The 112,241-nt window shown below is 50.5% G+C and overlaps 7 protein-coding genes across 19 annotated transcripts; 4 read left to right on the top strand and 3 right to left on the bottom strand.

Moving 5' to 3' along the window:
- Positions 1–1,639: 1,639 nt before the first annotated feature.
- Positions 1,640–29,126, top strand: jag1b (jagged canonical Notch ligand 1b). Its single transcript, XM_084709288.1, has 26 exons — positions 1,640–1,969; positions 2,185–2,490; positions 9,402–9,453; positions 12,871–13,122; positions 13,352–13,412; positions 15,306–15,436; positions 15,916–16,035; positions 16,899–17,012; positions 17,138–17,251; positions 17,502–17,615; positions 18,304–18,350; positions 18,793–18,966; positions 19,382–19,532; positions 20,249–20,413; positions 20,518–20,631; positions 21,432–21,545; positions 21,786–21,899; positions 22,131–22,247; positions 24,030–24,057; positions 24,639–24,724; positions 25,260–25,373; positions 25,461–25,570; positions 25,723–25,965; positions 26,170–26,301; positions 26,544–26,691; positions 27,179–29,126. The coding sequence occupies exons 1-26, from the start codon at positions 1,898–1,900 to the stop codon at positions 27,643–27,645; spliced, it is 3,660 nt and encodes a 1,219-aa protein (XP_084565414.1). The 5' UTR covers positions 1,640–1,897; the 3' UTR covers positions 27,646–29,126.
- A 2,807-nt stretch (positions 29,127–31,933) lies between these two features.
- On the bottom strand, positions 31,934–65,302 carry slx4ip (SLX4 interacting protein). 6 transcript variants are annotated; one of them, XM_084709300.1, is made up of 8 exons: positions 65,236–65,291; positions 64,595–64,650; positions 56,804–56,875; positions 56,316–56,442; positions 41,588–41,665; positions 40,428–40,516; positions 32,775–32,881; positions 31,934–32,676 (listed from the first exon to the last, which is right to left on the bottom strand). In XM_084709300.1, the coding sequence occupies exons 2-8, from the start codon at positions 64,619–64,621 to the stop codon at positions 32,079–32,081; spliced, it is 1,098 nt and encodes a 365-aa protein (XP_084565426.1). In that variant the 5' UTR covers positions 64,622–64,650; positions 65,236–65,291; the 3' UTR covers positions 31,934–32,078. The 6 variants fall into 6 exon arrangements, 4 of the variants coding, with proteins under 4 accessions (XP_084565426.1, XP_084565427.1, XP_084565428.1 ...); XM_084709301.1 differs by lacking the exon at positions 65,236–65,291 and adding an exon at positions 65,001–65,225; XR_014768827.1 differs by lacking the exons at positions 31,934–32,676; positions 32,775–32,881 and adding an exon at positions 41,186–41,426 and having other exon boundaries at positions 65,236–65,296.
- Positions 65,303–65,514: 212 nt separating this feature from the next.
- mkks (MKKS centrosomal shuttling protein) lies at positions 65,515–68,330 on the top strand. 2 transcript variants are annotated; one of them, XM_084709289.1, is made up of 4 exons: positions 65,515–66,758; positions 66,846–67,027; positions 67,331–67,441; positions 67,557–68,330. In XM_084709289.1, exons 1-4 carry the CDS (start codon positions 65,777–65,779, stop codon positions 67,983–67,985), a joined length of 1,704 nt encoding a protein of 567 aa, XP_084565415.1. In that variant the 5' UTR covers positions 65,515–65,776; the 3' UTR covers positions 67,986–68,330. The 2 variants fall into 2 exon arrangements, with proteins under 2 accessions (XP_084565415.1, XP_084565416.1); XM_084709290.1 differs by having other exon boundaries at positions 66,528–66,658.
- On the bottom strand, positions 68,304–70,855 carry srd5a2b (steroid-5-alpha-reductase, alpha polypeptide 2b). Its single transcript, XM_084709305.1, has 5 exons — positions 70,575–70,855; positions 69,714–69,877; positions 69,479–69,580; positions 69,224–69,374; positions 68,304–69,117 (listed from the first exon to the last, which is right to left on the bottom strand). Exons 1-5 carry the CDS (start codon positions 70,853–70,855, stop codon positions 69,051–69,053), a joined length of 765 nt encoding a protein of 254 aa, XP_084565431.1. The 3' UTR covers positions 68,304–69,050.
- A 31-nt stretch (positions 70,856–70,886) lies between these two features.
- On the bottom strand, positions 70,887–82,372 carry memo1 (mediator of cell motility 1). Of its 6 annotated transcripts, none has more exons than XM_084709296.1 (11): positions 81,969–82,367; positions 80,181–80,360; positions 79,613–79,694; positions 78,965–79,033; positions 78,559–78,671; positions 78,061–78,172; positions 77,280–77,422; positions 76,884–76,960; positions 76,383–76,487; positions 76,190–76,285; positions 70,887–70,972 (listed from the first exon to the last, which is right to left on the bottom strand). In XM_084709296.1, the coding sequence occupies exons 1-11, from the start codon at positions 82,027–82,029 to the stop codon at positions 70,916–70,918; spliced, it is 1,095 nt and encodes a 364-aa protein (XP_084565422.1). In that variant the 5' UTR covers positions 82,030–82,367; the 3' UTR covers positions 70,887–70,915. The 6 variants fall into 6 exon arrangements, with proteins under 6 accessions (XP_084565422.1, XP_084565419.1, XP_084565423.1 ...); XM_084709293.1 differs by having other exon boundaries at positions 70,888–71,031; positions 81,969–82,368; XM_084709295.1 differs by lacking the exon at positions 70,887–70,972 and adding an exon at positions 74,276–74,702 and having other exon boundaries at positions 81,969–82,362.
- LOC146268641 (spastin-like) lies at positions 80,959–87,007 on the top strand. 2 transcript variants are annotated; one of them, XM_084709292.1, is made up of 16 exons: positions 80,959–81,098; positions 83,452–83,535; positions 83,627–83,710; positions 83,842–84,002; positions 84,173–84,306; positions 84,427–84,520; positions 84,599–84,673; positions 84,770–84,841; positions 84,935–85,010; positions 85,110–85,201; positions 85,425–85,504; positions 85,655–85,697; positions 85,798–85,877; positions 85,967–86,037; positions 86,148–86,188; positions 86,322–87,007. In XM_084709292.1, the coding sequence occupies exons 1-16, from the start codon at positions 81,086–81,088 to the stop codon at positions 86,445–86,447; spliced, it is 1,326 nt and encodes a 441-aa protein (XP_084565418.1). In that variant the 5' UTR covers positions 80,959–81,085; the 3' UTR covers positions 86,448–87,007. The 2 variants fall into 2 exon arrangements, with proteins under 2 accessions (XP_084565418.1, XP_084565417.1); XM_084709291.1 differs by lacking the exon at positions 80,959–81,098 and adding an exon at positions 82,387–83,368.
- A 16,282-nt stretch (positions 87,008–103,289) lies between these two features.
- Positions 103,290–110,055, top strand: LOC146268642 (opsin-5-like). Its single transcript, XM_084709972.1, has 6 exons — positions 103,290–104,132; positions 104,571–104,776; positions 107,354–107,453; positions 108,487–108,591; positions 108,770–108,993; positions 109,299–110,055. The coding sequence occupies exons 1-6, from the start codon at positions 104,006–104,008 to the stop codon at positions 109,767–109,769; spliced, it is 1,233 nt and encodes a 410-aa protein (XP_084566098.1). The 5' UTR covers positions 103,290–104,005; the 3' UTR covers positions 109,770–110,055.
- Positions 110,056–112,241: the final 2,186 nt, after the last annotated feature.

Raw genomic sequence — 112,241 nt, forward strand, 5'->3', positions numbered from 1 at the left:
ACACGCTGCACCTCTGGGCAGGTCAAGAGGGCACACAGGCAGATGGGCCCCCACTACAACCCCCCCTTCGTCCTCCACCTTCACAATGGAAATGAGCGTATAATTTTGTCCCAACCTTTTGATGAGAAATCTCTAGTCTCCTGAGGGTTAAAACGCTACCCCAATTAACCCTAATTACTCACAGAAAGGACATTCAAATAAGGCCAGTAACTTGAGCTGTCTGGTAAGGGGGCGAGGAAGGGGGGAGGGAAGAATGTTTGAGGAAATTTCTGAGAAGACAAGGAGGATACCCTTCATCTGGAAGTTCAACGACAGGAAACATCGCATTTGTAAACTGAAACCAAAATGATTTATGGTTGTGGCTTAGCACCTGTGTGTGTGTGTGCGTGTCTCTGTGTGTGTGTGTCTATTAGGATAAGGGGAAAGCAGTGTATCAAAATAAACAAATACATAGATATATTTATTAAACAGATATGTCATATTCTGGTTGGTGGAACACAACCACAGTTGTATCAACAGCAGCAAAGGTCCCGAAGACTCTCTATTCTGTAGCTTCAATGTGTCACTGAATGTAATATGAGAGGTAAGGTGAGAAGCTTTTCAATGAATGAACTACATGAGTCTTACTGTTATGGCCAGGCAGACCTCTGTAAAATGGTGTAAAAGTGTAGCACCGTACAGCTTATCACTCACAAAAATGACACTTTTATAACAAGCTATAAAAAGCGATGTTGAAACATCCTGTGGTTACTGATTGACATCTCTGTGCTGAGAGTTTTTCTTGATTGCGACCTATTGAATGACCTGTGTAATTGACCTACACAAATCACTAGCTATGAAGGGGTGGCATTCTGTCATCCATGGGGTGAGTGTGTGTGTGTGTGTGTGTGTGTGTGTGTGTGTGTGTGTGTGTGTGTGTGTGTGTGTGTGTGTGTGTGTGTGTGTGTGTGTGTGTGTCTGAGTAAGTGGGAGAAAGAGAGAGAAAGAGTGGAACCTAAAGCTTAATTGCCCTACACCACTAGGGGGCACAAAGACTTTGAGGGCAATAGGAAAGTAGGGAGAATTAATACACACAAAAGGTTAACACAGATATTTAAAGACCTAAGTTTCCATCTTAATTGTCCTAAATGTTTAGATTGACTTAAGTGCCAGCTGTAACAAGATGTGTTGAACATCATTAAAATATGATTACATTTATGAAACAGGTGACAAACATACATGATCATCTTTTCCTAGGCAGACATAGACAAACAGGCAGCGAGGTAGAATTAAAATACATGTCGTGACTAAACCTATGCTCACGAGACAAACTTGTGAATCCTTACAATTTCAAGGTAACCATTTCTTACATTACACGAAGTAGATTTGTGATAAATGTTGACGCTGCACATATTTAAGACTGCAGTCACTGGCTACCTCTCCATGAACTTTACATGATTCATCTCTTAGAAATGTTGATTGACATTTCTGCTGAATTTTGCAGGAATATGCCTCATTGAACTGCTTTAATTTTGCATTTGGTACAGTACTCAAAATACAAGAAAAGGGCGTGATTTGTTTCGTCATCTCATGAATATGTAGTTTAGCGCTTGTCACCCCCCTTCACTGGACCTCTGTGGCTAGTTCGTACAAACGTTCAGTCGTGGACACAGCACGCGTATGGCTAGCGCGTAGACTTTTTGTTGTACTGAAGTGCAAAGGAAGGATAAAAACAGGAAGAAACTTCGCTGTAAACTAAGGACATTATAGGAAACTGTCTCCTATGCATAGGAAATCTGTGCTCAGTTGAGAAAGTGCCTTTCTCTACTGGTGCATGTTTAAATCGGAGGAGAACATTAGTGCCGTGAGTCGGCCAGACAACTGATTTCAAAGCTAGCGGCAACACCAGAGCGGAGGCATGATTTTGAGACGGAGTTTGGCCGTTGCCGTTATCAGCCTTCATGCTTTTTTACTTAGCTTTCTCATCAAGGTACGTGTAAAACTCCGGAGGATATTTCACTACAATCTCCAGGATGCCCTCTGAAACCAGATATCCATTTGGCCATGCATTGAAACTTTTATTTTGCGGATGCACTGGCTGTTTTTCTCGTTGGCTGTTATGTTGTTAATGTGTAGTTAATTCCTGGTAATACTTTGCTCCGTTTATTTTTTCTTTTATTGAAGGTTTGATTTGTTTTCCAACAGGTGTCGGATGCATCGGGGCAATTCGAATTGCAGATCATATCGATGCAAAACCTGAATGGAGAGTTGCTTAACGGCCAATGCTGCGACGGGTCTCGGAACACGGCGGATCGAAAATGCACGAGGGATGAATGTGATACCTTTTTCAAAGTGTGCCTGAAGGAATACCAGTCCAGAGTGTCCGCTGCCGGGCCGTGCAGTTTTGGAACTGGATCTACGCCCGTATTGGGAGGGAATACATTTTCTTTGAAGAGTACAGCGAGGAATGAAAGATCCAGGATAGTTTTGCCGTTCAGTTTCGCCTGGCCGGTAAGATCAGTTCTATACTAGACAGTAGACACTGCGCTTAAAAACTATCAAAGAGCGCGTTCAAAATGCAGTATAACATCGTAAAAAAAGCCTTGCCACGTGCTTCCTTGGAAACGTTAAAGCTGTTGTATTTATTGCCATTACTGACAATCTTCCGTTGAAATGGCAAGAGAAAACATATTGAGGGTCGCATTGTTGAAACCGCAAGGGATAACCAAGCTTGTACGGTGCTCTGAGCACTACCCCCGTGTCTCCCTCATTAGCTAGTTACCCAGGTGCGGGGAGTGGAATTAGACGGTGACATGTTTTTGTTGAGTTTGAAGTCCAAATTGCATGGTTGGACAAACGAAGATGAATTACTCAGTCGATTCTATTCGATTTTGGGAATTCTATTGACCTTGTATATGCCTACTTGCAACTCGTAGATAACGGTGCATTATCTTCGTTCTTGCTTGTTTACGGAAAGTTTGAGACAGAATAAATGCCCCCACGTAAAACAACGAGAGAAAACATCTCTTGTAGTAATGGGCCATGAACCACCCATGCTGTCCAGGTGTGCAAGTATTCTGCAGACAACAAATGAGGGTAACGTCTAATTCAGTACGGGCTATCATATACATAATTACACAGTGGGGGTTCTCCTTTCTAAAAATCGTAGCTCTACAATTTGGCACGTAAAGTGGTAGTTCTTCTTGGGGAATGCACTGTGTAATAGGCCGGGAGTCTTTTTAATGGTCGAATTCAGAGCAACTGGACACAGGAACGTACTGATTCACCCCGAGCTTGTCTATTCTACCGAAGTTCTCTCTGCGTGGTTGATGGATGAAACGCACATCCTTTGGCATGCATGGTTCCAATTTACATTATTGTCTATTTTTAAACTCAACCTGAATGAAAGTCCCTCTTCAAAATCGTAGTTGCCTGCACACGGCTGATAATTTCTGGGTGAAAAAAAACCCGTTGACGTCGGATGTTTAAGCAGCAAATCTCAGTGTACGGTTTGCAATCTGAGAATGTATGAGGACTGGCTAGACTGCATGATAAATGCCAATTACGCACCATTTACAACCACGGACTTGTGTTAGTTCTATTCAAGCTGCAGGGCTAAATTTATCGTCTTTAGAGATGCGTGTCTCTGATGTCTGGTACATCAGACTGTGTCACTGTACCCGAGGGGAACTCCGGTCGTTAGCGAGGTTCATAATAGGTCTACTGTACAGAAGAACTGCGGTCCTCTCTTCCTCTTCTCGTGCTGTAGGCCTACTTCAGTGCGCATTAACAATTACCCAGGACTGGCTGGTCCCATCACGCTGTACTTAGCAAAAAGTGATTGGCTGTTGTGGACAGATGGTGATGGGGCTGTAGGGTGCTACTGGTTCATAAAGGTTCTCTGGTTTTGGCATCCCCTCTCCTGTGCTGCCTGGACCTGGCCTCTTATCATGGCCTCTTGTCCTGGCCTCTTGTCCTGGCCTCTTGTCCTGGCCTCTTGTCCTGGCCTCTTGTCCTGGCCTCTTGTCCTGGCCTCCGGGCTTTGTGTAAGTCACGCTCGGTTGGAGAACAGGCATTTCATGTCTTTAACCTTGCCACCCACAGCAACCGCTGCACTTAATGAGGCTCCAACACATGTGCTCTGACCAGGTAGGACAGCAGCCAGACAGGCTGGAGAACACTGTGCCTGGTCCTGGAGGACACAGTTGTGATGCACTGTAGACTATAAACATCACAGTACCCAGCCGTACTCCTGCTCCCCAGACAGAGGCAGGCTCTCTCAGCTTATCAAGCAGGGACAATAGTGTGCCCTCTGTGACTACACTGAGGATTACAGAGCATAATGGAGCCTGTCCATATATAATGGCAGAGCAGGCAACAGGAAGCAGGGATGAGCCAGCAGGGATGAGCTCTGCTCTCAGACGCAGCCTGCCCTTCCTGCTCTGTGTGGCCTAGCCCTCTCACAACACTCACTCACTCTGACCAGAGAGGCAGGGGCCGAGGCAGGGTCAAGGCAGGGGCAGGGGCAGGGGCAGGGGCAGGGGCAGGGGCAGGGGCAGGGCAGGGGCAGGGGCAGAGGCAGGGGCAGGGACAGAGGCAGGACAGTACATACCCATGTGTACCCCCCCCCCCCAACGCAGAAATGAGGGATCAAAAGCCAAGTCGGGTTAAAGACAGTGATGAAAGAGTGCTCCAGAGATGCCACTCATGATAGGATGACGGGAGGTTCATTGCTCTCTGTGGTCAAACACTAATTTACACAATGAATCACTGGGAAAATAACATTTATTTGAACAAGGTTTGCTGGTTAGCTCTACGTGGATTGATGTCTCTCACTGTTTTAGGAGGGTAAACGGCGAGATGTCCTTGCCGGAGGAGGGTTTACGGTTGTTCCCAAATCTGTGAGGAGCTCTGTACCTGCGTAGAGACACCACTACACCTCTGGCAGGGCTCTCACATCGATCTGCCCTCGCCTAGCGTGTCTCTTATCTTCCTTTTATCTTATCTCTCATCTTTCCTCTCTTCCTCTCCCTTTAAGGTCTTATCTCTTGTCTTCCCTCTTCCTCTCCCTTTTACTCTGTTCTCAGCCACACTTCAACCACCCCTGGGTTTCTAACCCCAGATCTGTTTCTCTCAGTCATGTTCTGTGGTTTTCTCTAAATAGGGAGTCTTTTTTAGTTTGTCCCTCCCTTCTTTCTCTACCTCCGTGTTTCTCATGGGCTGTGCAGTGCTCCAGGCATCAGCGTGATTGATGACTAGCAGGAGAGGTCGGGGGCAGGGGGGTTGGGGTTGGGGGGGTCAGGTGAGCGTGTCACAGCCGACCTTGAGAGAAAGCACTGCTAGGTGGCAGCTGGTGGAGTAATGACATGTTTACTTTATATAGTCTGCTCTGATGTGGCAGTTAAGTGCAAAGAACTCAAGGGAAAGAAAGTTTTTTTTTTTTTTTTTTCTCTTTTTCTCTGAGTGCTTTAGTTTCTCGTCCTGTTAGTTGTGTTATTTGATGGTAAGATTCAATAATTAATGATTTTTGTTATGCATTCCCAGGGAGATACCCATGTAAATGTGTGTGTTGTCAGAGAAGGTGACCTGTCAGGTGTTGTAACCACCCTGGGCCTCACAGAGCCAGTAAACAGTCCAGGGAAGATTCCAGTGTTACGACGTCTGACAGAGTAAAACCCCAGTTTATTCTGGACCCTTGGGCTGGGCTGTGATGTGGTGTGACTGATGGGGATTAGAAAGCTGGAGTGCTGCTGCGTTGGCTGGCCAGAGAGGTGTGCCTGTTATCTGAGTTGGTTCGTCCTTATCACCTCCTCAAGTGTCCAGAGAAAATCACCGTCGAGGGTTAGCATGGATCTCGTGCTCCTATCTCCAACTCCTGTTTCGATAAAGATCTCACGGCAAACACCCCTGTTCCTTCCATCAAGGCAGTCCCTGTGCCGCCTTTGAAGACGATTGTGAAAGTTTAATTTTCGTGACACGGCCTGAGTTTTATGGTAAACAGGGTGTGTGTGTGTACTTTAGTAGTTTGGTGATTAGCCAGATCAGCTGGGCTTGATACTGTTGTTTGTGGCTTATTGTAACAGATACAGTCTCGGTCAACTTAACCTACTTGTTCATCCATTGTTTTTTGTCCTCAGAAAGGACCAGACAGAGTTTCGACTCCTCTCGAAGCCCGTAGCGGGCCTAGCCTGTTCGTCCTCAAACTGTAGAACTAGACTGTTGTATATAAGTGACAGGCATCTAAAGAATGCCCAAGCCTTGAGGTTTTAGAAAACGATTGTATTAAGTCATTTCATTCCGAAGGAGTATTCCCATGCTTGTGTAAGGTAGGGCGTGAAGTCATCGCCCTGAGTAGACTTTTCTTCTTCAGGGTTCAGCTCTGATAGGCTGATTTGAGCTATTTTATCAGACGTGTTGTCTGGCCAGTCTGCAGATAGGGAGACACACGGCTGCTTGTGTTAGAGTTGGGCCCGTGTGTGTGTGTGTGTGTGCCCTGAGTGTGTCTGTGCCCTGTGTGTGTGTGTGTCTGTGGCCTGTGTGTGTGTGTGTGCCCTGAGTGTGTGTCTGTGTCCTGTGTGTGTGTCTGTGCCCTGTGTGTGTTTGGGTACTGTGTGGTGAGTGTGTCTATGCCCTGTGTGTTTGGGTACTGTGTGGTGAGTGTGTCTGTGCCCTGTGTGTTTGGGTACTGTGTGGTGAGTGTGTCTGTGCCCTGTGTGTGTTTGGGTACTGTGTGGTGAGTGTGTCTGTGCCCTGTGTGTTTGGGTACTGTGTGGTGAGTGTAGGTCAAAGAGAAGTCAGCTGTGAGCCTGGGAAAAGTGAAGCTGGCGGCTGTAGGTATTCTAGCTGATAACCAGGAGAGTTATGGGGTGTTAGGAGCGGGGGTATGTAGTATCTCACTTTCTGGAAGAAATATGCAAGTGCCATAGTGTAATGCACAAGAAGAGGAAGAGGTATGGAACTCATTTTTTGATCAAGACTCAAGTGATAAGTGGGTTTAAAGTGGATGTTTCGAAACACACTGGAATGTGTGCAAACTCTCGGCATGTCATGACAAACGCTTTGCTGATAAAAAGCATACACTGTTTTATGTTCACAGAACTGGCCATTCAGAAATGGTTATTGTGATGAAAACGTTTTGTTTAATGGCATGTTCTGCCATTAGTCATTGCAGGCTTTTTTCACATTTGTTCATCGGTTGCCTGTGAACGTTGGGTTTTTGTTGTCTTGAGTGTGAGGGTTTTGGCGAGGAGATCAGTACAAGCTGCGAGGTTGCTAGCTAACAGTGTTGCAAAAAATCTCACCAGAAGTCGCTATTGGCTCTCATATATGATGTCAACCTTTTAGATGTGTAGATGTACTTCTGTGTTGTTGTAGCGGCTTTTACAACACAGAAGTGAAATACAAATAGCCTACTTTTATAAACACTGGCAACGCTAGCCCACAAAGAAAGACAAACGGGATGTCATCCTCAAATCAGTAAAAGGTTATTTAGCTGCTGCTCAACGAAAAGGGAGATTGTCAAAGTGGCGGAAAGTCTTCAGATTCGACGCTAGCGTCGATAAGATTTTGTTGTCGCTAGGAAAGGGGAAAGTTGCAAAATATAGTGCCAAAGTTGCTAAATTGGCAACAATTGGGTTGCTTGGATCAAGACACCCAAACCAGGTTTTCAGGTGAAGTCTTGGCTTTGATCATTGGGGGGTGAACCAGCCGCGAATATACTGCTGTGGTCACTGGGGGATCGTTTACCCAACAGCGTAGAACAGAGGACCATCTGAGATCAAGTTGGGTAGTTATTGAAGTCCACCACTCTCCAACATGTTGAAGTATGCTTTTATACGAGTGGTGTTTACATAATCGTTGGAAGCGGATCAGATTGTTGACTGACGAAATGAACACCAGTCTTCTGACGACTGAGGCACGGTATCCTAAGCCTTGAGAGGTGCAGGACTGAGTGGTTGTTAAGCTTTTTATACGTTTAGTCCCCAGAGCAGGAGTGTTTAGTCTGAGGGGGACTAGTGATTGGTGGCCGTTGGGTCATTTCAGTAGAGAGAGCTGGCTAAGCTGTGACATAGGCATTCTAAAATGCCTTCAGGCTACGCTGCCAGGAAGGAGTGTCAATGTAACAAGTACGTGCTGCTGGTGGCTGCTTGAGCTTTGTAAGTAGTTTTCACACACACACACACACACACACACACACACACACACTGTGTCCAGGAGTCCAGGACTGTGGCATAGGGAGGTGTGTAAGGGGATACCGGTGTGAGCCATGCTAACCCTTAGCCAGACAAAGTGTTTGAGGAGTGCTGAAATGACGACTGCTCTTCCAGAGATCTGAATGAGGGACACACTCAGCTGGCCTCTCAGAGCTCTCTCTCGCTTGTATCTCTTTGTCTCTCTGTCTCTCTCTCTCACTTGTATCTCTTTGTCTCTCTGTCTCTCTCTCTCACTTGTATCTCTTTGTCTCTCTCTCTCACTTGTATCTGTTTGTCTCTCTTTGTCTCTCTCTCTCACTTGTATCTCTTTGTCTCTCTGTCTCTCTCTCTCACTTGTATCTCTTTGTCTCTCTCTCTCACTTGTATCTCTTTGTCTCTCTTTGTCTCTCTCTCTCGCTTGTATCTCTTTGTTTCTCTCTCTCTTTGTCTCTCCTTCCTCTCCCTCTCTTTCTCACACTTCTTGTCGTCTCATTCAGACATCATAGGGAGGCTGTATACGCCTCCCTGCCCCAGCCCTGCCTCACTGCCCCAGCCCTGCCTCACTGCCCCAGCCCTGCCTCCCTGCCCCAGCTCTGCCTCCCTGCCCTAGCCCTGCCTCTTTGCCCTTTCTGTCTCTCTTTGTCTCTCAATCTCTGTGTCTCTTTGTTTCTCAATCTGGTCCACTGTCCCAGACTCCCAGCCCTGACTCTCTGTCCCAGCCCTGCCTTTCTGCTTCAGCCCTGTCTCAGTGCCCCAACCCTGCCTCTGTCCCAGCCCTGCCTCTCTGGTCCTGCCCTGTCTCACTGTCCAGAGGCAGACGGCCTCTTACCAGGGGGCGTCAGACCAGACCAGATCAGACCCTGGTCTGCACGGCTCTAATCCCTGAAGTCCCTGGAACAACTAGCTACTTAGCCCCTCTTAATCAGATCAGAGGCACTATTGTTGTAACATCTACCAATACCAGGCTCTGGATTACATCTTGTTTGAGATGAATGACACACAGGCATAGGACACGGTGTGAAGTGTGTGGGTGTGCGGAGGGTTGTGTGTGTCCAGACCTTTGCCTGAAAAGAGACAACTGGCTCCTTTCATTGGGATGTAGGGACGGTCCCTGTATCTTGCATTGACCATCACATGAGCGTTGCTATCTGTGTTCAGTAGCCTTGCAGGGTGGGTGTTGTAGTTCTGGTGGGTAACCATGGTAACTATGTCTCTCCTTGTCTTCCTCAGAGGTCGTACACGTTAATAGTGGAAGCCTTGGACTTCAATAACAACACCAGTGGTGAGTATCTGTCTTCCTGTCTGTTTCTTTCTTTTCCTGCTGTAGTCCTCTCTCTCTCTCTCTCCCCCTTCACTCCATCTCATTAACTCTCTCTCTCTCTCTCTCCCCCTTCACTCCATCTCATTAACTCTCTCTCTCTCTCTCTCTCCCCCCCCCCTCTCTCATGTTAACCTTTGGGGGTTAGTGTGTTGGAGGCCAAGAATGGAAGTTTATTTTTCCTGAACCGCCTGCCCCCTCCCACACAGCCTGGGGAGTGTGTGTGTGTGTGTGTGTGTGTGTGTGTGTGTGTGTGTGTGTGTGTGTGTGTGTGTGTGTGTGTGTGTGTGTGTGTGTGTGTGTGTGTGTGTGTGTGTGTGTGTGTGTGTGTGTGTGTGTGTGTGTGTGTGTGTGTGTGTGTGTGTGTGTGTGTGTGTGTGTGTGTGTGTGTGTGTGTGTGTGCGCGCGCAGGGAGTGTGTTGACAGGTGCGTGTGACAGGACAGGGAAGAGGAAGCAGAAGGGAGTACAGTAGTAAACTGTGTGTGTGTGTGTGTGTGTGAGGGTGTGTATGGGGGGGGGGAGTATGAGGAGAAAGAGAGGGGTATGTCTAGATAGACTTGGGGCAGAGGGGGTCGTGAGGGCCCCATGCTGCCCTTATGAAAATGTTTTCATTAGTCTGATGACTGATGGCAGGTGCTACCAGCCTGGGGGAGGGTTACACTGCCTCACTGTCACACAGACAGGAAGCACGAGGCTCATCCACAACCTGGATCCAGCCAGCCAGCCAGCCAGCCAAGGGACTGAAACATTACCCCAGCTGTAGCTATATGTTACAGAGCTGCTCTGCTTGTCATCAGGCTGGTCAGTGCCTGGGAGGGTTAGGAGGAAGCAAACCATTACAGCCTCTCTGTCATTATCATGCGGTGAATATATGACCATAGCTTCACATTAGAGGTTTTCAGAGTAGAGACCAGAACGTGGAGGAATACTTTCAATACTGCCAGGGCTACACCTTCACCCTGGTTGTGAGCTTCTGGGACTCCAGATGGTCGGTGGTCATGTTGGCTATACGGTGGAGACCCCAGTGGAAGATATTCTGCACCTCTCTGTGCTCGTCTTAGCAGGTCTGGGGTCAGTGGGGCCCAGGCCCTGTCTCTTGTTTGCTGTCCCCCAGAGAGCTGTTAGGGCCCAGGTGTAAAAAGCCTCCTGATTGTACTGGAGTTGGATGAGCCCAGCTGAGCTAGCCTGGTTTTTTAGCATGATTAGCATAAGGTCCACAGGGCTAGCCTAGCCTGTTAGCATGAACTCCACCTGGGTAGCCTAGCCTGTTGGCATGAGGGTCACAAAGGCTGTATCCATTCTCCCAACAGTTGACACAGACCAAAGGTAGCAGATTTCTGCACAGTGACACCATTTGAACCCTGACATTGAATAACACATAGTTTTTTTTCCCCTGTCATTCATTTTTTTTATTTTAAGAGGATTACTAGGAATTAGGGTTCAAAGTTTCTCATTTTTTTTTTTTTTGTAACACATATTTCCCATGTTTTTTCTCACACTTACAGTGAGAGGAGAAGAGGGGAGAGGGAAAACAAGGAATCCCAAAACAGAGCATAATAAAGTAGAGCACAGTAGCGTACATTAAGGTCCCCATCAATGATATGTCCAAACGTTTTTTTTGTCTAACATTTAAAAATATATATATTTTAGAACCGTTAGAATACATTTTTTTCTACGTTTTTTTTCAAAAAGATCTTTTCAACCTTTAGAAATAAACTTTTTTCGAAAATAGATGTATATCGTTTTTTCCCAACTTGTTACTTCTGCACTCTCAGGTAGCGTTCACTTCCAGATCAGTTTAGTTTGTTCTTGGAAAAGGCCAACGCTCTGTGTGTTATAAATCTCTGTGTCTGTCCCCCCCTGACTCTGGCCTCTGGCCCGTGTGTCTGCCAGCTTTAAAGCTCCAGGGTGTGATTGATGCCCAGCCCCCATGTGGGCCTGGATCCCCCAGAGGGGCCTGGATCCCCACGCAGCAAGTAGCAAGGATGTGCCACTGCAGACTGGCTGCAAGCTCATACCCAGTAGAGAAATGCTGCGGCTAAACTCTGGATTCCAGAGTGTTGTGAAATGTGGCCGGACGCTGTGATTTCAGCATGTGCTCCACACATCTAACCTGGTGGAGGAGAGCTGGAGGGGGGGTTAGAGGAGAGCTGGAGGGGGAGTTAGAGGAGAGCTGGAGGGGGGGGGTTTGGGTTTGGGGGCCTGGAAGAGCGCTATGTCTGATAATGTTTACTTCTTCTTCTTCTTCATTGTCTTCAGGGAATATTTAGACACCGGGTAGGGAATGGAATGTGCGTGAGAGCATAAGTTGGAGTGTGTGTGTGTGTGTGTGTGTGTGTGTGTGTGTGTGTGCGTGTGTGCGTGTGTGTGTGTGTGCGTGTGTGCGTGTGCGTATATAGGTTGAAGGTAACGGAGTATCTGCTCTGTGTGTGTGTGTCTGTCTGTCTGTGTGTGTGTGTGTGTGTGCCTACTGCTTGGAGGTTAGTTTCTCTCTGTTTGCGCAGCATTTCTCTGTGTTTGCTCTGCAAGTGAAGCTCATTACAGCCAGACCCTCTCACCGTCCTGATTCACTATGACATCGCCTGGACTGGTAGTAGGCTCTCTCTGAGAGGGGAGAAGGAGTGAGAGGAGCGTGGGGGGGGAGGAGCGAGGGGGGAGAGGAGCGAGGGGGGGAGAGGAGCGAGGGGGAGAGGAGCGAGGGGGGAGGACCAACTATTGTAATCGTCACTCTAAAACTAAGGGTTAGGTTCTTGTCACGTGCGTGAGGAACTGTGGAGAAGTGCGTACTGGGCGCTGGCAGGTTTCCCACCAGTGACTGTGGCCTGGGGCTCTTCTGGCTGTGGCCTGGGGCTCTTCTGGCTGGGGCCTGGGGCTCTTCTGGCTGTGGCCTGGGGCTCTTCTGGCTGTCGTTTCTGCAGCCTGTGGCTGGGGCCTTGCTCAGGGAGACGGAGAGGGCAGCATGTGAGGGCAGCAATACCCTGAAGCTGTAAACCTGGGAGACCAGCTCTCAGCTGAGGCAAGAGAGAGAAAGCCAGAGGGAGAGCGTGAGAAAAAGGAGAGGCCACGAGACAAGCTTACATTTTTTCTCCCACATTTCCTCTCACAGTTTCCTCCTGTTCTGCTCTGTCTTTCTTAACGACACACAATAAAGTGTGTATGTGTGTGCATGCATTTAAATTTAATATACGTGGTTTTCTGCAAGGTATTGTGTTATGAAATGTTAGATGTAAAATGTCCTTAAAAACAAAGAAAAAAAGTGGTTGCCTTTCCCAGTACGCAATAATACTAAAGACTACGATGATAAATTAACTCCATCATCATAAGTGCTGTGGTAGATGTGAAAATGACCCTCGTGTTAACCCTCTGCCGTCTTGAAACAGACATGCAGGTGATTGAGAAGGGTTACCACTCAGGCATGATCAACCCCAGCTTCAACTGGCAGAAGCTCACCCACAACGGCCCCATTGGCCAGCTCGAGTACCACGTCCGAGTCAGCTGTGACGAGCACTACTATGGCTTCGGCTGCAACAAGTTCTGCCGACCTCGCGACGAGTTCTTTGGACACTACACCTGCGACTACAACGGGAACAAGACGTGTCTGGAGGGCTGGGCCGGGCTAGACTGCAACACAGGTACACTGACGGGGGGCGGGGCCTGGGGGCGGGGCCTGGGGGTGGGGTGGGGTGCGGGGCTCTGGGGAGAGGGGGAAGGGGGAGGGGGCATGTCAGGGGGTGAGGGGGTTTAGAAACCCTGGAGCTGACCTATAAGCTGTGCCAAGAGATCTGATGTTCAGACAGTTAAAACCTGCTAATCTCATCTGCTCTTTCTCTCTCCTGTCTTTACTCTCTCCTCCACGGCCAGCTATCTGTCGACAAGGCTGCAGCACTGAACACGGGTCCTGTAAGGAGCCGGGAGACTGCAAGTAAGTGTTATCCTCCTCTGAACTGTCTTTACCGTCTATCGAGAGTACGACTGTGATTTAGGGTTCCGAAAGACGCCATTTCTTTATGAGTTGGAAGAGTAGCTGCCAGGGCGAGCTGGCGTTGCCAGCCAGAGGCCTGTGGTGCTGGGTGTTCTCTGTCGTGTTGGGAGAGGGGGCCTGATACGCCTGTCTGTGTCTGTGTTGCTTCCCTTCTGGCCAAGAGACCAATCAGAACCAGGTCTCTCCTCAGTCCTGAGACCAGCCTTCTGGAGGGAGGAGGAGGAGGAGGGGCCCTGCTTCTTTCTCTGACCAGGCAGGCTTCTAGTCGGGCGTGTGTTAATCTTGGACAAGCCGCAAAGCGCTGTGTTTGTGTAGCTAATGGTTTCCTAATGCTGTTTATGAACGCAGCCTGAAGGGGAAACCGTGTGATCAGGGCCCTTTGAGCTGCTCTGAGCTGGTCACTAAACAGCTCTTCCTTCTCTTTCTCCTCCCCAACTTCTCTCCTCTTCCTCTTCCTCTTCCTCGCTTCCTCCTCATTCTCCTCCGCTCTTCTCCTCTCTTTCCTCCTCCTCCTGTCGTCTTACATGACAAGACCCAGCGGTCTGTGTTGTGGTTTGGCTGTGCTCCAAGCACTTTGCTGATCAGGTTTGTTCTTTAAGTCAACTGTGTTGTTTTCTCAGGCTGCGACATGAGCAGCTTTCTTCTGGAAGTTGGCGTGTCTGTTAACCGATGGCTTAACTGCCTGGAACCCTGCTCTCTGCAGGTGTGGCCACACCGCCGTCTCCTTCGCAGGGTTCCTGCCTTTGTTTTGATCCTCTCTGCCAGTAGATTAACTAGACAAACTTCAGCCACTCCATATTTACCCAGCGAGCTGTTTTCCCATGATAGAGCTTTGTGACTGTGTGACTGCGTGACAGCGGGAGGAGGTGCAGGCAGGGGACACAGGCAGACCCCAGGACTCTGACCCAGAGTCAGGACATGCTCACCAGCTGGTGGACACCCCCTCCCCCTGGACACATCTGTCAAAGCCCTCTTATCCACCCGCTCGATCGAAACTGGTTGGAAACGGTTCAAACCAGACAGGCAGAGGACCCTCCCTCCCTCCCTCCTCCAGACAGTCTGTTGGGGTCGTGAGCGCTGGTCTGCCCCTGTGATGTCATACTGGTCTGCTTCTCCTAGGGAGGCTAAACACTCTTTAAGAACGGCCCTGTGATGTCATACTGGGGTGGACCACAGCGTCAGCTCAGCGCTGTGGAGAGGATGCCCTGGGCAGGCCCGGTCCCTGGGCAGGCCCGGTCCCTGGGCAGGCCCGGTCCCTGGGCAGGCCCGGTCCCTGGTGCGGCACCTCCAGCCCGCCAGCCCCAGTGTTGTGACACACAGTGTCTAGCCGCATGCTAATGTTAGCCAGGCTAAAGGTCCCATTGGAACCGTAATATACGGTTTTGTTTTCCGTTGGTGGAGCGCTGAAATAGTTCTCGCCTGGGTATTGTTGAAAAGCTGTTGTGTAAACTTGTTTTACCCACTTGAGATTCATTTGTGGTTTTAAAAGACAGGGTTGTGAAGACTTTGAGGATTTTGAACGTTGCACTGGTTTCCTGTCCTCCTTCCCTCATGGCTGTCCTGGTTTGGAGCTGTTGAGTTTGTCTTGGGCATTTTCATGGATTAAGTTGTAGTCCAGATTAGAGGTTGCATCAGTAGGTGTGTGGCGAGAATAGTTCTGAGTGTTTCGGCTGGTGTGAACAGACATAGAAAAGTATTTCTCAGCCACATCACAAAGTAACCACATCTCAGCTACCAGGCACTGTGAACAAAACAAAAATACTAAAGTGCAAGAATAACATCTTGATTACTTGTGTGTGTGTGTGTGTGTGTGTGTGTGTGTGTGCCCCTCAGGTGTCTGTATGGCTGGCAGGGTCAGTACTGTGACAAGTGCATCCCTCACCCCGGCTGTGTTCATGGTACCTGCCTGGAACCCTGGCAGTGCCTCTGTGACACCAACTGGGGAGGACACCTCTGTGACAAGGGTACGTCGCTGTCTTCATCTCCCTCTTCTCCTCCTCTCTCCTCCTCCTCCTCCTCCTCCTCCTCTCTCCTCTCTTCCTCCTCTCTTCCTCCTCCTCTCCTCTCCTCCTCCTCCTCCTCCTCTCTCCTCTCTTCCTCCTCTCTTCCTCCTCCTCTCCTCTCCTCCTCTCTCCTCTCCTCCTCCTCCTCCTCTCTCCTCTCTTCCTCCTCTCTTCCTCCTCCTCTCCTCTCCTCCTCTCTCCTCTCCTCTCCTCCTCTCTCCTCTCCTCTTCTCCTCCTCTCCTCCTCTCCTCCTCCTCTCCTCTCTCCTCTCCTCCTCCTCTCCTCTCTCCTCTCCTCCTCTCTCCTCTCCTCTTCTCCTCCTCTCCTCCTCTCCTCTCTCCCTCCTCCTCTCCTCTCTCCTCTCCTCCTCTCTCCTCTCCTCTTCCTCCTCCTCTCTTCCTCCTCTCTTCCCAGACCTGAACTCCTCCTCTCCTTCCAGATCTGAACTTCTGTGCAACCCACCAGCCGTGTCTGAATGCAGGGACATGCAGCAACACGGGGCCTGACAAGTACCAGTGTTCCTGTGCCGAGGGCTACTCTGGAGTCAACTGTGAGAGGGGTACGTGTCTGCCTCCCACACAGGACCTGTTCCTGGTTAGAGTCACTTGGGGGTCTTGGTGACCAGGCTGAGGCGGGCACCAGGAGGGGGGACAAGGCCCGGGCGTTTCCCCGGCTGTTTCCCCCGGCCGTTTCCCCCAGGGCGAGGCATGCTCTCCCAGGTGCTGGGTCTTCCCTCTCTGCAGACGGTCCAGCTGGGCGTGACGCTGCAGGCCTGCTGCTGCTGGGAACACTTATCACAGAGACGACCCCTCGTCCTCGCGCTGCTGACAGCTTAACTGCAGCCATGTCAGGTGGAGGCTTCTCTCCTGACAGGAGGGCCAGAGGAGGCCCCGTACCCTAGACCTCTCTCCCCTCTTCACAGACAGCCCTCAGCTGCTCTGCTCTCCTCCTGCTCAGTCAGGGTTCTGCTCAGTTAAAGTTCTGCTCAGTTTGGGGTCTAGTCAATCAGTTATCCTTGGATTAGGAGTCGCTCCGACTTTACACAGACACAAAGAGCGGTAAACTGGGCTCCTCTCTCGTGCTCTCAGTCTCCCGCCTCTCCTCTCATCTCGTGCCGCCTCTCTAGAGAAGAATGAGGCGGGGGAGGGGGGCAGTCACGGTGCATTGGTCGGGTCAACTTACCATGAAAGATGATTTCCTGGTGGTGTGGTCTGCTGGGCAGTTAATGAGAGGGAGACGGGGGAGGAGGGGGGGGGAGGGGGGGGGGGGGCACCTCGCCCCCAGAGATTAGGGAGGCAGTTAGGGTGGTCCTAGACTCGCCCAAATCTCTCTGAGGTGTTAAAAGGATAGTGTGACCTCTCTCAAAGGTCTGTGTGTGTGTGTGTGTGTGTGTGTGTCTAAACCTGTGTGTTCGTCCCCTAGCGGAGCATGCCTGTTTGTCTGACCCCTGCTCTAACGGAGGGAGCTGCTCTGAGACCAGTCAGGGATACGAGTGTCAGTGTAGACCTGGCTGGAGCGGACCGTCCTGCAGCACCAGTACGACTCCTCCCTCTCTCTCTCTCTCTCTCACACACACACACACACACACCAGTACATGTTCTCCTCACACACACACCCACTCCTACCTCTGTCACGGTTGGTGATGTTGTTTCCTGTTGCAGATGTGAACGAGTGTGCTCCAAACCCCTGTAACCATGGAGGCACCTGCCAGGACCTGGTCAACAGCTACAGGTGTATCTGTCCCCCACAGTGGATGGGCAAGACCTGTCTGATAGGTGAGCCCTGTCTCTGTCTGTCTGTCTGTCTCTATGTCTGTCTGTCTGTTTGTCTGTCTGGCTGTCTTTATGTCTGTCTCCATCTCTCTGTTTGTCTCTCTCTGTCTGCACCCCCCTCTGTCTCTCTCTGTCTCTCTCTGTCTGTCTTTCCCCCCCTCTCTCTCTCCTACTCTTTTTCTGTCTCCCCCCCTTATTCTGTCTCTCTCTCTGGTTGCTACTTGCTGAGGTAACCTCCTGTCTCTCTCTGCAGATGCCAATGAGTGCGACAGCAAGCCCTGCGTCAATGCCAACTCCTGCCGCAACCTGATTGGTGGATACTTCTGCGAGTGCATCCCTGGTTGGACGGGGCAAAACTGTGACATCAGTGAGTCCATGATCTTCAACTGTAAAAGAAACAGCTGTGTGCTTCCTCTCTCTTTCTCTGTCCCTCCCTCCTTACCGCTCTCTCCTCTCTTTCCTTCTCACTCTTTCTCACTTTCCTCCCCCCTCTCGTTCTGTTTTCCTCAGTGAGCAGTCTAACTCTTAATTCCAGCATGTAGGGTGCTAGCTAATAGCACAAGAGCAGCCTTGTCTCCACTGTAAACGATCCTCCTCTATCATCACTAGTCCTCTGTGTGGCCATGGCTGAGGTGATTAGCGCTGGCTGAAAATGAACCCTCGCTAGTTTCGTTTGGCGTAGGAACAGCACGGATTGCCCAATTCTGTGGTTGAGTTCTACAGCAGAATCAGAACAGGACTGCATGTTTTCTTGCTGTTGGTGCTTTGCTGTTCACCTCATACAGGGCCTCTGACGTGTGTGTGTGTGTGTGTGTGTGTGTGTGTGTGTGTGTGTGTGTGTGTGTGTGTGTGTGTGTGTGTGTGTGTGTGTGTGTGTGTGTGTGTGTGTGTGTGTGTGTGTGTGTGTGTGTGTGTGTGTGTGTGTGTGTGTGTGTGTGTGTGTGTGTGTGTGTGTGTGTGTGTGTGTGTGTGTGTGTGTGTGTGTGTGTGTGTGACTACAGGATATGTAGTGATTAAGGACCGTATTGAGAACACGTCTTTGTTTTGCTGTTTAGATATTAACGACTGCAAGGACCAGTGCCAGAATGGAGGAACCTGCAAGGTATGTTCTTGTTTACTAAACTGTGCTGTTGTTATTGTTGTTGTTTACTAAACTGTGCTGTTGTTGTTGTGGCTGCTGCTTGTTGGTGTGTTTTTGGTTGTCCTCTCAGAGCTTACAGTGGTTTTATAAATAGCTGTTGCAAACTGCTTTCTCCAAGGCAATACACTGGAGCAGTTGTGGAATTCCTTTATGAAATCAAATCTGGGGCTACTGAGTTCGCTCTGAGAGGGAGGAAAACACAAGGTCCTTGACCACAGTAGATTGAATTACCACAAACATTATTGTCTTGAGATGGTGCCAGGAAAAAGTGTGGAAGCGATGGTGGAGCTGTGATAATGTTCCTTAAAACTGTTCCTCCCTAAACGCTCTCTGCTGTCTGTTCTGTTCTCGCCTCTCACAAGTAACTATTCTGACTGACTGACTGTGTGTGTGTGTCCTGCAGGACCTGGTGAACAGCTACCGGTGTGCGTGCCCCCCTGGCTATGCTGGGGAGCACTGTGAGAGGGACGTGGACGAGTGTGCCTGCTCCCCCTGTCTGAACGGGGGACGCTGTCAGGACCAGGTCAACGGCTTCCACTGTCTCTGTCTGGCTGGCTTCTCAGGGACCTTCTGCCAGGTGAGGAGCCTCATCCCCACCCTTCCCCCCATCCTCACCCCCCTCCCAGGCCCACCCTTCCCCCCATCCTCACCCCCCTCCCAGGCCCACCCTTCCCCCCACCCTCACCCCCCTCCCAGGCCCACCCTTCCCCCCATCCTCACCCCCCTCCCAGGCCCACCCTACCCCCCATCCTCACCCCCCTCCCAGGCCCACCCTTCCCCCCATCCTCACCCCCCTCCCAGGCCCACCCTTCCCCCCATCCTCACCCCCCTCCCAGGCCCACCCTTCCCCCCATCCTCACCCCCCTCCCAGGCCCACCCTAACCCCCAGGCGCTCCAGGGAGAGCCATGTGGGCCGCGCTCTGGCTAGTGTAGCTAAAACCGTGTCACATATCATATTGTAAGTTCCTGTGTTCCGTCCGGTTGTTCTCCAGCTGGATGTGGACTATTGCCTCCCCCGGCCCTGTCAGAACGGAGCGGCCTGCTTTAACCTGGCCTCAGACTACTACTGCTCCTGTCCTGACGACTACGAGGGGAAGAACTGCTCCCACCTCAAAGACCACTGTCGCACCACTGCCTGCAAAGGTGACACACAGTCTCTCTCTCTCTGTCTCTCTCTGTCTCTCTTTCTCTCTGTCTCTCAGTCTCTCTCTCCTTGTCCTCTCTGTGTCTCTCTCCTTGTCCTCTCTGTCAGAACGTCTATAAAGTTATTTGGGTTGCGTGCCAGTGTGCTGAGTAAGTCTAGGCCTTTAGCCTCGACCACACGTTTCCCACAGGAGAGAGAGGGAGGGAGGGACATAGAGAGGGGAGGGGGAGAGAGAGGGAGCTGGAGGGACATAGAGAGGGGAGGGGGAGAGAGAGAGAGAGAGAGACTCTGTTCCATGCTCTGTCTTCATGTCCAAGGTGCCCCCTGTCAAGAGTTTCCAACAACTCTCCCTCCTCCCCCTCTCTCTCCCCTCCTCTCTCCTGGATATGTGGCTCGTCGCTGACAGAGCTGGCAGCTCTGTGTGGGCTCCTAACGGTGTGGCTGCCTCCGTTTCCTCCCCTGCATGACTGTGCACATTCTGCCTGCGCAGGAGACCAACCACAGAGCCAGATAGCATGGCTACGATCCTCTGGCCTGGTGCCAGCAGTCTGAAGCCCCGCCCTCACCAGATCAGACAGGGGGATAAGGGGAATTTTTGCGTGGGGTGAAAGCAGAACGGTTCCTCTCGTTGTTTCTGCCCACGAGAGGATCAGCTAAGACCACTTCCTGTTTCTGTCCTGGGGGCGTGTCCTGACGAGTCCTCTCCCCTCCACAGTGATTGACAGCTGCACGGTGTCCGTGGCTTCCAACAGCACGCCGGGGGGCGAGCGCTACATCTCCTCCAACGTGTGCGGGCCCCACGGAACGTGCCGCAGCCAGGCGGCGGGGCAGTTCAGCTGCGAGTGTCAGGAGGGCTTCAGAGGGACCTACTGCCACGAGAGTAAGACGCACACGGACACACACGCACACACGGACACACGCACACACGGACACACGCACACGGACACACGCACAGCAGGATTAATGCGCTGTGTTTCTCCCCAGACATCAACGACTGTGAGAGCAACCCGTGTGGTAATGGGGGGACGTGTATCGACAAGATCAGCGTGTACCAGTGTATCTGTGGAGACGGCTGGGAGGGAGACCACTGTGAGATCAGTACGTCCTCTCTGCCTGTCCTACACCCTCAAACCACACCCTCACCTACACCCTCAAACCACATCCCCACACCCTCACCTACACCCTGAAACCACACCCTCACCTACACCCTCAAACCACACCCTCACCTACACCCTCAAATCACACCCCCACACCCTCACCTACACCCTGAAACCACACCCTCACCTACACCCTCAAACCACACCCTCACCTACACCCTCAAATCACACCCCCACACCCTCACCTACACCCTGAAACCACACCCTCACCTACACCCTCAAACCACACCCTCACCTACACCCTCAAATCACACCCCCACACCCTCACCTACACCCTGAAACCACACCCTCACCTACACCCTCAAACCACACCCACACCTACACCCTGAAACCACACCCTCACCTACACCCTCAAATCACACCCTCACCTACACCCTGAAACCACACCCTCACCTACACCCTCAAACCACACCCTCACCTACACCCTCAAATCACACCCCCACACCCTCACCTACACCCTGAAACCACACCCTCACCTACACCCTCAAACCACACCCTCACCTACACCCTCAAATCACACCCCCACACCCTCACCTACACCCTGAAACCACACCCTCACCTACACCCTCAAACCACACCCTCACCTACACCCTCAAATCACACCCCCACACCCTCACCTACACCCTGAAACCACACCCTCACCTACACCCTGAAACCACACCCTCACCTACACCCTCAAACCACACCCACACCCCAACACCCTCTCTGTGTGTGTAAACCCCTCTCTCCTCTCTCCACCAGACATCGATGACTGCAGCACCAGCCCCTGCCACAACGGAGGGACATGTAGGGACCTGGTGACAGACTTCTTCTGCGACTGCAAGAACGGCTGGAAGGGGAAGACCTGCCACTCTCGTAAGATCCTCCTCTCCTCTTCCCCTCCTCCCCTCCTCTCCTCCCCTCCCTCCCTCCCTCCCTCCCTCCCTCCCTCCCTCCCTCCCTCCCTCCCTCCCTCCCTCCCTCCCTCCCTCTGGGGTGTGTCTGTGCAGGCTCTTGGTATGAGCTTGTGGGTGTATCTGATTACCCAACCGTGTGTTTGTGTTAAGACTAAGTGTGTGTGTGTGTGTGTGTGTGTGTGTGTGTGTGTGTCTCCAGGTGAGAGCCAGTGTGATGAGGCCACCTGTAACAACGGAGCGACGTGTCATGACGAGGGAGACACCTTCCAGTGTCGCTGTTCACCTGGCTGGGAGGGAGCTACCTGTAACATAGGTAACACACACACACACACACAGATACAAATGCACACACACACACACTTTGCGGTGTAGAGACATGCTTCATTATCCCGGGCACATCTCATCTCTCTCTCCTCATCTCTCTCTCCTCTTATCTCTCTCTCCTCTCATCTCTCTCTCCTCTCATCTCTCCTCCTCTCATCTCTCTCTCTCCTCATCTCTCTCTCCTCTCATCTCTCTTCTGTCCTCTCTCTCTCCTTTCCAGCCAAGAACTCTAGCTGCCTCCCCAACCCGTGTGAGAACGGAGGTACGTGTGTGGTGAGGGCCGACTGGTTCACCTGCGTCTGCAAGGAGGGCTGGGAGGGCCCAACCTGCTCCCAGAGTGAGTACTGCAGGAGGGGGAGGGGGATTGGGATCCTGTGGTCGTAGCTGGAGATATCTGTGACTTCCTCTACTCCTCTCTCCTCTCTCATTTTCTGTCTCTCTCTTCCTCTCTCTCCCTCTCCTCCTCTCCTCCTCTCTCTCCCTCTCCTCCTCTCTCTCCCTCTCCTCTCTCTCCCTCTCCTCCTCTCTCTCCCTCTCCTCCTGCCCTCCTGTATGAGGAGGAGAGGTTCACACCCAAAGTGTGTCAGAGCTTTGTCTCTCTACCTTTGACTCTACCTCTCTTTCATCGCATTCTCAATTTTCTCCTGTTCTTTCATCTTTCCCCTTCCTTGTCTCCCCCCCTCCCCCTCTCTGTCTCCCTTTCACCCTGACTGGACGCTGCAGGCTGTGGCTGGCAATAGGAGGGGTGGGGGGGGGTGAAGAGAGTGGAGACAGATGTTCTCTCCCCTTATCCCCCCCACTCTTTCTTTCCCTCTCGTCTTTCTCTCCTCGGTCTCACGCTCTCTATCTCTCCCTACTTATCCTTCCCTCCTCTGTCTCGTTCCTGTCCTGCCAGCAGGCAGCCCTCTATCTGCCCCTGGCGTCTCGACCATCCCAGCGCTCCACAACACCTCTTCCCCAACAGTAACCACAGCAGATGTAGTCAGGACTGGGGAGGAGAGGGGGAGAGCTGGGGCAGGAGAGGGGGAGGAGAGGGGGAGGAGAGGGGGAGGAGAGGGGGAGAGCTGGGGCAGGAGAGGGGCAGGAGAGGGGCAGGAGAGGGGGAGGAGAGGGGGAGGAGAGGGGCAGGAGAGGGGGAGAGCTGGGGGAGGAGAGGGGGAGGAGAGGGGCAGGAGAGGGGCAGGAGAGGGGCAGGAGAGGGGCAGGAGAGGGGCAGGAGAGGGGGAGGAGAGGGGCAGGAGAGGGGCAGGAGAGGGGGAGAGCTGGGGGAGGAGAGGGGGAGGAGAGGGGCAGGAGAGGGGCAGGAGAGGGGCAGGAGAGGGGGAGGAGAGGGGGAGGAGAGGGGGAGGAGAGGGGCAGGAGAGGGGCAGGAGAGGGGCAGGAGAGGGGCAGGAGAGGGGCAGGAGAGGTGGAGAGCTGGGGCAGGAGAGGGGGAGGAGAGGGGGAGGAGAGGGGGAGGAGAGGGGCAGGAGAGGGGGAGGAGAGGTGGAGGAGAAGGGGAGAGCTGGGGCAGGAGAGGGGCAGGAGAGGGGGAGGAGAGGGGGAGGAGAAGGGGAGAGCTGGGGCAGGAGAAGGGGAGAGCTGGGGGAGGGGAGGGGGAGGAGAGGTGGAGAGCTGGGGCAGGAGAGGGGGAGGAGAGGGGCAGGAGAGGGGGAGGAGAGGTGGAGAGCTGGGGCAGGAGAAGGGGAGAGCTGGGGGAGGGGAGGGGGAGGAGAGGGGGAGGAGAGGGGCAGGAGAGGGGGAGGAGAGGGGGAGAGCTGGGGCAGGAGAGGGGGAGGAGAGGGGGAGGAGAGGGGCAGGAGAGGGGGAGGAGAGGTGGAGAGCTGGGGCAGGAGAAGGGGAGAGCTGGGGGAGGGGAGGGGGAGAGCTCGGGGAGGAGGCAGAGAAGCTGGAAGTCATTTGCAGGGTGATGGGCTGCAGCCTTGTTTGCTGGGTGTAGTTAATATGGTGTCGTTAATAAGGCAGAGTAATCAGGCAGGCTGGAGCCCAGGTCTGTAACAGAACACACCTCCACACACGCAAGCTCCAACCTGCTCTACTGTCAGCTCACATGCGTGTGAAAAATAACACGCTTTTCTTTTGATTTCCCTCTCTGTCTCTCTGTCTGTTTCTCTCTCAGATACCAACGACTGCAGTCCCCACCCATGGTAAGTGGAGGCCAAACATTTTTCTGAAGTCAAGCAGAACTAAAGAAGGTGCTGGTGTCTCACCTAAAGGGCCTCTACGTGTGTGTCTGTGTGTGTGTGTGTGTCTCTACATGTGTGTGTGTGTCTCTACGTGTGTGTGTGTGTGTGTGTCTCAACGTGTGTGTGTGTGTGTGTATGTGTGTGTGTGCGCTGGGAACCACAGGGATACGCCCTTGCCTGTCATTCCGAGGGAGCAGTCAGTGATTGGCTCAGGTCTCCTGTTGTTAACCACACTTCACTGGAGCATGCTGGGAAACGCTCTCATACCAATCCATTAAAAAACCAATAGGCCAAATTGCCCTGACCATTTTTTTGTATTTATTATCCGTTGTTTTGAGGGGAATTCCAGTGTTAAATCCTGCAGTGTGATGTTTAGCAGGGCAGCTAGCATGCCTGTCTGTGTCGAGGGATCATAATTGACTTGCAGTGTTCTAATGATGAACTGAGCCTGACCCTCCCTCCCTCCCTCCTCCCCTCCCCTCTCTCCCCCTCCCCCCTCTCTCCTCCCCTCTCTCCTCCTCCCCTCCCCTCTCTCCCTGCAGCTACAACAGTGGCACGTGTGTGGATGGGGATAACTGGTATCGGTGTGAGTGCTCTCCTGGTTTCGCTGGTCCAGACTGCAGGATCAGTGAGTATTAGTCCCTTTCTCTCCCCTGATCCCAGCTGAACTCTGGGACTAGGGACACACCCACATCAAGGTCTAGCCGGCCAATCATCTGTGCCCCGGGAGGGTGGGGGTAGGGGGGGGGGTCTGTGCCTAGCCTGCCACTCTGCCGGCCTCTGCTGTTCTTCCCCAGGGGGAATCAAACCCGCCTGGCCGACAGCTAATCAGCCGTGCTCTTCGACACTGATTACTGCGATTGTTTTCCCTCTTAAAGGCTTTCAGATGGCCGCATTCCTCCCTTCAGGAACGCTTTGTTCTGGAGTCCAGCCTTCAGCTCCTGCTTAGCTGCTAATGATGCTGGGCTTGACTCTGGAGCTGCATGGGGAGGCTGGGTGGAAAGCATGAACGTGTGTGTGTAAACCGGCGCTCCAAAGGCACACGCGGTTTTCTTTTGCCTGATTAGATAATGGGATTGAAGTTAGATTTTTAGATGCGGTATACGAGACCTTGCCTTGACCCCTGACCCTGTCCTGACCTCTGACCTCTGTTGTCCCGTCAGATATAAACGAGTGCCAGTCGTCCCCTTGTGCTCCCGGCTCCACCTGTCTGGACGAGATCAACGCCTACCGCTGCCTCTGTCCCCCCAACAAGACTGGAACCCACTGTCAGGAGGGTGCGTATATATATACACACACACACACACACAGAGACAAGGTCTCCCAGCTGACGGTTGTCTCTCTGTGTGTGTGTGTGTGTGTAGCGGTGAGAAGACCTTGCTCTGCTAGCGGCAGACTCAGTGCAGACGGGACCCGCTGGGATGAGGACTGTAACAGCTGCTTCTGCTCCCACGGCCAGGTGCTCTGCACCAAGGTACGTCACCTCCACAGAGAGACAAAGGTGGACCTGCCTGCCTGGGGGTGGGTGTGTGTGTGTGTGTAGCTTGTGTGTGTCTAGCTGGTGCTGGTGTGTGTGTGTGTGTTGACCTGCCTGTGTCTTACGCCCTGTGTTCCCCCTCCCTCCAGATGGGGTGTGGTCCAAAGTCCTGCCGGGTCAACGCTAAAGGTCGCGGTGTCTGTCCTTCGGGCCAGAGCTGCGTGCCGGTCAGAGAGGAGCTGTGCTTCGTGGGCTCCTGCCTGGGTCAGGGGGAGTGCTGGCCCCCCCACACTGGCCCACCCACACCCCCCCTCAGGTGCCACCCCGCCTCCGGTTACCAAGACAACTGCTCCAACATCACCTTCACCTTCAACAAGGAGACCATGACCAGGGTAAGACACCCCCTCCCAGACAGACAGACACTGACAGACAGACAGACGCCATCCGACGAGCGTGACTGGAGACAGAGAAGCATTCCTCTGTGTGGTCACAACCCACCAGAGTAGCTCAGGGGGAAATCTCCGGAACAGGACAGCTCTGAACATTTATAATAATCTCTCCCTCTCCTCCTCCCCCCCTCCCTCCTCTCTGTCCAGGGCCTCACAGTTGAGCATGTCTGTAAGGAGCTGAGGCATCTGTACGTGTTGAAGAACCTCTCGTCTGAGTATTCCGTCTCCATGACCTGTGATCCCTCCACGACAGCCAGCAACAAGATCCATGTGTGCCTGGTGAGTCCCCCTCCTCCCCCCTGCCCGGGCTCACAGCTCTGCAGGATCTCAGGGCTGCAGGACTAAAGACCAACACTGAAAGCGTGTGAGAATGACAGGCTGGTACAGAGTGTCTGTGCTGCGGAGTGTCTGTGCTGCAGAGTGTCTGTGCTGCGGAGTGTCTGTGCTGCAGTGTGCTCTGTGTTTGCTCTGCAGTCTGTGGAGGAGTAGAGGGGTGATGTGTGTGCGTGTTTGCTCTGCAGTCTGTGGAGGAGCAGAGAGACGGCAGGAGCCCCATCAAGGAGTTGACTGAGCGGCTCATCGACCTGGGCAAGCGGGACGGGAACAGCAGCATCATCACGGCCATCGCTGAGGTCCGCGTGCAGAAGAGACCTGGACCCAGCAAGACAGGTAGGAGCAGCCTGGGGGGGCAGGGGGGAGGGAGATAAGAGGGCCTCTCTTACTGTGACTGACTCAGAACACACCTCAGGGCTGTTCTCAGACCTGACTGAGAGCCAGGGTCTAGATCAGGAAACTGCAGTCAGGGCAGCAGCCGGTCAGGGCAGCAGCCGGTCAGGGCAGCAGCCGGTCAGGGCAGCAGCCAGTCAGGGAAGCTGGATTGTGGTTAAGGAAACGGGAGTGACACTACCGTTTATCACCGTGGTGACAGCCGTCTGGTCGGCCAGCCAGGCTGAAGGCTGACCTTCCTCTGTCAGAAGGTCGTGCTGCAGGTGACAGGGACCTGGGGGCTCTGCAGTCAGCAGCAGCAGAAACCATCAGTCATGAGCACTGACACTGATCTGGCGAAGGCTCGTGGAACAGGATTAACGCAGTTATGTAGTCAGAGGGTCTGGTACGCGTGTGTCCCCAGTGTGTGATGGCTGTCTCGTGTCCCCAGACTTCCTGATCCCGCTGGTCAGCTGTGTCGTCATCGTCGTGTGGATCCTCGTCCTCGTCTCCGTCTTCCTGTGGTGTGTGCGTCGTCGCCGGAAACAGAGCAGCCACGGAAACGTGTCGACCGCGGCGACGGAGGACAACACGACCAACAATGTCCGCGAGCAGCTCAACCAGATCAAGAACCCCATCGAGAAGCATGGCAGCCTGGCGGCGCTGGGCAAGGGCTACGAGGACAAAAACACCCTCAGCGCCAAAACAAGGACGCACCTCCCTGAGGGGGACGAGGAGGACAGACGGCTGCAGAAGGGACGCTTCACCAAGCAGCCGGCGTACACGCTGGTGGAGAAGGAGGAGCAGACGACCCTGTCCCGCTCCTCTCCCCCCAAACACCCAAACTGGACTAACAAGCAGGACAACAGGGCCGTGGAGAACACACCCAGCTCCAACAGGATGGAGTACATCGTATAGCAGGCAGCCGCGTTGCTGTGCAACCAGGCCCCTCGCCCTCGCAGATGTTCGTGTCGGGGAATCGCAGGAACATTCTGGGATTCGTGTTCTTTAACTGTTGTCCTATTCTTGACCCCCAGTGGTTGTTGTTCACAGATTCCCTGTGTTAATTTAACTTTTGACAAGCTGGCTTACACTGGCGGAGTAGGTTGCTTTGGTTGGCTGAAGAACTGGGAGCTGTGTTTCACATTTCACAGCTAAACTAGTTTCCTGTGCCCCTACAACATGCATTTCAATTGCGTTTTTTTTGTTTTGTTTTTCATTTGGTTGGACCCTCTCCCCCCCCCCATATTTTGGTTTTGGGGTGCCTGTTATTTCAAGTAGTCTTAAGTGTTATTTTATTTAGGCAAAATGTAAGAATAAAATCTGAAGCTTTAGTGCAGTATTTTTAGCTTTACATAGTTTGTGTACCACTAGCTCAGTCTGGGGAAGGGCCTGTTCAGATTTAGACCACAGCAACCATCAGAAAATTAGAAAAACTTTATTATTTATTATTGTTTTCTCTTGGGAGGGTGGGGTCGATGACAGCAGTTGCTGCCAATATGAAGAATTTAAGTGTCAATCTAGAACATGTAGATATGTACATTTTTTTTGTATTAATCATTGTGTATATTTGATTTATTAACTTAATAATCAAGAGCCTTAAGATATCATTCCTTTTTTTATTTATATGTCTAGATTTCGAAGGTTTTGATAGCTTTGGAAGCTTACTGTTTCTTTTGGATGACATTTTATTTTTTTCAAAAATGCCAAACTTCAAAGAAGAAAAAGTATGGGCACTTTACGCCCAAGAGAAATGTTTCTTTTCATTTGTTTTAATTATTTTAAATATAATTTCAGAATCCCTTTCAACAGAATCCATCTTGCCAAGACATTACAATTAAGTCAAGTTAGGTAGAGTACAAAACCAAACAAGGATAAATGCTGCTCCGAGTCTCAATGTTATGGCAGACATATTGCTTGCCACAGATAAACAAACTATTAAGGGAACTAAAACCATGTTTAAAAGCTCATAAAGAAACCCACAAACTTGTGAGAAAGTTAAATGGCCAAAGCTGCCAACTCAGATGGCACTTCACACAAACCAACGTGTCCAGAATCTTCTGCTCTAGTCAGCGTACTGTCAGAAGCTAGACCATGAACACTTGAACAGTAGGAGGTGAAGACCACACTGTAGAACCACATCACACTGCTTTGAATTAGGTCTTTCTTTCTGTGCATTTTCTTTAAATTAAGGCTCTTAAAAAAAAAAAAAAGACAAACATGTTATCTCATTTGTTCCACTTTTGAGATCTTGGCAACATTGTCCCCTTTTGACTCTTTGTGTAATGAACTTGAGAATTATTTGTGTTGATTTGACAATATTTTGTTTTGAAAGTCATATTTATTAAATGTTTTGTACGAAAAGAGAAATTAAACTGACATTGTGGCCTTCTGTGGAAGAGTCTGTTGAGTGAGTCAGAGCATATGAGGGTTTGACAGATCTCAGACGCTGATGCCTCGAACAGGACGTTTCATCCACCGCGTTCTAAAGACCGACATTGTGACAGAAAAACCTCCTGGTGCTGGGAGGCAGTAGGTGTGGGGTAGGAGGCAGTAGGTGTGGGGGAGGAGGAGTGTGAGGGGTAGGAGGCAGTAGGTGTGGGGTAGTGAGGGGTAGGAGGCAGTAGGTGTGGGGAAGTGAGGGGTAGGAGGCAGTAGGTGTGGAGTAGGAGACAGTAGGTGTGGAGTAGGAGGCAGTAGGTGAGGGGTAGTGAGGGGTAGGAGGCAGTAGGTGTGGAGTAGGAGGCAGTAGGTGTGGAGTAGGAGGCAGTAGGTGAGGGGTAGTGAGGGGTAGGAGGCAGTAGGTGTGGAGTAGGAGGCAGTAGGTGAGGGGTAGTGAGGGGTAGGAGGCAGTAGGTGTGGGGTAGGAGGCAGTAGGTGTGGAGTAGGAGGCAGTAGGTGTGGAGTAGGAGGCAGTAGGTGAGGGGTAGTGAGGGGTAAGAGGCAGTAGGTGTGGGGTAGTGAGGGGTAAGAGGCAGTAGGTGTGGGGTAGTGAGGGGTAGGAGGCAGTAGGTGTGGGGTAGTGATCTGTGACTCAGCCAGACTCCAAGGACTGGGCTCTGGTGAAGTACTGAGACCGTGCTAAGACCCAGTCCGCTACAGAAGCTCTTTAAAAGGATTAAAACCAAGGCTGCAGATTATCAACACCTCTTGAGAATGATCTTAACCACATTAGGAGTTAGCAGAGCGGGGTCAGTTTCACTAATCCTCCATCTTGTCTCTCCCTCGATAAGAGCAGAATTGGATGTAGAGGTTTGTTGTCAGAAGGATCGTATCGGCTCAGATTTCACCCCGCACTTAGACACTGGGGAGAGGGGGAGCAAGAGAGGGGGGTGGAGGAAGAGCGAGGGGGGAGAGAGGTAGTTCTCATTGGTGGCGTCAGCCAAGGAGGTCAATGCTTGAATCATCAGCTTTGTCGTTCACCGAGGGTTGTCAAGACGATCCTCTCAAGACAAGTTGGGCCGGTGATTCGGTCAAACGTGTCTCGCTGTTACCGTGGTGTCATGAAAGGCGGTTGTGAGGTTAACCTTTCTGCTGTGGTGAACCTACCTTCAGCTTGCTCAGGTAGTCGGCATGGTGACAGCAGTAAAGAAATTGGTTAAAAATGGCCTTTAAATCCTCAGGTTGTTTGAACTGGATATTTCCATTTAGAAACAGAGAAAAACTTCCATGTTTTCACAGGGAAAAACATCTTTATTAAAAACATTGGGGGGAAAAAATCTTTCCATGCAAATAGAACAGATAAATCAAGAGTGACTATCCCAGTGGCCAGGAGAATGATTTGGGATACTCCTTCTGAAGGAGAGGGACGGGCGGAGAAGGAGGAGGAGGGTGGAGGAGGAGGGGTGAGGGTGGAGGAAGAGGGGTGAGGGCGGAGGAGGAGGGGTGAGGGCGGAGGAGGGGTGAGGGCGGAGGAGGGGTGGGGGGAAGGGGTTGGTGGCGGAGGGGTGCAGAGCTAAATAAATGCACTCTACCACCATAAACACAACCATTACCTATAATAGTCAAACGCATGGGATGTTTTGACATAGTTGTTTGTAGTCCGTAGTAACACTGGAACTGGAACTTCGAGCCCTCCTCAGACAGATTAGCTTGTTGCTCAACAGAACTGGAGCACGCAAGCGCTGGAAACGTAGCAACGCTTGTTCACCACGAAATAAAGTGAAGGCTCCAACATGAGTTAGAAAACAATGTGGGTGATGAAGTGAATCTGGAAACACACAGGAATCAATCACACGAGTCTGAGGAGAGAGAGGACGCTTTCAGCCTGGTGACATCTCCTGGCTCCCGCCTGGCTGAACATCCCAAATCTTTTAACACGAAACCCAATCTAAACTTCAGTTAGAAGGTTCATTCGTGTGATTCTTTATGTTCTGCCTTTGGGCGGAGGGATTCTTTACTGGAGCCACGACAACTATTTGACAATACATAAGTAAATTGTCAATTGGCACAATATGTTGAGCATTTCATTTTTCTCTCTGCCTGACACACACACAGGAGAAGAGAGAGTGAGACGGAGGAAGAGAGGAGAGAAAAGGGAGGAAGAGAGGGAGAGAAAGGGAGGAAGAGGTAGAGAGAAGAAAAGAGATAAGGAAGAGGCAGGGAGAGAGAGAGGGGAGAAGAGAGTCAAACAGAGGAACCAGCAGTATCTCCATGTGTTCATCTCTCTCCACGAGAGCAGGTCTGAGACAGAGGCAGAGCCGAGAGCTAACAGCGTCTCATCTCCCTGGCGTCAGTCTCCTCTCTCTCCTCAGGGCCTCCTCTGCCGGCGTAATCTCCACGTTCCTGGCTTCCCCCTCCTCCCCTCCTCCCCCCTCCTCCCCTCCTCCCCCTCCTCTCCCCTCCTCCCCCCTCCTCCCCCTCCTCCCCCCTCCTCCCCCCTCCTCTCCCCTCCTCCCCTCCTCCCCTCCTCCCCCTCCTCCCCTCCTCCTGTGGATCTGGAACTAATAGAGGATGTCGAGGATGCGGGCTTGACAGATAGGCCTCTCAGGCTTGTGGCCAGCCTGTTTTGGTTTGTCTGCTCCGTGTTATTGCTTGTGAGGGGGAGCCGTCGGGCCTGTTTCCCTGGAGTAAGCAGCTCCACTTCCAGTGTGGTTTCAGGGCGCTGTGGGACAGGGATGGCCAGGGACGGGGCCCCTGTCTGGGGAAGAGGTGGCGGAGGGAGAGGCTGGTGGACCGATGGCCCTGAGGAGGATTGGGCCGGGTGTGTTTGCATTCCAGGCTCCTGTGTGGAGGGGTCTGGAGGGGCTCCGGGGCACGCTCTCTTGGCTCCCTGCAGGGGAGGGGCTCCTTCAGGGGGGCTGGGTTTGCCCCGCTTACTCCTGCTGGGTTTGGAGTGTGGAGACACTGGCTCACCGCCGGGTTGGCTCTGCTTCTGGCCAGCTTCCCAGGCCTCCCCTTGGTCTGTGAGGGCGTCCCTGGGCTGCCCCACCTCGGCCAGGCGCCGCTCTTCCACACCTCTGAGCTCCACACTGGGCTGGGTGAGGCAGGGCGCCACCACCGACTGGTGTACCGTCACTGTGGTGATTAACTTCACCTGTCTGGGTCTCTGCCCTCCAGGGCCTGGCCTCTCCTCTCTCTGCCCTCCAGGGCCTGGCCTCTCCTCTCTCTGCCCTCCAGGGCCTCTCCTCTCTCTGCCCTCCAGGGCCTGGGCTCTCCTCTCTCTGCCCTCCAGGGCCTGGCCTCTCCTCTCTCTGCCCTCCAGAGCCTGGGCTCTCCTCTCTCTGCCCTCCAGGGCCTGGTCTCTCCTCTCTCTGCCCTCCAGGGCCTGGTCTCTCCTCTCTCTGCCCTCCAGGGCCTGGTCTCTCCTCTCTCTGCCCTCCAGGGCCTGGTCTCTCCTCTCTCTGCTCTCCAGGGCCTGGTCTCTCCTCTCTCTGCTCTCCAGGGCCTGGTCTCTGTTTTCCCTGAGTAGACCCACAGGGCTTTGGCCGAGCTCTAGCTTGCCTGGCTCTGAAACATGGTACAGGGGAGATTATCGTACACTATCTGTTCCTGTGTTATTATCCTGTCTTGTGGGGCTGGAAAGTTCTGCATTAGATCATACTTACATCTTTTGAAGGGCGGTTCTCTTTGTTATTGTGGAACTGTTTAACAACGCTTGGGTTTCTCCCGGTCTGGAAAAATACTCGGACTTGCTTTGTTCGATCGGCTCAGTCTGAAAAGGACAAACAAGAAATGAACGTAAACAAAAAATATTATTTCTGGCTTCTTCTGGAAAGGTTTGGCTTAACAGCAAACTGCTGTCATCATTTAAGACACCAAACACACAGGCACTTACATCCACCAACGCTCGGCAATAGATTTAAGGGAAACAAACTTGAAACTAAATTTGTTTCTTGGAGGGTTTACTTCCAATAAACGCCTGCCAAAGAAGCACTTGATTGATCTGCAACTATAAGGAAGTAGCATATGTCCAAAAAAGACTTAAGGTTATGATATCCAGTGCTCGGCATGCAAATGAAAACAGTAAATTGATGTGGCACATTGCATTCCTGTCTCCATAGACGCTCCAGTGCCTCTTCCGTCCACCTGCCTGCTAGCTGCTACCTGCCTGCTAGCTGCTACCTGCCTGCTAGCTGCTTCCTGCCTGCTAGCTGCTACCTGCCTGCTAGCTGCTACCTGCCTGCTAGCTGCTACCTGCCTGCTAGCTGCTACCTGCCTGCTAGCTGCTACCTGCCTGCTAGCTGCTACCTGCCTGCTAGCTGCTACCTGCCTGCTAGCTGCTACCTGCCTGCTAGCTGCTATCTGCCTGCTAGCTGCTACCTGCCTGCTAGCTGCTACCTGCCTGCTAGCTGCTTCCTGCCTGCCTGTTAGTACTGATCAGATGGCTCCCTAACTGTCACATAGAACATTAAATATTAGGGGGTGGGGGCAAAAAACAATTCACATATGAATCGCAATTCAGTCTTAGCGATTCACATCAATTCACTAATGTAAAAAATCGATTAAAAAAAAATATTATAATAAAAAGTTATTTATTTAAATATTTAAAAAGTTAAATATTTTATTCTTGTACATTTTATTATTATTATAAACTAGTTATTCTATTTGGCTCAGGGCTGCCTTGCTTATAATAACAGAAGACTCATATGTTGAATGGTTGCAGTCAGCTTAAATTCAATTGGATTTGTTTTATAACAATGAGTTTACTAAACTGCAAGAAAAAAAATACATTTCAAGGTTTTGATGAAACACTTAACTGCCTATCACAGTCAAATAGAAACAAGTAACACCAAGCTGGAATCAAATGTAAGCGTATATTGAATCTAAATTTGATTAAAAAAATCGAGAAAGTGGTTTAAGAGAGAGACCATACAGAAAAGAGACCGTACAGAAGACCTCCCCCCCCGACTAGCATCCCTAGCCTGAGTAGTGCATGCAGCGTGCCCACAGACACAGGAATCCTCACACAGGAAGTCTTCCACAGGACGGCCTTTGTGTGGAAATGGAGACACGTCAAAGAGTGGGCTGAAGATCAGCCTCTGATCCCCACTACCCTAAACCATGACTGGGTGGTTCAGGGAACACACACACACACACACACACACACACACACACACACACACACAGGCACACACACACACACAGGCACACACACACACACACACAGGCACACACACAAACACAGGAACACACACACACACAGGCACACACACAAAGACAGGCACACACACAAAGACACACAGACAAACAACAAATCGGAGGAAGATGTGGGAGCGTCTATTTGCATTGCAATGCCTTGATATGTATTCTAAACTGTTTAATATGTATAAAAACAGTTTGAAAATCAACTTGAAAGAAAAAACAACAGGCAGGCTGGAAGAAGGCTCTGGGAAACTTGCAGGCCCTCTCTGTTCCTGCAGAGCTCCTGCACGACATCACTACACAGAACTGGAGACACGCAGAGATAGAGGAGAAAGAGAGAAATGGAAGAGAGAGGGGGAGAGGAAGGAGGGTGGGGGGAGGGAGGGTGGGGGGAGGGAGGGTGGGGGGGAGGGGGGAGGGTGGGGGGGAGGGTGGGGGGGAGGGAGGGGGGGGGGGTGGGGGGGACAGTGTGAAAAATATAGAGAAATTCGAGACAGATCAAGAAGGGAAAGAAAAAGAGAGAGGGAGAACGAGAGACAGACAGAGAGAGAGAGATAGATAGAGAGACAGACAGAGAAAGAGACAGAGAGAGATAGAGAGAGATAGAGAGAGAGAGAGAGAGAGAGAGAGAGAGAGAGAGAGAGAGAGAGACAGAGAGACAGACAGACAGACAGAGAGACAGAGAGAGAGAGAGAGACAGAGAGAGAGAGAGAGAGAGAGAGAGAGAGAGAGAGAGAGAGAGAGAGAGAGAGAGAGAGAGAGAGAGAGAGAGCAGCAACGTATGTTGTGAAATTGAATAATGGTCACGAGCTGTGTGGCTCAGGCAGTCAGCAGTGTGGGAACTGAGACTCTAATCTGCTGAGGAATGATGCACACTCCTCATGGATGGACAGAATCCACAACCAGCCTGTGACCAGCCTGTAACCTCAACAACCAGCCTGTGACCAGCCGGTAACCTCAACAACCGGCCTGTGACCAGCCTGTAACCTCAACAACCAGCCTGTGACCAGCCTGTAACCTCAACAACCAGCCTGTGACCAGCCTGTAACCTCAACAACCAGCCTGTGACCAGCCGGTAACCTCAACAACCAGCCTGTGACCAGCCGGTAACCTCAACAACCGGCCTGTGATCAGCCTGTAACCTCAACAACCAGCCTGTAACCAGCCGGTAACCTCAACAACCAGCCTGTGACCAGCCTGTAACCTCAACAACCAGCCTGTGACCAGCCTGTAACCTCAACAACCAGCCTGTAACCAGCCGGTAACCTCAACAACCAGCCTGTAACCAGCCGGTAACCTCAACAACCAGCCTGTGACCAGCCTGTAACCTCAACAACCAGCCTGTGATCAGCCTGTAACCTCAACAACCAGCCTGTGACCAGCCTGTAACCTCAACAACCAGCCTGTAACCTCAACAACCAGCCTGTAACCAGCCTGTAACCTCAACAACCAGCCTGTGACCAGCCTGTAACCTCAACAACCAGCCTGTAACCAGAATGTAACCTCAACAACCAGCCTGTAACCAGCCTGTAACCTCAACAACCAGCCTGTGACCAGCCTGTAACCTCAACAACCAGCCTGTAACCAGAATGTAACCTCAACAACTGGCCTGTGATCAGCCTGTAACCTGAATAACCAGCCAGTCTGCCTGCCTGCTTCCCTCCACACACACACACACCCAAACACACACACAGAGCTGCGCCTGTGAACCAACATGTAGGTACAGCCTGTCCAGTCCTCCAGACCCCCTGTCCTCCAGACCCCCAGTCCTCCAGCCCCTCAGTCCTCCAGCCCCTCAGTCATCCAGCCCCCCAGCCCTCCAGTCCTCCAGTCCTCCAGCCCTCCAGTCCTCCAGCCCTCCAGTCCTCCAGCCCTCCAGTCCTCCAGCCCTCCAGTCCTCCAGCCCTCCAGTCCTCCAGCCCCCCAGCCCTCCAGTCCTCCAGCCCCCCAGTCCTCCAGCCCTCCAGCCCTCCAGCCATCCAGCCCCCCAGTCCTCCAGCCCTCCACCATAAACTGCGGAACGCTAATCTGGCTGTCAGACACAGCACTGATAAGGGTGGCATATGAGAAAGAAATGATCAATCATTAGGTTTAAAAGGATATGAATCCTGCGCCTCATAGCCAGGCTCCTGTTAAAATGGATCCCCACTGGACACAACTTCAAGAAGAACAGACCAGAATGAGATGATATAAAACGCAGGAAGAGCACTTTCACGAGATAAGACAGTTGAGATGGAAAGAAGATGTCGGTTATCTATCTTTTTTTCTTGGAAGAGTTGAAAGGAAATGCCTAATGTCCTCTGACAGACTGCTCCCCAGACCGCGGCTGTGGTGGGGTCCTGAGGATTCACATGGCGTCGGGACACAAGGACAGCTCAGTTTGGGCAGCAAGCTGTCTCCTCCTCCACCGTGTTTAACATCTGAAGCTCTGCGTTTTCACAGCAACAGCCTGGATGGGAAGGCTACGCTACAGTCAGTAAGAGACAGTTATCTGAAAACATAGTCAGATTGTTTGGTTTAGCATTTCCTTGATGTCACAGTTTCCAGCCCAGGGCTGTTGACACGCCATTTATATCAAACGCCCAAACGTTTACTTTTGGTTCTGATGTTTGATTGTCCGATTTGATTTGCCAGCAAACCTCAAGGCATTAAAATGATTGTGGAAACACAGTGCTTTGATTCCTTCCACGGGAACACCTTGGAGAGTGATTACTGGAGCTGGGCTCCACACACAGCCATACTACCAGCACACAGGAAGCTAGGTACTAAACACACAAACACAACACCACAGAACAGTGAAAATGTTGCATAGCTGTTCTTGGAGAAGGGTGAATCTAGGCCCTGGTCTGTTCATCAGCCTCGGTATTAAAACTCACATAAGCAGTCACAAAGAAAACATCCTCAGTTTGAGTGAACCTGACAGAGTCAACCAACATGCAGGAACACAGACCAGAATATAAAAGATCATCTGTCCCACCCTACTCAAAGCCTTCTCCTTGAAAGACGATTAATCTGCGAAGATCAAAAACAAATGCTGTTTGGGTGTGTTGGTGTTGTGTCTTTTTTGAAACTTTTGAAAAAAGAAATATATATATATATATATTTCTTTTTTTTGCGGTGAAAAAAAAGTTCTAAAGGTTGAAAAAGTATTCTCCTTAAAAGGTTTTGCTAAAAAGTTTGTTTGGGGCACATTTTTGGGGAAAACTACGTTTTTCTACGATTCGAAAAATATTATAATTAGTTTCCCCGGGAGTTTTTCCTCATGTTCCTTGAGGGTTCAGGTTGGTTTGGGGCAGTTCTGTAGCCGTGTGTGAAGCCCTCTGTAACTGCTTGTAAAAAGGGCTCTACAGATACATCTGATTGGATTTGATACCATGGGCCGGGTCTACCGGGCCTTGGTGGGGTCCCTGGGTGGGGTTAGGCATGAAGAGTAGGGGCAAGGAGCAGGGCTGAGGTTATGAGTAAACACACAGGCTCTTCCAGGGGAGAACAGGGGGCCTGAAAACACATCTGCTCTGCCTTTGATCCAACCTTCTGCATCCCAGCATGCAGTGCACCTCCGACGGCCCTCCACACACTCCGCCTGACCAACAACAACAATGCTCAAAGACCCGGGTTCCCCCCCTCCTCCTTCCTCCCCCTCAGCCCTCCTCTCCAGCCCTCAGCCCTCCTCTCCAGCCCTCAGCCCTCCTCTCCAGCCCTCAGCCCTCCTCTCCAGCCCTCAGCCCTCCTCTCCAGCCCTCAGCCCTCCTCTCCAGCCCTCAGCCCTCCTCTCCAGCCCTCAGCCCTCCTCTCCGGCCCTCAGCCCTCCTCTCCAGCCCTCAGCACTCCTCTCCGGCCCTCAGCCCTCCTCTCCAGCCCTCAGCCCTCCTCTCCGGCCCTCCTCTCCAGCCCTCAGCCCTCCTCTCCAGCCCTCAGCCCTCCTCTCCAGCCCTCCTCTCCGGCCCTCAGCCCTCCTCTCCAGCCCTCAGCCCTCCTCTCCAGCCCTCCTCTCCAGCCCTCAGCCCTCCTCTCCAGCCCTCCTCTCCAGCCCTCAGCCCTCCTCTCCGGCCCTCCTTTCCAGCCCTCAGCCCTCCTCTCCGGCCCTCCTCTCCAGCCCTCAGCCCTCCTCTCCAGCCCTCAGCCCTCCTCTCCAGCCCTCAGCCCTCCTCTCCAGCCCTCAGCCCTCCTCTCCAGCCCTCCTCTCCAGCCCTCAGCCCAGCCAGGACATGACTAACGAGGCCCTATCCGTAAGGAACTTGCAACACCCTGGAGTGCGGGGGCGGGACGCTGGCTGTCACTGGACATCCATGATGTCACCTAACTTCCCCTTGCAAAATGACCCCCTGACCTTTACAAACAGAAATGTTTGAAGAACTGTTTCCACCATGGTTTCAGGAGGTTTGGACTCACACGTCGGGGTCTAAACCCAGAGGATTAGAATTCCCCTCATCAATGGGAACCAGGGTTTCCAAACCCTGTCCTGATCCTGTCAGAAGGCTGTGGTCTAACAGACCCCTTGTAAACTTATGACTACATGTGAAGAACAACTCAAACGACCCCATTATCATTTATAGTGCAACAACAGGACCACGTCAGCTGTGAGTCATTCAGCTCCACCACATTTGTTCATCTGGATTCATAACTCGCCTGACTGCAAACAGACAGCTAAAAACTCCCTCTGAAAAATCAGAGCGGAGTCAACGAGGTAAACAAATAAGCACTAATTGCTTTGTCATGTGAGAAACTTCAGCCCTCTCCTGCCTTGAATGTTTCCCCTGGCAAACCACTCGAGGTTGGGCTAGTCACATCAGCTCTACCACAACTACAACACCCCTCCCTTCTCTCCCCTCTCCTCTTCTCTCCCCTCTCCTTCCCCTAGCCCCTTCCAAACCCCTTACCTCTCCCTCTCCCCTCTCTCCCCCTCCCTCTTCCTCTCCCCTCCCTTTCTCCCCCTCCCTCCCTCTCTCCCCCTCTCTCCTCCCTCTCTCCCCCTCCCTCTCTCCCCTCCCTCACCCTCCTCCCTGTCCCCCTCCCTCTCTCCCCTCCCTCTCCCCTTCCTCTCTCTCCTACCCCTCTTCCCCTCCCTCTGCCCCTCCCTCTACCCCTCCCTCTCCCTCTCTCCCCTCCCTCTCCCTGTCCCCCTCCCTCTCTCCTCCCTCCCTCTCTCCTCCCTCTGCCCCCCTCCCCCTCTCTCCCCCTCCCCCTCTCTCCTCCCTCTGCCCCTCCCTGCCTCTCTCCCCTCCTTCTCCCTGTCCCCCCCTCTCTCTCCTCTCCCTCTCCCCTCCCCTCCCCCTCCCCTCCAGCCCAGAGCGCCAGAGCGAGCCCAGAGAACCACATCCTGGAGAGAGGAAAGCGACGGAGTCACTCTGCCTCCTCCAACTGGAAAATCTGTTACACAATCTGAACTTCTCCCTGACGACTCCATCGCTCCACTAAAAATATTACAATCGCCGCTTTCACAGGGAGCCAAGGGGAGAGACGCGACTCCAGGAGAAACAACAGCAGAGGGCTGTGGAGAGAGACCGCGCCCTGATCAGGGCACACAAGCAGGAGAGACACAACCTCCTTGATGTCTGTGCCAAGGTGAAGATCTCCTCCAGATCTCTCCAGTTCCCTGGGAACAGCTGAGTGGGTTCAGCAGAGAACATTCCGGAAGACATCTGATAGATGACACCGAGTAGAGAGTGAGATCATCAGAATCTGAAACAAAATCAGCTTTATTGGCCAAGTATGTATGTACACATGCAAGGGATTTGTAGTGTGGTGGTGTAGGAGGGGGGGGGGCTGAGGGGGTGACCGCACAGTCTTGCACCCTACACCCCCCGCCCCCCCCCTCCTACCCACCCCTGAGAGTGTGGCTGGGCCGGAAACAGGAAGGCAGGTTAGGGTCCAGACTGTGTAAACATGGTGCAGCATATACAGTGAGAGCAGAATCTGGCAGACTGTGTAAACATGGTGCAGCATATACAGTGAGAGCAGAATCTGGCAGACTGTGTAAACATGGTGCAGCATTTACAGTGAGAGCAGAATCTGGCAGCGCATCCCTTTAATAACAGACAGGCCCATGCAGAGCGATTTTTTTTCTTTTTGCCAGGCGACTGAAAGAGGAAATGGGGAGTATAAACAGCACTCACCGCGGCTTGGCTCAGGTTACCACGGAAGGTCTTGGCTTCCTCTGGACGGCTTGCACACACGACATACCGCTCAGAAAACACACGCAACTCTGGAGGAGGGAGAGGAATCAGAGAGGCTTTACTGGTTAAGAAGGAGGGCTGTGCCCTGGAGAGCTCCCGTCTGAAGCAGAGGGACTGTGGAGCATGGAGGGCCCGTCACCACAGTCCAGCTCCTCAGCACCCCTCGCCTCCAAGACCACATGACAGATCACCGCTGAGATCCTGGGTTTATGACGCATGACAACGGCTAGCATGTAACATCAGTGTCCTGTCTTTCAGGAAGTGGGACAGACTGATCTGATGGTTTTATCAGCTTTGGTATAAATTGTGGGTAGTGGCCATCAATAAAAGCACAACAAATGTAACTGAAGACCAGAAGGAACCACAGTCTCAAGGCTGCATCCATCTCGATTCTGTTTCAACTTTCAAACCCGCTTCCTGAATGACTTTAAAACCAACCAAAGTATTTAACTACAGTTTCTAGTGTCTTTCAGAATGTAAAATGCGTTCACGACATGTTCCACTGTGTGTGATGTAACCGCAGTGCTCAACTTAGTGACCTGCCCAGCCTCTGCCCCCCCCCCCCCCCAAGCCTGACCCTGAGTGACCAGCTCTAATTGGACCTGTGCTGGAGCTGATGAGTGGATGTGTCACTAGCACCCCCCCCACCCTCCCCCCCGGAGGCCAAACCAGCCGAACATCCAGCTTCTCGTATGAACCTGACAGACGGAGGCAGCCCTGCCGCTCCCTGGGAAAGCTGGCCGGGGGTCAGGGGTCAGGGGCTGGTGATGGGCCGTGGAGATACGAGGAGAGTGGGCCTCTCGTCTCTCTCTGGCTCAGGAAGCTCTCGCCAGGCTACTTAACCTGAGCTTGTTATCAACAACACCCACAACCCAGCGAGGAAACAAGTAAAGTGGAGAGTAACTCCCGTTTTTAGGACTGGAGCTCACTGGGTCTTTTCTGTGGAGATGAATTCCAGATGTGATTAGTCTTCCAGTTGCAGATAGTTGTTGGTTATTGACACTGATTCACACATGCATTTCTTCAGCACTCTACAGCTTTAATTCAGGACACGAGAGGAGATCCAGATTCCTTCCTAGCTCTTAGAGAGCTGTACTCACCTCCGTAGCGCTCTTTCACCACACACCTGAGCCTGGAGTGACGCTTCACAAAGTTTCCAACCAGACAGAAGCAGGAACCTGTTCAAAGACAAGAATCACAGGCAGAGAAAAGACTCTCTTTCAGGTTCAGGAGTATTTCTAAGTCGGTAAGAAACTCATACCAGACGATGAACCACTGACAGAGCCCCCGCTAGACTAGGAGTCATGGATGGAGCAGGCAAGCTCTGTATTTATGAAGCCCTGTCTCGATAACACTGATTGAATTTTCCTTTCTGACAAAAGCCTTCCGTCATTGGTATTCAAAGCTGGAGCTCGCAGACGGATCCAGAAACAGGAGATAAGAGGTTAATGAAAGGAAGTCAAATGCAAATGTTTCTTGTCTGGTGAGGAGCAAAAGTCTCAGACAATAACAGACAGCGCTGGTTAGAGGAGGTGATGAGGGAAAGAAACTAGCATCACAGAGCAAATCCAAATGTCACAGCCAATCACCTGGGCTTTATCTTGAGCAACCACATTTTGGTTTGTCTCTGGTATAAGATTCATCGCACAACCCTCTTTAATGGGGTGAAGTGAAATGTGAAACAAAGAGCGTGTTAAACTAATGTTTACAGAGATATGACCCTCTCTCAGAGGACACTGTGAAAACTCAAGGGACTGTGAAAGCCAGTCTCCAGGGACTTGACTCATTAACAGAATCTGTTAGATCACACACACGTCGACTCAGCCCTGTGCAGCATCGCTCCGAATGAGCTCACTAACTGTGTGTGTGTGTGTGTGTGTGTGTGTGTGTGTGTGTGATCATCCATCTAGTGGATGCGAGAACCCGTCTCTTCCTTCTTCCTTCAGCAGAACCAGAGGTAGAAGGAGTCCTTGGCATCTGTTCTGTTTGGCGAATGCAAGACGGACAGTGTAAAGATGGGGCTGTGTTGCCTAATCTGGGAGGAATTTGTTGACTGAAACCAACAGCCTGGCTAACACGCTACGGAGCTGGTCTCTACACACAAGACAACAGCCCTGGGAAGCTACCAGACCTCCACTGCAGTGTCTCTGACAGACTCCTCCTCTGCTGGCTTCTAACACTTAGGCTAGCTTTCAAAATATGTCAGTTTATGCTCTACAAAGAGCAACACTCTGGAGTTTGCCTTTGAATCGAACTGTTGACATCAAATAAAGCCGTTGACGCAATCGTGTCCAAACAAGCATGCAGTAAAAACTCCCAATAAGGTAGAAGATGAAATCAATCATCCCAAAACTGGGGAGGAAAGAAAAGTAAATTATGGCCTGAAGTCATGAAACTCCAATCTCCATTGTTAACCAAGAGAAGACTACCGTCAATATGTTCCCAAGATAATAGAGGTGAGACCTGTCAGACTGGATTAAGAATATTTAGAACACTGCCAGGGTGTTCCCAACCTCTCAGCGTCCTGTTTGACAACAACATACCAGTCATCTCAGATCCCATCTAAAAGTACGAAGGCCCAGCTAGCCAGATCTCAAGTACCTGCTTCAGATAGAACATTTAAAAGGATTCATCCACAACTTATTTCCCAGGCCAAGGATCACCCACATATCTGGCCCCAGAGCTTGATACGTCAGGCATCTCATTGAGACGGGAAACCAAGAGTTTACTGTCAGATATCTGAAGACCTCGGACTGTTCTGGAAAATGCACACTTCAACACCTCAGGACTTGTTCAGTGCAACAGCAGAACACAAGTTCAACCACTGGCTGGTTGGCAAAGAGACAAGGAAGCCACGCCCACCATGCAGCAGAAGGTCTAGATACTGTAATAATTGGCAACAATAAATGATTGTTTATCCTGCCTGCAACAGGAGGAGCACAGCTCCCATGGGGGGGAAATACATTCCATAGCTGTTAGTTTTTTTCTTTGAACATGGACTTTGGTCATAGACCATTCTGGGCGACTTACGGGTCCTGAGAGGAATGCAGATTGGTATCTGGGGTCTGTTTTCTCTGCCCATTCTAGGATCAACAGTGTCGGGGGAAACAAGCATATTTCATTGCACATAGATGACTGTGTGTGTTTTGAAAAGCTTTGATTTAGCCCATTTCGACTGCTCGAGCAGCCTGTGTCCTGGTGAAGCAGTGTTCTGGCTGGCTTCCCTGGTGGGTTGAGCTCGCTGGTTCCCAGGACAGTCTGACAGCGCTGGCTGGACTGGGAACAACACAGAGGCTCTAGACATCAGCTGTTGCTCCAGTTCTATAAAGTCCTGCGCAGCGCCCAGTTGGTTTTGGCCCCTGTCCCGGCCTCTCTCTCTCGTGCTAAGCTTACATTCATGTTTCTGTCTCACAGACAGTCCTCTAGCCTCCCCTGAGAGCAAGCGTCCCTTCTCTGTGGCATGAAGCTAGTCCAGAGAACCAAGGTGACTATCCTGTGGTTGGCTTCTGGAACCTACAGCACAGCCTTGACGAAGAGCAGTAATTATGTCTCATAAAGCCTGAGAAGTAATGGGATTGTGAAATGTTATATCAATATTATATAACACGTTACAGAAGTGTGGTGAGATGACGCTTACCCCACCGGCTCCTAATCTACCACAGAACAAGACTAGCATACACCCTTCACAGAAAAGGTGCTTGAGAAGAAACCGTACAAGTATGTCTGTATAACACACACAAACACACAATAACCACACAATTGCACACACTCATACACACACTCACTAACCACACACCCCTGCAGCTTTCACCACTTCCTGGGAAAACAATGAAGGGAAAGAAAAGTCAACAAGGCGAAGCATCCAGGGAGGCTGTGTACAGAGAGAGACGGGGTGAGAGGCATTGAGACAAGGGTCAGAGGTAAGCCCCCATGGAACCAACTTCATTAACTCCAGTCATATCCTGAGGAGATCATTAAAACAGCCATAGACAGGGGGGGAGAGGGGAGGGGGGGTAGGGGAGACCATCCCCCTTCTCACTATCCAGACTCCTCACATGTTGTGACTCACGAGGCGTTCCACAGGCTCGAGGTCAGAACACACTGTCCCTGAGACGAGGCTGCACCAGGCTGAGGCAGACCTCTCTACCAGGGACCAGGCTGGGGCAGACCTCTCTACCAGGGACCAGGCTGGGGCAGACCTCTCTACCAGGGACCAGGCTGGGGCAGACCTCTCTACCAGGGACCAGGCTGGGGCAGACCTCTCTACCAGGGACCAGGCTGGGGCAGAAGGGACCAGGCTGGGGCAGACCTCTACCAGGGACCAGGCTGGGGCAGACCTCTCTACCCTGCACCAGGCTGGGGCAGACCTCTACCAGGGACCAGGCTGGGGCAGACCTCTCTACCCTGCACCAGGCTGGGGCAGACCTCTACCAGGGACCAGGCTGGGGCAGACCTCTCTGCCAGGGACCAGGCTGGGGCAGACCTCTCTACCAGGGACCAGGCTGGGGCAGACCTCTACCAGGGACCAGGCTGGGGCAGACCTCTTTACCCTGCACCAGGCTGGGGCAGACCTCTACCAGGGACCAGGCTGGGGCAGACCTCTACCAGGGACCAGGCTGGGGCAGACCTCTCTACCAGGGACCAGGCTGGGGCAGACCTCTCTACCAGGGACCAGGCTGGGGCAGACCTCTCTGCCAGGGACCAGGCTGGGGCAGACCTCTCTACCAGGGACCAGGCTGGGGCAGACCTCTACCAGGGACCAGGCTGGGGCAGACCTCTCTACCCTGCACCAGGCTGGGGCAGACCTCTACCAGGGACCAGGCTGGGGCAGACCTCTCTACCAGGGACCAGGCTGGGGCAGACCTCTCTACCAGGGACCAGGCTGGGGCAGACCTCTCTACCAGGCATCAGGCTGGGGCAGACCTCTCTACCAGGGACCAGGCTGGGGCAGACCTCTACCAGGGACCAGGCTGGGGCAGACCTCTCTACCCTGCACCAGGCTGGGGCAGACCTCTACCAGGGACCAGGCTGGGGCAGACCTCTCTACCAGGGACCAGGCTGGGGCAGACCTCTCTACCAGGCATCAGGCTGGGGCAGACCTCTCTACCAGGGACCAGGCTGGGGCAGACTTCTCTACCAGGGACCAGGCTGGGGCAGACCTCTCTACCAGGGACCAGGCTGGGGCAGACCTCTCTACTAGGCATCAGGCTGGGGCAGACCTCTCTACCAGGGACCAGGCTGGGGCAGACCTCTCTACCAGGGACCAGGCCCAGGGGGTTTTGAGCCTGTGGAAAGGGCTGTCTGGCTATGTGGAGCTGTCTGACTGACAGGCACAGCGTGCATGTGTGTTGAATCAGCAGGAGAGTGGGACATCAGAGAATCCTGTCCTTGTGAAACATCAGTTTCGATGATAGACTCCCGTCCGCCCTCGTTTGTGTGTGTGTGTGTGGGGGGGGGGATGGGGGGGATAAGGAAGTTACCCGTGTGTAAGGAGCAATCAGGGGCTTTCCTAGAAGGTCATCGCTTTCCCTCCCTCCCTCCTCCCTTCTTTTCTTCTGTCTCCTCTCTCCACACCCCTCACCCCATCCTCTCTCTCTCTCCCTCAGACTCGATAGAGAACTGTGTCTTATCATCCTACTCAACTTCCACCTGAAACAATATTTGCACATGAGTGTTCAATTTAACATTTGGGTGACCCCTTCGTCATGGTTACAAAATAAGCCACAGCATGGTAGCGCAGGCCAACCCACACTCCAACATGTGACTGGAGGAGGAGGGGGGGGGGGGGGGTCAGGGGAGGAAGGTTGACGGGTTTACTGATTCAGATAAAAAGCATATAATGTTTTGTTTAGGATGGAGATGTTATGTGAACCTACTAACTAATGTGAACACCGAACAAAGACTTCCTGTCTGAACAGTGTTTAAGTCCAAATTGTTCCTTTTGTTTTCCGCTGGTCTGGATGGAGGATGAGTTTGGATGGAAGGAGAGAAAGGAGGGAGAGAGAGAGGAGGGAGAGAGAGAGAGAGGAGGGAGAGAGAGAGGAGGGAGAGAGAGAGGAGGGAGAGAGAGAGAGAGGAGGGAGAGAGAGAGGAGGGAGAGAGAGAGGAGGGAGAGAGAGGAGGGAGAGAGAGAGGAGGGAGAGAGAGAGAGGAGGGAGAGAGAGAGAGGAGGGAGAGAGAGAGGAGGAAGAGAGAGAGGAGGGAGAGAGAGTGGAGGGAGAGAGAGAGGAGGGAGAGAGAGAGAGGAGGGAGAGAGAGAGGAGGGAGAGAGAGTGGAGGGAGAGAGAGAGGAGGGAGAGAGAGGAGGGAGAGAGAGAGGAGGGAGAGAGAGAGAGAGGAGGGAGAGAGAGAGGAGGGAGAGAGAGGAGGAAGAGAGAGAGGAGGGAGAGAGAGTGGAGGGAGAGAGAGAGGAGGGAGAGAGAGAGAGGAGGGAGAGAGAGAGGAGGGAGAGAGAGTGGAGGGAGAGAGAGAGGAGGGAGAGAGAGAGAGGAGGGAAAGAGAGAGAGAGAGGAGGGAAAGAGAGAGAGAGAGGAGGGAGAGAGAGAGGGGGGAGAGAGAGAAATGAGGGAGAGAGAGAGAGGAGGGAGAGAGAGAGAAGGGAGAGAGAAGGAGGAGGGAGAGAGAGAGGAGAGAGAGAGAGAGAGAGAGGAGGGAGAGAGAGAGAAGGGAGAGAGAGAAAGGAGGTAGAGAGAGAGGAGGGAGAGAGAGAGAGGAGGGAGAGAGAGAGGAGGGAGAGAGAGAGAGAGAGGAGGGAGCGAGGATGAGAGAGCAGGGAGAGAGAGAGAGGAGGGAGAGAGAGAAAGGAGGGAGAGAGAGGAGGGAGAGAGAGAGGAGGGAGATAGAGAGGGAGGGAGGGAGAGAGCGAGGATGTGAGAGCAGGGAGAGGAGAGGGAGGGAGGATGAGAGAGGAGAAGCTGAGTTATGCGCAGCGCCAGTCTGCGTTGGTCCTTTAAATCTCACGTCAAGGTCTCATCATGTCCAGACCCCTGCTTACTGTACCTCTCCCTGTAAATCTGCTCACTTGGCGTTTATAAATCGAAAACAAGCGAAGCAGTCCCGGGAACACATGGAGATTCTATCTATGTCCAACTATCAGGACTAACGACACCAGACAAGCAAGGCAGCAGCAGGCAGTAAAACAAGTGTTTAGCCTGATTCCGACATCCACAGTAAAACATTGGTTTTACAAGCGGCATTCAGAGTAACTTTTTGAACCTCCTACCTTTCAGGTCTGGTAGGCATTACTGTGTACTGTTACTCTAGATGAGGGGATGTTTATGAGTGCGTTCCCCTAGCGATCACCCTCCAAACCTTCTCCAAGCACACACGACGGGTGGGGCTCTCTCTGTGACAACAACACACCTGTTCCCAGGACAACAGTCTCTAAGGGACGCTGTCCTGTTCCCAAACTCAGAACAAAACGAGGACAGAGAAACAGGGACATCTTCTGAAGCCATCCAGTCATCCCTCGGTCAGGCTGGATGGTTCAGGACAGCTTGTGCAGTCTCCCGGGCCAGACTGTGGCGCGGAGAGCAGAGCAGGCACAGAGTGTGATCGTGCCTGGGATCCCATTCCCCCTAATTACACAGCAGAGAGAGAGGTGTGAGCTCTGGCTGGGCCTGCGGTCATGTCCTGGGAGACTGCAGGAGACCCTGGAGGAGAGGAGGGTGGGGGAGAGAGACACAGACAGAGAGAGAGAGAGAGAGAGAGAGAGAGAGAGAGAGAGAGAGAGAGAGAGAGAGAGAGAGAGAGAGAGAGAGAGACAGAGAGAGACAGAGAGAAACAGAGAGAGAGCGAGAGAGACAGAGAGAGACAGAGAGAGAGCGAGAGAGACAGAGAGAGACAGAGAGAGACAGACAGAGACAGAGAGAGAGAGAGACAGAGAGAGACAGAGAGAGACAGAGAGAGACAGAGAGAGAGAGAGACAGAGAGAGACAGAGAGAGACAAAGAGAGAGACAGAGAGAGACAAAGAGAGAGACAGAGATAGATAGAGATAGAGAAACAAAGAGAGAGACAGAGAGAGAGACAGATAAAGCCAGAGGGGCAGAAAAGATGTAATAGAAAGAGTGCGTGTGTGTGTGTGAAGGGGGAGGGGGTTAACAGTAGAGTCAGTCTGTGGTGTGTGTGTGTGTGTGTGTGAAGGGGGAGGGGGTTAACAGTAGAGTCAGTCTGTGGTGTGTGTGTGTGTGTGTGTGTGAAGGGGGAGGGGGTTAACAGTAGAGTCAGTCTGTGGTGTGTGTGTGTGTGTGTGTGAAGGGGGAGGGGGTTAACAGTGGAGTCAGTCTGTGCTGAGGGCTGCAGGGTGGGGCTGGGGGCTTACAGGATTTACAGAACCACAGAAACATCCCAACACACCGGGGGAGGGAGCAGAGATGGGAGATGGAGGTGGAGGAGGGGCGGAGGACGGTGGAGGGGGAGGAGGGGAGAAGGGGTGGAGGGGGAGGAGGGGAGGAGGGGTGGAGCCACTCTGACCAGGATCAATTTCCAGCCAGGGCCCTGGAATTCCTTTGTTCCTGTTGCAGGGCTCCCTTTCCCCTGGCTCCTAATCCTACCCCGCCCTCCCTCCCTGTCACACCGACCAGGGTAGGTAACCCAGCCAGCTAGCCTCCTAACAGCCTTGTACCAGGGTAGGTAACCCAGCCAGCTAGCCTCCTAACAGCCTTGTACCAGGGTACGTAACCCAGCCAGCTAGCCTCCTAACACAGCCAAGCTTTCACTCAGCACTGCAGATGAGTCGGCAGAAAGGAAAGTTGAATGTGAACGTATAATCCGGCTACTATAACTTGTGAGACATCTAGAGAAGGGGCAAGGCTATAGGAAGTTTTGCAGACCCGGAGGAGGGTTGGCGGAGATGGCAGGGGTACAGGTTCCAGCAGGGGTACAGGTTACAGGTCTTCTGGAAGTATAGTAGGGGCTTAGAGAGGGAGGGTGTTTCATTATGAATACCCACGGCCTCGCTGACATGTCCACCAGTCCACCAGAGTGAAAACCTGCTGAGCTTCAGAAGGCAGGACAACACCAGCGCTAGGAGGAGGAGGGGAGGGGAGAGGAGGTGGGAAGAGAAGGAGAGGAGGAGAGGACGTGGGGAGAGGAGGAGAGGAGGTGAGGAGGAGAGGAGGTGGAGAGAGGAGGAGAGGAGGTGGAGAGAGAAGGAGAGGGGGTGGAGAGGAGGTGGAGAGAGGAGGTGGGGAGAAGAGGAGAGGAGGTGGAGAGAGGAGGTGGGGAGAGGAGGAGAGGAGGTGGAGAAAGGAGGTGGGGAGAGGAGGAGAGGAGGTGGAGAGAGGAGGTGGGGAGAGGAGGAGAGGACGTGGGGAGAGGAGGAGAGGACGTGGAGAGAGGAGGTGGGAAGAGAAGGAGAGGACGTGGAGAGAGGAGGAGAGGAGGTGGAGAGAGGAGGTGCAGATAGGAGAGGAGAAGGAGAAGAAGTGGAGAGGGAGGAAGGGAAGAAAGGAGGGGAGAGAAGGGGAGGAGGAGAGGAGAGTGAGCGTCTCCTCTACACATCCTCCTCCTCGTCCTTAGCAGGGAGGGAGACATAAACACATTCTCCACCAGTAAAGCAATCCAGCAACACTTGTGATTTTTCCGCTGCGTCCGAGGCCAGGCAGAGTAAGCCCCCTTCAGAGGGCTGCCAGGAGGAGTCAGCGAGCGCCCAGCAGCCCTCGGAGCTCTCTCACGGCTATTAGTGACCATTCATCTGGGGAGCCTGGGAAAATGCCTCTCCGGCCTGCCGTGGCTGGGGGAAACAGGCTGGCAGGTGTCCCTCCCTCCTCCTAAGCCCTGGCACCTGTGCAGGGAGAGAGAGACCCAGGTCTGCCCTGCCTCTAGAGATGCAGGACACTCTACCCAGGCCTCATACCTGCCTTGCCCTGCCTCGAGGGTCAGTGTGTGGGAGGGGAGCAGCTCCAGGGCTGGGTTCCTGAGGCGGCGCGGAGGGAGGCAGGATCAGCAGGCTGGATCGATACCCTGACACTCCACACATCTGCTAATGTGCTCTGGACGTCTGAAATGGCACGTTAACCCAGACCGTGGTAAAAGAGGCCTTCTCAGTTTACATTCTAAGAAGCCAAACACACACAATGTGTGTGTGTGTAAAAATACACACAGACACACTCCCAAATGTACACAATGCACCGCTTACTACTTAGAAGCAAATCTAGATCAGGGTACTCTTACAGTTTAGTTAAGCAGAGAGGCACGACACACACACAGTGGCTAAACTAACTACAGAACTACAACAGGAGCAACAAAATAAATACCCCCGCACACACTCGGAGTATCTCCTGGAGAGTTCACACAGTATGATGAGAGAAAAGAATGCTATTCAGACGGGTCCCATTTGACGTGGGGTTTCCCAGCCCAGCGCGCAGGGGCAGGGAGGGAGAGGGAGAAGGGCCGGGCTTCCAGACAAGGGAACCACCGAGACGCTCTTTAACTCCGGAGGAGCCCGAGTGTCTCTCACTGTCATATCAAATAACAGAAACATGGCCGCCGGGTTCTGCTCCCTGCGTCCAGCCAGCAGTCAGCAGCCAGCAGTCAGCAGTCAGCAGTCAGCAGTCAGCAGCCAGCAGCCAGCAGCCAGCAGCCAGCAGCCAGCAGCCAGCAGCCAGCAGTCAGCAGTCAGCAGCCAGCAGCCAGCAGCCAGCAGCCAGCAGCCAGCAGTCAGCAGTCAGCAGTCAGCAGTCAGCAGCCATCAGTCAGCAGTCAGCAGCCAGCAGCCAGCAGCCAGCAGCCAGCAGCCAGCAGCCAGCAGCCAGCAGCCAGCAGTCAGCAGCCAGCAGCCAGCAGCCAGCAGCCAGCAGCCAGCAGTCAGCAGTCAGCAGCCAGCAGCCAGCAGCCAGCAGCCAGCAGCCAGCAGCCAGCAGCCAGCAGCCAGCAGCCAGCAGTCAGCAGCCAGCAGCCAGCAGTCAGCAGTCAGCAGCCAGCAGCCAGCAGCCAGCAGCCAGCAGCCAGCAGCCAGCAGCCAGCAGCCAGCAGCCAGCAGCCAGCAGTCAGCAGCCAGCAGCCAGCAGCCAGCAGCCAGCAGCCAGCAGCCAGCAGCCAGCAGCCAGCAGCCAGCAGCCAGCAGTCAGCAGCCAGCAGCCAGCAGCCAGCAGTCAGCAGTCAGCAGCCAGCAGCCAGCAGCCAGCAGCCAGCAGTCAGCAGCCATCAGTCAGCAGTCAGCAGTCAGCAGTCAGCAGCCATCAGCCAGCAGTCAGCAGCCAGCAGTCAGCAGCCATCAGTCAGCAGTCAGCAGTCAGCAGTCAGCAGCCATCAGTCAGCAGTCAGCAGCCAGCAGCCAGCAGCCAGCAGCCAGCAGCCAGCAGCCAGCAGCCAGCAGCCAGCAGCCAGCAGCCAGCAGCCAGCAGCCAGCAGCCAGCAGCCAGCAGCCAGCAGTCAGCAGCCAGCAGCCAGCAGCCAGCAGCCAGCAGCCAGCAGCCAGCAGTCAGCAGCCAGCAGCCAGCAGCCAGCAGCCAGCAGCCAGCAGCCAGCAGCCAGCAGCCAGCAGCCAGCAGCCAGCAGCCAGCAGTCAGCAGTCAGCAGCCAGCAGCCAGCAGCCAGCAGCCAGCAGCCAGCAGTCAGCAGCCAGCAGCCAGCAGCCAGCAGCCAGCAGCCAGCAGCCAGCAGCCAGCAGCCAGCAGCCAGCAGCCAGCAGCCAGCAGCCAGCAGCCAGCAGCCAGCAGCCAGCAGCCAGCAGCCAGCAGCCAGCAGTCAGCAGTCAGCAGCCAGCAGCCAGCAGCCAGCAGCCAGCAGCCAGCAGCCAGCAGCCAGCAGCCAGCAGCCAGCAGCCAGCAGCCAGCAGCCAGCAGCCAGCAGCCAGCAGTCAGCAGCCAGCAGCCAGCAGCCAGCAGCCAGCAGCCAGCAGTCAGCAGTCAGCAGTCAGCAGTCAGCAGCCATCAGTCAGCAGTCAGCAGCCAGCAGCCAGCAGTCAGCAGCCAGCAGCCAGCAGCCAGCAGCCAGCAGCCAGCAGCCAGCAGCCAGCAGTCAGCAGTCAGCAGTCAGCAGTCAGCAGCCAGCAGCCAGCAGCCAGCAGCCAGCAGCCAGCAGTCAGCAGCCAGCAGCCAGCAGTCAGCAGCCAGCAGCCAGCAGCCAGCAGCCAGCAGCCAGCAGCCAGCAGTCAGCAGCCAGCAGCAAGCAGCCAGCAGCCAGCAGTCAGCAGCCAGCAGCCAGCAGTCAGCAGCCAGCAGTCAGCAGCCAGCAGCCAGCAGCCAGCAGCCAGCAGTCAGCAGTCAGCAGCCAGCAGTCAGCAGTCAGCAGCCAGCAGTCAGCAGTCAGCAGCCAGCAGTCAGTAGTCAGCAGCCAGCAGCCAGCCCCAGGAACGTCCCAGGGAGAGCGGGCCGTGCCAGACCCAGCCTCTCTCCCAGCCTCTCTCTCCCAGCCTCTCTCTCCCAGCCTCTCTCTCCCAGCCTCCTTTTCCCAGCCTCCCTCTCCCAGCCTCCCTCTCCCAGCCTCCCTCTCCCAGCCTCCCTCTCCCAGCCTCCCTCTCCACCAGCCTCCCTCTCCCAGCCTCCCTCTCCCAGCCTCTCTCCCAGCCTCTCTTCCAGCCTCCCTCTCCACCAGCCTCCCTCTACCAGCCTCCCTCTGCCAGCCTCCCTCTGCCAGCCTCCCTCTGCCAGCCTCTCTCTCCCAGCCTCCCTCTCCCAGCCTCTCTCTCCCAGCCTCCCTCTCCCAGCCTCCCTCTCCCAGCCTCCCTCTCCCAGCCTCCCTCTCCACCAGCCTCCCTCTCCCAGCCTCCCTCTCCCAGCCTCCCTCTCCCAGCCTCCCTCTCCCAGCCTCCCTCTCCCAGCCTCCCTCTCCAAGCCTCTCTCCCAGCCTCCCTCTCCCAGCCTCCCTCTACAGCCTCCCTCTCCCAGCCTCCCTCTCCCAGCCTCTCTCCCAGCCTCCCTCTCCCAGCCTCCCTCTGCCAGCCTCCCTCTGCCAGCCTCCCTCTCCCAGCCTCCCTCTCCCAGCCTCCCTCTACCAGCCTCCCTCTCCCAGCCTCCCTCTCCCAGCCTCTCTCTCCCAGCCTCTCTCTCCCAGCCTCCCTCTCCCAGCCTCCCTCTCCCAGCCTCCCTCTCCCAGCCTCCCTCTCCCAGCCTCCCTCTCCCAGCCTCTCTCTCCCAGCCTCCCTCTCCCAGCCTCTCTCTCCCAGCCTCCCTCTCCACCAGCCTCCCTCTCCCAGCCTCCCTCTCCACCAGCGTCCCTCTCCCAGCCTCCCTCTCCCAGCCTCCCTCTCCAAGCCTCCCTCTCCCAGCCTCCCTCTCCCAGCCTCTCTCTCCCAGCCTCTCTCCCAGCCTCCCTCTCCCAGCCTCTCTCTGCCCCCAACAGAAGCTCCACCCTGTCCAGTCTGGCTGGACCAAGCCAAGATGTTTGGTGGGAAAAGTTCCCTTCGTTCAGGCCTCGAAGAAACATAAATAAATCAAATCACTATGAGCTAATCATGAATTCATGAAAAAATATATAAAAAATACTATTAAAAAAGGCCAGCTAAAACTGACAGTTGGAAATTGGCCGATGTTGATAAGAACCTGGGGACTGGTGTTGGATTTGTGTTGCCTGTCAATAAAAACCCCTTCTGACACACAGGTACATAGAACAGAGAACCTGATTCGCACAAAAGTAGCGCACCCATGTAGGGACAGAACTGTTGATGGCTCATTTACGGTGGCAACAGCTGTTGACGCTCGGGCTGTTCTTCACAGTATTGGCACAAGCCTCCGTGAATCCACACTGGCACCAGCACAAACACTGTCTCTCACAAGACCCTGAATACCCAGAATACCCCTCCTACAACAGACATGTCAGCCCTCTAGGCCAGCCTATTCCTGTCCCACACAGCCTCTCCCAGCCAGCTCCTCCACCTCCCACACACGCAGTTGTCCGGAAAAAGTTTCACACCCGTATGTGTGTAATGTAGCTGTCCTCAAAGAAACGATGCACATTCGCATCCGCACGCAAAACCCGCGCTTCTAGTCCCCCCCCCCGCGCCCCGCTAGCCCCAGTTGGAAGGTTCTGTGAGGATTAGCAGGTCAGCGTTTGACCTGTGAGCAGAATAGACGACCCCAGTACTTAATACCCAGCCTGGGGTCTGCTAGGTTTCCCTCTTATGAGCCTCTGCCCATAATGACCCCTCTCCTCACACTCTGCCTGCACCGTCTCAGGGCAGGAGTCTCCCTCACGCGCGCCAACAAAAGAAGAAGAATGTCTTGACGCTCACTCACAAGTAGGGATGCTCACCATATAATCGTTAACCGACAATGTTTACCGGTTAATACTATCTGTTAAACTGTGTTGCCAATTTAGCGACAATGTTGTTAGATTTAGCCACGTTTTACACCAGCGACTTTTTGGCAATCTCCGTTTTTGTTGATCAGCAGCAAAATAATGATTGTACTTCTGTGTTGTTATAGCCGCCTATTATGTTGGATTATGTGTGTTTTCGTTTTGTTAATCAGTTTTTGTTCTGTTGATGTTCATACTGCCATTCAAACTCACCAGCATGGAAACGGTTGGAAACAGGGCTACGCAGCTTTTTGTCGTCAAAGAGGAAAAACACCAAACGGGTATTAATCAAACTGAAATATGTTCTGTTGGTTTTGTTGGCGATGCTACATGTAGTGTGATTACACTAACGCCCATCTTACTGCTGATGTAGCTACATGTCTGTCCTTCACTGTCTTTCTCTCCATTGCTCCCTCTCTCTCTCGCTCTTTCCCTCCCAACTCTCTCTTCCGCCTTCTCTCTTTCCTCCCTCCCTCCCTCTCTCCCTCCCTCCCTCCCTCCCTCCCTCCCTCCCTCCCTCCCTCCCTCCCTCCCTCCCTCCCTCCCTCCCTCTCAGTCTGGGTCTCTACAGTTAACCTCAGTGGGTTCTTCATCATAAGGCCTGTCTGTCTCTCGTCAGTTTGTCACTGGGAATATGAGTCAGGTTTTTCAGTAACCCAAGACTGTCAGCCTGTTCTCCCCTAGCCCAAGGGAAGGATATATCTCTAACTCACAGTTACTCACACACACAATAAAAGATACAGAGACACACACCACTAACATATCTCTCTCTGTGTGTGTGTGTGTGTGTGTGTGTGTGTGGGAGAAGACAGAGAGCCAACATCACCTTCAGCATGCATATTTAACAGAACTGCAGGGTCGTTGATAGAATATGTTCAGAATGCTCTGTCCTTGGTTCTTCTATAGGATGAGATCATTCGTCTTTTCACATTTCAGCAGGCTCTGTGACATAAGTCATAAAGCATTAACGGATGTCATGCGGCTCATTTGCTGCTGTGTTCATAAGGCAAGGATGTTGGGTACTGACGGTATGCAACCGACACATATTTTGCCATAGGTGTGTCCCTGGCGCCAACAGAAGCCAGCATGGCAGGCGCTCTGCAGGAACATACCTGGGCTCCCTGTGTGTCTGCCAATCCAAACCCAGTTCATGTCCCAGGCCTCCCCAGGTCACGCCCTGCATGTCGAGAGTCGCCGTGTCCAGACTCGTTCTGTGTTCCCTCCTCCTTCCACACCCTACAGGTAACCATCACACTCTCACTCCACCTTCCAGCACTGCTGTTCCCAGCCCACTAAGAGAGGCACTCCTGTGTGTTCAGCCTATACTACGAGTAATGGATTGGAGTAAGGAACCCAGATCAATCATGTGTCTTTTGTTTACACAGAGATTGTATTTAGAAAAACACACCTGGTTGGAACAGTGAGAGTGGAAACTGGCCCAGTCTGTGATTGTGATTGGTTGGTGGTTTAGAGGGGGCAGGATGGAGACCTGTGGTATGAGTGCCTAGCAGTGCGGGCATGGTAGGGAGGGGCATTGTGTGCAGGGATGGGCGCTGTGTGCAGGTCGCAGCATGACCTGGAGAGGATACCTTGTACACGGAGTGTTTCTGCAGGAGCTGGCTCTTTCTTGTGCTTGGGCAGGCCTTTCCTGTAGTAGGTCTCTTTAAGCAGCTTCACCCTCTGGTCCACAGCCCCTCTGATCAGGTCTGTCACTTCCTGTGGAGAAGAGGTCAGAGTTGAACATCTACGGGTGTTTACAGGGCCCAGCGTGGTGGCAGTGCACGACACAAACGACCAGGAGAAGGGAGGTCCTGGTCCCAGGCAAAGCTAGTAAAGATGAGGGTGAGGGAGGGGTGTGCTGGCCTGGGCTGAGACCTACAAGACAGGGGACGAAAGAGAGGAGCAGGAGTACATGTGACAATGAAAAGAATGGAAAAGGATAAAGACCCAGTGGTACTTGTGGATTCCTCCCTGGTGCTGTTGTCTTTGTAGCTGCCCCACCAGGCAGGGCATGTTTAAATGCAGACACTGGATGACACACACACACACACACACACACTGTTGTCTGGTTCCTTACCTCTATGTGTTCTGTGGTGATCCAGCCCAGAGGCAGAGAGTAGAGATCCACCAGCACTGCAGAGTTCCCACACTGACACACAAAGACACACACCCACAGGTTGCTCAGGGCCGGTCGGCTCAGACAACAAAGGGCATCAGAGAGAGTGACTGACAGGAAGACAAACCACCATGACCCCACTGCCACCCAGACACCTCCCCAAGTCGACCCCACTCCCACCCAGACACCTCCCCAAGTCGACCCCACTCCCACCCAGACACCTCCCCAAGTCGACCCCACTCCCACCCAGACACCTCCCCAAGTCGACCCCACTCCCACCCAGACACCTCCCCAAGTCGACCCCATCTTCCCATCCTCCTCTCTTTCATTGTCTAGCCATCTCTATACTCATATATCGTACTCTATACATCTCTTTATAGATACACGTTTTGGGGCATTTTTCAGGCTTTACTTGACTGTGTGACATGAGAGGCAGAGAGAGAGAGAGAGAGGCAGAGAGAGAGAGAGAGGCATAGAGAGAGAAAGAGAAAGAGAGGGGCAGAGAGAGAGAGAGAGAGAGGGGGGGGGGCATGCAGCAAAGGGCTGAGGACAGATTTCACCCAGGCTGCAACAGTAAGGCCTCAGCCTACATGGGACTCACACTTATTACTTATCTGGTGAGCTAGCGAGCTTCCCCATCTCATCTGTCCTCTGGGGAGCAGAGGGCTGGGGAGCAGAGGGCTGGGGAGCAGAGGGCTGAGGGAGGAGAGGGCTGGGGAGGAGAGGGCTGGGGAGGAGAGGGCTGGGAGGAGAGGGCTGGGAGGAGAGGGCTGGGGAGCAGAGGGCTGAGGGAGGAGAGGGCTGGGGAGCAGAGGGCTGAGGGAGGAGAGGGCTGAGGGAGGAGAGGGCTGGGGAGCAGAGGGCTGGGGAGCAGAGGGCTGGGGAGCAGAGGGCTGGGGAGCAGAGGGCTGGGGAGCAGAGGGCTGAGGGAGGAGAGGGCTGAGGGAGGAGAGGGCTGGGGAGCAGAGGGCTGGGGAGCAGAGGGCTGGGGAGCAGAGGGCTGGGGAGCAGAGGGCTGGGGAGCAGAGGGCTGAGGGAGGAGAGGGCTGGGGAGCAGAGGGCTGAGGGAGGAGAGGGCTGGGGAGCAGAGGGCTGGGGAGCAGAGGGCTGGGAGGAGAGGGCTGAGGGAGGAGAGGGCTGAGGGAGCAGAGGGCTGGGGAGCAGAGGGCTGGGGAGCAGAGGGCTGGGGAGCAGAGGGCTGGGGAGCAGAGGGCTGGGGAGCAGAGGGCTGAGGGAGGAGAGGGCTGGGGAGCAGAGGGCTGAGGGAGGAGAGGGCTGGGGAGCAGAGGGCTGAGGGAGGAGAGGGCTGGGGAGCAGAGGGCTGAGGGAGGAGAGGGCTGGGGAGCAGAGGGCTGAGGGAGGAGAGGGCTGGGGAGCAGAGGGCTGGGGAGCAGAGGGCTGGGGAGCAGAGGGCTGGGGAGCAGAGGGCTGGGGAGCAGAGGGCTGGGGAAGAGAGCGCCTCAGCGATGCTGCAGAGCTGATTCCTGATGCGCTACGTCACCATGTCATCAACAATAACTCCCATGGGACCGAGGGGCAAGAAAAGCTACGGCTGGTTAAGTTGCCGTTCCATCCCTCCTGAGCCGGCCTGATTAAGGTTTCCACGAGCGCAGGACCTGCCCACCAGAGAGCAGGGAATGAGACTTGTGTGTTGTGTGAACCCTCTCTCTCCAGACAGGTCTGTGATGGATGGACTGGGGACCACCCGCAGCGCCACACAGAGGAACAGCTCTCCTCAGGAGAGATAAAGCACTCAAGACGTCTACCTGAATGGAGTGACACAGTGTTCACGCACGAACAAACACACACTCACTCACACACACTCACACAAACACACACACTCACGAGCAGGCTAGACGATGCCGTATATGGCATGGGAGCTGAGACACACCAAGATGAGTCAGACGGCCGAGGGACTGAGCATCCCAAAAACTGACATGGTTCTCACACAGAAACACACTCACACCAGTTCTCAGAGTGCCGAGCCGAAGGCTGTAAGAGCCAGCAGCAGCTGTGACAGCCCAGGCTGACCCGGCCCCGGGGAGGGAGCGCCCCCTTATGGTGGATGAAGGAAGTACACTTTGACGTAAATGTCCCGGTTAGCAGTTTAATAAAATGACCGGGAGGTAGCCTGCACTTAGCTGTATCTTTGAAAGATAATATTTAGGTAGTTTTCTAAAACTGGGCGTTCATCCTAATGCCCATCCCTAATAATAAATATGAATACAATAATACAACACATTTCATTAACTTGGTTGGACCGTTTAAACACAACAAAAGCCATGCACAAGAACAGAGCTCCTGTTATATACCAACTGTGTGTGTGTGTGTGTCTTTGTGTGTGTGTCTTTGTGTCTTTGTGTGTGTGTGCGTGTGTGTGTGTGTGTGTGTAGAGAGAGATAAGGGGGAGAGAGAGAGTCAGAGAGAGAGAGTAATAGAGAGATGGAGAGTTAGAGAGATAGAGATCTGCTGGTCTCTACAGACAGATCTGCATTCTCCGGCCCTCTCCTCCTTTGTCTGCTGGTGATCCACGGATGAGCGCCGCTTTCAGCTGACTGGTCCCGACAGTTACCAGCGCGTGGGAAAGCAGAGAGGAGGCAGGCCGGGGACTGTCAATCACACAGCGCAGGGCCGAGAAGTCCCACGCCGACTTCCTGCACATGCTGACTGCTGTTCTGGCCTTGGGACCCTGCCCTGCTCCCTGCCTCCATCAGACCCTGCCCTGCTCTCTGCCTCCATCAGACCCTGCCCTGCTCCCTGCCTCCATCAGACCCTGCCCTGCTCCCTGCCTCCATCAGACCCTGCCCTGCTCTCTGCCTCCATCAGACCCTGCCCTGCTCCCTGCCTCCATCAGACCCTGCCCTGCTCCCTGCCTCCATCAGACCCTGCCCTGCTCTCTGCCTCCATCAGACCCTGCCCTGCTCTCTGCTTCCATCAGACCCTGCCCTGCTCCCTGCCTCCATCAGACCCTGCCCTGCTTTCTGCCTCCATCAGACCCTGCCCTGCTTTCTGCCTCCATCAGACCCTGCCCTCTGCCTCCATCAGACCCTGCTCTCTGCCTCCATCAGACCCTGCCCTCTGCCTCCATCAGACCCTGCCCTCTGCCTCCATCAGACCCTGCTCTCTGCCTCCATCAGACCCTGCCCTGCTCTCTGCCTCCATCAGACCCTGCTCTCTGCCTCCATCAGACCCTGCCCTGCTCTCTGCCTCCATCAGACCCTGTTCTCTGCCTCCATCAGACCCTGCCCTGCTCCCTGCCTCCATCAGACCCTGCTCTCTGCCTCCATCAGACCCTGCCCTGCTCTCTGCCTCCATCAGACCCTGCTCTCTGCCTCCATCAGACCCTACCCTGCTCTCTGCCTCCATCAGACCCTGCTCTCTGCCTCCATCAGACCCTGCCCTGCTCTCTGCCTCCATCAGACCCTGCCCTGCTTTCTGCCTCCATCAGACCCTGCCCCCTGCCTCCATCAGACCCTGCCCCCTGCCTCCATCAGACCCTGCCCTCTGCCTCCATCAGACCCTCCAGCATTACAGTCAGGGTCAGGAATGTTCCCATGGAAGTGCCATGTTTAACTTAAGCAGAGCTCTGAAGGGGCATGGAGTCACTGCCAGTCAGAGTGAGTGACGTTTAGCGAACGGCCGTGATCAATCTCCAAAAGACAGGTAATGAAAACATGCCAATCCATCCATTTTCATTATTATTTTGTTCCTTATTAAGAACACATGCTAAAACTCTGGATTCTGGATAGACAGAAGGAGAGTGATCGATACGTCAAGTTCGAGGGAGCACCAGTGGGAGTGAAGCAGGAGGCCAAACCCCCTGAAAGGCTGCACAAGTCCCTGACTGAGTTGTGTTTGGGCAGCAAGCCAGACAGCTAGCCGCGGAATAGCTTCCTTTTATCACATTAGAGAAGCCGACCAGGCCAGACTGAGAACTGGACATTAATGATAAGCATTAGTCTGTCCCTCACGAAAACAGCATGTGATGTTTCAGGCTTCTCAGAAAGCAGGAGGCCCTCTGGAATGCAAACAAACTAACACAATCACACTCTCAACGAGCTTTGATTAGGGGACACTTCTGTGAACAGCTCATTATCTAGACCTGCCCTTTGGGGAAGAGTAACTACAGTTTGGCTCTGTAGGCAATCAGCATGTGGTTTGTCACCTTTACAAACCTCTACCAAAAAACACCTAAAAGAAGAAGAAAAGAAAAAAAAATCAATTAGGCACTTGGCCTCATTGAATCATTTTCCCCGGGGGTATAAAGGCTGAGAATACAGCCGTGTCATGTGATTAGAATAGACCCTGTCATCTTCCCCCACAAAGACTGACCAGTGGGCCTCTCCGATGACCTCTGACCTCCCAGTGATGAGCTCTTCCAAAGATGTCAGTCACAGTCCATCTCCTCAAGCCATCCAGGCCGGCCTGGTCTTTTGTGTCGGACGTAATAGAAACCACAAGTGTGTTATCATCTCCGAGCACACAGCTCATCTTAAAAGAGGCTGAGAATTCCATCCTAATTAGAAATCCATGTATGGCCTTTGGATATAGATTTGAATGGGTGACGAATACCTGTTTGTATGTTTGGGTAGTCCTGTGTGTTATCTCAAATGCTCAATACAGTTTCAAACTGCCTCTCTGATGATGGCCATCTGGTTAGGTTTAGGGTTAGGGATAAGACAGAGGGGTTAGTTTACAGTCGCTTGTTTCTGTTTGGGTATCCTTACTGTGCAAACCGGGCTCGTGAATTTCTATAAATACACTTAACCACTCAGCTCAAAGTGTCTGTTAGCTCTAGGAAACCCACACATTGTGTTTTGACGATTGTGATGGAAAAAAAGAACCCGATTAAGAGCAGAGGAAGTTCATCTCTTTACACTAAACTGGGCCAGCTCTTCTTTGTTGCTGCTTCAGTGTTTAGAAAGTGGTGTAGAGGGTGTGGAGCCCAACCACCAGAGGCTAGCTGCTACTCAATACCAAGTCTTTCATTCAGCAACCTTTTGTGTGCTCTTACTGTGCACGAAAGCACCCGATAACCTAACCTTTCTATTCTAGTTCCCTCCCTAGGCAAGGATCTGATCAGCATGACCTGCCAAAACAGAACTACCTTTCAACCCTTGCGGTCTCCTGCTTCACTGCTGCCCCAGCACGACAAAGCCTTTCTACTTTCTGGGTCTAATCAGTAAGCAGACAAACGGTGAAGCAATACTGCTGCAGCCTTTCCCTTTTCTCCCTGGTGTCCAAGGATCTGGTCTACATCACCCTCAGTTCCCAGGACACCCGCTACCTTCCCCTTATCTCTCTCCCAGAGTCCCACCAACGCTGCTGAGAGCTGGGCGCTGGGCCCAGAGGCCTGGAGCACGCCTCCCCACCTCCCTGGCCTTTGCCATCGCTATCAAGCCGTATAAGAACCAGACCCCCTTCGCCTGCACTTAGCTCGCAGGCTAACACTAACCAGCCACACATGTTTACACTGAGAGAGAGGGGGCAACAGATGCGGTCTCACTCAATAAAACTTACTCTTTCCTCCCAGTCAAGGGGAGCACAGCTCAGCAAGCGACCCAGGGGAGCTCTTCAGATCTGTGGGACAGACCGGCCTGCTGGGAGGCCCAGGTCTCTGGGTGAACAGCTCAGGTAAGACCAGCCTGCTGGGAGGCCCAGGTCTCTGGGTGAACAGCTCAGTGAATCACCTGGCATTCGTACCCCAGCAAAGAACAACCTTTCCATTCTCACAGACCCCAACCGGGTCACAGCCCTCTTTAAAAGGAGGTGAAAACACGAACCAAATCATGATTAAGGTTCATTCTATGTGCACTGAGGCTTTCTGTTATTTACAGAAACCGCTATGGTGTTTTTGTGTGCAAAGTTTCCTCCATTCACATGGATGCTGGCTCACCTGGGAGCTCTGCGCTGGTTGATACACAGGACACAACCCAGGAGAGGAATTCCAGCAGCAAGAACAGACAGGAATGTCTCCAGGTAACACTCAGCAAACAGGAGCTCCGCAGTGAACCTCCGCAGACAGAGACCAGGGTGAAGGAGCTTAGCCTTGCTGGGGAATGTCAACATCACGAGGCAACACAGGGAACCACGGACCCTGGCACTATCCTCTCCTCAACACTGCTCAGACAGCCACACCGTGCACCTTCCACCGTCCCCTGATCATGCTGCTCTGAGCTGGCCAAAGATGAACCTAGTCACGTGTGGTCAGGTGTGAGCTCATCTGTAGAGTGCCAACACGACTAAACAGCACACAAACCTCTGACATGGCACTGTGACGCAGAACCTTAAAGTGTCTCACTGCAGCACAACATCTCCTGCCTCCATGCCTCTATCAACATCAGACGGGTAAGAAGCCACCAGTGGGGGTAACAGGAGGCAGCCTGCAGGGTGATGAGGGTGAAGTCCCAGAGCTGTGTGCAGCCTGCAGGGTCTGTGGGGAGCCTAGAGGAGGGCCAGTTACTGAGGATCCTCTGGGCAGGAGCACACACACCCTGCTGCTGCTCCTCAGACCAGACCAGGGAGAGCTGCAGCTCCCAAACATCTGAGGAGCCGGTGTCCTGGCACACACACACAAAAATACACACACACACATGCAGACACACACACGCACACACGCACACACATGCAGACACACACACACACAGACACGCACACACATGCTGTTGCAGCACAGCCCACATCCCTTGGTGCCATAGATTAGTCAATAATATCATAGTTGAGTGTGTAGCTCTTTAAAGAAGAAAGGCCTTCACTTCTCGTGTACACAGTGAAAATCATTTACTCCAAACAACGTGGCATCTGTCAGTCTTGCGCAAGAAGAGCAGAAAGAAGCGTCTTAAAAGCCATTGTTTGTTTTTTCCAATCCTAACAAGCTTGTTTGTGGTTCCGTGGTTGGGCATGGTCGATTTTTCTCAGGGAAAGTAACACAACAGTATCATTATGTGCCCGCTGGGAATGAAACCTTCAGTGAACCTCCAGGGTTCCACTCTCCCACAGCTAGCTGGCTACAGCCAGGGAGAAAGCAGGAAAGGCACACGTATGCATCCAACAGCCCGTACATATGAAAGGGATCAAGAAAGTGCGGGCAATATTTGGTCAAGCAGGCACACATGGTATGCAGAGGATGAGAGAGATCAGTGCAAACGTCCTCTCAATCCTTACCCTGAACTTTTAATAAATGAAACATCAACACAAGGGGAGACCAGTGGCTTTTCCTGCACTTACGCAACACATCTGAAGAGAATTACTACCGATAGGGCCTGACTGCTTGTGGCTGTGTGTAGTAAAAGACATTCTTCAGCCCTGTATCTCTGGGGCTATTTATACTTGGGAAGAAGAATTAACACCAGTATCAGCGAATAAGGTACGGACCTTTAAAAGCACCGGATGTTTGATACGCTACGATATAAGAGTGGAAGAAGATAGTCTAGGACTAGGCCTTCGGAGATCGCAAACTTGTGTAAATCTATGACATGCATTAGTTTGATTTACAAAAAGAAAGTGAAAAAGTGAAGTGGTGAAAGTCCTCCAAGACTTTCACAACAAGCTAAACTCGGTTGCGAAATAAAAGCTTCAAAGGAGGATCAACCCTTTTGAAATGTACATCAACATTACCCTCTAGTGGTAACTTTAAAAAGTGCTATACTAAGATAAGTCATGACTTAGCTAAGTACTAGAATAGTTATTTATTACTTTGACACCAACATAGCCAGTGCTGCTGTCCTCAATGCTACCCATCTTTTCACTCACCTTAATGACAAACTTGTGGGGAGGCATACTGAAAAGGCACCGGAAGCGTCTGTAATCTGAAAAGAAAAAAAAGACGTCGATGTATGGAATCTGTGCCACGTTTGGAACCATTTTAACAATAAACGTGCGTCGTTAACACGCTCTTAATTTGGTTATGGGTACAATCTTTTACAAATAAACTATTTGTCATAGAAAGAGAAAGTTATACGTAGGTTTCATTGTAGCCTATGCATTAAAACACCGTATGTGCTACAGCCAAGCACTGCAGGAAAGGTGTCACACGAGTGGCTCAACGTGATCTAACGATATCCAAACTTTAAAAACTGTCCAGAGTATCTTCAGTGCACTAGCATCGAGGTCAGTCTAGTCACTAATGTATTTTATCGTGATAAAAATAATTAACTACCGTAGCACTAGTACTTGGTCGACCTAGATCTTAGAGCTATCTTACTTGACTAGCTAGCTAGATCTCGCGTAGTAGTTTAGTTACCACTATAGTTATCGTATGCAATACAAATGTATACATTCCTTGTCTGGGTCATAAACAAGCAGCATTTGGTTATAAATCAATTTAATCCCTCTGTTTTCAATCGATCTTGGATCGAGTATTCATCATATCCTATTCATTATTTTCAACCTACCAATTCTTGCGCCAAATGTTTTGAAGTGACATGTAGGACCCTGACGCTATCGCCACTGCCATGGGAACAGTTGAAATCCAGAAAAAAGCCTGCTATTAATTTAAATAAAACATAAGCATTCACGATATCTACAACCATATATAGATACAAGTATTATAATAGCGATTTTGTTGTATAATTGATTTGGAATAAAGCATGAAAACATATTTTTTAGATTTCAACGGCTCCCTTTTGTTGATTTATGGTCAGGCAGGTATAGGATAGCAGCACAGCTGACGTCACTTCTTGCCCTCATGCAGCCAGAGCCTGTTTGAGGCATTCTCTGATGCAACTGCCTATCTTACAGCAACAACTTGATTTAAATCTTTAACTTTATATGTATATTGCCGTTCATTTGTTACCATGATGTCGTACCGCACAGTTGGAAAGTGTACTAACGTTAATGGCTTCAAAACAACTTTGAGATGTTTCTATTTGATCCACAGTATACAGTAACTCATATCTGCTAGCTAGCTGAACAGTTGAGCTAACGACATGAGCCATGTCTCGACTCTCCAAAAAATCACCGTCTGTTTGCACTGATTGTCCGTTGAGTAACAGTGAAATCTATCGTAAAATTAGCCTTATGAGGCGGATCCTCTCGTCTTCTTTCGGACCCAAAGGCAGATTAAAGCAAGTACACAACAACGTTGGAGGACACGTCTTAACAACGTCTACGTCTTCTGTGCTCCTTCAAGCCGTTCCGTCATCGGAACCTTTGCTCAAACTAATCACAGCTTCGATTCTTAATCATGTGTCGCGTTTTAGTGACTGTGGTTTGTTTACTGGCATTCTTAGCTTTTCCCTCATTCACCAAGCGAGGGAGTATGGTCTAAGGGGAAGCGTTGCAATAAAAGTGTACAGACAAATATTGGGAATGTGTACCAGTTATCTTAATCAGGAAGATTGCGCTTGTAAAGTCAAAATAGACTACTCCAGCAGCCAGAGTCTGGTCACTTTAGCCCACACTGTAATATCCAGCAAACCAGCTTGTATGCTGACAGACAGAGAACTACAGCATGTCAGCACACTGGCTGTCCAGGCGTTCTTACTGTGTGTCCCATGCAGCTCCCCTGGCCAGGTCTGTCTGGGCAGGACAGTGACGGTCCCCATCGAGGGGCAGCCTGTGCTCCACTCTGTCCTGTTTCCAGGTCTGCTGGTGGAGGCACCAGACATGCTTTCCCTCACACATGTGGATAAGCTGTCAGACGGACTCCGCCTGGTGTTGTTCAATGTGTCTCTTTCCGGGGATCTGGCTGGCCTGGGTGAGGGGACTGTGGAGGTGCAGCCAGGGGCTGATCCAGAGTCAGACGTCCTGGACCAGCTCCTGAAACTGGGGGAGCAGGCGGTGAAGGAGAACGTGGTCGTGTTTGCCTGTCAGAAGGTAATCCATCCAGTCCTGCAGCATTACCTCAGGAGACACAATGTGGTTGTGATAGAGAGACTAGGAGTTACACAAGTGGAGCCAATCCTTCAAATGACGGGTATGTATGACAAGAAACTATTCAGCCACAAAGAAAAAAACTCATGTCTTAAGTAGTTTCCGAACCTATTGTGAATTCATCTCTTAGGTGCTCAGCCTGTATCCACGTTCTACTCTCCAATCCCACCTGGGGCCTATGGACAGGTGAAAAGTGTGACCGTAAAACAGTTTGGATCCAAACAGATGCTTCATCTGCTTCCTGTTGGGGAGCCGGTCGTCTGCACCATGGTCCTCTGCCACAGGAACGAAACCATGCTCAGTGAGCTGAAGGTGAGCGCCACCTCACTTCCTGTTTCAGTTCTTCTTCGTGTTGGCGTATCTTAAACCAACATGTAGTTTAGAAAGAAAAAAAATATATATTTTTTTTTAAGTTTTTAAAGGTTGTAAAGACATTTTCGAAAAATAAAAATACATATATCTAAGGTTGAAGAAATAGGTAAAAAAAAAAAAAAAGAATTCTAAAACGTTTCCAAAAAACGTTTGCATCATTGATGAGTACTTGACTCTATTTTACTCTAAATTCTGATGATGGATGTTACTCTCTGTCTTCTGAAGTCTTGTGGTGTATTTCAGGTGGCGTGTGGGAGAGCAGAGCAGGTGCTGAGGCTAACCCTCAGAGAACCCTCTGCTCTCCTAGGAGGAGGGTGCACAGAGACACACCTGGCAGCCCACATCAGACACAAGGTCCGCACCTCCCTCACACATCCCTCACAGTGGCAGCACATGAGCTATGGTGCAGATGGCTATCACTGTGTTTCCAGCATCATGATACAGCATTTCAGTCATGTTTGCATCACAGATCCAGGAGGGAGGAGCAGAGTCAGCGTGTGCAGTTGGGTGTTCTAAGGCCGAGTATCTGCTGGGAACGCGGGCGTTCTGCTGCTCCCTGGAGTCTGTCGCCCGGGCGCTGGAGCATGAGGGTGGAGAATGCCTCATCGATCTGTCACATGCTCACCGGTGGACCGTTCCCAGAGACGAGGCCACCCAGGGCCAGTGGGGGGGCGTGGCGAGCACCTGTGGTTGTGGCCTGCTGGAGAACAGGCCTGGGCTGGAGTGGACCCCCCTTAACTGCCGCTACCTGGAGTTCCCCCTTGCAGGGGTAAGAACGTCCAGCGCCAAACCTCGGCTGTTGGACTCCTTCACAGCTAAGCTCAATGCTCTGCAAGTTGCCGTGGAGACCGCTAATCTTGTGTTGGATATTAGGTATATCATTCAAGATGTAAACTAGTGAGATTGTGCTTTGCCGTGGTAGAATGTCTGATTGATTAGAGCGTTTTTACTGTGTGTCTTTTTGTGTATGTGCTGTGTAGGCCTGTTTTGTAATACCTCACTTCTGACACTAGGTGTAAGTAGTGCTTATTAATTATACTTCTGGAAAGGGATTCTGTAAATACTTCCATAGAAATCATAGAAAATAAAATCAATCAATATGAATGTCTTTCATGAATATGTCAATATATTTCATATATTTGGAAGTTTAACTTTGATATTATTAAATAATAGTATAATGTCAAGCCGAAAGAGAAAAGACTAGAAAAGCCATGGGTTAAAGAAAATAAAGAGTTTATTACCATATTTTGTCATTTATACCTGTTATACCTGTTATACCTGTTATGCTTCATTGTTTCCTGTTTCACCATGCAAATTACCTGTCAAGACTACTGCTGTATTTGAGAAAGGTATTCAGAAATGGAGTAAAGCAATGTTCTGAACACGCTGCATACCATGGGACTATGAGATCATCGTGAATGATTATACAGGGATGAAGATTACAATGGAAAGGTAGGAGCAGTAGTGAGCTTCTAGTGCAGTGAAATAAGTGCGATTGCTGATCATAATTATCAGGATTATGGGGGGCACAATTTGAAATACACAAAAATAACAGATAGTTGTATGAGTATATCTGAGTGGGTGCGTGTATCCTTGGGACGGATATTGGTAATGTATTTATCGACTCCTGAGTAATTGTAATGATACATGCCACTATGGGTGAGACAAATGAGTTGACCAGTTTTTTGCCTGACGGGAAAAGCTTTTTGGAACTGTGAATTTACTTTAAAGTAAGTCTTGGAACTGCCTTGGACTATTTCCTTCACTTAAATGTATCTTAGAAATAAAAACACATCAAAAATATATTGATGTCTGAGTGTCTGACATGGAGGACCAGATGAGAGATGGGACTGATCGGGAAGCGCAGACATTGAAACAACACAAGTATATAACGAGCATTTGACAGATTCCTAAAGTCAATTAATATCGTAGAACACAATTTTTTGTCCCTTGCCCTCCTCTTTCAAAAGATGAATGGAATCAGAGCTTTTCGTAACCTGGGATAGTCTTTCAAGTGTTCATGGTAAAACCTGTGACAATAGGAGCAAGGACATGGATGAGTTAGTCTGGGTCAATTAAATAGCCTACTTTTAATTTGATGTACTTTACTGTAGACGTTCTGTCATGGTTACGTACCTGTGATGATGGTATGCCCGTGGGCCAATGAAGCACAAACTGAACAGGGCGAATGAGAGCGTTGGGAGTGACCAGGTGGCTATGGCGTAACCAAACCATTCCAAGATCTCCCCAAAGTAGTTGGCTCCAGACACATACTCAAACAGTCCTCCTGCGATATAAAACAGTAACACGTTATCAATAGTGTTGTAAAAGACCACGATATCTACAAGTCTGGTGGTAGGTGTTGCATTACATTGTATTGTACATAATCACCTTTAGGAATCTTGTACACAACCTCTCCTGATTTCCGTAGGTTGCGTAGAATATAGTCGCTGTGGATGTTGATGGCCATTCCGATGATAAATATCATCAAACCTATAAGAAAATCAAATCCTACTTATGAAGAATGTTTTTTCTAATTGGCAATTATCTGTTGCTAGGCAACTGTTTACCAAAAGATACCAAATTTTTGGTGAAAGACGGCCATTTTGAGATCTGCCTCTCTCACCCGTCACAAAACGGCAGTCGGACGCCCAGTCATCCTCATACTGGGCACAGTGTAGCAGATAATGTGCTTGCAGAAACCCATTCACAGTGCAGAACAGGGCAGCTGTCAGCATCACATCCAAGGGAAAGGGCTGACCCTTGGTTAGCAGGGAATACACAAAAACCCTGCAGGAGGTTGCAAAACAGAAAGACTTGATTGTCACAGGTTAGTAAAGAAAATGTACAAAAAACAGTAAACTTGACATTCACGTGGTTTAGCAATTTATTTTGATGTTGGCATATTGACAGAAGTTTGTACTTTTTATAGCACCACAGAAATGTCTTCCCCGGTGTGGCAGGTCACCAGTGCATTCCTGCGGGTGTTTCTCCCTGGGGGGTTACCCCACCAGGGAGACCTCTATCCTCATTGAAAGCCCTCTATTCAAAGTCCCCATCTTATTATCTGGGGGAAATTAGAGACGGGTCTCACATTTCCACTTGCTGAGAAGAAATAAGTGCAGTATACATACGGTCAATTCTAATATAAGTAAAAAATATCACAGAAGCGTGTCATGAATTGATATTCCCTTTCAACACACAGTATCGTTCTTCAGCTGTTGGGGTTGCTGCGTGTACAGTATATTTACATTTAGTCATTTAGCAGACGCTCTTATCCAGAATGATTTACAGTAAGTACAGGGACATTCCCCCGAGGCAAGTAGGGTAAAGTGCCTTGCCCAAGGACTCAACGTAATTTATCACGGACCAACAACCTTCTGATTAATGGCCCGAATCCCTAACCGCTAAGCCATCTGACCCCCAGTACAGCGAGCACACCATCAACGCAAGACTGCTTCCCACAACTCTGCTGGACTCTTCTTACCTTTGGAAGTAGTGAAGGCAGAAGGTTCCAAGGAGCAGGTGTCTCCCCAGGCCGGAGGGTCTGCTGGTGGTGAGCAGCAGCATCAGCAGGGGCACCAGAAGAGCTGGAAGCTCCTGGAAGAACCAGGCCACCCGGGCTGGTATCTTCCTGGCAGTGGTGGAGACGCCCAGGTAGCGTCCGTAGGAAGCCTGAGACGTTCTGACCCCGACCAGGTGGCCTGCGCCCCCCAGAATCATCCCACAACAGAGAACGTGGATCCCATTTTCCCAGCAGTGCATCATGTAGGTTCTGGACTCAGCTGGGGTCGGCAGGGTCACGACCAAACTCTGCTGACAGTATCTCTAGTATTTGTACAAGCCCGGCTGGAGAGAAACAGCTTCTCTGACTCCTCCCCAAATCTAGGAGAGTGTGACAGAGTTGGTGAGAGGCAGAGAGAGCAAAACAGAAACAGAGAGAGCTGGGAACCGTGAGAGAAAGAGCGAGGGGAGAGAGAGAAAGAGAAATGGAAAGGTGAGTGAACTAAAAGTAAACCGAAAAGGGAAAAGAAGGACCCAGTGTCTCGACGCGTCTGTGTGTGAATGTGTTCCAGTGCATCCAAATCAATATCATGCGTAGTATGAGTGCTGTTACTTGACAGACACTAAACACCAGCAGTCCCAAAGGCCTAATCTCAGCTCCATCCAACACAGTGAGAAATCTCAACGTTCCCTGTGAGCTGGGCCTCTTTGCCTAACATCAATGCCTGAACCCACTTATGCTCTTGTGGCTGACTGGAAATAAATCCAGCATTAATTTTGCAACGCCTATTAGAGGGATTTCCGAGCAGAGTCAAAGCAGTTTATGCTGGTGGTGAATGTTTTCAATAAATTCATCCATGAGCTATAGTCAGGGAACACTGGCCAGTAGCAATTTATTAGCTCCGAAATAGTTTCAGACCCAAATTTAAGTTGCAACTGAATGTAGAGTTCTTTGCCCAAAAAACTTGGTTTCAGATTTCAAAACAATCCTGGCGTCATCTCTTGGATGTGTTCATGGGCACTCATAAGTCATCCAGCAGTAACTTCACACACCAGACATTAACCTTCCATCTCTTCTCCCTCACCAGATGATGGATTGGATAATGAGGTGAACAAAACGTCCAACCATGCTGTCACAACTGCAAGGCAACACACCAAGCTAACCATACTCAGTCAGGCTGCTTAACAGAAGGTTCAATCTGGGTTTTGGTTCAAATCTTTACAGGTGTGATACCATCACAGCCCATAACAGAGGGGAAGTCATATTTAACAACATCACATCTGTCACATCCAAATGATGCCAGGCTTAAGGCAGTAGAAACCACACAAGAACAGAGGCATGCCAAAGTGTTCTCCCCAAAACAACAAGCATCCTGCTTCCTCCGGACTTACCGTTATAAAATCTGGGAGGTTGCTGACGTGTGGTTTGATGGATTCCAACACTTTCACTCTGCTTTGGTCTGTGAGTAAACACGTGCAGGTTTTCTTCATGGAGGGAAAATCAGACCGTTCCTTTAATTCCAGCTTGATCTAAACTGGACTTGTGTTGTGATGAAGAAATGTAGTGTGGAGATCATGATGACACTAGACTGACCTTTGTCAGCAATATCTCTGTAATCATCTAAGTTGGTTTGACTATAAGAATCGTAGATTGTTTATAGGTCTATCTTTTCATAATCATAAAAAATCAGGACCAAATCTTGACGTGGACAATTAGATTGGCCCAATTTTGGGCTCAATCTGAATAACTCGTGTCTTCACGTCATCCTGTACTGTCTCATCCATTTTTCCAAATGAGAGAGGATTTCAAAGTTGTTGTTTTTTTTTCTTCCATTTTTATTAAACATTGAATCTGTGCTGTCTCCTGGGCCGAGAACAGGCTGGCTCCAGCCCCGCCCGGTCTGAGTCCAGCTCTGCCCGGTCTGAGTCCAGCCCCACCCGCCTTGCTCCAGCTCCCCGCTTCAGCTGTCGCTCTCCGTCCAGCAACTTGTGGCATCGGAGACCAACATCTGGTAAAGAATGGCATTTGGGTGATCTGACCACATGATAGGCCTACAAGACGTCCTGTCGTGCACGAAGCCAGGGCGTTTTTATTCCATAACCACGAACCAAATTTGTCACGTTAAAGTAGTTCTGTATTAAAGTATCACCACGAAAACCAGACATAAAACCTACACTTTCCTTAGATATTCTGATTTTAGTCCGTAATGTTGAGATTCAGTTTCAAGGTAAATATAATCGAGGCACGTGATACAACTCCGAATGGGGCGAAGATTTCTTTGTGAAACCAACATTTGCATCAACAGATTTTAAAAGTACAAGTGCCTGACATGATGTGTACTAGTGACGATTTTAGACTCTTTTTAGTTTCATCTCAGCACCCCTAAAAATAATAATGAAAAATAATTTCTAAAAATGATTTATGATGAATTATTATTATTATTTTAAATAAGTTTATTTATTGTTGGCACATCATTACCGTTTCATTTGATGCTGCTATTTCATGAAAAAAGGGACTTTTTTAGTTTTTTCATTCATTCAATATTTTGCATTATAATAAATAAATGTAGCCTGAGCCACTCTAAAGGTCTGATCCAAGAATAGCCCCTGATGTGTACAATTTCACATCATCCTTATTCTGTGTGAATGTTAATTCTGGGGATTAGGCACACCCAGGATGAACAAAGAAGAAAATGTTCTGCCAAAGAGTTAACCCTTATTATTTCTCCTTACAGAACGGCACGAAAATATTTTGTATAACCATCTCAAAACAAAAATCTAAAAAATTAATGTGCACGACATGAAAAATTTAAAACGATAACCAGAGCTCTCAACTTCCAGGCATTCGCCGTGAGACGCTTTTCAGCCATTTCTCACGCAACACCTTTTATTTCTCACGCATTTCAACCATTTCTCACGCTGAGAAGTACGGGATAACGTGTCCCGTTTATAAATGGGCAAGACGCAGGCATAGTGAGGGAAGATTTCGGCCGAGATTATTGTCTGGTGTTAAACAGAGTTAAATCAGAGAAAGAGGGAGAATCAGAAAACATCACCAGCACCACCCCCTGAGAGCCTTGACTATAACCATCAACAACAACAAAAATCCTCTTAAATGTATGTAGGCTATGAATCTGTCCAACGCTTTACCTTGTCAATGACATAGAGTATAATCTAAACTGCGTAGTTTGGGTACGCATTTTTGGCAGATTTGAGTCAGATTCCAGTCACTAACCAATTCCCATAACCACCAGCTTCCATCGCCAGACCGGCTGCAATCACAGAGCAGCTGCCATGAGCACATAGCAAGGCTAGGGTTTATTTAGCACATTGTTGGACGGCCTCGCCGAGGCACTCTACAGCAGAGCTGCGGATCTGCTACCGACTGACCCGGGTCTGGCTTTCTCTTTTCCTATAGCTTCTCATCCGACACCAACCAAAAACACAGCTAAAAGAAAACTCACAATAACCCAGTTTAAAGCGTGTTCTGAAACAATGTCACATACAGATTACGTGATTTATGAGAAAAAAAAATTGTTGACAGTTGTAGAGGTTTCTAATCTAATACACTGAGGTCTGGGAAACTCCAACCCTTAACTCCCCCTCGTGGTAGATCATGTGTATTACATACTATTATCACAGATCGGATAACGTTAAGCAATCCAACAAAAGACACAAAAAGACTTAATTTTCAGGACATTTTACTTTTTTTGTAACATGAATCCTACATCTTATTTGGAGAGCATTTAATGATGTTTTATCTGTGGAACCTGAGATTAGAAAACTCCTTTTGGGAGCACTTAAGTATATTTCATTATGGAGGTTTGTGACTTGTGACCTTTCACTCTATGCAACAATAATAATAATACATAGAAAAAAAACAGTGTAAAGAAACCATAAAGAGCCTGTTGAGTAGGGACAGTGTAGTTCAGGCTGGGTCTGTTTGAGGGACAGAGGTGTAGCAGAGACAGGCCTCCCCTGTCCTGCTGAAGGAAGACAATCACAGTTCTCCTTCAGCAATGGACCAATCACAGTTCTCCTTCAGCAATGGACCAATCACTGAGTGGTGGGGTGACTGGCGGCCATGTTGGGGACTAGCTAAGCAGAGTGACTTAGAAAGAAAAAAAAAAGAAAGAAAAAAAAGTAGTACACATTCTAAATAAGACTGAACAGAAATGCAAACACACTCCTCAGATGAATATGTGCAACAGTGATTCAAGGCACAATAGCACACAGTGTGACATGCTTATCTTGAACCTCCAGTAGGTCAGGGAGAGTTCTGTAGCCATGTGGTGGTCTTGAACATACTAGCACTCAAATCCAGATACCAGGTGCTAGCCAACATGACCACAGGAGACCAGAGAGATGTTTGTAATGACCATCCTGACCAACGGATAACTCCAACTATGCATCTAGGGGTGACGGTTAAGGCTTAATAATTGTAAAATCACAAATATTGAGCAAGTCGACTAACAAACGGGTTTGTGGCTATTTAAAGGGTGGTCTTCTAAAGAGCTGAATCTTAACGTCCCTACTCAGGCACCCACAGCTGCACTCAGACCACAGTTGGAATCCACTAAAGGCGGTTCAGGAGACAGAGTACAGTTCCACTGTCACTGAACCACTTGTATGTAACTGTCTTTGAAGCTAGTATAACACTGAGTTTGTTTAACACCATATCACCTGTCAATACACCACCTCAAACTACAAAACCATAAAATCAAAGATAATGGGAACAAAGGATAATTGGAAATGCTAATATTTGAAAATACTAATATGAGAGTAATATATATATATATATATGTATATAAACAAAACAGGTTTTTGGTTTTGTACAGCAGATGGTTAGTGAACTTGCCCTTTGTAGCAACTAAACCAGAAGGCAGCTTGTTTTAACAACGATGGTTGTAGCTACCGACCTGCAAAGCCCGTCTCATGATCTCACTAGGATTAAGAACTAGCAGTAGTCAGTCAAAACACTCATTTCAATCCTAGTCTCATATTAATTAAAATATTCTTGATTTATTTTCCTTTTTCATCTGTAGTTTTATTATTCTTCCTTCCCCGGGGCAGATTACATGAGCACAAGGCTGAGGCGAGCACAACTGTAAAGATTAATGCTTGTTACATCATTCTGCTTGGGAATCAATACAACCAAAAAGGACAACTACTGTCATTGCAATCCCCCTTCCTTAGCCTGGCTCCACACCCATATACTGTCTCTTCCAAACCTGCAACAACCTCATACTGCAACTGCACTTTAAGCAAACAGTTTCAATTAAGAGCTCACTTCAAACTGAGAGGTAGGTGGGATGTGAGGAGGGAGGGGGGGGAGAACAAAGATAACAGACTCAGGAATTAAGGTTAGCTGTATATAGTGACTGTGAGTGTCTGGGTCCTTTCTGTCAAGATGAGGTGTGTGTGTGTGTGTGTGTGTGTGTGTGTGTCAGAGAGGGCGTAGTTAGGGGGAAGTGTCCAGGGCAGGTTATGGCGATAGAAGGTTGTGGGCAGAGCGGGGGGCGGGGTTGGGGCAAAGCTACGTTGTTCCCCAGCAAGTTGACCTCAATGGACGATGAGCGCCCCAGCAGCGTAACTCACAGAGCTGTCCTGCCAGTTCCTGCACTCGCTCGACTGGGCATAGTTCAGGAAAGAGAAGTTCATTTCTAAGCCACTCTTCCTCAGCTCAGTCACAGCCTGCAGAGGAAATAAACCCAGACACGGTCAGTGAACGCCTGCCTTCCACACGCTCACAACCATGGCGCCCATGTTGTCATTGTGACATTGTACGTACGTTTAGCAGCACTCCGATGGGGTGGCGTCCACAGATGGTGTTGTGGTATTTCTTCAAGTAGTTGGTGAAGGACGTTGGGTCCAGCTGTTCTATGATGCCCATCCCCTATGGAGACACACAATACCAGAGAAGAAGTCATCCCCAATGGAGACACACAATACCAGAGAAGAAGTCATTTTGTGGAGGCAGTAGAGATGCTCTCAAAACTCTAAAAGATTAGAGGTTGAGAGATGTTTAATCTTGTACTAGGGAGCTGAAGAAATACTAAAATCCAGGACATGTAATCACACAAAGATTAAACTCTGTTCTAAAAAACACTCAAATTAAAAAGATCTTTCGTCTTATGAATGTATTCTAAATATGTTTAAACTAAGTAGTCTGTTAACACCCTGTGGGAGTCTGAAATACATCTTACCGTGGTTGCTGCACACACACACACACACACACACACACACACACACACACACACACGCACACACACCATTCACGGCAGTGGCTCACCATTTTATCCAGGTGTTCGATGGATCTATAGATCTCTCCTTGAGCTTCATCATAGTAGGTGTAGCGGAACCGCTGACCTGCAGGGAGGTCTCAGTAAATAAGCTTGGATAGTGAAGAGGAATTCATTCTACTCCTTGTTTTAGTCTATTTGTACATCCCTTGGACAAAAAAACACCAGCTAAATAGTAAAAATCTTAATTCTAAAATGAGGCACAGAGATAGTTTCTGAAGACTGAACTCTAGAAATGGAGGATCTCTCTCTCTATCCATCCATCTTTGTATCTCTCTCTTCTCCCCTCTCTCGCTCTGTCTCTTCCCTGTCTCTTCTTTCTTCTGTCCCTCTCTTCTCTCTTCCATCTCTCTCCCCCAGTCTCCCTCCTCCAGGCAGGTACCCACCCCAGTGGCAGAAGTCAGAGGAGATGATGAAGAGGTTGGAGGGATCAGCCAGGTACTTGCTCAGCAGTTTTCCGTACTCCTGCTCCTTGGACTCGCTCAGTGCTCCCACCAGCACCGGCACGATGCTGAACTCATCTTTATGGCTGCGGCAAGGGACACAAATCAAGCAGAGCGATGGATCCCCCCCACCCAGGGGAGGTCCCTCGCCCCACTGTCAAAACACATCCAGTTTAGGCAGAGTGGAGAAAAGACAGTTTGTCAGCGTTAGAGGGCGCTTCATTATTCACAGGGGCTCTGAAACGACGAGGAAAAGGAATCAGGAGGGCCTCCACTGTGTAAACACATGTGTTGTGGAGACGGCTGCAGTCGAGGGGGTTGAAGAGAAAGAAAGGAGAGCTGCGGGTTCTTACACAGACACTAACACTGTCTGGTTCGCACACTGTCTGGTTCGCACACTGTCTGGTTCGCACACTGTCTGGTTCGCACACTGTCTGGTTCGCACACTGTCTGGTTCGCACACTGTCTGGTTCGCACACTGTCTGGTTCGCACACTGTCTGGTTCGCACACTGTCTGGTTCGCACACTGTCTGGTACCCAGGTTCCCCTCCACACAGATTTACAAACCACGCACATAAAAGATTCACATAAACCTATAAACTGAAAATGAAACAGATTTCTTAAAATAACTAAAGAACCATGGGCAGATCCCAGAGGAGGGTCGTGTGGTGATGACGTGTTCTAGGTGTGTAGGTTCCCCTCCTGCAGCAGCAGCAGGCCTCACCTCTCCATGGCTTTAGCAGTGTAAGGCAGGTGCATCTCGATACTGTGCTCGTCTTCATCAGTCTGCAGGCTCATGCGTTCGAACATCCCGGTTTTCCACAGATCAGCATAAACTGCCGAAACAGAGGAGAGGGCTGGCTTGAAAATGCACACAACCTCTACCGAGTCCTGACTCGAGACAGGACCATAATGGAGGAGGGATCTCCACAAAGGCCTGGCAGCACCAAGGGTCGTCTTTGTCCATGGCTTTCATTCTGTTGTCAGAGAGTCGTTTGGTTAAAGGAGAATATTTACAGCTGTACCGCCGCCCTGTGCAGCTGGGTACTGCAGGACAGGGGTAGAATACTGAACAGTGTGCTCGCTGCTGACACAGGGAACAACACCACAGAGCAAGTCGTCATTTTGATGACCGTGCAGTGTTCACACCTAACACTCCAGAAATGTGGGAACCTCTGAAACAAACATGCATCTTTGATTTAAAAAAAGGAAGGTGGCGCACCCTTCTGGTCGATCCTGAGGTCGTACAGGGGAGTTCTGTAGATCTCGGCAGGGGAGAGGGCACAGCGGGCCAGGGGGACGTGGTGAGAGGGGCCCAGGATGAACACCCTGCGACTGGGGCAGCAAGAACACAACACCTCAGCACACTGCCCGACCGCACACTGACATACAGGCAACTAGCGTCTGAACCGGAGTCTGGTCCAACCGTTCACAAGCAGGCAAGAATATCTCCGATTTGGTGAAAGGTAGATAAATCCTACATCTAAAATAAATGGAGAAAAAAGAAACAACAAAAAAACACTACTTTCTACTCGTAGGTATTTTAAGAACGTCGTTTTTGCTAATAAGGTGTTGCATGTTTGACACATTTAATAAGGTAAAATAACAAGAGGGGTCAAATGACTCACGTAACTGAAGGGTCAACCTGCTTGTAGGCATGTGCTGCACAGGCGCCACAGTAGGTGTACCCAGCATGCCTGAAGACACAGGTGTGGCAGGGAATTCCATTTACACAATACCAGAATCAGAATCAGAAGGGATTTTATTCGCCATGAATGTTTGCACAAACAAGGAATTGACTTTGGCAGGGAGGTGCATACATTAAACATATAGGAATATTGAAACTTAAATATGTGGACTAACTAAAGGAGCAACGTCTATCTAAGGAGGGTCTAATACTAAGGAGGGTGTAGCTCAGGGGTGTTCAATCCTGGTCCTCGATGGCTGCTGTCCTGCATGTTTTAGATGTTTCCCTGCTCCAGCACACCTGATTCAAATGAATGGTCATTACCTGGCTTCCACAGAGCTTGATAACAACGCATTCATTTAAATCAGGTGTGCTGGAGCAGGGAAACATCTAAAACATGCAGGACAGGGGCTCTCGAGGACCAGGATTGAGCACCCCTGGTCTAGCTAATACTAAGGGGAATAAAAAATAAAATATAAGTAGCCAAAATTTACAATCTAACCTAAACATTTACAATCTAACCTAAAACCAGTACAGGCCTCCAATCGCAACCAGGACCCATTTCGAGGTTTCCCCCCCAGCAGCTTACGGTGCTATGATGGCCCGAGCTGGTCTTATGGTGGATTGAGCTTGAGACAACCAGCCCTCTAACTGTGCATTCAGCTGGGAACCTGGAGACAAAGAGAAACTGTTAATCGTCTCTATAAATACATAACAACCATAAACAATGCAATGTAGAGGTGAAGAACAATGTTATTATACTGTATGCCATCAGCCAAATAGTTTTAACGGAGTGATTGAGGCTCTGCATAATACTTTACATATTTTGCATTAAATAAAATGTTATATTTGCATTACTCCTGTTAGTAAACCCATTTCCTGAGTGCTCTACAAGAGAGCAGGCATGACTCATCGTAGCCGTTTTCATGAATAAAAAGAAAAAGGTTGTTTTTTTGTACAAAGGCTCATAAGAACACAAAGCTCTGGAGAGCATTCAAATCAAACTGGACTGGAAGAGCTTCCACAGGAAAGGCCCACCTACCCGGAGGGGAATGCTCATGTAGCTCTGATTAGCCTATGGGTACACAAGTGAGGAATCAAATACAATTTTAGTCCTTTTAACAAGCAACATCACAGAGGGTTTCACAGGTGCTCACAGAACTGTCCCTGGAGAGGTGCTGTTGTGCTCCTCTGAGGAGCCCTCTCAGCAGGCCTCGTCCCCTGATCCAACACTAGCAGAGGTCCTGTCTGCCTGTCTGACCCTGACAGAAGCCCCAGTCTTCCTCTGACACTCAGCCAGCAGATGGATCTACGTCCATGACAGTGTGGATCTGCCTCTAGGAGCAGCAGAAACAGGACTGAGGACCGATCACCTCACCACACCACCTCTCTACACAGCAAGGTTTCTTACCGACTACATGACACAGGAATTTGTTATCTTAGCAAACTAAGACAACTACGTAAATCGTCTTTTTTTTCTTCATACATCTTAGTTTGGCTGCTTGTAAAACAGCTGACACTATCTTTGCCTTTTGAGATTGGTGAATTTAAACATTTACTTAGTGCTGTCTGCTATCCAACCAATCCCAGACTGTCTACACACTATGGACCTGAATCTGTACAGAAGGTTCTAGGACAATGTCCTCCACATACACTATAAATACTATTGTTAAACTAACTGGGTATGGTTTTGCACATAATCAGCATGCCAATGACCATCATTAATAAGTTACAATGTTATTTTGTGCAGTGCCCCACAATCCCCAACACACACTCGGACTATCAGGAACGGATAGTCATGCTGGTCAGAGTTCGAGTCAAATCAGAGAGAAATATGAAACACTGTAAGGATGTGACGTACAGAATGACGGGCTTAAATGGGATAAACGGGCAAGCTCGCTTGTCTACACAGAGGAAGCCTGCTAGTCAGAGGGGGAGGGGGAGCCAAAGCAACATGAACCATCAATTTGCGACTCTACCCGGTTCTTTGTTCCAGGGCTGAGGGGATCAAGGCAAACATGTCAACAGAGGGTCGGCAATCTGCTCGACCCCTGTCAGACGGATGCCAGCATACTGTAAATATGACGACACACTTGTGTACTCAGGCTGTTTCTGACTAGATACAACAGAACTAGACACTATCTTTATGTTGCACCAACTAATAGGGAGGAAAACATAACAGCGTTTTTTGTTGTTGTCGTTATGATAAATTCCCTCTACCGACCGTCCGATAATAGTGCTAAATTGGCTTGAATCTACATGCAGTGAATCCGAGAGGTTTGTTTTAGCAAGTTCGTATTAATGTAATATTTAGTAGCCTAGTGCCGTCTGCTAACGGCTAACTGTCCTGGAATGGAAATATTTTCCATGGACGAGGAACGTCCATATTTATACATAATGTATTCTGAGTATTTATATTGAGTCACGTGAACCTTATGTGTTCACAATGACATTCATGCAGAAATAACAAGCAAATGCAAGACAGAAAATATGTTGGAGACACGATTCTTTTTCTTTGCATGTTAAATCTAGCAAAAGCACAGTCGAGAGAGGTTTGTAGGTACTGTACAGTCAGTAGCTAGCTAACCAACTCTTATAACAGCAAGCCGGTTCGAGAGAACCGTCTCCTGATAGTCCTGACATTTGTCTCAAGTTGATTCATAGACCGAACGTCGTCTTCGGGACCTCAAACAAAACAGGCATCCAGCTTGCTGGTACGAACAAGTTTAATGTAAAATCGAAAGCTAGCTATAGCTGTCTTGCCAGCAAGCTAACGATTCATATCAACTGCATGTTCCGTTGAGGGAACGGAATCAGTGGCCTAGACGTGTTTAACTAGCCAGCTAGCTTAAATAAAACCCACTTCAGCGAGCTTGATACAAGAAAATTAACGAGTCCTTCTCCCCCAGTTTTAGCTACTACTGGCTTGCTCGTCACACTGGTACCTGAAGCGGTGTACCAGCTGCCGGCGTGACTTGCTTCTCTGCACACCACACGGTTCGACATCTTAGTTCCCGAGCCGCCTATCTTGGTTAGCTGAAATCTTGTCGGGTAAAAAAGTAAAAACCTGTGAAAGTGACGAAAAACCAATGGCTTCTGAAAACTAATGAAAACAGCGGAAGTCGAAGAAAACAAAAAGGTGGCAGCTTAGCAAGCCAGCTAACTTTTAGAAATTCAGCTAGCCGGGTTTTATGTCCAGTTGTATATCTTTACAATAGCTAAAATAGCTGGTGGGATAAGGACAAAATGTAAATATTTTAAATGTCAAATTAATTCGTTTGCTAGGCCCGTGTTAGTGTCAGATGAACAAAGCCCAGATCCAGTGTGTCTGTTGCCAGCAAAAATAGCACTGTGGGATAGCTAAACTGGATTTGACAGAAGTCGGGTATTGGGTACGCATGGTTTATAAGCCGGTGCCCCCTAAATGCACACGGGACAAGAGGTTCATCGGGAGGTTGAGTAGATTAAAGTAGGTGGGTCGATGTCATAATCGCATATGCTCTTGTTTAATATGTAAGCATGCTATGCAATCCCTTTATACCGTTTTTTATTCGTTATTTTCAGAACATAACTCATATTCAAAGGTCGATGTTTTGGCGTCACTTTTGCGGTTTTCGGGTGTGTACAAATAACACCGCCCAGCAGATCAAAATCGTCTGTCGTCGACATTTAAAACGTTGTACCGTCTGTGTTTTTGTAAAGAGAAAGGCTTATTGGTTGAAAAGCATGTCAGTGCATAACATCCATTCGTTTATTTCTCAAAGCAGGTAAGAGGTGTGGTTAAAGTAGTTCTAGAATTACGTAAGTCTATGTGGATAGGCTACTAAAGAAAATACTTTAGAGGATCGATTGGTTAGTATTCTGTAGGCGTGGTTAGTTCTTTTTAACGGAATAAATGTATCGGGTCGCTCCACGGTACACGCGCTCCACCCGGTTATGACCAGTATGCATGGCACGTGACAAGTGTTTTTACATTTTGATCAAAACAAAAGGTCCACTTCACGCATGCGAAGTGTACATTTCCCGTTGTGCGGTTGCATTTTTGTTATGATGGAGCACAACCTAATAAAATAAAAAACCTTGCAGCTTTTGCACATGAAACTACAAGAGAGATATAACTTTTACTGAAGAAAGAAAGTTAAACTTCCATCCAATTGGCCATCTAGCTAACTGTCTAAACTAGCAAGGTACACGAATGCGTTTGTTATTGATTTGTAGCTAGCTATGTCGGCCAAAATGAAGAGGGCTGAAGATTGCAAAGACAACGGCAAACTTATTAATAACTGTCATAAAGAGGCGTTTGAATATATATCCGTGGCTCTACGGATTGACGAGGATGATAAAGGTAGGGATAATAACTTCTAGTCTATAGACTAAATCAAGTCGAGCTGAAGCTGAAAATTGCCTCTCTCCCTTCCTCTCTCTTAGGTGTAAAGGAAGAAGCAGTTGAGTGGTACAAGAAAGGGATTGTTGTGCTTCAGCGGGGCATATCTATTGAGGTCACAGGACAAGGTAACTACTGCCTGTCAATTAAACTCAATAAACTAGCAGGTTGTTTCAACCACCTAACACGCTTCATTGTTTTTTGTTGTTACACATTAAGGAGAACAATATGAACGATCAAAGAGACTTCAGGAGAAGATGGTCACCAATCTGACAATGGCGAAGGATCGCCTTGCATTGTTAGGTCAGCTTTTCAAAAATACACACATTCTTGACCACAGATTCACGAAGCAGCCTGCGGTTCCGATAATTCTGCTCTGCCCGGTGACATCACCGCGTCCTGCCTGTAGTCAAATCAATGATCTTGTCTTGCAGAGGGTGGAGCTGCAAAGAAAGCACATTCTCCCAACTCGTCAGAGCATCCCCCCTCTCAGCCAAAACCAGTTCCAAGGAGCCAGCCTGGCCAGAGAGGAGTGCCTGGCCTAACCAAGCCACCCAACACCGTCAGAACAGGGGCCAAGCCCACCTGCATGAAGGTATAATAATGTCTAATATAATCATATGGAGATGTCAACCATCCAGTTCTTAGTCATTCCTGTCATTGATGGCTGCTTAAACTGTACCACCCAGTCGTTAGTGCATACTGGATGCATATCGGATTGTGATATTACAAATGTAGTTGGTGATATGTGTGTATTTTTTGAAGGTTACACCTAAAGTGGCGAAGGCTCCAAACGGCAGACTAGCCGCATCACGACAGCCTCCTACGAGAGACATGAAAAACTTTAAGAACGTGGACAGCAAGCTGGCGAACTTGATCCTCAATGAAATTGTAGACAGGTGAGATTGAAAAGGTTCACTTGGCACGGTCAGCAGAGCAGCCCAGTAGGTTGGTGTGGGGAATAAGGAGGAGGACTGTGGAGTAGTACCATCACAGAGACCTGTGTATTTCCTTCTCAGTGGAGCCACGGTTTGTTTTGAAGACATTGCTGGACAGGAACTGGCTAAGCAAGCCCTGCAGGAGATTGTCATCCTGCCAGCACTCCGACCAGAGGTAATCCCCTGACATACTTCTCATCTTATGTAGCCACAGTGTTCATGCGCTCTGCTCTTCTTCCTCTTACTCTCTCAGCTGTTCACCGGCCTCAGAGCACCGGCACGTGGCCTCCTCCTCTTCGGGCCTCCAGGAAACGGAAAAACAATGTTGGTGAGTGTTTGTCTTCGAAGGTTGGCCTCAGGAATCTGACTCAATGTTTCTTTCTGTGAGAAAAAACATTCAGGCAACCCCTCTGTCCCTAACCAGGCCAAAGCAGTTGCCATGGAGTCCAATGCCGTCTTCTTCAACATCAGCGCAGCCACCTTGACCTCTAAATATGTAAGCGGTTTGACTGTGAGGCAGCTCTGATGCAGAGATGTGACAGTGGTGCAGGCGTCAGCTGACTGGGCGTGTCCTGTGTGTCTGTCACAGGTCGGAGAGGGCGAGAAGCTGGTCAGAGCATTGTTTGCTGTTGCCAGAGAACTACAACCTTCCATCATCTTTATTGGTATTTGCATTATTTACACGCAAAATGTGTCCTGGGTGTCCTTTTCACACGCTCTCTATTAACTACATTCATTTGAATTGTTTGAACACGAAAACACAGATGAGATCGACAGCCTCCTCTGCGAGCGGAAGGAGGGAGAACACGACGCCAGCCGCCGTCTGAAGACTGAGTTCCTCATCCAGTTTGATGGGGTACGAAGAGGACCACCATCGACCTGCACTTACCACACCCACAGTTTACCACACCCACAGTTTACCACACCCACAGTTTACCACACCCACAGTTTACCACACCCACAGTTTACCACACCCACAGTTTACCACACCCACAGCTAGGAAACGTCCATCTGAGCCAGAAGCTCCATGTGCTTGTAGTGTCTCATGGTCTGTGTGTCCTGGTGTGTCCTGGTCCCAGGTGCAGTCTGGAGGGGATGACAGGGTCCTGGTGATGGGGGCCACCAACAGACCTCAGGAACTCGACGAGGCGGTTCTAAGGTATCGACTATGCATCCCTGAAACTAACAGATTTTTGTTACGGGAAAAGATAACAAGCACTTTCAATTCCTGTCTTGTTGCGTTATTTATTGTTGTCATTGGAATGGTCCTGTCTGAAATTAACTTATTATTTGATGTTTACCTTCTCAGGCGCTTTGCAAAGCGGGTGTATGTAGCTTTACCTAATGAAGAGGTACAGGACTTATACTGCATGTTCTTTTCACATTGTGTTCCTCCTGCATTGCAAGATTATTTCAACAGAATTTACAGTATGTTTCTTTTCATCCTCTTAGACAAGATTCACATTGCTAAAAAATCTATTGGGAAAGCATGGCAACCCTCTTGGCCAAAAGGAATTGAAACATCTATCAAAGTATGCATATACTTATGCCATATGTCATCCATATATTTATTAACAACAATATCCACTCATTAATTAATCTCGCTCTTGAATTCTGACAGGATGACTGAGGGCTACTCAGGAAGTGATCTCACCTCATTGGCTAAGGATGCTGCTCTTGGACCAATCAGAGGTGAGGATGGCAGGATCGATTTTTAGTGAACTAACCCATCATTTTCCCTTCAGAGACTGCATAATCAACTTATTAGACTTTCATTTTAATGAAAAATGTATGTATTCCAGAATTGGGTCTGGAACAAGTTAAGAACATGGCTGCAAGTGAGGTAAGTTCATATTTGCAACAGCTCCCAAAAAACGAATAGCTTTCACGTCTATAACGCTGCATGTTTCGAACTTCTATGAAATTGTGACAAACAAACAAAAATGACTGACCCGTTTCATGTGGACTTCTTGCAGATGCGGAACATAACGTGTAAAGACTTTGAGGACTCTCTGAAGCGCATCAAGCCCAGCGTGAGTCCTCAGACTCTGGGTCTGTACGTGCGCTGGAACACAGACTATGGAGACACCACAGCCTTTTGATGAAACCAGCCCTGTTTGTCCTGATAACGATGACTGCAGGAAAAGCAAGGCGTCATTGTATATACGCATCAAAGACCCGTGTAAATCTGAATTCCTGATCCAATGCGAACACACTTCTTTTGGAAGTGAGATAGTTATTAAGTAAATATGTGCACTTATATTTAAAGAACTTTGGCTAATGAGTGACTCATTACCTGCTCAGTGTTAGGAAGTATCCACTGTCTTAAACACATCCCTAGTTTAAAGTTTGTCTGACAAATGGAACCATCCTAACATGGCAACACAGTTATTACAACACTGCTTTATCCTGCTTTTGATTTGAGATGATGATCTGATTAATTTAAAACTTCTTTATTTAATTCAAATTGCTGGGTGACTGTATTTAATGCTGAACTTCATACTATATGGTTAAGTCTTGAATAAACATTAATCATTAGCTTTTGAAATAAATGATCCCAACACTCGGCAAATTATTCTGTTTACAAGTTCCTGCTGTTTACGTGACTTAAGGGAACTGGTGTGAAAAGCCTTCTATGAAAATACATTAAATGTATTCAATATATTAGTGTCAGTCTTTATTTCACCTACAAATTACATGAATGTCGAACCTTTAAACTTAAACCATAAAACTGTGTCTACATTACCAGTAGATTACCAGTAGATGGCGCCCAAGGTGTACTTTCCCGTCTCCAACAGCATCTCCATAACAGCAGCATCGGTGTCAGATGTCAAGCCTGCTTTGAGATTCCTTTTCTAAGCACCTTTTCTGTACACATGTAAACTCCTCACAAAGGGCCTGTGCTGCAGCATTTGCTTTGATGTCAAGGAGGGTGAGGTACTCCCACTGAATGTGCAGGTGTCTCCACTGCGTGTGGGGGGAGTGACTGCCGTGTGTGACACGCGTGAGCCATGACTTCAGCCTGACCCCAGGAGGATGGAGACATGTGAGAACATGCACAGGACTGTGCAAAAGTCTTCAGTACAACAACAAAAAAGTCAAGCAAAAATGGTTTAAGAAGAAGAAAAAAATCTCAACATTGCACCTTCACACAAATGGAGAAGAGTTCAAAAAAAGTTTAATATAATATTCATGTGAAAAATATCTTGGGTGTCTAAGACTTGCACGTACTGTATGTACATGTAGACGAACACGTCTGTCATGTTGCTGTGTGCCCTTTCACTGAAAAAGTATGTCCTTAACAAAACAACACTCTGATTGTGTTCTGATTGAACACAGAACTGTGTTCTGATTGGGCTTGTCAGTTTACAAGATGTATGTTTTAGTCAAGATTATTGATATACACTCAAGATATATGTCCTCACCTCTACTATGTGAGCAGCCTGTGGGTAACAGGACACAGATGAATCCAAGTAACAGGATAATTAAATGTATTTGAATCTATACACAAAACACTCACACTTGTGCATAGACACACAAAGATAGAAACGTTGGTATCCAGTCACTGCTACTCTGCTGCCGTCTTCCCCTCAGGGAGAAGGAAACGGAGTGTTTTTATTACATGTCACGACTGAAGAGGCTCTTTCATTCCTCTGCAGGCCAAAGAGCAGGATTATATCAGCGGTTTGTAGTTTTACTGTGTTGTTCATCACTGTGTCTGAGGACTAGTATGTGGCAGGCCCACATAAACTCATTAGAGTTCGCCTCTGGTTCAATACTCGTGCGTCTTTCTTTGCTTATTTGTTTGTTATTTAGCTGTTTCTTTCATTGCTGCGATGTAGGTCTGTGTTGACCTGAGAATCGTCTTAAGCATGTCACTGTTCAGTTGACACTGTCACTTGGTATATTTAACACATAAATACTTGGATTAGTATGCTTGCTATCAACCAGGCATACTATTCACTATTATGCACATGACAGTGATATGTATTTCCGGTGGCTGAGCGGTTAGGTAATCGGCCTAGTAATCAGAAAGTTGCTGGATCGATTCCCAGCCGTGTCAAATGATGTTGTGTCCTTGTGCAAGGCACGTCACCCTACTTTCCTCGGGGGAATGTCCCTATACTTACTGTAAGTCGCTCTGGATGAGAACGTCTGCTAAATGTAAAAACATTGGCCAAGTCTAGAACTGGTGAAGTTGTAAACTTGACTTTTAATAACCACAAATGGTTGTTAACACTTTTACAGCTGTTGCTCTCTTAACCCTACACTCAGATTGTGCGGCTTCTCGCTTTTTTCATTGACCGGTAACAGGTCGCCCTCATGGAGATCGCTCAGATTTCTGTTAGAAATTGTTCTGTTAGAAGATTTCTGTTAGAAAGACGTCAGGCTACATTACATTATCCATAGGGAACAAATATGGCAGACCAACAAGTGACAGACAGCTTGTTAAGTCCTGGGGGGCCTCAACACCTACTATGATAGTATGGCCAATATCACTGCTTTTAGGGGAAACAGGATAGGTGATCATTTGACACCTCTGCTAAGCCAGGCCACCCAGCAGTGAGTGGAATAGTAAGAGGACCACGATAACTGAGAAAACAGACCACCAGTGTTCCTTCAGGTGGTCCCTTATCAAAACAGGATGTGGGCTGTTTGTTATGAGTCACGCACGTGTCTCGCACAATCACTTCTACCTCCTATCCAGCCAGCACCATGGAGAGTAATATCCACAACTTCAGCAGAAGAATTATTCAGTGAGTCCTGATATCACTGACAGGGTTGGATACAAATTAATATAGGGTGTGATTTTATATTTAGTGTAGTGGGACTTTATTTAGTGTTGTATGTGAGTATATATTTAGTGTAGTGTGTGACTAGATATAGTGTAGTGTGTGACTAGATATAGTGTAGTGTGTGACTAGATATAGTGTAGTGTGTGACTAGATATAGTGTAGTGTGTGACTATAGTGTAGTGTGTGACACACTTGATAAATCCAAGTCCACAGACTGTGTTGAGACGTGACACTGGCAGTGAACTTGACAAGTTTTTAAGAATAGGCTGATTGTTAATTGTTCAGCCATGTGGGATTTCCTTCAAAATATGAGGTTGGGCTTTTTTTCTTCTTCTTTTTTATCACCCCTGGCTTAAAGGAGGGTTTAAGACTTTGAGACAGTGGTGCTCCTTCAGGGCTAAGGCTGTCCACTCCCCAGCTCCAGGGTACCCTGTCCCAGGAGTCTGGAGAACCACATTATAACTTGATTAAACAGCAGTGTTATCTTTCTGTCTCCAGGGAGACCAGAAGTCAAATCTAATCTCATGTCCAATGGCCGCATCTGTCCTGTATGAAGACATTTATTTTTCTTGGTCCCAGTTTGTTTATACAGTGCTGTGCTGTCCCATAGTGTGTGTATGAGTGTGTGTGTGTGTGTGTGTGTGTGTGTGTGTGCATGTGTGTGTGTTCATATGTGCATGTGTCTTTTCCCAAAACAGTTTAGAATTCTTCCATTTGGTGGTAAAGTGGAAAACACAGGATGACTTGAGCTGGAGTGAAGCGTCATGAAAAGCTTATATTTAACGGTGAGGTGATATAACTTGGTAGAAAGGAAGTGAAAAATAAAACAAGCAAGAAAAATAAAAACAAGAAACCCGGTAATAATAATCTACAGAGCTCCAGTCCTCGCATGCTGCTAGTCTTATGCAGATGTCCCAAGGGGATCAACCAGGCAGGAAATAATGAAAAATTATTTTAAATTCCAGGGGGTTTAACATGAAAAAATCTCCTTTGTGCACATTTTTGACACTGCAACCATTTAGTTTCTGCATGAAGCGGCCCAGTGCTCATAGAGCAGAGTCTTTAGCCACAGGAAACCATGCCCTCACTCTACCAACACACAATGACAGTGTCATTATACACACTCATTATATACACACACTCAATATCTAAATCCACATACTGTCGTTATATACACTTGTGTACTCACATTGCAAAAGTTTATGATATATACTCAATAAGTACACTCATACATTCTCATTATATACATTCATGAAATACAGAATATATGAATATTCGTTGTTGACAACTTCAGACCAGTTGACTCTCCTCAAAGTGAGTCTCTTGTTTGAGGTAACAGGACAGATTTCTCTCCAGTGATGCTCAAAATGCATATCGGACCACAGTGGACATGTCGGGGCGTGGAGGTAAGAGTGGAGGTTTGTGGAGCGGGAAAAGGGTTGATGGGTGGAGGAGGTGTGGGGAGGGAGGGGGTGCAGGACTGGCGGGAGGGGATGGAGGAACGTGGGTAGGGGAGGGGCATGAAGGGGCGGGGGGAGGTGGGTGGGCGTGGAGCCGGGGTGAGCTGCAGGCTGCCCTGGGGCGGTGCATTCCTCCAGCCTGTGAGAAGCCAGCGCTCCTGATGAAAAGTGAAAGTGCAGTGAAGTGTGTTTTCATAAGAGCAATGTTCTGCCTGTCCTTCCTCTGTCTCCCTCTCGTCCTCTCTCTCCCTCTCGTCCTCTCTCTCCCTCTCGTCCTCTCTCTCCCTGCTCTCTCTCACTTTGCACTCACAGTTCTGACCTCCAGCTCTAGCGTAGGTTCATCACCCTTCTCAGCCAGTCAACGTGACCTTTGACCTGTCGCTGTCGCCTGTGAGGATTAAAGTCAGCAGACCTGTTCACTGACCTGGCTTCACTCATTGATTGGAGTGAAGTTCCATCAAGAGAGGAAAGCCCCAGTAACTCCTTTTGTAGAATTGATATTAAACCTCCATCAACCTGCCAACAACCCACACACAATCTGTTTCTGTGTGGAGAAAGAATCACATGATGCCACTATCAGTTGTAGCCTTTATTGGCAACAATCCCAAAATAACAGAGGCAGACAGTCACTTGTGTTGTCCATGCCTGGGGGTGGGCTAGCTGTCAGAACACTTCACCTGGACTGGTTGGTGATTGGACCCTGTCTGCAGGCGTCTGTTTGCAGCCACTTACAGCTTCTTGAAATGTGCAATTAACTGTTTCTGTGGTGATGTGAGGCCCACAGGTGGGTTTCAAAGATAATTCTCTTTGAACTTCTGCTACTCAGGTATATCCTGTGTACGTTTTGTTGACACTTGGGGGGGGGGGGGGGTAGGGTTAGGGTTGGGGGGGAGAATAGAATATCTGCTGTCACTTGTTCACCAGTACCTCAGCTTGTTTGAAGAACATGTACGAGTTGGTGGAATATTCTAGAATGACTGGCAAGTGACACAGCCAATGTCTACAAAACACAAATCCTTCTTTTGCCACGGTTGGGTGTAAAACACAAAGACTGAACAGCCAGTTATGGTTCTGCTTGTAGAGGAGACCTCACTCCGGGAGGTGCAGGATCACCTGGAGATCTCTAGCCCAGCGGTCCCCAACCTTTTTGCTCCACGGACCGGTTTCATGTAAGACATATTTTCACGGACCGGCAGGGACGGACTGGAGGGAAAGATAGGCCCTGGACTTTGAACCAAACTGGCCCACCAGCACCGCCCGTATAAGCCTACGCCACCACAGCTGCCCTGTTAATGTATGCACAGTGTTTGATGTGATCCTCGTTAGCAACTTTTTTTTTCAGATTTGAGTGAAAACATTTTTGGGGAGCTTTATGTAAAATAAACATAGCTGTTTTTCAATTGGTAAAACCTTGTCTAGTGAATGTTGTGTCTTTTTGTCTCTTAATCTTTCATTTTGTGTGTAAACAAGACTAAGCTACGACAATGACACCCGAAGTGCGTTCCTTATATCCAGTTTATTCCGTGAATTTGTTTGATTGCTGTCACGGCAGAAAATCTCGCTTCACAAAGGATGTTGGAAATGGAAGCGGGTATTTCAGTGCTTTTGTGGCGATCTCAGGATATTCAGCCTTCATCCAAACCACCGGCAGAGTTGTTGTCTCAAACAGGCTTCAATGAGCGGTAACTATCACGTGTCATGTGTCAAGTGTCAAGAGGAAGAGACGCGCGTGATAGTTACCGCTCAATGAAGCCCACAAACTTGCTAAAAAATGTAAATGTCTTCGCCGAGCTTTCTTGCTCTGGGGAAAGGCCCGCAGAGAAGGAGAGAATCTGGTCATTTTTCAGAATAAAACGTCTTTCAGACTCTGATAATCAATTTAAAGGAAATAATGTTATTATTGTGTTTTCTGTACGGCCTGGTACAGGTCCGCGGACTGGTGGTTGGGGAACGCTGCTCTTGCCCATTAAATAGTGAGTTCCAAATATTTCCAACGGTCCCCACAGTTATTTTTCTGAAACTGTAGCTGGCTAGCTTAGTTAGCCGCCCGGCTAAGTTACCTAGTATTATACTCGTTGCAAGTTTGATTTCAACCTGACAGTATACCTAGTCATATAGTCATGACAGAAGTCATAATGTGATCCTCTATAAAAACAATCCTCCTTTCAGCAGCTTAAACTCTTCATCCTGAAGAGGTTCATCCTTATTCAGGGATCACGTCACACTCATCATAGTGAAATAATCACACTTAGGAACATTTTGTCGCCTATCCAACCAGAAAGTCATCTTTTAATTTTCTGTCAGTGTCGATTTCACCCTCTGCAGATCCCACCTTCTGCCCATTCATCATTTGGCACGCAACACATGTGTCAAAAAGCATGGAGAAGCCTGGGTGAGGACGATTAAACATGTGTTTGAGCGGGGGATATCAAAGTCTATTTGCGTCATGGTTAGAGAACAAGCCTGCGGTGAGTCTAAGTTCCATCGGGATGTTTCAAAGCGGACTGTCTTGGCTCGTAGCCCAGGAACTGGCCTGGAGCCCTTTCATCTCTCTGTGTCTCCTTCCCTCTCTGTGTCTCCCTGCACTGCATGTTAATGATCACACACACTTCTCCCTCTATCTACCTTTCCTCTTCATCCACATCTCATCCCTTTTGTCCAGGTCTCCTTATTCAGTTATGACACTGTCTCCTCCTGGGGTCCTTCTTTGTTTGTCAGACAGAGAGAAGATGCAGTTGTTCTCTCCAGTTGTGGTTCGTCCATGCCTGAGTCATGTCGTGTCCATGTCTTCATAAACTGAGGCCCTTTCAGGTTGTTCTGCCATGCTAGCTGTGGAGCCTTCTTCTGCTGATGCCAAGACACACAGAGGGCTGAGGGCAGGGAGAGGGGAGAGAGAATACAGAGACTGAGAGAGAGATATAGCAAGAGAGAGAGAGATACATAGATGGGGGGAGAGGGAGAGAGATTCAGAGACAGAGAGGGAGAGAGAGATGCAGAGAGAGTTGCACAGACACAGGGAGAGAGAGAGAGAGAGAGAGAGAGAGAGAGAGAGAGAGAGAGAGAGAGAGAGAGAGGTGGAGGGGGTTTAAAGAAGTAAAGCCCTCTGGATCTGTGCTGTCAAGGAGCATGAAGCCTTCCTGAGAGCGTCTGACCTGTCACATGACCTGTCACATGACCTCTGGAACAGCTTTTTTTTTATCCATCATTCCTGCGTGCTCCACCTTCATGGGGCTAGGGCGAGGAGAGCAGGGCCAGGGTCAAGATGTTGTTGGTCTCCTGTTACAGAACGTTCAATAAAATACAGAAAGCCCAGAATTGTGTGGCTTGTAAATACAGCCTGTAAAAAATGAAGTAGCAATGAAACTTAAACATAGATTTGATAGAGGGTAGGCTTAAGTGAGCTGACTAACAGGAAGAGCTGCAGAAGAGTATAGGTGCAGGAATGCAAGTGGTGAACCGTCTAAACCTGATTCCACTTTAGATCCCGTTCACCTTAAATGTTTAACAGACCTTTACAGAGCTGAGATAAGTGAGTAAGTACACCGTTTATTGGGTGTTACAAATTGTTCTTCTGTGACGATGGAACGGCAGTTAATCATGTTTAATGTAGTTGCATGCATCCATCTGGAGAAGCCTGTGTGCGTTCACACAGGTAGCACTATTACAGCAGCGTAATCATCCGCTCCAGATCTGTCCTACCCAGCCAGGGGGGATGCAGGGCTGAGAGCTGGTATATCAGCCTGGAGGTGACTGAGCTCAGCCACAACCAACCCTGGGCTTCCCTCCTTACCCTCCATCACCCGTCTCCTCTTTCAAAGCAAGCTTCCATAAGCACAGACCTCAGATGGGTTGTATTTTCCTTCAATCTAAACACCTCGCACACGCTAAACCATTCAAAGTGTGTGTTTTTACCTTAGGAATGCCAGTCGCCTCCAGTGAGCTGTGAACGAGGAGCAGCAACAGCATATAGAGTCCAGCATCTCCATGTGACCTACTGAGAGACAGGTAAGCTGGTGGATATATTTGGCATGACCTCATCAGCAAGCGTGAGGTCAGATGGTGTGAAGGGTGGAGGCAGGAGGGAGGAAGGAGACTATAAACAGGTGAGAGGAGGAAGGTGGAGGCGGGAGGGTGGAAGCAGCAGGGTGGGGGCATGAGGTGTCACAGATTGGTTTCTCTGAATCATGGCACAGAGACTCAAAGGATGGATACATTTCCACTCATCACATTCCCATCATCATCGTCATGAATTCATAACCATCTGCTTTGCTAGTTACGATTTTTCATGTCCGCTGATGAGTGACACCCTTGCGTAAGATACCAAAGGAGGCCATAGAGAACACCTTTAAGTGAGTGACAGATCTCAGCCAGGTGAGGATCCAGGGATTACCATGGATTAGCGAGGGCAGTGGCACCTTCCCTCTACAAGGCCTTGGCTGTTGTGTGAACATCTCCAATAAACAGGGTCCAGCCCAGGGGCCAGGGTCCAGCTGTGCTGCAGCTGGGCACTGGACGTTTGGATGAGCCACTTCTTGGGAAGTGGGTGTGTTATTCAGGTGGGAAGGAAACAGCCGTCCTGTAACTCACAGATCCGGATCAACTCACCTGGATCCAGTTGAAGGTTTGGCGATTCTACCAAACATGTTGCGCAAAACACTACTGTGCTATGTAAGATCTTGTAAAGACTTGTTGAGAATACTTTATTTATGTATTTATCTGAAACCTGGATAATTTTTATGTGCTTCAATCACGTCAGTCTTTTCCAATTAGAACTTATTTTCCGTGGCACAGATGTGGGGAAAACTAGGCCAGTTGGGCTGGCCTCTTCTTGTTACTGTCAAGCGGCCTCACTGTGATCCCTGACAGACACAGAATCACCCAGCGGTCAGTGGGTCAGAGGTCACCAGGTGAAGGCCCAGAGTCTTCTCTGAAGGGACGACCCCCCTATCACTGAGGGAGGATGGAGATGGTTACCTCTGCATGCCCTGTCACACACGGGCCAAACCATTGACTTGAGGACGCAGGGGGTGGGGGTCAGGACCGCTGACACATCATCCTGCTTAGATCTGGACCGGCTGTTTGATGTGACTCTGATCTTGAGTGACAGCGGGGAGCAGTAGTTGACCCCTCCTCAGTCTCTCAGGGGCCTCTGTGTTCCCCCACAGCAGGTTTAGGACAGGTCAGCTCGCGTAGACCAGGAGGCTTGTCAGGTTGGTTTAATCCACTCCAGGAGAAGACGGCTTGCCTAATCCCCTCTGCAGGGCAGGGGAGGGCAGGAGAGGGCAGGGGAGGGTAGGAGAAGGCAGGAGAAGGCAGGGGAGAGGAACCAGGACCCAGGGAGACAGACCCCTCATTCAGACTGAAACTCAACCGAGGAGAAGGGTGGGGTTGGCTGTCCATCCCCTCCACAACCGCATCAACAAGGGATTCCAGCTGGACAGGTCTGGTCTGCGGACAGTACAGGTGAGAGCACAGCACCGTACAGACAGGTGAGAGGACAGTACTGTACAGAGGGCTCACATCAGTAAGTTGTCAGGAGAGCAGGATGGTGGGCACCATGCCCCAGAAACCAAACACATCCTCTTCTTCTGAGCTACCTTAAGCTGTGTGTGTGTGTGTGTGTGTGTGGATGTGACTGCCTGTGTGTGTGCACTCCACGCATGGGTACTGTAAGTGCAGGGGAAGCTGTCACCCACAACATCACAAGATTCCATCCATACCCTCGCAGGATGTTTAGTTTCATTTACACTTGCCCATTTCCTTAAGGAAATCAGTTCACATTCTGACTAAATATCCTTCCATGTCTGAAGTGATGAGCAGTCTCCATGGGGAATGCATGATTTCTACCATAAATGAGTCCTACTTACATAAGTTCCCTGCTTAAATAAACCTTGGGTCTGGATAGAAGCTGCCATTTACTGAGTGGCTTCCTGTATGTTTGTACGAGCATCGGAGCCAAAAACCTTGAGCCACAAAACCAATCCCCACTTCTCCCCGGACTCTGCACAGGCCATGTGCACAGTTCACATTGATTTATACTTTAAACCCATAAGCCTTGATACCAAACCAAGTCAGTCTTGGTTTAAATTTTACATGAAGGAACTGTTTCATAATGCAATCAGTGTCTCTGAAACTAGTCTCAAATGAGTCCACCTGTAGATAGAGGATCTGCAGTTCATTGTTTTGATAGGCCGCATTCTCATGACGACAAATTCGCACAATTTGTGCTGTGTGCATTCTAGAATATGTATTTGCTAACGTGTTTGTGCTTCAGTGTTCAGCAGGGCTGTACAGTATGATGCAGTCCAGGTTCTAACTGGACTGTTTGTGGAGAAGTGATGGGAGAGCAACAGGACAGTCTTTGTACCGCAGTCTCTGAGAGCTGGGGTCTACGCTGACTTCAGCCTCCATCTGCCAAACCAACAGCCTGGGCACGAGTAAACAGGATCTCCACCTGTAACATGCACATCCTGTTTACGAAGGGGAATAGTTGATGAGAAAGTGGATATTGCAGGTATGACATCCAGTGGGCCTTGTCCTCGGTCTAAGACACCACATCCTCGGTCTAAGACACCGTATGAGAGAAGAGGGACTGTATTGTGTTGGTAGGAAGACGGTGTGCATTGATATAATGGAGTGTGTTACTTTCTCTGTTTAGTTACTGACCCCAAGGTCTGGAGCATTTGGAGGTGTTCTCACCTGTCTGCGGGGGTGAGGGTGGGTTGATGCTGGGGGTGAGGGTTGGGTGATGCAGGGGTGAGGGCGGGGTGATGAAGGGGGTGAGGGTGGGGTGATGCAGGGGGTGAGGGTGGGGTGAGGGCGGGGTGATGCAGGGGGTGAGGGGGGGTGATGCAGGGGGTGAGGGCGGGGTGAGGAGGGGGTGATGCAGGGGGTGAGGGGGGGGTGGGGGGGGTGAGGGCAGGGTGATGCAGGGGGTGAGGGGGGGGTGGGGGGGGTGAGGGCAGGGTGATGCAGGTGAGCTCATCTTCAGGTGTGCTCCAAGTGTAAGTTCTTCCAACAGAAGGATTCAGTTTTCTTGGAGAGATGAAGACATGCAGCTGTGATTGGGCATCATGTGAACATGTGATAACGGTTCACTCATCTGATGCCAATCCCCCACTGGGGAAGAGGAATCCTTCTGGTGAGAAATGACGCACAGCCAGAGCCTGCATTAACATGATCGCTTCCACAACCCAAGATCATATTTGAGTCACATGTCTAATCATTAACGACTCAAACCATCATTGTTCTTTCTTCACTATTAATATTTAAAGAAAACAAGGTAAAAGTCTATTGCCCTGAAAAGCAACTTGGACAAGTAGTTACAATTTACAATTTGTTTTCTCCCAAAATTCATTTCCCAGCCTGTTTCTTCGGTGCTGTCGGTCCAGGTACAAGCAGCCCCTCTGTCCTGTGTCTCAGTGTAGCTCCTTCTCCTGCAGGGCACAGAGGTGGGGGTGGGGGTCCCAGAGTGTAGCTCCTTCTCCTGCAGGGCACAGAGGTGGGGGTGGGGGTCCCAGAGTGTAGCTCCTTCTCCTGCAGGGCACAGAGGTGGGGGTCCCAGAGTGTAGCTCCTTCTCCTGCAGGGCACCGAGGTGGGGGTGGGGGTCCCAGAGTGTAGCTCCTTCTCCTGCAGGGCACAGAGGTGGGGGTGTGGGAGAACGTTTCTCCCGTTTTCAACCTCCAAAGTGTACCCCTTTAAAGAGCACCTATATTCGTCCCCTGACCTGGTATATGTCCCCGCTGAAGAGACCCTCTGTCAGACCCAGACAGCCCCTGACTCTGCCATCAACATGCAGCTTCATAATAGCATCTGTGTCTGGGATTTTCCATTTGGAAACTGGTGAGCTTTTAACCTTACATCCCGAGCTTTGCAACAGGCCTGAGAGGCAATCCCTAACGATACAGTGGTCTTCTGTGGCCGCACAGCACAGTGATTGCAAACGCTTTCGAATTTGCTGCCAAAGTAAATGGAGGGGGGGGGGGGGTCCAGTATAATCATGGGAAACCACTTCCAGTAACGTGCTCACACCTGAGGAGCATGCCCAGTGTATGCGTGTACGCACAGCACGCTACAAACTCACACACTGGGCATGCACCCACCGCCTCAACACCACCTCAAGAGAACTAGTTCTATGAATTAGATCTGCAGCTTTTTGCACAGCCACTGGTTAGCAATGCCTGACCCTGTCTGGCAGTCCCATTCACAGGTTATCCCTGCATACCGGACTCCAGACCCTGTTTGACCTCTGGTCAGTCAGCTTAGCAACACTGTAATCTTCTGACAGCTGTTCTACACGGCCAGGTGAAGGGTTGTTGCTCCAGTTGCCTGGCTGTCAGCGTTGTGACCTCTCCACCACAGAAGGTGTGTCTTTGAGGTTGCAGCTCATTCTGAGGATCTCCCTCCACTCCCTGGTACAGCCCAAGAAGCATGCCTTGTAAAATCCTTTATTGGCAACAACAGGTGTTACAAACTAGCGTCAGTACATCAAACCCTACTGTTGTTATCACCTTCATTACTTTTTATTGTTCCTCACAGGCTGTGTCCCAAGATCAGCCCCTGCATTTGTGGACGGCGGGACGCGGGGGTCACGGCAACGTTGCGGCCTTGACTGGGGGGCTGGGGGGAGGGATGACTGGGGGGCTGGGGGGAGGGATGACTGGGGGGGAGGGGGGAGGGATGACTGGGGGGGAGGGATGACTGGGGGGCTGGGGGGAGGGATGACTGGGGGGAGGGGGGAGGGATGACTGGGGGGGAGGGATGACTGGGGGGCTGGGGGGGAGGGATGACTGGGGGGGAGGGATGACTGGGGGGCTGGGGGGAGGGATGACTGGGGGGAGGGGGGAGGGATGACTGGGGGGGAGGGATGACTGGGGGGCTGGGGGGAGGGATGACTGGGGGGGAGGGATGACTGGGGGGCTGGGGGGAGGGATGACTGGGGGGAGGGGGGAGGGATGACTGGGGGGGAGGGATGACTGGGGGGCTGGGGGGAGGGATGACTGGGGGGGAGGGGGGAGGGATGACTGGGGGGGAGGGATGACTGGGGGGAGGGGGGAGGGATGACTGGGGGGAGGGGGGAGGGATGACTGGGGGGAGGGATGACTGGGGGGCTGGGGGGAGGGATGACTGGGGGGCTGGGGGGGAGGGATGACTGGGGGGAGGGGGGGGGGATGACTGGGGGGGAGGGATGACTGGGGGGCTGGGGGGAGGGATGACTGGGGGGCTGGGGGGGGGATGACTGTGGGGCTGGGGGGGAGGGATGACTGGGGGGAGGGGGGAGGGATGACTGGGGGGAGGGATGACTGGGGGGCTGGGGGGGGGATGACTGTGGGGCTGGGGGGGAGGGATGACTGGGGGCGAGGGATGACTGTGTGGCTGGGGGGGGGGGATGACTGTGGGGCTGGGGGGGAGGGATGACTGGGGGGCTGGGGGGAGGGATGACTGGGGGGGAGGGATGACTGGGGGGCTGGGGGGGAGGGATGACTGGGGGGGAAGGGATGACTGGGGGGAGGGATGACTGGGGGGGAGGGATGACTGGGGGGCTGGGGGGAGGGATGACTGGGGGGAGGGGGGAGGGATGACTGGGGGGAGGGGGGAGGGATGACTGGGGGGAGGGATGACTGGGGGGCTGGGGGGAGGGATGACTGGGGGGGAGGGATGACTGGGGGGCTGGGGGGAGGGATGACTGGGGGGCTGGGGGGGGGATGACTGTGGGGCTGGGGGCGAGGGATGACTGGGGGGAGGGGGGAGGGATGACTGGGGGGGAGGGATGACTGGGGGGCTGGGGGGAGGGATGACTGGGGGGCTGGGGGGGGGATGACTGTGGGGCTGGGGGCGAGGGATGACTGTGTGGCTGGGGGGGGGGGATGACTGTGGGGCTGGGGGGGAGGGATGACTGGGGGGAGGGGGGAGGGATGACTGGGGGGAGGGATGACTGGGGGGCTGGGGGGGGGATGACTGTGGGGCTGGGGGCGAGGGATGACTGTGTGGCTGGGGGGGGGGGATGACTGTGGGGCTGGGGGGGGGATGACTGTGGGGCTGGGGGGGAGGGATGACTGGGGGGCTGGGGGGAGGGATGACTGGGGGGAGGGATGACTGGGGGGCTGGGGGGAGGGATGACTGGGGGGGAAGGGATGACTGGGGGGAGGGATGACTGTGTGGCTGGGGGGGGGGGTGACTGTGGGGCTGGGGGGGAGGGATGACTGTGGGGCTGGGGGGAGGGATGACTGGGGGGCTGGGGGGAGGGATGACTGGGGGGGAGGGATGACTGGGGGGCTGGGGGGGAGGGATGACTGTGGGGCTGGGGGGAGGGATGACTGGGGGGCTGGGGGGAGGGATGACTGGGGGGAGGGATGACTGGGGGGGAAGGGATGACTGGGGGGGAGGGATGACTGGGGGGGAGGGATGACTGGGGGGGAGGGATGACTGGGGGGCTGGGGGGAGGGATGACTGGGGGCCTGGGGGGGAGGGATGACTGGGGAGCTGTGTTTGCAGCTGGATGGGTGACAGTTTGGGCCAGAGTTTTACTCCCCGGCCTACCTGGAGGGAGGGCCCTCCGGAGCTCAAAGGGAGGGTTTGAGGTAGAGACTCGGAAGCAGCGAGGCAGCTGGCAACCCTTCCCTCCACATCCTGAGCAGCAGCAGAGCTGCTGTGTGGAGGCAGGGGGAACAAGAAGGACACTGTGACCGGGCAGACCAGGGGGGCTCAGGTTACCCCGTTAGGAGGTGTGTTACCACAGAGTCTCTCACTGTGGGCCCGGGGGAGGGGGCAGGGGGCAAGGGGGGACGGGGTGTGGTGTGGAGGGTGGGGTGGGGGAGGGAGAGGAGGGGAGGGGCGGGGTGTAGGGGGAGGAGATGGGGTGGAGCAGGGAGGGGATGGGGGGAGTGGTGCTGGAGGTGTAAAGGATGGAGGAGGAGGGTGTGAAGTCTTGGAGCGAAGACACAGATGAGTGAGGATGAGTCTGGTGAGGATGATGATGCGTCACCGAAGCTGATGAGGAGTTCCACACTTTAGTTTGCTCTGAACTTTTCTGTTTGTTGAACCAATTATTTTTGCTTGTTTTTTCATGTAGAAAAAAAACAACATACAGCATCTCTCAGACCCTCTCTATGGCTGTGTTTCCTCAGGAAAGTGATTCAGTGCTGAGTTAACATTTGTGGCCCCCGACAGTACACAGTTCCACATGTGAACTTTTAGAGGTTTGGGTTAGCACCATCAACATGATAATGCTCCCTTCACCTGCAGGACCTAGGTTAGATGGTGGTGATTAGAGATAATCACAAGTCAACCTTAAAGGCACCACTTCATTCTTTGGTGTGAAGGTTTTGTGCTTAAAATTGCTTTTAGTTTCCAATGGTCTCCTCTTTAGTTACCCCCCCCCACACACACACACACACACACACATACACACACGCACACGCACACACAGAAACCCAGCCTTCAGACTAAACTACTGTGCTTGAAACCAGAGATGGGAAGTACAAATACTTTACTGTACTTCAGTCGATTTTTCTGGTATCAGTTCTTTACTTTTTCTGCTTTTTACTTCCACTCCTTAAATAGTTTTACACAAATATCTGTACTTTCTAATTATTACATCAGTCAGGCTCAGTACTTTAGTTTAAATCTGTATTCTGTGGCATGATCAATATAATTTATTGTCATTGTGTGCCTTTTTTAATTTCCTGGCTATCAAGCCCAACAATTGTAAGCTAGTCTACCAGGGCTATCTTGGAGCAAGGCAGAAGTTTTTTTTTGGGGGGGGGGGGTTTTGAAAGGTTGAAAACATTTTTTTGAAAGAAAGTTGTAATCGTTGATGAAGACTTCTATACTAAACTCTACTGTAATCTATCGTAGTCTGGTGTACTTAAATATGTTTTAGGCTTCTCTGTTCTCTCCTTTCACTGTGTATGTAAAAAAAAAAGGTTGAACAAATATATATTTTTTTTAAGGTTGAAAAAATAAGTTGATTTTTTAAATGTTTCTTGCCCCCGAAGTACACTTTGGTCTGTTTTCTCTCTGTATCCTGTGCAGCCATGACACGTCATGAGCCACAGGTCCAACTGAGACACCGCAGGTCCGACTGAGACACCACTAGGGCTGTCAAAGTTGCTCAAAAATGACGTTAGAATATTCCCTTAAAAAAACACATATTCGAATATATTCGAATTTCTGTTTGCGCATAGGTACGTCAATAACAGGACAAATTAATACAACGAAATACAACTACTTGTATACTGTAGGTAGGTAGGCATAATTTATTTAAGTACATATTTGACAAATTACCTACACAACAATAAGTAAATGAACCAATGGGCAAGACCCCAGACCTTGGTCTCTCGCTCGCACACACGCACTCTTTCTTTCTCTCTCTCTCCCGCACCGTCGCGCTCTCTGCGCATAGCAGTGTAAAATGAGCAAGCAATGAGCAAGCAATTTAAGGTCGCGATTCTTGTCCCAAATATGGCAGGCTTCATTCAGTGATTGAAACTAATATTATTAACATTAAAGTTTTACAGGATAGAACCGACATTGAACGCTCCGAGCGAGCTGTGCTGTGGTAAACATGGAGATGTAGCCTCAAGTTGCTAGTTGTTGAATGGGAAAGCTAACTCCAGTTTACATAGTTTACACACTACTTTAGTCGTAGGCTCAACAAGTTTACCATCAACTGACCAAAATCCGAAATATTTACAGACATCACTCTTTAGATTTTTTGGGGTTACAATCACTTTCTCTGCTGCGGTTAAGCTGGGTTCTGCACTTTCTGACATCTTCCACGCAAGTCAACTGTCAGCAGTGACGCTCAGGCGCGCGCCCACCCGCAAAGCAGACAGGCGCGCTGCCACTGCGGTTGTGTTTGTTTTTTTTACATTTGAATATTAATTTTCACATTCGAAATTCGGTTTTTAACCACTATTCGAATATATATTCGAATGAAGAATATTCGTTGACAGCCCTTAACACCACAGGTCAGCAACTGAGACACCACAGGTCCAACTGAAACACTACACGTCCAAGTGACAGATGCACACACACAGAAACACAGACAGACAGAAACACAGACACATACACACAGACATGCACGACTGCACACATGCCCGCTTGATTCTTAGAATGTAATGAATTACAGGAAATACAACAATCCCATCTCATGTCGTAACGGCTTACATTACTTTTCCCAACGTTGAATGGGATTTCTCACTAATATCCCCATCTGCTTTCCTGCTAAGGCACCAATTGGATTAGAGGAGCGTTTGGTATCATTGGGACAGTCAGTTGTGGAGCGTCTGTGTTAAGCTGGGTTTAGGAGGAAGCTTGGAGGGTTTCCCTTGGTCTCTGTCAGGAAGGAGACGCTCACAGGAAACTACAAGGATTCATGCCGCAGCAGCGACACTTCAAACATGGAGATCATTCTGAAACGCCCGCCAAAGATTCCATGGAGGAATAACAACCTCAGTCTCGTACACATAGATCCTCCGCTTTCGGAACAAGGAGAGACGGTGATCGGAGTCTACCTGCTGATTCTAGGTAGGTGCTGGACATCTAATCAAATAGAAATGTCTTTTTTTTTAACCTTTTTTTGTGTTTGTTCGCACAAATAGTTACATCCTAGATGCAATCTAAGACAACTAACTTGTAATTCAAGACATTACCGAGTAGAACATGAAAGTATTAGTTTCTTTGTGTAAGACCCTTATGAGCACAAACGCTTGGGCCCAAAAATCCAGTCTGAATTAGAGTGGTGTTCTAGATGTACTCTATACTGTCATAGTGACTGTGTCTTTCAGCCTCCAAAAAAACAATTATAGCCCGTCACTCTGAATAACACATTTGACAGAAAATCCCCTGTTGGGGTAGTTATAGTCATTTCAACACTGACAAATTGTCACATTGCAGAGACTTTTTTATAATGTATGTCACTTCCTGTGAAGAAGAGTAAAGCGGAGGCTGTGTGTCCCTGTGCAGGCTGGCTGTCGTGGTTGGGGAACAGCGTGGTGATCTTCGTGCTGTACAGACAGAGGGCGTCCCTCCTGCCCACTGACTTCCTCACGCTCAACCTGGCCGTCTCCGACGCCAGCATCTCCGTGTTCGGCTACTCCAGAGGCGTCCTGGAGATCTTCAACGTCTTCAGGGACGATGGATTCCTCATCACCTGGTTCTGGACGTGTCAGGTGGGTTCACATTCCACCGGGGGCGGTGCTTCCTCTTCAAATGTGGGCGGGACAGCTTCTTTTAATAACCGAGGATACATGTCACTTTCTTAGGGAAAAGTGAGGGGGACAGAGTTGTCAGATTTGTGGGACAATCCAATGGACAATGCAGCAATTATAATTTTTTATTATTTTTACAAAATCTTGAACCTGATAATGGCAGTTGAACTGGAGTCGAACAGCAAAACACGAATGCTAAATAGAAATGTGTAACGAAAGCCCTCAGTAATTTGATAAGACAGTTGGGGATCTATCTTGGGAAAGAGGCCTTGTATCATACTGTGTGTATCCATTTGCTAATTTCTCGGCCCAATCCAGATTAATCGGGTCAAGGAATTTTAGCTGCAATGGTATTGAGAGACTGAGTTGCAGGGATTTCGTTGGTCTCCTTGTGGGTTGGAGGTTAATCTGTAATCAGATTATGAGTGTGGAAGAGGGAAGGCCATCCCAGCAGCAGCATCTGTCAACAGGCGCTGCTTCACCGTTTACCTGCATCATTCACACTCCAACTGGAGGGCAACTGCCATATCATGACAGTAAAAAGATATACAGTATATACATATTGTTTTTATACATTTATTCACTGCCTTCTCCATAGGCTTTTGCCTGTGATGAAATAGTTGTCATGCCTTTGCTTGGAATTTTCCCAGTTTGTTTTTCTTGCCCAAGGCAAGTCTGTGGTGGAAGTCTTGATATCAACACTCGATGTGTTGAGTCTCTGTGGAGCGATAGAAAAACAGTGGAGGAACAATAACAGCTTCAGTTGGGCGCTCGCCGTCTCTGATGCTGTCATAGATAGATGGAGGCCTGCCAGGGAGAATAATTAGGTTTGTGAGCACACCTTTTGCTCAGAAACTACTCATATGATCTCATCTCCCAGACATTCAGACCTTCTCAGGTTTTAGAGGGGCGGAGAGGAAACGTGAGGGTAGAACTCTGCCTCTGTCTCAGCCTGGAGAGGAGGGCCAGGTACTGAAGGGTCTCAGCCTGGAGAGGAGGGCCAGGTACTGAAGGGTCTCAGCCTGGAGAGGAGGGCCAGGTACTGAAGGGTCTCAGCCTGGAGAGGAGGGCCAGGTACTGAAGGGTCTCAGCCTGGAGAGGAGGGCCAGGTACTGAAGGGTGAGAGAGGGAAAGAGGAAGTGCTAAAACTTGGAATAGAAAGACTGAACTGACAAAGATATTAAGATACAGGCGGGAAGAGAGAGAGAGTATTGGAGAGAGAGAGTGTGTGTGAGAAAGATTGTGTGTGAGAGAGAGAGAGAGAGAGAGAGAGAGAGAGAGAGAGAGAGAGGGTAAGCGAGCCAGACAGGCATGTGAGACGCATTAGCAGATTACTGAATCAGCGTGACAAGACATGAACAGGTACACCTGGGCTGGGGCTGGGGCTAGGCTACGCTGGGGCTGAGGCTGGGGCTGGGGCTGGGGCTGGGGCTGGGGCAGGGGCTGGTCTGGTGCTGGGCTGGGGCTAGGCTGAGGCTGGGGCTGGGGCAGGGGCAGGGGCTAGGCTGAGGTTATGCCGCAGCTGGGGCTCTTCCCGTAGTCATCAATAGACTCTAGTTTAAAAGCGTTCCTTAATTCCTTCTCAAACGTCAGTTTTTATCCGTTCTTCCATCCAGAGAGAAAGGGACATGATCTCGTGGGGAATGCCAGCTGTAGCTTTACCAGACCCGTGTCTGAGCAGCTGTGTGGGCCAGGGGGAGATGTGAAGATGCAGCTATCCACGTCCGGCTGGGGAAGGAAAGACCCTGTGATTGACAGTAATAAGGTTAGGCCTCAAAGGAGATCAGGAGGGTAATCGGTGACCGCCCACAGCTGAGCTGGTCACTGGGCAATGTCACAGCAGGGTGCCCACAGTGTCACAGTGGGAGGCAGATTGGTGAGCAGGAAGGGACAGCAGCGAGAGAGGAAGTAGGATCAGAGTTGTGTCCACCCCTGCGCCAGGACAGCTCACCCTCGCACGTTTCAGCGGCTGAAGCACCACGTTGGACGTTTGATCAGTCAGCAGGACTACCAGCCATTGTACAGACATTTTTACCAGCATCATCACAGAAGCTCAGGAAGACATGGAAAAACTCCCAGGATAACTCTATAACTAGCCTGACGTTGTCATACTCATAATTCTAGTCAGAATATGAGTCTGATAACTCTCCGTTGGGCTGTGACTATGGGGCGTGTTTCAACCAAACTCGTAAAACAAATGCTTCTTCGCTCAATTGGATAGACCTACAACCAATCAGAGCAACGCAATATGTTGTTTGTTGAAAACAAATTCAACCCAAGTGCTCTTTCATGACGTTGTTGATTACGTTACTGTTGATCATCTGTCCATCATCGTATAAAGCCCGCCCTGACAATTTCATTGGTCCAAACAGCTCCTGTTCGGACATAGTTTTTCCCCAAACGTGCCCCCCCCAGACCCAACTTCCCGACCAAATGTTTTTGTGGGCGGAGATAAGTTGGGGTGGCAGCCAGGCTACTTTACAACTATAAAAAACTGTAAAAACCTTGACTCTCTTTTTGATTTGTTTTGTTTCTAAGGTGGATGGCTTCCTCACTCTGCTCTTTGGCCTTGCAAGCATCAACACCTTAACGGTCATCAGTGTGACCCGCTACATCAAGGGATGCCACCCAAACAAAGGTGTGATTACCTTCCAGACAGACGGAGACAGAGACAGAAAAGAGAGAGAGAGAGAGAGAGAGAGAGAGAGAATTAGAGATAGAGAAAGAGAAAGAGAGAGAGTAGGGGAGAGAGAGAGAAAGAGAAATAGAGGGGAAAATTGTTGTTTGGTTCCTTCCAAACTAACATTCCAGTAGCACTTATCTGACAAAGGCTGAAAGTGATGTTATTCTATGTTAATGGGTGCTCATTACTGGCACAGGTTATGGAGTCACTTAAGTTTGACTGCACTTTCATTTCCACGTCCACACCATACCTTGAAATTAACTTAATTTGAGGTGAATTTAAGTATTTTGGGTGTAATTGGTCCTGAGGAATGTTTTAATTACATGGCGACAACCTTGTTGCCACTCTGTGTGGGAACTGTACAGTAGGGTTGAGGTTGTTCATTAAACTGAACTGCCTTGTAATATGGACCTGGGTACATACATTAGTTTAACCTCTCATCTGACAACACACTGGGATTGTATTGACTGGATTCAGAATTTTCACAAAGATATGATTGTTTGGCAACACAGTCTTCGGGGTTGAAGAAGTCATAGACACTGTTGACTCACTGTAAGCTTAAGCTTACATAGTTTGTACTATAGTGAAGTGTAACTGATGAATCAATGAAAACAATTGATTTGTACTCTTTTGCTGAATACAAAACCACGTGGATTTTGTCAACAGAGGTTCTTTTCAGTGCTAGTGGTTTGCAGTGGCTGCGAGCGTTGAAAGAGAACCCATTGTTCAATAAATGTCACAATCTGACATTCATAACTAGGAAAGAATTCTGGACCTTAACGCACCCCTCACTTTTCCTGTCCTATGTTTGCAAAGTAATAACATGCAGAAACCCAAACCCTGCTGTTCTGAACCTTGTAGAACTGTCTGACTCTCCCTCTCTCCCTCTCTCTCTCCCTCTCTCTCTCTCTCTCTCTCTCTCTCTCTCTCTCTCTCCCTCTCTCTCTCCCTCTCTCTCTCTCTCTCTCTCTCCTGTGTGATCTGGCAGCTCACTGCATCCGTATGAGCACCATCCTCATCTCAGTGATGTTCATCTGGAGTGGAGCGCTCTTCTGGTCCATGGCTCCTGTGCTGGGCTGGGGCAGCTACACAGGTACACCCTCTCCGTCTCTCCTTCTGCATCTCCATCAAGAAGAGAAAACATTACAAACGCTGAATAGTAAAGCAGGATGTATTAGATGGACTTGTGTTAAAAGGGGGCAAAGAAGGAGATGAAAGTGTGGTAATAATAAGTAATAACAAATCAAAAGTGTTGTCCTGATGTTCCTCAGACAGAGGATACGGCACATGTGAGGTGGACTGGTCCAAAGCCCACCACTCCACCATCTCCAAGTCCTACATCATCTCCATCCTCATCTCCTGCTTCCTGGTCCCCGTGCTCGTCATGCTCTTCTCCTACGTGTCCATCATCAACACCGTGAAGAGCAGCAACGCCATGTGCTCCGACGGCTACCTCAACTCCCGCCAGCGGAAGCTGGAGAGAGATGTCACCAGGGTGAGAGAGGAGAGGATCCAGGGTTGGATAACAAAATGTGTTGATTTGTGGTTAAAATCCTGGTATTTGGGGGCGCCAAGGTAGCACACATGATGAGTGTGTGCTCCTTGTTGGCTGAGGCCGTACTGCAGCAGCCTTGGGTTCCTTTGCTCCTTGTCTCCCCCCCTCCCCCCCTCTCTCTCTCTCTCTCTCTCCCTTTCCTGTCACACTTCACTTAAAACTGCCTAATAAAGCATGAAAAACTACAAAAAAAGAGCTTGTATACATTTACGGACATTTTCTCCCTTCCCTGTGTCTGTGACCAGGTGTCCATCGCCATCTGCACAGCGTTTGTTGTGGCCTGGTCTCCGTACGCTGTTCTGTCCCTGTGCTCAGCCCTGGGCGTCTACGTCCCCAACACCTCCAGCATCTTCACCCGCCTGCTCGCCAAGTCAGCCAGTTTCTACAACCCCCTCATCTACCTCGGCATGAGCGCCAAGTTCCGCAAGGACGTGGCCATGCTGCTACCCTGCTCCCGCGACAGCAGGGACCTGGTGCACCTCCAGAACTTCAAAAACCTGGACCCCAAAGCCGAGGCGGACCCTGAGGCCACGCCCCCGGTCACAGCCTCTCCGCTGGGGCCCAGCCAGATCAAGACCTCCATGGGGGTGGTGCTCCGGCCTGTGTCTGATGATGACTCTGGGGTGAGCAGCCCCTCTCGCACCCTGCCCCTGGCCGGCCAGGAGCCAGGCCATAGCCGCGTGGTCGGGTCAGACTGGGAGAGCGATACGCTCTGAGGACTGCTTCTCTTTCATCCGACTCTGGTTATACTTGAATGAAACCCTGCTACTTGAATCACAACACAAAAACCCATGTTGTTATACCATCTGCCAGTTTAATTTATCGTCCCAGTTTCCCAGACATGGATGAAGCCTTAGTCCTTGACTGAAAAAACCTTTTCAGTGGAGATCTTCATAGAATTCTCTTACTTTAGGACTTGGCTTAACCCATGTGAAGGAGGCTGGGCCTTCGTGTTCCTACAGTATGTACAACGTGCTTGTGTCAATAAAACAGTTACAATGGTTGAAAGTGGTGCACACGCACCTGTACATAATGTGACGTTAACCCACTCTAGATTGCTGTTTGTCTTCTGTCTGTCTCACCCTCCTGCTGTCTGTCTCACCCTCCTGCTGTCTGTCTCACCCTCTTGCTGTCTGTCTCACCCTCATGCTGTCTGTCTCACTCTCCTGCTGTCTGTCTCACCCTCCTGCTGTCTGTCTCACCGTCCTGCTGTCTGTCTCACCCTCCTGCTGTCTGTCTCACCCTCCTGCTGTCTGTCTCACTCTCCTGCTGTCTGTCTCAATCTCCTGCTGTCTGTCTCACCCTCCTGCTGTCTGTCTCACCCTCCTGCTGTCTCGTGGCCTCGCTCTACCTGTCTCCTGTCGTGCGCTGGTGCTCAGACGGGGATCCGAGGCTCTGTCCTCTGGGTGAGGGACCGTCGAGCTGCTGTGGGGCTCATCCCAGGAGTCTCTCATCCCAGGAGTCTCTCATCCCAGGAGTCTCTCATCCCAGGAGTCTCTCATCCCAGGTGTCTCTGACAGGAGGGGCAGCTCGGTGGTTAGAGCTTGTGACTGCAGAGGGTTCAAATCCAACAGTGTGTCTGCCAAAGGAATATTTTACAGTCTGATTGTATCTCCATGACGCCTGACATTCCCCAGCAGATGGCAGCCAGACGCTCCAGGACACAGCAGCAATGTACCCCTCACAACCCTCACACCCCCTCACACCCCTTACACCCCCTCACACCCTCACACCCCCTCACACCCCTCACACCCCTCACACCCCCTCACACCCCTCACACCCCCTCACACCCCTCACACCCCCTCACACCCCCTCACACCCTCACACCCCCTCACACCCCTCACACCCCTTACACCCCCTCACACCCCTCACACCCCTCACACCCCCTCACACCCCCTCACCCCCTCACACCCCCTGTTCACCCCTTCGCACCCCTGTTCACCCCCTCACACCCCCACACACACCCCCACACCCTCTCACACCCCTATTCACCCCCTTACAACCCCTACTCACCCCCACGTCCCTTTTCACCCCCTCACAATCCTCTTTCCAGACACTAAGATGGACCCGTTCAGTGTCAAAGGGCTCTTCTCTCCTGTCTGTTGAGTATCACCGTGCCAACGCAACACTGCATGACTGACAGTGAAAGAAAGTTCAACAGTCCAAAGCATCGTTTTTCATTGAGGGATAAAAAGGGGTTTCATTACTAAACTGTCATAATTCATCCCTGAAGGGCGCTGGATTTGGATGGCTTGCAGCACTGGTATGGGCTATGGGCTCTTGACAAGCTGTTAAACTAAAGAGCCTGTTGAAAGAGAAATGAACAACTCTTAAAAGACACCTGCTTTTCTGGTTAAATCAGTGGGCAATTATTCAGGGCAAGAAAATATACCTCTAAATGTTTCTGGAACGGATTCTGCATTTGCAACGATCATAATCTGAAGCACAATGAGCTCTTTTACAGAGGCACTTCAGTCTTGTGTCCATTAAGTCACTATGGCAGCAACACAAACACACGCCCCTCCACAGACCATAATACCTCAGCCTTGTGTGCCAATACAGACCAGCACAGACCACTGGGAGGTGCCTTGTGTATACCTTACTGACTGTGGACATTAGACTGGCATGGCTGTGAGGCTGTGTGACTGCTCCTCACCTATCCTAGACCTCACCCCTCTGACCCAGAGAGTCGCTCAGCGTCTCAAACACCCCTCTGACCCAGAGAGTCGCTCAGCGTCTCAAACACCCCTCTGACCCAGAGAGTCGCTCAGCGTCTCAAACACCCCTCTGACCCAGAGAGTCGCTCAGCGTCTCAAACACCCCTCTGACCCAGAGAGTCGCTCAGCGTCTCAAACACCCCTCTGACCCAGAGAGTCGCTCAGCGTCTCAAACACCCCTCTGACCCAGAGAGTCGCTCAGCGTCTCAAACACACCATGAGATGTTTATTTGGTGGAATGAGAAGGAGTGTGGGTGCAGGTGTCACTCTGGTTAAACACTTGATGCTCTTTGAACCACTGGGGTGCGAAGGCCGCTGGGTACGAGTATCAAGCTGAAGTGTCAGAAGAAACATCCTATTACTAACCTCTACAAACACCCAAGAAAATGAACTAATTTGCAAATCTGCCAAAGTGTCAACATCTCTTTATTGGAATGATTTACAAATGTACATTAAGTCTTCAGGATTATC

Source organism: Hypomesus nipponensis, chromosome 11, assembly GCF_054491055.1.
Source record: "Hypomesus nipponensis isolate SF chromosome 11, ASM5449105v1, whole genome shotgun sequence".
NCBI lineage: Eukaryota > Metazoa > Chordata > Actinopteri > Osmeriformes > Osmeridae > Hypomesus > Hypomesus nipponensis.

Excerpts from the sequence above, each read along its gene's own strand:
- jag1b (XM_084709288.1), top strand. The coding sequence starts at position 1,898 with ATGATTTTGAGACGGAGTTTGGCCGTTGCCGTTATCAGCCTTCATGCT. Across the intron at positions 13,123-13,351 it reads CGGGCTAGACTGCAACACAG|CTATCTGTCGACAAGGCTGC; the intron begins GTACACTGACGG and ends CTCCACGGCCAG. Across the intron at positions 26,302-26,543 it reads ACAAGATCCATGTGTGCCTG|TCTGTGGAGGAGCAGAGAGA; the intron begins GTGAGTCCCCCT and ends TTTGCTCTGCAG.
- slx4ip (XM_084709300.1), bottom strand. The coding sequence starts at position 64,621 with ATGCCTCCCCACAAGTTTGTCATTAAG. Across the intron at positions 56,876-64,594 it reads CCCACAAGTTTGTCATTAAG|TGTGGGAACTCTGCAGTGCT; the intron begins GTGAGTGAAAAG and ends TTTGTGTGTCAG. Across the intron at positions 32,677-32,774 it reads AGAACCGCCCTTCAAAAGAT|AGCCAGGCAAGCTAGAGCTC; the intron begins GTAAGTATGATC and ends ACCATGTTTCAG.
- mkks (XM_084709289.1), top strand. The coding sequence starts at position 65,777 with ATGTCTCGACTCTCCAAAAAATCACCGTCTGTTTGCACTGATTGTCCG. Across the intron at positions 66,759-66,845 it reads GCCAATCCTTCAAATGACGG|GTGCTCAGCCTGTATCCACG; the intron begins GTATGTATGACA and ends TTCATCTCTTAG. Across the intron at positions 67,028-67,330 it reads CCATGCTCAGTGAGCTGAAG|GTGGCGTGTGGGAGAGCAGA; the intron begins GTGAGCGCCACC and ends GGTGTATTTCAG.
- srd5a2b (XM_084709305.1), bottom strand. The coding sequence starts at position 70,855 with ATGATGCACTGCTGGGAAAATGGGATCCACGTTCTCTGTTGTGGGATG. Across the intron at positions 69,878-70,574 it reads TGCCTTCACTACTTCCAAAG|GGTTTTTGTGTATTCCCTGC; the intron begins GTAAGAAGAGTC and ends AACCTCCTGCAG. Across the intron at positions 69,375-69,478 it reads TGTGTACAAGATTCCTAAAG|GAGGACTGTTTGAGTATGTG; the intron begins GTGATTATGTAC and ends TTTATATCGCAG.
- memo1 (XM_084709293.1), bottom strand. The coding sequence starts at position 82,029 with ATGTCGAACCGTGTGGTGTGCAGAGAAGCAAGTCACGCCGGCAGCTGG. Across the intron at positions 79,695-80,180 it reads ACCTCTCCAGGGACAGTTCT|GTTCCCAGCTGAATGCACAG; the intron begins GTGAGCACCTGT and ends CTTTGTCTCCAG. Across the intron at positions 77,423-78,060 it reads ACTGCTAAAGCCATGGAGAG|CCATAAAGATGAGTTCAGCA; the intron begins GTGAGGCCTGCT and ends CCCTTGCCGCAG.
- LOC146268641 (XM_084709291.1), top strand. The coding sequence starts at position 83,248 with ATGTCGGCCAAAATGAAGAGGGCTGAAGATTGCAAAGACAACGGCAAA. Across the intron at positions 85,505-85,654 it reads CTCGACGAGGCGGTTCTAAG|GCGCTTTGCAAAGCGGGTGT; the intron begins GTATCGACTATG and ends TTACCTTCTCAG. Across the intron at positions 86,189-86,321 it reads AGAACATGGCTGCAAGTGAG|ATGCGGAACATAACGTGTAA; the intron begins GTAAGTTCATAT and ends GACTTCTTGCAG.
- LOC146268642 (XM_084709972.1), top strand. The coding sequence starts at position 104,006 with ATGGAGATCATTCTGAAACGCCCGCCAAAGATTCCATGGAGGAATAAC. Across the intron at positions 104,777-107,353 it reads CCTGGTTCTGGACGTGTCAG|GTGGATGGCTTCCTCACTCT; the intron begins GTGGGTTCACAT and ends TTTGTTTCTAAG. Across the intron at positions 108,592-108,769 it reads GGGCTGGGGCAGCTACACAG|ACAGAGGATACGGCACATGT; the intron begins GTACACCCTCTC and ends GATGTTCCTCAG.